General features: G+C 41.3%; 2 protein-coding genes across 10 annotated transcripts; one reads left to right on the forward strand and one right to left on the reverse strand.

The window, feature by feature from the left end:
* Positions 1-2708: 2708 nt before the first annotated feature.
* LOC137464305 (chromodomain-helicase-DNA-binding protein 1-like) lies at positions 2709-108148 on the reverse strand. 9 transcript variants are annotated; one of them, XM_068175589.1, is made up of 37 exons: positions 107636-108146; positions 105965-106136; positions 54708-54891; positions 52392-52493; positions 49627-49694; positions 47213-47362; positions 46658-46911; positions 42113-42338; positions 39744-39844; positions 39305-39483; positions 38630-38757; positions 38333-38549; positions 37632-37721; positions 36156-36346; positions 34803-34991; positions 34468-34630; positions 32708-32860; positions 32354-32425; positions 26942-27091; positions 26141-26289; positions 25768-25864; positions 25591-25686; positions 22610-22786; positions 22244-22404; positions 20572-20613; positions 19846-19976; positions 19265-19403; positions 18404-18554; positions 15396-15518; positions 14909-15037; positions 12274-12528; positions 11713-11853; positions 9464-9642; positions 5864-5960; positions 5598-5652; positions 4395-4602; positions 2709-4220 (listed from the first exon to the last, which is right to left on the reverse strand). In XM_068175589.1, exons 2-37 carry the CDS (start codon positions 106012-106014, stop codon positions 3857-3859), a joined length of 5361 nt encoding a protein of 1786 aa, XP_068031690.1. In that variant the 5' UTR covers positions 106015-106136; positions 107636-108146; the 3' UTR covers positions 2709-3856. The 9 variants fall into 9 exon arrangements, with proteins under 9 accessions (XP_068031690.1, XP_068031684.1, XP_068031689.1 ...); XM_068175583.1 differs by having other exon boundaries at positions 5598-5655; positions 107636-108145; XM_068175588.1 differs by lacking the exon at positions 107636-108146 and adding an exon at positions 107269-107388 and having other exon boundaries at positions 5598-5655.
* LOC137464268 (uncharacterized) lies at positions 68323-74727 on the forward strand. The gene is made up of 6 exons (XM_068175557.1): positions 68323-68382; positions 69088-69259; positions 69677-69874; positions 70631-70845; positions 71614-73228; positions 74309-74727. Exons 1-6 carry the CDS (start codon positions 68323-68325, stop codon positions 74725-74727), a joined length of 2679 nt encoding a protein of 892 aa, XP_068031658.1.
* Positions 108149-144179: the final 36031 nt, after the last annotated feature.

Genomic DNA, 144179 nt, shown 5'->3' on the forward strand with positions numbered 1-144179 from the left:
AGGATCAGTTAACGAACCATCACGACACCCCCGCACAAGCGGATCATGACACAGACCCATGCTGGAGCAGTTCATGAAGAACTGCAGCCTGTGGGAAGGACTCACATTGGAGAAGTCCATGGAGGACTGTCTCCCGTGGGAGGGACACCATGCCAGAGCAAAGGAAGAGTGTGAGGAGTCTGTCCTCTATGGAGGAAGGAGCAGCAGAGGCAACATGTGATGAACTGACCACAACACCCATTTCCCAGCCCTTAGGGGAAGAAGGTAGAGAATCAGGACTACACGTAAGCCCAGGAAGAATGGAGGGGTGGGGAGACAGTGTTTTTAAGGTTTGGTAATAAATCCAATAATTTCCCCAAGTCAAGTCTGTTTTGCCCATAACAGTAATTGGTGAGTGATCTCTCCCTGTCTTAATCTCAGCCTTTGAGCCTTTTGTTATATTTTCTCTCCCCTATCCACTTGAGGAGGGGAGTGATAGAGTGGCTTTGGTGGGCACCTGGTATCCAGCCAAGGTCCGGCCACCACATTTGCATGCATGGAAAATAAATGATAAATGGTTTATTTGCAAAGGATACAGTGTATATATTACTAATTAGGAGAACCCCATAACAGTCAGTTTCATAAGCCATGGAGAACACCTCTGCCATCAAACTTCATTCCCCTCTGCATTCAGTTAAGTCTTAAACAGCTATAACATAATCAAAGTTAACACAACCTAAATATCCTAAATAGCAAAGATTCTAACCAAAGATACCAACTATGGTCTGTCTAGCTATACTGATAGTGAAGTAGACTTAGTGGGACTATTCTATTGATGTGTTAGAGTGGATCCAAGATTCCAGCTCACTACCCAAACTGGAAGAACTAGGCAGTGGATGTGGATGCACCAACTTCTAGATTTTCACCACTAGAAGATGCATAGCACACATGCACAACTTTACTAGCCACCACTATCTTAACACTGCTTCAGTAATTAAGCTGAAAAGCAGAGTTCAAAACCCTCTGAACCCTAGGAAAATGACAGCTAATAAATGAAGAAGCATTATCTGAGTTGCAGCCTACATTAAATTAGCTTAATTGTACTTGGCTAAATGATATTAAATTAGAATGTGCAGCAGCTGTGCCTATAGTGAGATTATAACAAACAGGTACTCTGAACAGGTTTTGGTTCAATTTTAATGCTTTTGTGCAACCCTGGTTAATTGGAAAAAAATGCTCAACTGTCCTGGGTAACCCAAAATATTATTGTATTCCATATCTATCTGTGCAATGTCATATGCCAATATAGTTACTCTCTCTTCAAGAACTAGTGGTGAGAAACAGAACCATGGAGGTTGGCAGATGCTGGGGTCCTTTTAAGGTCAGGTCAGAGACACTCAGGCAGAGGCTGTCTTGCCCTTTCTCTTTCGTTCTTGCCAGGAAAGCTGAGGCAGGTCTTTGGACTGTTTTTTTTTTCCTTTCTTTTTTGCTGCCACCACCCAGGACAACCAGTCATGGTGCCATGCCAAGAAAAACAGAACAGCCCCTGCTCCATATGGTTGCCCCAGCCCACCAGCAGTATCTGGTTGAATCAGAAGGATACAGAGTCTGAGTCATCCTAGCTGGCGGCCTGCTGCTTTTGCTGAGGAGAAGGCATAGTCCCTCCACGAGTTCCAGCTGTGAATCCAGTTCTAGCTGCCAGTTTTTGGCCGCCTTAGTCAACAGAGCTGCCACCATCAGAGAGATAAGAGGGGCATTTGGCTGTTTTTTGGAGTCTAGGGTTTTTTAAAATTTTGCCCTTGTTCCCTGTTAGTTGTTGTTTGGGGGAAGAGGGAGTTTTTGCTATCACGGAGGTTCAGTTGCTGTGCTGCTTTTCTCTATTTGTTCTCTCTCTTCACACGTGGCGGGGGGGGGGGGGGGTTGTTGTCCACCATTTCTGCCTTTAACTCTCAGACCACGATGTTGTCTACAGAGGGCACCATCTTGGGGGAGGGGTTTCTCCACCACTTTGTTTTCTTTCTTCCTGGGGAGTCCATGAGACTCAGCACCTTTGTATCTAGTGATTATTATTGTTATTTTTGCCTGCTGCTGTTTTGTTTTTTAGTAAACTGCCATTTTTTCACTTATATCTTCTTGCATGTGTCTCACCTTATTGGTGAAGGGGGAGTGGTTAAAACTAAAAGGAGAGGTAACTAATTTTGGAGTGTCCACCCCTTAAATAGTCTTAAACCAAGACATCAACACAGTGCAAGACGAAGAAAAATTGGAACAACATATTAGTGCCAACCACATGATGCCAGGGTAGACATTTATCTTCCCTAATTATGTTGTGTATTTAGTAGTTAAGTGTGGATATTCTCAGTTCAGTCAGAGAGAAAAAAAGAAAGATTTCTGCCAGGCTAAGCCTGGGAAAAAGCCAGAGAGGAATGTAAACCATCTGTTATCTTATTTTCTGTTCATATTGTTTATAGATATGTTCTGCCACACTGACCTAAGTCCAGTGTACCAATCAGGTGAAATGCTTTTACCTTAAGACCAATGGAATTAATGTTCACGATGTTCTCTATAAAAGAGAGAAGTGCTTTTGAATAAATGCTCATTTGCCTTCTGAAATCGTATGAGTCATTTTGCCCGTCCCTGGCTCAACAGCGTCACTTAAGAGTTGAATATTTTTATGGTTACATGAGAAAGATGCATGCTGTAGAAAAACACCAGCAGAAAACAAGAGCTCACATTTCATTTTAAATTTAATTTGTCAAACAGAAGTTATTTATATACAGTGTGTATTGTAATAATTCTTGTAATAGAAAGTCATTCAAATCTAAAATATTAACTGGCTGCATAGCACATTTGACATTATTGCCCATTTCAAGAGGGAAAACGATAAATTTCCAATAAATTTTTCTGATTTGGATTCAAAAGTGTTCAGATATTGAACATGCCTTCTTTAAAACCTATGGACTGAAAAACTTTTCAGACCACAGTTTAGCTGAATATTTCCCATTTCATCACAACAAATCACAATATTGTCAGTTTTATAGAAAAACAAAACCAAAACATGTATCTGAAGCATCCAATAAAAAAGGGACACTAAATGGAATAAAAAGGTTCCCGTCCCCATTTTTGCATTCTGAACAGTGATTTCAAAAAAATATTTTTATCAAAAAGTGTTAGTATATTGACTCTGTGACAAGAAAGACTGAGTAGGTAGGGAAAGGAACAAACAAAAAAAATCTCATTTAATTAGTTTGCAATATTTTGCAGCAATTTCTTTTATTTTGAAAAAAGGCATTATTACAACTGACCACAAACAGAAGAAATCCTGGCTATTTTACAGTTATGGGTACAGAACTTAAATATTCAAGCTTGTGATGCAAAGTGGCAAGGTGACTGTAGTATACAATGTAAACAAATAGATTTGAAACGTGAACAAATGTCCTTGAGAATTCTTTACTAAGAAAACAAACAAAAAAAAAACCTCCTCCTCATTTCTTCCTGAAACATGATCACAGGTCTGTGTTTAAAATCTCATTTGCAAACATAATTTAAACTGTGTTCACTCTAAAACCAGTTTTATGCAATTCAGTCTGAATGGGGCAGTGTTGAGGTCCCTGTAAAAGTAAACATTTTCCATTTCTTAAAGAGGGGAAAAAACCCCAGAAAACACCCGCCACTAACATTTGCAGCACAGTGCAGCAGAAATTTTAAATACAAAAATATTTTTCTGTTGTTGGGATAATAGACCTTGCATCCTGGAAAGAAGTAACAATACTATGACTAACAATATCCAGTCCATATCTTTCAAGTCACATAAGGCAATTACTGTGTTAGTTTACTGTATATGGCTAAAAGATGGTCCAGAAAATGGCAGTCTTTGTTATGTTTTCCGGCTACTCCATGTATGTTCAGGTGTACTTTTGTGATCTGATGAGTGTTCAAATGGAGATCTGTGTCCTATAGGAGATCTTGACCCATAAGGAGACCTCTGATCTAATGGTGATCTTGGGCCACTACCAGAAGCTCTGTGGTCTATTTGCCAGTCTGAGTGGTACCTACAATCTCTGGAAGATTTATGATGGATATACTCTGAAGTGGAACGGTGATCTGAATATATCCTGTGGTCTGAATGGGAACGGTGATTTGAATGAGGCCGACTGTCTTTTAAACTTCCTTCCAGGTTTGACCTGTGATCTCTGCTCCTGTGGTCATCCAGCTTTCTATGTTTACCATCACTATAGTATCTGAAAAAATTTGCTTATTACTGAATACATAGTAAGGACTACAATTATGTCAATTCAACAGAACTGCATAAGAGAAATGTCTTTGCAATTTTGCATTACTTAGAAAAGATTCACTGGTGTTTACTACAAGCATAGTGAAAAACCAGGAAAGGAATTTTTAGCAGAACAATTTACCTGCTGTCTTGTTTATAGTGATCCCAGTCTCTGTGGTCTTTTCCATTGCTGAAGGCTGAATGGGACCTTTTTCTCGAGTCATTTTTATTATAAGCATCTTCCTGATGCTTGTCCTTATGATGATCATAGTACTGTGACAAATGTCTATCAGAAGAACTGTCCCTGCTACTGTCATCATGGTTTGTATTCTCCTTCAGTCTTTCAACACCTGTTTAATAAAGCAGAGGTTATAAGAAAGCCTCATACAGTAAAAATTATTTTCTTCACCCATTCAAACAGCACTTCTATCTGTCAGATTTAAAGCAATGTGAAAGTGGCATTATAGTTTGACAGAAACAATATCTAAATTATTGAAAGATAAATGAAGTAATGTGAGCAAACTGAGAGAGACCTCAGAAGGAAACAGAAGGCAAGCAAGCTAGAAACATAGATATGTAGGACTGAGAAACTAAATTTTTCAACCTTACAGACTGAATGGAGAAGATCAATGTGGTCTAATTGAGCAGGGAGTAGAAACCAGGTGCAATTAGTAGAGCAATTTGAAACAGAATGGTAGGAAGTTCTTCTCTAAGGAGAAAACCCTAGTGAGAACACTAGTTTTAGAGGTACAACTTCTTAATGAAGGTTTTTTAGTGGTATTCCTAAAATACATTATACCTATTATTACCATACTATTGTTATTATATATAAAATTTAAACCCATGATAATATACTCTAGGTTTTATATAACATGATATAAAAAATAGTATTACAAGAAGGCAACTCGGGGAGCATAGAAAAACAGTATTATTTTCAATAGCAAAAGACGTCCCATATAACTGATTGCTAACCATAAATTCAGGGAATATCTTTATTATGATATGGTGACATTACAACTGCTACAAACAGGTATAGAGCCTCCAAGAAGTTTACAACTGTTGAGTTAGCCTCTCTCCCTTCTCAAAACTAAATACAAAAAAGTGTGGGTTTTTAAAAATTAATTTACTTACTTTAAGAGAATAGCCAAATAACTTGCTACTAAAATATCTAAGTGCCAAATTCAGTCCATGCTCAGTTGAATTTCATCAGCAAACTAGTGAAGTTATGCTGTCAGCCTATCCCTATGATATCCATCAGTATGGGAGTACTAGGAGACAGTTTTATTTCATTTTACATACCATCATTTAAGATATCCAGCACAATAATATGTTCCAGATTTCTTACCTGGATTTCTAATTACATGTGTATTCATGTTGTTGCTAATATTCTGGTCACTGTGCTGCTAAAAGAGACAAGTACAAAAATTGTCATTGATAAACTACAAAGTTGCATCTGAATTCTTCAGAAAATATTCTAAGAAAACAAACTAGTTTACTATGAACAGTAAAATACATTTAAAGTGTATTGAGTGAAAACAATCGACACTTTATAATAACAATTATAAAACTTAGAATATATTTATGTATATTTAGAGAGTCTAAAAGTATTACCTGAGATTCTTGGCGTTTTTTGATTGCATGTTTATACAGCTTGTGCAGCTTTCTGGCATCAAATTCTGTAAACTTAGAGACAAAAATCCACAAGTTTCTGAGGAAAAAGAAATAGAGGTTATAATTCTTCCATGTATTAGTTTTTATTGTGTCGTACAACAGAACACGGACTTAAATGAAATTATTTCAACAGTACTTCAGTAAACTGAATTAACTGGAAAGTCTGTTACACAGAATATTGTCTAGCTGCACAGCAAACATTACTTAGCTGTATTTCAAACTTTTCAGAAATTAATTACTTTAATAATTTGCCATTTTGTGATATTTAGCACAATGACTGAAAAATGCAAACTGCATGAAAAATAGTATTAATGGCAGTTTTGTTAATAGAATGATTTGGCAATTGCATAAAAATGTAGTTTTCAATTTGTTGTGCAATTCTTCTGAAAGATTACTTGAAATATGTCAGAAAACGGGAGTATTTACTACTCAGTAAAGATTCTTCTGAACTTTAAATCTCTTGTAGTATAAGAAATTTGACCTACATGCCCAATTTCCTACAGATATCAGGAATAGGATTTTCCCATGAAATTCCAAAGCCTGGTCAAAGCTTTTGAAACCAAATGAGAAATCTGAAAGAGGATGGAAGCAGCATGCCAAAATCTTTGATCCTAATCTATGCTATGAAAGAAGAAAGCAAAGCAAAACAACACTTTTGGTGTCAAGAAGCCAAAACCTTAAAGACAAGATTTGCTTCTAGGATTGCAGACATGTCATGGTTTGACACTGGCGCAATGCCAGCGCCCCTATGGAAATGCACTTTCCCAAATAATTGCTGTGAGATGTGATCAGGAACAGAGCAGAGCAGGCCCAAGCTTAATAACAAAAGAAAAAAACTTTATTAAACGACTACTATTATAAAAAACACAGGCACTAAATACAGGATGGAGACCCTCCAAAACACTCCTCCTCCTCCCACCTAATTTCCAAACAAACCTACAGTAAGACACCACCCAGGATTCCTGATCAAGTTGCCACCTTTCAGATAATCAATACTCAGTCCCTCAAAGGAGAGAGAAGTCTCTCTTGTACCACAGACTCCCCCAGGAAACACAATTGTCACCCTTGTATTTCCATGTCACACATGGCAACCACCCGGAGAAAATCTGCCATGGTGACACTCTCTTTTCCATGTCACAGTGCTCTCACCACCGTGCATGGACAGACTGCCCATAGGGCTCCTTTAAGGATGCTTTGCCGCGGACCAAAAGAGACAACAGTTCAGCATCTCATCTTGGGACTACAGTCCATTTCCCCCTGGGGCCGAGGGTCTAAGAACAGAGATCATCTTCTTCCTGAAGACAGAAGGTGTCACCATTCCCTCCTCAGCTTTTCTCTGTTCTCTCCATTTCTGTGCTGGTGGTTGCTGAAGCAGGTCTCTTTGGTTCACCACTGCATCCCCCTAAAATGCAGTTTCTATTGCAGGAGAATTTGGTTCAGTCCATGGCTAACAAGAAAAGTCCAGCCACAAGCCACTCCATCATCTCCTTCTACCCAAAAATTTCCTCTTCCAACATCTCAGATCCCAGATTGTCTCTCTTCTACTTCAAATCGAGGAGGAGTAATATTTTACAAAGCCTTCATTTCCCAGGAAAGGGTTAAAAGTTCAGACTCCCCAGATGACTGAAATCTCTGCCCAGAAGCCAATTCCCAAGGCCAAGGCTGGGAACCTTCCCCCCCCTTCTCCTTCTCCTTGCCGGCAAATTTACAGGTGCTGTCTGCCAGCAAATTTACAGGTGCTGTCCGGACTCTCTGTCTCTTCCCTCTGGGGGGGGGGGGGTGACGACAAAGGCATCTCCGCTTCTCTCCACCCTTCCGTCCACAGGAGCTGTCCCAGTTCCAGTCCTTTGACCCCTCGGCTCACCTCGACCAGGCCACATGGCTTCCCCTCCCCCACCCAGTCTGTGGCTGGGCAGGGGAGGTCTGCACTGCACTCTGACCGGAACCAAAGACACAGCTCCCCTGAGAGTTCTTGATTTTAACCCCCTGTGTTCTCAGAGGCGTGTCCATACCTTCAGTGGTCACTCCAGGTGCCAATATCCAAACCTGACCACTGATTGGTTTGACCCAACTTCCTGAAAAAATTTACTTCCATGTCAAACCACGACAAGACACCAGATCTAAAGTCTAGAATTCTTTTAGCAAAGTTTACAGGTCGAATGCTTAAAAGACTACAGAATAGTACTGTTCTAACTAGTTTTTAGTTCAAAAACATCTCAAGTGTGTAGGCTCAAGAAGCATCTATCTGCTCTTTTACTGTGATGATTTAAATACTATAGTTTTGGCCTAGAGGTTTGCAAAACTAGACAAAACCTGCAAATGGTGTGCCCAATGACATCTGTATAAGAAATATAGCATGAATACCAAATTGTATGTCTTATTAAAGATAGATAAAACACATATTTTAATAATCTATGCATGGTACTGCAGCATTACTATGAATTAATATTATAGTAGCTTTGCTATACTCATTCTTCACTGAAAGGGTAGTCAGGCATTGAAACAGGCTGCTCAGGAAAGTGGTGGAATCACCATCCCTGGAACTGTTCAAAAAATGTATGGATGTGTCACTTTGAGGCATGGTTTAGTGGTGAACACAGTGATAGTGCTGTGTTAACAGTTGGACTCAATGATCTTAGAGATCTTTTCCAACCTTAATAATTCTATGAGTCTATGATCCTACTATGAATGTCCATTTAAAGAAACATAACATTTACCAAAGTGTCTTTAAGACATGGATATTGTTTTTGTATTTCAGTTCACCCCAATATTTTAAAATAAAGCAAGTACAAACAGCAGAAATATTCTGTTAACAGTCTGCAAGAAAATGAAACACTTGACTGAGTTTTGTATATGGAAGTGCAATCATATTTGCAATCACAAAGGATTAAAGTGCACATTATGATAAAACTAAATCTAACTGCATTAATAACTTAACAAAATATAGCAAGTTTACAAACTAACATTTTTCTCAATTTTTCCAAAGTTATCACCTCACAGATGCATAAGAACACTTAAAACTCTTATTTCATTTTGAAATACATTTCTGAGTATGTTATGATAAATGTTTTTTATCAAGTCAGTTAATATGATTTGAGTTTAGAGTATATTTTTTAAAAGAATAAAGGATTCTGCAACTCAAAATCATTCAAAGTTCAACATACACATTTATAATGGCCTGTTTTTAGCATGAATAAAAACCAAAACCAAACGTCAATGTTGAAAAAGGCAGATTCTTTAATGATAAGAACTCTTTTCCACTAAGCATGAAATATACTCTAAATACAGTTTTCTCTTTGCATTTGGTTTTAAAAAGAGGACTCCACCTACTGGACAAAATGCATTGCTATGCAAGTATAAAAAAAGTGAAACCAATAAAAGCTGTAACCACTTATAATCTTTTCATAAGTCCTTATTTAATACAGAAGAAAAATAAAATAAATGGAGAATAATAAATGAGAAATAATTAAAAATTATTCTACTTAACATAAACTATTATGAATTTCCCCTTTTCAAGAAAAATCATGCAGAATAACTTACTTTCTCCACTGTTTAATTTGTTCAGGATTTGCGTACTCCTTTAGACATTCAGTAATGTGGTCCCCAATTTTGATTAGGCACTGTCTAGTATGCTCCAGCTGTTCCCTTTCAGAAAGGCCTTTCTCTGGTCTATCCAATTGTTTCAATGCTGCTTTAACAGGCCTCATTCTTTCTTTGCACTGTAAAATTTTAAATAAAGGAATACATTAATTCAAAAATAAAAATATTAAAATCATAAAACATGACACCCTTACACAGGCAAAGACAGTACTGTTGTAAGCCAAATGAAAAGCAAGTCTGCTCGCAGCTCTTTTAGTTTTACTATAAGATTTCATTTGGAAAAGTAGCTTTTTAAATCCAGTTGAAAATTTACTCCTATATGAAATTATTAAATTGTATGTAACACCTATTAAAGATTTAAGAAAGCACTAAGTTAATATAAAAAATTTTCCGAGGGAAAGGAATTACTAGGTTTTACAATCATGGGTTTAACTTTCAGCACAAGTATATAGGACAAGAGTTATTTTACTTTTTAGAGCCTTGAAAGCTATACAAACTCAGTGCCAAGATTAGGTATGAGAATGTTTAATATATTTTAAGTAGATGCTTTCTGCAACAATTAAACTTGGCATTCAACAGAGGATCAGCATTCCTTCTCTGCGCAGCTTTTAAGCCTGAGTTCTATGCAGATACTAGGATAAAGCTAGTTTAGGTGTGCCTAAATTAGTAACAGTGATGACAACATGTACTCATAGATATATTTCATAAGTGTATGCTTGAATTTTCACACTAATTTAAACATGTCAATAGTAAATACAGATAAACCAGTTAGCATGTTTTAAATTATAGACCTTTGCTTGGAAATACCATTTAATCACAATGGCAAGGTAGATGAAATGCATATTTTTACCTGTCACAAGATAGACAAGAAGTCAAATGAGTTAGCCTCAACAACCCACAGCAGTAATTTCCATTTGAAAATATAAACATGCTAATTATATTGTATCTGATCATGGCATAATGATAAATATACCTTCCAGAACAGAGGGCCTGGACAAAACAATGTTCTATATGCAAACCCAATCTATAATTGCTCCCACTAAGGAAGGAAGACAAGTCTATATATCCAGAATCAAAAATATGAGGGATTTTGGAGAACATCACAATCGCTGTGTCAACATCTAGGGACAACAAAAATCAGTGAAGCTGTTTCATTACCAGATCATGCCATTAAGTAATTAAGCAGCTACATTACCTATTGCACTAAACACAGCTTAAGCAACTTTTAAAAAGACAGTTTACAAAGTACACTGCTTAAGTGTAGAGGTGAACAGAGAAGCACAATTGTACATGGGAATTGTGTGATTTTCAGTCACCTAGCCACTCACAAGATATCCTGGAAATAATAGATGAATCACTTATAACATCATTTAGATTTAAAAAAAATGCAAAACAACAACCCCCACATAGGTAAACTAATCAGTACCATAGTGATGAGAAAACAAGATCATTTGCTTCTTACAGCCAGCACCACAGTAGACCCAGAAAACCTGTCTAGCAGTAACAGACAACTGTTGAAAGCAGAATGATAGAACTTCTACAGCAGAAAAGTAGCTGCTCAAAGCAAATTCTTAGCATCCTTCCAAAGTCCCCAATAAACCTATAAAATGTTACATACCTCCCTTTTGTTCTTCCAATATTGTTTCTGTTGTGGACAAAAGTAGTGATATAACTGAAATTCTTTTGGTATCAGAGATATTACTCCAGCAAGATATTTCTAAGGACTTTAGGATTTGTTTCTTCCTCTGTCTAATGCAGGAAGTCTGTAATACTTCAAGAGCAACTTTCTCTTGTTAGCTTACAAAGACCAAAGGGGTATTTGATAAGGTCAAGTCAGAGACTACAGCATCTGAGCATCTGCATTAAAATTCATTAATTTCTGTTCTTTAAGAAGCAGTATCCATGAATTATTCTTGAGGATGGATCTTCACAGTCTGTATTTTAAAACTATACAGCACACGCAACTAGACAAATACTCTTCACTATACTGCATAAATGCCATAAAATAAAACTGCTAACCTGAAAACAAAACTGAATTTGGTATAGTGTCAATAAGACTTCACTGATCTAAGATTTTACTGGCAATAGATATCTGTATTATAATACCTAATAGCAGAATCAAAAACATCAGAAATTGTGCTCATTTAGTAAATCAAGTGTAAACACTAAGTTATCAACAAGGGACTTACCACACCGAATGTCCTCTGATCCAGTTCCTCAGATTCTTCTGATTTTGGAAGTGTTTTACTAGTTGCAGTAATATGAACTGGAATATCCAACAATGAAACTTTTTTATTTTTTTCTTTATTTTCAGATTTGAGTTCATTTGCCTAAGAACAAAACATGAACATTTATCTGATAAGCAAACCTTATTTTTGGGCTGAAATGATACTGTAATTATACTGTAATTAGGCAATCACTGCATTCTCTTCAATAATAACAAAAAGAAAAAAATCTTCATGCAGTGATAGTACCTTTTATTTTCTCTCTCGGAGGGATGGGAGAAGGAGAATGGACAAGTTTCTTGCACCACTTGCACTTTCAGTCCCACTAAGCTATAGATCTTTAAAAAAGTAATTTCCCATTTCATTTGCTTGTCCTTGTACTTACAAGTGGCAAAAATAAAACTTCACATGATGCAAAAGATTTCAGTGAAATTACTGATCCAAAATATCTTTTCAACTCAAAATCATTCACAAAAACCTGGTGGCCTTTTCTAGTGCTATATAAAAAAAAATAAAGCTAGTTACCTTTTCTTCCTTTACTTCTTTTTCTTTCTGTGTGGATTCTTTTAGTTTGTTTTCTCTCTTTTCTTTAATATTTTTTAACTCTTTCTTATTCTCTTTTTCTTTTTTCTCTCTTTTTGAATGCCTCTTATTTTCTTTTTCTCTTGTCTCTCTTTTTTCCACAGCTTCCATCTTTATACCAATATCTGGCTCAGGCTTTTCTTCATTTTCTTCTGCTTTTATTTTTTTATGTGGACATTTCACTGAAACAATCTTATCCTGAAATACACAAGCATATATGTCACATCAAATGGAGTTTCTAACTATACAAGTTTTGCAACCATCAGATTAAAATGTACTTTTTTTCTGTGTGTGATTTCTTTAGACTTAGGTTTAGCACCTATCAAATGGAGCTGGATGCAGTTTCAAAACAAGATGAGGACTACTCACTCATTTCCTTAATGTGACACAAAACAAGTATTGATTGGGCAGGGGTAATGGGGGTGTGTGAGACATTAAATCCATTTAACTTTTCTATTACGAAAGAAATCTGCTCCTGTAAAAAGTAGTTAAGCTGAAAGCTAAAAGCAATAAGGAAGTAGACCTCACAAGAATGAGCTGATTTTTCAGGGCATGGTGATGATAAAAGACTTCTGTTCTGGTAATTTTGTTCCAGTAACTTTTGTGTGACCCTGAATTAAACAGTCACAGCCACAGGAGAAGGGAACAGACTTCCAACTTTTGAATTTTCAGAGATGTTTTGAAGAATCTAGTGTCTTTTCAGCTACCTTCAAAATCACAAAATTAGGTGCAACGTGGCCCCTAAACCCAATCTGTTGGTTTTGTTTTTTTTTTTCCCTTCTCTCTAGTGGTTTCTGCTGTGTGATAAATAAATGAGCTAACAAAAACAGAGTCCTAAAGAAACACATTAGAAGTAATAAAAACATAAAGTTGAGTAGCCTATTAGAACAATATCTATTGAATAATAGTCAAACTTAACATCAGGAAGTCCGTGGGCCCTGATGGGATGCATCCACATGTGCTAAAGGAATTGGCAAACATCACTGCTAGGTTATTCGCAATCATCTTTGAAGAAGGACCCAGGGAACTACAGGCCACTCAGCTTCACCTCAATCCCTGGAAAGGTGATGGAGCACCTCACTCTGGAGGCCATGTCTATCCCCATGGATGATGAGAAGGTGATCAGGAGTAGTCAGCATGGATTCACCAAAGGGAAATCATGTTTGCCCAACCCAATTGCTTTCTACAATGGGTTAACTGGCTGGATAGATGAGAGGAGTGGATATTGCCCACCTGGACTTCAGAAAGGCTTTCAACAGTCTTCCTGTGACATCCTCATATCATAGTGGACAGTGAGGCAGATTGAGAACATGGCTGAAAGGCAGGTCTCAGAGTGTTGTGATCAGTTGCAGTCTAGTTGGAGGCCTGTCACTAGTGGTGTCCCCTAAGATTCAATGCTGGGCTCAGTATTGTTTAACTTGTTCATCAATGACTTAGATGAAGGGGTAGATGCCTCCTCAGCAAGTTCACTGATGATACAAAGCTCGGAGGAGTGGCTGATACCTCAGAGGGCTGTGCAGCCCTTCAGAAGGACCTCGACAGGCTGGAGAGACGGGCAGGGAGGAATCTTTTGAAATTCAACAAGGGCAAATGCAGGGTCCTGCATCTGGGTAAGAATAACCCCAGGTACCAGTACAGGCTAGGGGTGACCTGCTGGAAAGCAGCTCTGTGGAGAAGGACCTGGAGGACCTGGTGGACAACAATCTGTCCATGAGCCAGCAGTGCCCTTGTGGCCAAGAAGGCAAATGGTATCCTGGGGTGCATTAGGAAGAGCATTGCCAGCAGGTCAAGGGAGGTGATCCTGCCCCTCTATTCAGCCCTATTGAAGCGCATCTGGAGTGCTGTATCCAGTTCTGGGCTCCTCAGTATGAGAGAAACATGGAACTCCTGAAGGGAATCCAGCAGAAGGCTACAGAGATTATTAGGGGACTGGAGCATTGCACTTAGGAAAAAAAACTGAGGGAGCTGGGTCTCTTCGGCCTGGAGGGGAGAGATCGGAGAGGGGACTGTATCAGTATCCCCTTATCTGAAGGGAGGGTGTCAGAGGATGGAGCCAGGCTCTTCTCAGTGGTGCCAAGCAATAGGACAAGAGGCAATGGGCAGAAACTGGAACATAGGAAGTTCCACCTGAACATGAGGAAGAACTTTACTGTGCAGGTGACTGAGCACTGGAACAGATTATCCAGAGAGGGCGTGGAGTCACCTTCTCTGGAGATATTCAAGAACTATCTGGACACAATCCCAAGTAACATACTCTACGGGACCTGGCTTGAGCAGGGAGGTTGAACTAGATGACCTCCAGTGGTCCTTTCCAACTTGACCCATTCTGTGATAATGAAAGCCCTGACATACACAGAAGCATTCACTTGCATGTCTCAAAACACTGTTTATTTATGCTGTACTTTCTAGACAATCTTGATTTTTTTTTCCTGAGCCAGAACAAAAGTCGCTACCTGAAGAATCATAATCAGTAGTAAAAATAGATTAGTCAGAAACATTAGTTTTATATTTAGATTTTAAAATAAAATTGCATTTCGAGAAGATAAAATGCTCAAGTCTTTATATGAATGATGTTTACCTCATTATATTCATCATCATCAGATTTTTCTGAGGGTGGTGATGAGTCACTTTTTATTTCTTCTTTAATTTTTGCAGCCATTGTTGCTCTATTCTTCTTACTTCTTTCTTTCTTCCTCTTTGAATTGCCCTGAATGTAAATTAGCACCTTTATTATGTCAACTAACAAGTGTCTGCATCACAGTTGCAGAAAAATATTTTGGGTTTTATGTTAAATAAAGCATTCAATTTATTTATTGTCACTAATGACCATCACTTTTCTCAGGATTGGAGACCAAGCCTAATGCAACAGTAAAGAATATTTACAAATAAGGGAGAAAAAAAATTAAACTTGCAATACATTCCTTGAGTTAGTCTCATATAATACAATTACCAATACAGAGAAAAATGACACAAAGAAGAGTGGAACTAAGAATAAAACAAGTATCTGCTGACATTCCCATAGATATATTATGTTATCTCACTACTGAATATTAAGCTTAACTTACTGCACCAGTAAGTCTTTGCACTTCTTTTCTTGCAAGGTCTTTATTCAGTAATTTAATTAGGTAATCTGCACGGGTCTGCAACTGCTTTGCCTGCGGTTTCTTATCTGGGTCATCAGGTAAAATCTGAGGAGAGCAATGGTAGCATCAACTACAAGTACACATTATCAGATTAGGAAGCTGCTAGTGTGGAGCACTGGGAACAGAAAAAGTTAAATTAAAAAAGTAAGTAAAAAAACAATCCACTCCAACTATACCTGACCAATATGCAGGCAACCTCAAGGAACGGACAACTTAAACATTTTATTGTTACTCAAACACACAACTAATGAAGTCTTGAAAATATTCTCACAAAATTTACAGTCAGCTCAAGAAACTAGCCTCAGATTTCTGTTTCCACTCCCATAGTTCATCTAAAAAATTCAGAGCTCCTGTACCACTGTCATCCACAGATCTCCTAGTTCTGCTGTGTGCTTCTGAACACATTAACTCATTACCACAGGATATGCAGAAGCCAAAAAAAAAAAAAAAAGAGTGGTTTCATAAAACAAGCAATTAATGGAAGGCAGGGGCAGGATATCATTAAACAGATTTATATACAACCCTGGCTCCTCAAATCCCAAAGCTACAGGTTGGCAGTACCATTCTGTTTGCTTCACTCCAGTATTTCCCTAAGTGTTTCTCACTACTTCTAAGCAGCCATTGCACTACTAATCTGACAAATACAGCAATTCTCATGTTGCAAATGAAAGTCACTTTCAAGCAAAGAAAACAGTGATAGGGAAACCGAACCAAAATCCCCAAACCAACTTCCCTCCAAAAGATCAAGAATAAAATTACAGAATTCTTAGAATTATTTAGGTTGGAAAAGACCTCTGAGCTCATTGAGTCTAACCTTTGACCAATCATCACCTTGTCAACTAGACCATGGCAATAAGTGCCACATCCAGTTGTTTCTTGAATACATCTGGGGATGGTGACTCCAACACCTCCCTGGGCAGTCCATTCAAATGTTTAACAACCCTTTCCATGAAGAAATTTCTCCTGATGTCCAACTATAATGTCCCCTGGCACAGCTTGAGGCCACGTCCTCTTGTCCTGTCACGAGTTGCCTGGGAAAAGAGGCCAACCCTCACCATGTTACAACCTCCTTTCAGGTAGTTGCAGAGAGTGATAAGGTCTGCCTTGAGCCTCTTTTTCTTCAGATTAAACAACCCCAGTTCCCTCAGCCGCTCCTCATATGACTTACTCTTTAGACCCTTCAGCAGCTACATTGCCCTTCTCTGGACTTGCTCCAGCACTTCCATGCCTGTCTTGAAGTGAGTGGCCCAAAACTGAACACAGGATTCGAGGTATGGCCTCACCAGTGTAGAGTACAGGGGGACAATTACTGCCCTGGTTCTGCTTCCCGCACTATTTCTGATACAAGCCAGGATGTCATTGGCTTTCTTGGACACCTGGGCACACACTGGCTGACATTCAGTCAGTTGTCAACCAACAGCCCCAGGGCCTTTTCTGCTGGGCAGCTTTCCAGCCACTCTTCCCCAAGCCTGTAGCGCTGCAGGGGGTTGTTGTGATCAAAGTGCAGGACCCAGCACTTGGCCTTGTTAAACTGAATTCCATTGATCTTGGCCCATTGATCCAGCTTGTTCAAATCCCTCTGCAGAGCCTTCCTGCCCTCCAGCAGATTAACACTTCCACCCAACTTGGCGTCATCTGCAAACTTACTGAGGGTGCCCTCAATCCCCTCATCCAGATCATCCATAAAGATATTAAACAGGACTGGACCCAATACTGATCCTTGGGCACGGCCATCCAGCCAGTTCTTAACCCATCAAGGACTGCACCTGTCCAAGCTATGGGCTGACAGCTTTTCCAGGAGAATGCTGTGGGAGACAGTATCAAAGACTTTGCTAAGTCCAAGCAGACACATCCACAGCCTTTTCCTCATCCACTAGGCAGTTCGCCTTGTCATAAAAGTAGATCAGGCAGGTTAGGCAGGACCTACATTTCCTAAACCCATGGTGGCTGGGCCTGATTCCTTGGTTGTCCAGTATGTGCCATGTGATCACACTCAAGATTATCTGCTCCATAACCTTGCTGTATACCGAGGTCAGGCTGACAGGCCTGTACTTCCCCGGATGCTCCTTCCAGCCTTTCTTGTAGATGGGCATCACAGTGGTCAACCTCCAGTCGTCTGGAACCTCCCCAGTTAGCCAGAACTGATGACAAATGATGAAGAGCATCTTACTGAGCTCTTCTGCAGGCTCCCTCAGTACCCTTGGATGAATCCCATCTGGCCCCATAGACTTGTGATTGTCTAAGTGGCTCAGCAGCTCACTAACTACCTCCTCCTGGATTAGAGGGGGGCTATTCTGCTCCTTATCCTTGTCTATCAGCTCAGGGGGTCAGCTGTTCTGAGGATAACTGGTTTTACAGTAAGACTGAGGCAAAGAAGGCATTAAGTACCTTTGCCTTTTCCTCATCCTTGGTGACAATGTTTTCCCCTGCATCCAATAAGGAATGGAGATTCTCCCTGGCCCTCCTTTTGTTGTTAATGTATTTGTAAAACCATTTTTTATTATCTTTCACAGCAGTGGCCAGGTTGAATTCTAGCTGAGCTTTTGCCTTTCTAATTTTCTCTCTACATGACCTAACAACATCCTTGTACTCTTCCTGATTTGCCTGCTTCTTCTTCCAAAAGTCTGGAATTAATTCAAATTAACACAACTAGAGCATTTAAACTAGGGAAGCAAAAGATGGAAGAGAGAATTCAAGTGATAGAGACACAAAGAAATCCAGAAACATAGCAGACTCTAAGAAGGTATACTTCAACTGAATACACAAAATCTTAAAATCTAATAATTTACCAAAAGGATACAAAGAAGTACAACTGACCTAACTTCTGGGCAAATTTAGTTATCATAAAATAAACTCTTTCAGTAACTGTTCTTATTAACATTATTACCTAAACAAAAAAATTCCTTGATGAAATTTTGCAGATGACATACCTTCTGTGTCAAACTGAGATCAGGATCCATTTTTATCATTTCCCAGCTGCCATAGCCATATTCGTAGATACCTATTAACAGATTGGAATCATCTTCCTTACCCCAATCTATATCAAAATGAGCTGCCTTGGTGTGGCATGGGATGACATATCTAGTAGAAATAAATTAGAAATATAAATAAGCAAACTTCTCAAACTTAGTAAGGGATAGAAGAACATGCCACATATCACTGAGATCCTGGTATATTTAGTAAGTAATCCACATAACTATCAGGCTTTCTTACAATTTCTATAAAGTATTTATTCAAATCAGTACTAAAACATGTTTTAAAGGAGATCAAGATTAAGATATAAAAAACAGTCATCTATCTGTGGCTATGGACTAAGTCAGAACTGGCTAACCATGAAGATAAGCTTAGAATATTACTCAAGCATAACTGCTAACTGAATAAGCAGATAGTCTAGGGACTATGATACACAAGGTAGTAAGCTAAAATGTTCATGGGTCTAAACAACTACTAACAATTACCATCTGCTCCATTTTGACAAATATTGCATTCTCTCAGGCAGAGGTGACACAAAGCAGTTCCTCAACAAGTCTGATTTCTAGCCTGGAATAATTAAGACTAACTGAACCCAGTCCCCAATGAATACAGTTCAGAAGCCAAAGCAAATATTGGCTTCTAAGGAGAGGGAAGAAAGAATAAAGAAAGAATGTGGAGCAGATTGCTGCTGCCAGTTCTTAGAGGCAATGAAGTGGCATGGATGTCCCAGTGTACTCAGTCTGGATTGCTTAAATATATTAATAAAAGCCTTGAATAGCTTTCTACATTATGGGTTCCTTTAGGAAGAAAAAAAATACCTTTTCCTTTCTTCTGGATCTGCAGGAATGGATTTGTGCAATGGTGCCAACTCTTCTTCATGAGAAATAACTAACTTTGCATTCACCTGCACTCCTGATATTCGGAATGTTGGGCCTTTAACTTTCCCAAATCTACCTCCTTAAAATAAAGGAACAAATTATTAAAATATTTAGCTTTCATGTGTATCTTATAGACAAACATAGAGAAAAAACAAAGTTTGATGCTATAGTAGCAGACATTCAATTATAGGAAATGAATTTTTCTTAACCAAATGCTTTAATTAAACTCCAGAACCTCAAGGTCTTCTAGTTAATAGTAGCAGATTAATTTTAAATTTCACGGTAAAGCAAAACCATATTGCATTCTACTATGACAACTCACTCAGGGAAAGGGGAAAAAAAAAAACCACAAAACCAAAAAGTCTTCTTACTGAAATCCTTTTTTCTAAATCACCTAGCATGCTAACATTTTGTTAATGTTTTCCCCTAATGCAATTGTTTTGTTATAATCAGAGTGCAAGAATTGTTCATATCTCTTTGACACTTTTTATTCCTCTCCCCCACCCCCAAACACACTTTACCTGCTCTTTCTTGGCCAAAGGAATTGTCCTTTAAAGCCTTAATGCATCCATTATGTACAAGTTCTCCCAGACGTCTAAGGTCTATCTCAGATTTATCAACTAGCTCAGCATCTCTAGCTATAGCATCTAACCTGGAAGAAAACAAATATGTTTTTACAGTTCTAAAACTTTAGTATTATGAATGACTCCTTCAGATTTTGAAACTAGAAAAGTGATCCTGTAAGTTATCATTCATCCACACTTGCTGCGCAAAATTTTAATGCATGCAGTTAAAAGCATCTAAAGAAAAGAATACAGAAACTATAAAAAAGGGTATTTCACATAAAGGACTATACAACAGGAAATATAAAGGATCCTATCGATGCAGTTTTGAGTTACATTTCAACACATTATTTTAAATAAAAAAGGAACTATTATTAAGTCTATGGTTTTATTCACTTATCAAACAAAAAAAATGGAATGACTCACTAATGCAGAATTAACAGAATAGTAGGTTAAGTATAAAGAAAAAGCAAGCAGTCTTGCAAAATGTAAAGATTTGTCAAACTGGCTGTCTACATACATACCATATATGATGAAAGGAAAAAAAAAATAATTCATGTCATAGTACAGGCAAAAGATTAGGCACACTATTTCCTCTTTAACCTACAGTTTCTTGGTGTACTGTTTAATTTTAATGGAAACAAGGTAGCAAGTTGCTATACAAATATAAGCAAATTAGTTTACCTTTCAAGTGGGCCACCAAATTTCTTGTAACTCTTTATAAACCTAATAAAAGAAAATAATTTTGCAGTTAAAAAAATGTATGCTTAACTACATTGGTTTTGAAAATGTATGTATAAAGTCTTAGTACAAGGCTATGTGGACAAGGAAAAGAAAATAAGAACTAGAGAGACTAGGACGGCTTACTAAATGAAGACAACCCACATTTAAAACCAGAGTTCTATTTGTTTTAATAAATTATATAAATAAAACAACAGAAGATACAATTTCTTTCAAAAGTTACTTTACTAATTAGTTTCACATGACAAAGAATTCAGCAATGTGATGTGTCTAATCATAAAAATCAAATGTAGATTTATAGTAAATTGAGAATTCAGATATTATGTTAGGTCTCTTATAATAAAGAGAAGCTAGCTGCAACTTTAAGGTGATTTTAAGACTTAGGAAAACATAACATGAAAGATAAAGGAATGCAAGCACAAGAATACCCCTGACAAAAGCAGGAAATCATTATATATTAGATAAAATGAAAAGGAAACAAGGCTCTTAAAGGATATTTATGTAATCAAAAATATTTTATAAGCTGTACAGTATTTTAGAGAAAAATGAATACTTAAATTACAGAAGCAAAGTAGCATTTCACAAACCAAAGCAAAGCAAAACAATTTCTACTCCTTCTCCCAAAGGAGATGGATGCCTTTTTTAGCATCAAATATTGTGGGACCAGCTGCACAGATTCACTTATGTACTGGGTTTTGCTGAGATAAAGTTAATTTTGTTCAGAGCACCATATCTGCTAATATGTTTTGGATTTGTGACCAAAGCATTGTTGATAAAATGCTAATGTTTCAGCTCTTGCTTAACAGTGTTTTCACAGCATCAAGGCCTTTGCTGCTTCTCATACTACCAGCAGTGAGTAGGCTGGTGGTGCACAAGAAGTTGAGAGGGGACACAGCTGGGACAGCTGTCCCCAACTGACCAAAGGGTTATTCCAGACCATATGGTGTCATGCTTGGAAATAAAAACTGTGTAGAAGGAGGGAGAGGGGATGTTTGGTGTTATGGTATCTGTCTTCCCAAGTAACTGTTACACATGGTGAAGCCCTGCTTTCCAGGAAATGAGTAAATGCTTGTTAGTGGGAAGTGATAAATGAATTCCTCGTTTTGCTTTTCTTGTGCATGTGGTTTTTGCGTTCCCCATTAAACTGTCTTTATCTCAACCTACAAGTTTTCTCATTTTTACCCTTCTGATTCTCTCCCCAGTCCCTCTGGAGGAGACTGAGCAAGTAGCTGTGTGGTGCTTAGCTGCCTACCGAGGGTAAACCACAACAACGTATCAAAATAATTTTTTTTGTTTAGTTTTAAAAGGCATCATATAACATTAACACAAATACAATGGCAAGAAATTTAAAAAAACAAAACTCTTTTTGCTGAACCTTTTTGCAGAACATTTTTTGAACTCAAGTTATTCCTCACCAAAATAGGTTCAAATTCTATACATAACAGTTCCTTTCATCAGCACCCCAAACTACTCAAGAGTAAAGCCTTAAATGCCTAGAATAAAAAATTTAAACTAAATAAATGCAAAATAGACTAGTTTCCATATTTTCAAACTCTAAAATAACAAAAAAAAAGAGTTTTGTCCCTTTAAACATGCATGTCCCCCCACATCTTACCGCCTAATCTCTGCATCACTAAATCCTTTAATATTTTCTCGAGGAATAGTTCGCGGTCTTCCACGTTTTTTTGGTCGTTTTCTTTCTGAGACTGAGTCACTATCAGATCCAGAATATCTTCTCCTCCTACTGTGTTTCCCTTCACTTCCATTAAAGCTGATCTGGAATTTCAAATTAAGTAGTTCAAAGCTACATGACTAAACATTTTATTAATATGTTATCTAGCCTGTCAAAAATTAGGGGTGTGTGTGTGGGCGCCACACATGAAAACCACCCAACCCAAAAGCACAAGCCAAAACAACTGCAATAGAAAACCCAAATAATAATAACAACAAAATTAGTTAGTCAGTCAAAACCCAGAGATACCTGTTTTGCACAGTTTCTCATCCTTGGCAGCATATATATTTCTTCAAGCTCTTTTTGTCTTTCTTCCTCTTCTATTCGTCGCCGCTGGACTTCTGGAATGATTTCTTCCCAGTTTCTTAAATTTTGTTCTGGTTCCAACTCAATGTTATCTTCATCCATATTTGAAAAGTTAGCCACCTTAGATATTGGAAGATAAGTATTTTCACCAAATCAATACATCCTTTACTTATACAAAGAGACAGTAATTAATATATTAGGAAAACTTAGTTCAGAATGACACATTTTATTTATATGTATATACACAAAATGTACACATATAAAATGCTTCATGAAGGACTGTCTCTAATGAAAATATTTTCAGAAATGAAACACACACACTGCATACAACATGGCTGAATATAAAGATAAGAATATTTTTCTTCTTTTACAAGTTGAGAACTATAAAACCACGATAAAATGCATACCTGATAGCTGTGATTGTTGTTTAAATTCCTTCAAAACATAGAGCAAGTCTAACTATATGTCAGAGTTAATATGAAAGTATAATAATGTAGAACTAACTAAACATTAATAAACTGTAGAAATCACAGTATATTGCAAATGAATGATGAACATAAAATTTATTTACTACTCTACTGATCTAAAGAAGTCCAGCCCTGATTTAAACAAAACCAAACAAAACCACACCAAACCTAAACAACAAAAAGACCCACAAAAACAAAGAAAAAATGCCCCAACCAACAAAAATACCTCACCATACACAATTGGACTCACTCAATATTTTAAGTATTATCCAGTTAAGCATATCTGGCATTTATGTTTATATGAGGGCTGAAAGAAATTTCTAAAAGACATCAGCTAAGAAATCCAAATTTCCTTCTTTGTTTTCAGAAGTACTACAGGTGCTTAACAGCATAAAGCATTACATTAAAAACAGATCTCCCCAGTATGATAACAATTAAATCAAGGACTAATGTATTTGTAAACATCTTTCTTATTTTGTTAGCAAAATATATAATGTATTTTACATGCTTGCACTGGAAGTAATTACCCTGTTGTATTGGTTTTGCAAGGCCTGGGTTTTTTTTGGGGGGAGGGGAGGGGGCCACAGAGGTGGCTTCTGTGAGAAGCTGCTGGAAGCTTCCACCATGTCCAGCAGAGCCAATCCCTGATGACTCTGAAGATGGACATGCTGTTGGCCAAAGCTAGGCCAATTAGAGAGGTTGGTAACGCTTTTGTGATAACATATTTAAGAAGAAAATCAAAACAAAGGGCAGACAGTTTTTCCATCTAGTCAGAGAAGAGGAGGAGGTGAGAACATGTGAGGGAAAACAACATGGCGACACCAAAGTCAGTGGAGAAGGAGGGGGAGGAGGTGCTCCATGGTCTCACAGGGAAGGACTCCTCTCCCAGAGTAGTGGAAGAAAATTTTGGGTGATGAACTGACCAAACCCCCCATGCCCTGTCTCCCTGCGTTGTCAATGGGAAGGAGGGAGGGGCTGAGGGGAAAAAGGTGTTTTAAGGGCTTATTTTACTTCTCATTATCCTCCTCTGATTCTGTTAGTAATAAATTCACTTTGCAACCTTAAGTTGAGCCTGTTTTGCCCTTGAAGTGTTTTCTCCTGATCCTTATCTCAACTCATGAACTCTCCATTAATTTTTTTTTTCTCTCCTCTACCCAGCTGTGGCAGGGAAGGGTGAGCGAGCAACTCTCGCGGGTGCCTGGCATTGGGCCAGTGTCAAACCACGACAACTGTACAGGTTAGACATTGCATGCCAAAGAGCTAACTTAGTGTTTCACACATTTCACAGAATCACAGAATATACTGAGTTAGAAGGGACCCACAGGGACCAAAGTCTAACTCCTGGCTCTGCACAGGACACCCTCAAGAGTCACACCATGTGCCTGAGAGCATTGTCCAAACACTTGAACTCAGACAGGCTTGGTGCTGTGACCACTTCCCTGGGGAGCCTGTTCCAGTGCCCAACCAACCTCTGGGCGAAGAACCTTTTTCTTATACCCAACCTAAACCTCCTCTGACTTAGCTCCATGCTGTTTCCTCAAGTCCTGTCACTGGTCACCACGGAGAAGAGATCAGTGCCTGCCCCTCCATGTCCCTTTGTGAGAATGTTCGTGAAGACTGCAATGGGGTCTCCCCTCAGTCTCCTCTTCGCCAGGCTGAACAAGCCAAGTGACCTCAGATGCTCCTCATAAGGCTTCCCCTCAAGGCTCTTCATCATCCTTCTGGCCCTCCTTTGGATGCTCTCTAATAGCTTAATGTCTTTGTTATATTGTGGCACCCAAAATTGCACACAGTACTCAAGGCGAGGCCGCAGCAGTGCAGAACAGAGTGGGAAAATCACCTCCCTTGCCAGGCCGGCAATGCTGGGCCTGATTCCCCCCAGGACATGGTTGGCCCTCCTGGCTGCCAGGGCACTGCTGACTCATATTCAACTTGCTGTCAACCAGGACACCCAGTCCCTTTCCATGGCGCTGCTTTCCAGCCTCTGATTCCTCAGTCTGTCCATACATCCAGGGTTGCTCCATCCCAAGTGCAGAATCTGGCACTTGCCCTTGTTAAACTTCATATGGTTGGTGATTGTCCATTTCTTTAATTTCTTGAGGTCTCTCTGCAGGGCCTCTCTTCCTTTGAGGGGGTCAACATCTCCCAATTTTGTACCATCTGCAAATTTACTTAGTATCCCTTCAAGTCCTGTATTCAAGTCATTTATGAAGATGTTGAAAGAGCACAGGGCCTAAGATGGAGCCCTGTGGAACCCCAATAGTGACAGGTTGCCAGTCTGATGTCACCCCATTCACTATAACCCTTTTTGACCAACACATGAGCCAGTTGCTCACCCATCACATGATGTGTGAATGATGTAAGAATGAAGGAAAGATAAATAGGTAAAGAAGAACAAAAAATAGCATTAATAAAGGAAAGTATAATTAAGGAAAGAGGGAGGGAACAGAGCAATACCTTGAACTGTGAAAGCAACTCATCTCCTACAGTCAGTGGACCTGGTTCATTTTCTCGAGTTTCAGCCCTCTTCAGGATTTCATCTATATCCATTTCCTGAAACAGAAGTTTCTCTTTACAACAAAACAATTCATATGTTTCTCTGTCCACCAAGTGTAGATGCACTGTTCCATTTACCTGAGGCTCCTCTTCTTCCCCTTCAGGTTCTTTAAAAAGTTCCTCAGCACCAAACTTCAAAATTGCTGATAACTCTTCCTTATTAAAAGGTGTTGAGCTGAAATACAGAAAGTTTCACATAAACACTTTATCTTAGTGAACGGTCCCAATTTACTATAACCATTACTCAAATTTCCTTTTGTCCTAAATAAAAACTAGTTTTAATATGCAAAAAAATAAATGACATGGACAATATACTTTGCAGTCTTTACTTACATAACTCCTTACCACATATTTTTTGCCTTTTATTAACCAATTGAAATGACTTGCATTTTTACTCAAACAGTCAGGTATACTTAAGCATAAGGTAATATGAAAGAATAAACAAATATACCTGGAGGGAGTAGAGCCTGTATGTAGTACAGTTTTCCCTGTAGTGTCCATTCTCTGAATTACTAAGTGATCTAACACCATCTTTTTCTTGGCTCTTTCAAGAATGTCTTCTTCTACTGATGCTTTTGTGACTAGGCGATAAATATTAACCTATGTATATTACAAAAAAGGTTTTATTTTCCTGCTCACAAGTTACCCATGAAAAAATACACAGATGAAGTTAACAAAAAACCCTTGAACAACAACAGGGAGAAATATTAGCCATTATTACAAATCTAAATCTTATTGAATTAGTATTGCATACATGAAAGCAGTCAATCATGTTATCACAGTCTCTATAGAAATTATATTTTAAAAACATTCTTAGACCTCTCCTTTAAGTTTCTATGATTAAGCACAAGCATGGCCACAAGGAAATGTGTTATGTCTGATTTCTACTTGAAGTATTCTGCAAGAAAGAAACCCAAAGAGAACTACAAAGTATTAAACAAAGCAAAATGGATGTGCCTGAAGTACAGCAGTTACTTTCTAGAATGATACAATACCAATGAACATGGGACAAGTCCGCAACTCTTCTCCTACCCATCTATATACTACAGCTGCTGTGCTATCTCTCTGTATAGGGAGATTTTAAAAAAATATTTAAAAGGCAAATCATTAATATTAACATTTTTAGATATTTTTAGCAAGTATTAGTTATTCTCAAAATATATGAGGACTGTGATGGGCCAGACAGACAGCTTATGGCTAACATAATGAATTCCTCCTTCAAGTTTGGTACTGAAAAGACAAGCGCATGTACCTGTTTCTTCTGTCCAATCCTATGAGCTCTAGCCTGTGCCTGCAGATCATTCTGTGGATTCCAGTCAGAATCAAATATAACTACAGTGTCAGCAGATGCTAAGTTTATACCTAATCCTCCAGCTCTGGTAGACAGCAAAAAGCAGAAGTCCTGAAATTATAAAAGAAGAAATAGCTTTATATATATTAGCTATAATATTCCTTTAAATAACCAATATGACACTTCTTTATATGCTCTGTGGAGCAGACTATGAACTCATATATTTCTTTAAGTATATCATAAACATTTGTTAGACTTGTAATACAAGAAGTTGTTTGTCATGTCTAGAGCCAGTGGATTTCTATTTGAATAGAATAGACTAGACTATTTTGGTTGGAAGAGACTGACAACGATGATCCAGTCCAACTGCCTGATCACTTCAGGGCTGACCAAAAGTTAAAGCATGTTATTAAGGGCATTGTCCAAATGCCTCTTGAACACTGACAGGCCTGGGGCATCGACCACCTCTCTAGGAAGCCTATTCCAGTGTCTGACCACCCTCTCAGTAAAGAAATGTGTCCTACTGTCAACTCTGAACCTCCCCTGCCCCAGCTTCGAACCACTCCCATGCGTCCTGTCACTGGATCTTAGGGAGAAGAGCTCAGCACCTCCCTCTCCACTTCCCCTCCCCAGGAAGCTGTAGAGAGCCATGAGGTCACCCCTCAGCTTCCTTTTCTCCAAACTAGGCAAACCCAGTCTCCTCAGCTGCTCCTCACAGGACATTCCTTTCAGCCCTTTCACCAGCTTGGTTGCCCTTCTCTGGATACATTCAAGGACTTTCACATCCTTCTTAAGTTGTGGGGCCCACAACTGCACACAGTACTCAAGGTGAGGCCACATCAGCACTGAATACAGCAGGATCATCACTTCTTTTAACCAACTGGTTCTACTGTGTTTGATGCCCCCCAGGATGAGGTTTGCTCTCTTGGCTGCCAGGGCTCACTGCTGATTTATACTGAGCCTGTGGCTGACCAGCATCCCCAGATCCCTTTCTGCAGGGCTGCTTTCCACACACTCCTCTCCCAATCTATACTTGTGCCCAGCATGACTCTATCCCAGGTACAGGATCTGGTACTTGGATGTGTTAAATTTCATGCCACTGATGGTTGCCCAGCGCTCCAACCTATCTAGATCCCTCTGCAAGGCCTATTGTCCCTCAAGAGAGCCAACAGCCCCTCTTAGTTTAGTATCATCAGCAAACTTGCTAATGGTGCATTCAACTCCTGCATCCAGATCATTGATAAAAATATTGAACAGGACTGACTGGCTTTAGAATTTAACCCTGAGGGATACCACTAGTGAATAGTCACCAGGCAGATGTAGCTCCATTCACTACAAATCTTTGAGCTCTGCCCTTCCATCAGTTCTTCACCCAGCACATCATGAACCTGCTCATCCCACAGTTGGACAACTTGTCCAGAAGGACGCTGTGAGGGACAGTATCAATGGCCTTCATTTTCAACAAGTATCAGTCCACTCTTTTCTTTAGACCAGCTAGTATTTTTTATGGGCAGTTAAGCACCATGCAGCCACACAATCACTTCTTGCCCACACCCCCAGTGGGACAGGGAAGAAGAAAGAAAGACTGAAAGCAGGGAAACTTGGGGGTCAAGATAAAAATTGTTTAATAAGCAAAGGAGAAGTGGAAAAAGAGAGAAAGAAAACAGAACAAGTGATGCAAATGTAATGTCTTGCCACCTTCCCATAGGCAGGACTGATGCCCAGCCAATTCCCAAGCAAAAGATGGCAAATCTCCCTAAATCCCTTCCTCTACCTTTTTTTATTGCTGAGCATGATGTTATAAGGCATGGAATTTCTCTAGATAGTTCAGGCCATATGCCTGGTTATGTCCCCTCCCAACCTCTTGTGAACCACCCAATCTATTCACTGGAAGAGCAGAGTGAGAAACAGAGAAGGCCTTGATACTATGTAAACAATGTTCAGCAACAGCTAACACACTGGTGTGTTATTAGCATTGTTTTCATCACAAATCTAAAACACAGCACCATATGAGCTGCTATGAAGGCAATTAACTCCAGTCCAGTCAGACCTTGTATAAGTATAAAGCAAACTGATATCAACTTCTCTTGCAAACAGGTATCAGCTTCTCCATGGTTTAAAGGAAGCAGCACTCTAGAAGATGAACAAAAGCCACTTGGGGAGAAAAAAAAACAAGCGAAACACTGCCAAAAAATACACCACCACCCCTTATTGTTAAAGCCTCATGTGTGCCCAAGTTCATCTGTATTTTTGTAAAGAAAACTAAAGTATTCTGCTGGGGTCAATTCTCTTCAACATATTCATAAAGAATAAGATGTGTAATAAGGTGACAAAGTTGGCAGATGATATGGAGTTATTCAGGGTCAACGACAAGGAACTACAGAAGGATCTTATGAGAAAGGCAATAAAAACCATATGAAACTAAAGATAAATAGGAAATAAATTTGAGTTTTAAGTACAGTCAAAGCTAATAGAAGCCATTACTGCTAAGGAATGAGTCCTTGGAGTTGTAAATATTTCCATGAATATTTTAACTCAGTATTAGCAAAAAAAAAAAAAAAAAAAGAAAAAAAGAAAAAAAGCCATGAAATTTATTATTAGGAAAGAAATAAAGAATAAAACAGGTAAAAATTTTATTGCTGCATGTCGTGGTTTGACATGGAAGTGATTTTTTCAGGAAGTTGAGTCAAACCAATCAGTGGTCAAGTTTGGATATTGGCACCTGAAGTGACCACTGAAGATAGGGATACGCCTCTGAGAACACAGGGGGTTAAAAGCAAGAACTCCCAAGAGCTCGCTCTCTTTAGTTCCGGTCAAGGTGCTGTGCAGACCTCCCCTGCCCAGCCATGGGGCTGGGTGGGGGAGGGGGAGCCATGAGGCCTGGTCGAGGGAACCAAGCCAGCTCCTGTGGACGGAAGGGTGGAGAGAAGCGGAGATGTCTTTGTCATTCCCCCCCCCCCAGAGGGAAGAGATAGAGAGTCCGGACGGCACCTGTAACTTTGCCGGCGCGGAGGAGAAAGGGGGGGGGGAAGGCGCCCAGCCTTGGCCTTGGGAATCGGCTGCTGGGCAGAGATATCAGTCGTCCAGGGAGTCTGAGCTTTTAACCCTTTCCTGAGAAATGAAGGCTTTGTAAAATATTACTCCTCCTTGATTTGAAGTAGAAGAGAGACAGTCTGGGATCCGAGATGACACAAGAAGAAATTCTTGAGTTGGAAGGAAATGATGGAGTGGCTTGTGGCTGGACTTTTCTTGTTAGCCATAGACTGAACCAAATTCTCCTAACAGAAGATGCACTTAAAGGGTGCGTTGGTGGGTCAAGAGACTTGTTTCAGTAATTACCAGCAGAGGAGTGGAGAGAACAGAGGAGAGTTGGAGAAGGTGTGGAGAAGCCCTCTATCTTCGAGGAAGAAGAAGAAGAGAAGAAGACCTCTGTTCTTGGACCCTCAGCCCCAGTGGAAAAGGGGGGGGACTGTAGCTGTAGTCCCAAGATGAGAAACTGAACTGTTGTCTCTTTTGGTCCATGGCAAAGCATCCTTAAAGGAGCCCTATGAGCAATCTGTCCATGCACAGTGGTGAGAGCACTGTGACATGGAAAGGAGAGTGTCACCATGGCAGATTTTCTCCGGGCGGTTGCCATGTGTGTCATGGAAACACAAGGGTGGCAATTGTGTTTCCTGGGGGGTCTGTGGCACAAGAGAGACTCCTGTCTGTCTTGAAGGACTGAGTATTTGAATATCTGAAGTGTGGCAACTTGATCAAGGTCCTGGGTGGTGTCTCACTGTTGAGTTTGTTTAGAAATTAGGTGGGAAGAGGAGGGGTGTTTTGGAAAGTCTTCATCCAGAATTTAGTGTTTGTAGTTTTTATAGTAGTAGTAGTAGTTTAATAAAATTCTTTTCTTTGTTACTAAGTTTGGGCCTGCTCTGCTCTGTTCCTGATCACATCTCACAGCAATTAATTAGGAAAGTATATTTTCATGGGGGCGCTGGCATCGCACCAGTGTCAAACCATGACACTGCACAACTCTATAGTTTGTCTTCATTCTTGAATACCATGTGAAATTTGGATCCACCTTCATCTTAAAAACTGTACAGTACAACTACAAAGATTCCAGAAAAAGGCAAATATGTCTGTACTAGAAATTTAAAACAGAACTAACTTCTGAATTAAAAAAAATCTGAAGTTTATGTTATGAAATGAAGTCCTTCCTCCTCAACGATAACAAAAACATAAGTTCAGCAGCAACTGACAAATGCTATGCTTCTATTACTGAAAAACCCTGTCAATATAGGACAAAAGACCGAGATTATCAAAGGTATGGAATGACTTCCATAATAGGAAACCTAAAAAAACCAGGAATCTTAAGTGGTACACAAACAATGGTTAGAAATAAGTTCTTCAGTTTCTTCCACGGCAAAAATATAAGAGGCAATAAATGAAGATAACAGAAGACAGATTTAAAGCTATTCAATATATTTTTTCTTTATGCAGGGATATATGTGACATTCACATTCTCTGGACAGAGAAACATAATTCTGTCTCTCAGGAGAAGCACAGAGAGAAGAAGAGGAAACAATCTTTATCTCTGCTCCTTTGTTTTCCCCATGTGGAATTTTGTATGGAGATTGTTTACCTGAAGTGTTTGCTTGATTGGATTCTGGTGAAGGTTGTTTGGGTCCAATGACCAATCGGATCCAGCTGTGTCTCAGACTCTCAGCAGAGAGTCACAAGTTAGGTAAGTAAGAAGTATGTAGAATAGTATAGTATCTTTTTAAATAGTATATTAATGTAATATAGTATAGTTTTAATAAAACTATCCTTCAGCCTTCTGATCTGGAGCCAGACATCATCATTTCTTCCTGCATCCAGGGTTCGCCGCAGTTTTTACTATAGATATACACAACCTAATTCTGCCCATTGCTTAAGTAGGTATTTGATGTCAAAAACTTGTGTTAAAGTTCAGTGCTCCAATAAAAATTGAATGATTAAGTCCTACACAACAAATTAAATTCTTCAGTTTCTAAACAGCACTTAAAATTACTTTGCTAAAGAGCACTGACAAAAATCTAAAAATACAACTATGTAATTATATTAGTTATAAACACCATTTTCATAAATTCTGTGTTTCCTATTGAACCTCCTCTTAGCTTTTTAAAGTTTTTTTTGGTTGTTTGGTTGGTTGAATTTGGGGATTTTTTTTTGTTGCATGGGTTGTAAAGCTTATAGTCTCTGCAACAGCAATGGAATTTCAACCTAATACATCCCTCACTTTATTCTATCTTCAGTTTTTGTGCAACATTTGTTATATTTCCTAGAAGAAAAAAAAAATAAAGTTGAGTAGATTAAAAAAACAACAACCACCAACTTATACCATACCTCTGAGCCTTCTGCATTAAAATGATCCAAGGCTTGTTTCCTCAATTCCCCTTTTATTGATCCATCAAGTCTCTAAAGAGATTGAATGATACAGTTAAAAAGGAACTCCTATTATAGTCTATCCGGAGCAACTTGAATTCTCAATTGCCAAACCAATTGGGGGGGAATAAGAATAATGTAACACTTCCAATTAATCAGTTTAATTTCAAAATACTATTAGGCATATAGTAATTGCTAGTCTTTTACTGTACAGAAAAATTAAACTTTCATAAATCTTTCTACAAAAAGGACACTTTTTAAAAGATAAAATGGTAAAGATCAAGGCTTCTTGACTACTACCAGCAAAATTCTTACCTGAAAGGGAAACTGACGATACTTCAAATACTCTGCAAGAATGTCTAGCATCCTCACCATCTGAGAGAAAATCAGTACTCTGTTGCCACGTTCTCGTAGACAAATCAGTAGCTTGTCAAGAAGGATTAGTTTTCCACTGCTACGTATTAAATGCTACAAGACAAGAAAGCATGTATCGCAAAGTAAGTTCACCTCAACACTAACATACACTGCAGATGGTTAGACATTCATTAACTGAACATGAAAGTTGTATAAGCATTTAGTCAGTCCTGATCTTGTAAAAACTCATTATAAAATCTTTAAGTGCTCTAACTGAAATCAACAGGGGTACCGACTAGCATGTTTTTCAAATAAATGCATTTCTCAGCTCTAGCTCATAAACCAGCATCTTAACATTTCATTAAAACATTAAGTAAATATACTGTGCTATGAGTTAGAGCAGTTACAGTGCAGACTCAAATTCTCTTCCACCAAATAAACAATGAGATTACCTGACTACCTTAGCACTACTTGCTCCTCACCTTCTGTCTTTTGAACAGACCTAAGCATTGCTACTTGATCTTCTAAGTATTTTTTAAAAATGCCTAATCAGTCAAGTTTTTCTGACAAGAAAAAAAGTGAGAGGGATCCTGTTAATAGAAGTCAACATGCTTTATCTGGGTTACAATGTTCAACCTTTTCAGCTCCAGTTGAAACAATTAGAACAGAAACTCAGGTGGCATGCTGAATTTAATGTTGAAATCATTAGGCCTCTAGCTGAAGAGGCTCAGGATAGAATTTTGGGGAGTAAAAAATTGGGAGTTAGGTGCTTTTATTCTTTATGCCAGAAATTAGAAGGATGTATCATTCATAATTAGATCTAACAAAGTTTAATCAGATGAGCCAAGGAAATCACTGTTACAAGTATGCAATTACTAACAATAATGGCTGAACGGTTCTGATGAGATTAATTATAAATTTGAATAGTTAGAGTATGCCAAGTTGCAAAAATCCTTTAACTTTGAAAAGCATTTTATAATATAAAATAGCTTGTGCAGTGACAACTTGTGATTTCAATCAAGTAGTTTTGGGAAAGTTTCTACATTATAAACTTCAAAGTTTACAGAAAAAAACCCTTGATCTTTCGAAACATTTATGGTGTTATAAACTGCATCAATTATAACAGTCCTTTTATTTATTGCTGTGGTTCTCAACAGTTTTAGTACAAAGATTAGTTAACCTTTACAAAAAACCCAAACTATAAACCCACAACACAATCACAGACCATCTTTGGTAGTGATGCTATAATTGCTTTAATTTATAACAACAAAACAAATAGACTAAGCTTAAAGAGATTCAGCAGATTACTTTCTGCTATCACATGGATTGTTGGTGTACCACTGCCAGTCACATACATTTGCATTTAAATTCAATTTATCTGTTTATTTAACTGTTTTATTTTGGGTTTAAAATAGGTCTTCAGTTTATTTAGTCTGAAAATGCAGACTATTTCAAACTATTTCCTTTTTATTTTGATCATAATTCAAGCCAAGGATATTCTATTTAGTATTGATCTCTCAATTATTCAGTTCCAATTAAGAAACAAACAGAAAGACAATCAATTCACTTACCTGTAAAACCCAGGATGCACATTTGATAGAGAACTCAGTCTTTCTTAACATAATTTAATAAGAACAAATAAATTGACAGAACACTATACAATTATTGCATGCATATTAGAGATATAAAATCACTTAACTTTTTTTTTTTAAAGGTATTACCTGTAAGGCTTCCTGTTTATTATAGAATTCATTATCATCTGGTGGTTTAATGAGGTAGCAATGGTTACAGCACTTCTTGAGTTCCATCATAATGTTCAAAAAGCCCGAGGTACTGCCTTTTGAACCTTTACTCAGGGCTTTATAATTCCTGGTTAAAATCCACCTATGATACAGAATGTGCACAATGGAAGTAATTTCTAAAAATTTGTGGAAATATGAAGGATGTAAGCTCTCAAAATATCAGTTAAAACTACATTATGAAAATTATTACACTTCAGTAATTTTTATATAGAGATGTCATTAAAATAGCAGGAATTAAAAGTGTCATTACTTACTTGTAATATTGCTTCTGCAATGCACTCATTTCCATCCTCAAAATTTGTTCAACCTTAGCAGGTAAAGACTTTTCCACATCTTTTTTAACTCTTCTGAGTAAAAATGGTTCAAGTTCTTTGTGAAGACTTGCATAACCAAACTCTCTCCCTTTGCCATGTTCCTCTTCAAAATCTTCCCAGGAAGAAAACCTTCAACACAGAAAGAATAAAGGTAAAATAATGACGTACCATGAACACAGACACACAAAGACCATAAATATACCATGTGCACAAACACAAATAGACTTCTTCACTACTCCCCTCTGTTTTATTAAATAAGTTTCTGAATTTGCATCTCACAAGAAATTCCAAATATTTTGTCTGCAAATAGGAGAATGGAAATTAACAAACTTTTGCAGAATGAAAATTCAAAACAACGTCCTGAATTTTAATTTCTTCAGTGAAAACACAACATTTTACTTTTCTGCATGGAAACACAGGTAGAAGGATATAGAAATTCAATTATATTTCTCAAGAGCAGCATGAAAATTAGTTGTATAGCTGGAGGAAGTGCAAGAGAATAGACCACATACCTTTTGCAGCTTGTATGGACTAGCTGAAATGTGATTATCCTCTGGTATGTGCTAACAGATTAAGAGAATGCACTTTGTGATCAAATGAAGAATAGGTGCCAGACAACAAACTTAGTGGCTTTGTTTGTAAGGTTCTGAAGAAGTCAATGCAATGCATAGCAACAAAATTAATTGGAGTTACAATGTTTTGTATTTACAAGATATTTGAAAGGAAGATGTGCTCTTATTTATTCTAAATATAAACAGAGGTCAGTATAGAATAATGTCAACCTATTCTATGCAAATCGTAAGGGGAAATTGGCTGCCTGAATCATAGAATCATGGAATGTCTTGAGTTGGAAGAGACCCACAAAGATAATCAAAGTCCAACTCCTGGCCTTGCACAGGACTACCCCATGAATCACACCACATGCCTGAATAAATTACTGGATATTGGGCATTGAGGTTTTCATTCATGGTGCTAACACAGAAAAGATGATATCCTCAGCTCCATTCTATTTCCCTACAGCAAATCCATATTATTTTCCTTTTAAATTAAGATGAAACATGTTTTCAAGGTTTTGAGCCATACATCAATCCATCCTTTTTCTGAACTGCCAAAACAGAAAAAGTGACAGGTGCTACCAAAACAATTTATCCAGAGCAGCATGAAAAATATGTGCATCTATTTTATAAAAAATATTAATCTATTTCACAATGCAATTCTTTATTGATTCTCCAATCACTACAATACTCCCCACCCCCCCCAACACCAACAAACCCCCCCCATCACATTCCTTACTTTTCTGGCATGATGAAGTGCAGCAAAGACCAAAGCTCTTTAAGGGAGTTTTGCAGAGGGGTTCCCGTAATAAGAAGACGATGATTAGACTTAAAGTCTATTAAAGTCTTGTACAGAAGTGAATCATCATTTTTTAAACGATGAGCTTCATCAACTCCTATAAATACCCAATTCAGACCACCAAGGAATGACTGCAAGAAATTGGGGAGAGGGAAAGACATTATGCAAGTCAATATATTATGCAATGTCTGACATTTTACATGAGGTTATATATACACCATCACTCCTTTTATTTTAATAAAAAAGGACACCTATATGTTTTTGATACTAATTAGGGGTTTTATGTTTGCTAGATTCAACAAAAGGCTGTGCAGGCATCCCAAGATTAAAAGAAAGTATAAACCAAGTTTATACTTAGGGTGAGGAAGAAGACAAAAAGCTGATCTTTACATTTTCAATTGACAAAAAATCCCAACATAAATCCACTATTGACTCTTCTTTTCAGCATGTACAAAGAAATTAAATAGAAAGTCAGCAAGCAAAACTTTTTTATTATAATTATCATATGCTGTTAAGATTAACAATAACTTTATATGCTACCATAAGGAAGAGAGTAGTAATATAAATATATGTAATACTGCACACACAAATACAAAGAAAAAACATGAGATTTCAGAGTTGTGAATCACAGGTGTTTGGAGCTATGGACTGGTTTGTTTTTTCAGTTCCTGGATGACTAACAGGAAAGTAGAGATTTTGAGATGCAAAGAAATTACTACAGCAATGTTGTTGCCAGATGAAGAATTGCTTGCAGCTGGTGGGTTAATACAATGCTTACCCTTCAAAAAACATTGGCCTATGGAACCACACAATGCTTATTCTGTAGGAAGAAGAGCTGGAAAGCAACCAGCCCAGTTGTGCCAACTTTTACTAGTTCACCAGGTGGTCAGGTATGACAAAGAGCCCCAGAACAGAACACATGCATAAAGTGGAGGGAACATATGTTAATGACTTCAGGGAAATGATTATCGTATGTATGTTTCTTCTGGGAAAACCTATGAATATGTATGTAAAATATAGCATATAAACAGAAAGTTTACTGTACTTAGCATGTATTTCAGAGGAGCTATCCCCTCATGCATTCAGCCAAATAAAGAATGTCTGCTTCTTCATGCTACATTGGTGTTATGGAATTTTATTTTTACAGATTTTAGTAACAATGTAAAGCACAAGCAAACTGAAGAAAAATAAGTTTTACCCACTTGATGTGTGGGTTAAGGGAGGGGGCAGAAAGTCTAACCACACATACATAAAATCTAAAAGTGCTTAAAGAAAACAACCTTCATATTTCCAAGAGTAAAGTTGTCATACTCCCCCATTCATTTAACAGCCCAGAACCTAAATATGTGCCAACTCTAAAGGAATTTTACATTGTACAAATTATTTGGATATCCCTGAAGAAGTAAGGGTCATTACCTTATCCTTCAGCAAAATTTCATAAGTTGTTAGAAGTATATTAAATTTTAATCGCTTGGTCTGTGGATGCATCCATTCATGAGTTCTTATCTACAAGAAGAATCAAGCAAACTATAAGCTAGAGAAAAATGGTCTTATTGATCAGGATGACTTCAGGTACTATAGCAATATAGATGTTAAGTGACATACAAGAATCTGATCATGAACAAAGAACATAACGTGAAGCTTTTTTTCTTAAAGTTATTAAACAGTGGTGGTTGGTGGTGGGGTGTTTGTTAGCTTTTGTTTGGTTGGGGTTTTTTGTGGATTTCTTTGTATGTTTTGGGTTGTTTTGTTTGTTTTTAAATTTTAATGGATAAGGTTCCTTATAGTCTTCCTTTCAGGAAACAAATTAGGATTATGTCTGTTTGGCTTAAATATTTATTTTATGCACCTAAATAATCGCATGACAAAAGACAATTTATTTTCAAATGCAAGGTTGCATTTTTAATCCTTTTTATTATTAAGCAAGAATGAAATTTTTCACATTCATTCATATCAGATCAAAATTTATGCTTTTAATTTGCATTTTAACCACATGCAATGTTTCAAATAACTATTTGCTCATTCAGAATCAAAATATTGGAGATTAGCATAAGATGGGAACATGAAGTGAGTCTTATTTACCTCTAATATTTCCAATGATACAAAGAAATACTCACCATATTTCTGCTAGTTATATCTCCTAAGTAGACCACAGCATTCATCTGAGGAGCCCAAGTTTGAATCTCTCTTTGCCAAGATGTCAAGGTAGAAAGTGGCACGACTAGCAAGAAAGGCCCATACAGTTGATGTTCGTGAAACAGGTAGTTCAGAAAAGAAATTGTTTGTATTGTTTTACCCAGACCCATTTCATCTGCAAGAATACAACTATTCCCTCTAAAAACAAACAAACAAACAAACAAAATTTATAAATGCTTTCAAGTTAAAAACAGCAAGACTAATTTAAGACTACTTACTTGCACCATGAGTGGGCAAGCCAGTTCAGTCCATTTAACTGATAATCTCGTAACTCTAAACCTTCATGTCCTCCAATATAAGATGGTTGCTTCTTTAGTGCAACAAACCTTGGCCTCTGTTTTAGAATCTGTCAAAAGCAAATTGAGCATCAGTCCTACTACTAAGTGAAGTTACCAATATATCTTCTTATAGAAACAAAGTAGCTGTACAATTCCATTTGGTCACCAAGTCTAGTCTTTATTCATGACAAACATCTAAGCCATATAACAATATCCACCCATTTGCAAGCTAAAATTAGTTTGCTGATCTAAATTCCACAACAGAAATGACAAGAACTCATTCACAAAGGTTACTTTTAAAACAAATTAAAGTAATAAACAATTTCATCTTTGTATGGCAATAAAATAAGTAGGAGCAAATATAGAATCATAGAATGGGTTGGGTTGGAAGGGACCTTAAAGAACATCTAGTTCCAACTCCCCTGCCATGGGCATGGACACCAAAGTCTATTCTTAGTAGTAATACTTCCTACATATATAAATATAGCTATCACTATTACTGTTATGGACAGCATTCAAAAATATTTTATAATATGCATTTTTGAATGCATAAAATAGATCAGCTTTAAAAAAAATTATTGCAACTGTATAAATCCATTGAAATTACACACTCACCTTGCAGTCCTTAAATGGAGTAGTCTTGGATTGGTTTCTGTTAAAATACTCATCAATACACGTCTGAAATTTTTTGGCAATGAGAGCACCGTCTTCCCAGCTACATTCTGAGTAAGGCAGACCTTGCCATTTGCAATAGTAATCTGGATAACCAGCTGCTGATTTCTGATTTGAATGAGCTGCAGAAACGCATCAGAGATACCAGATCAGTATTTTCTTTCTGTATTTTAAGAAAGCACTCATTTTAGGTGATAAGACAACATGAACTAGTTTCACAGCAAAGACAGTATGATAACTTTTCTCCTCATCAAAGATTTGGTTTTGCCTTAAGCTGCTAGGGATATTAATAACCTAAAATTCTTAACTATAAATTCAACATGCAAGCAATAAACATGTAATATTCTCAAGACTGTTTTCTATCTGGAAGGTTGTCACTTACCAATTATTCTCTCCACTATTTGATACTGTTTATGTAGATCATCTGTAAGTTCCTGCTGGCAGTTATAATATTCCACATCTTCTGGAGAAGCATTTTTCAGCCTGAAATGGGAATTCATTTGCAGCACTTACTATATCGTGCAGTTCTAAAATTAAGAAAATCTGGCAATTTTATAGCTCTGAATGTAAGCACCATAGGAATGCTGCTTAGAGAGCTTCTTTGGAGAAGCTACAACTCTGGAATTCCTGCTATAAAAGTGTTGAATCTGGCCTAGGTACGTTATCACTGATGACTGAGGAAGCTTATAAAGAGAAATTACTATCAGCTACACCTTATACTAGTCATGCTGATAATTTACAATATCTGTTCTCAATACAGTTAATGTACTTCACACGGCATTTTCACAGAAGAGCACAGATGGCTCACTATAAGAATCTATCTTAGGAGTCACTAAAAATTCCACCACTGTTCATAGATTATATTAAACTGTCACGGTTTGACACTGGTGCGATGCCAGCGCCCCCATGAAAATGTATTTTTCTAAATAATTGCTGTGAGATGTGATCAGGAACAGAGCAGAGCAGGCCTAAGCTTAATAACAAAGAAAAGAACTTTATTAATCTACTACTTCTATAAAACTACAAACACTAAATCCTGGATGAAGACTTTCCAAAACACCCCTCCTCATCTCACCTAACTTCCAAACAAACCCAACAGTGAGACACCACCCAGGATCCTGATCAAGTTGCCACACTTCAGATATTCAAATACTCAGTCCTTCAAGACAGACAGGAGTCTCTCTTGTGCCACAGACCCCCCAGGAAACACAATTGCCACCCTTGTGTTTCCATGACACACATGGCAACCACCCGGAGAAAATCTGCCATGGTGACACTCTCCATGTCACAGTGCTCTCACCACTGTGCATGGACAGACTGCTCATAGGGCTCCTTTAAGGATGCTTTGCCATGGACCAAAAGAGACAACAGTTCAGTTTCTCATTTTGGGACTACAGTCCCCCCCATTTTCCCCTGGGGCTGAGGGTCCAAGAACAGAGGTCTTCTTCTCCTCTTCTTCTTCCTCGAAGACAGAGGGCTTCTCCATACCTTCTTCAACTCTCCTCTGTTCTCTCCATTCCTCTGTTGGTAATCACTGAAATAGGTCTCTTGGCTCACCAACGCATCCCCCTAAGTGCAGCTTCTGTCAGGAGAATTTGGTTCAGTCTATGGCTAACAAGAAAAGTCCAGCCACAAGCCACTCCATCATCTCCTTCCAACTCACGAATTTCTTCTTGTGTCATCTCGGATCCCAGACTGTCTCTCTTCTACTTCAAATCAAGGAGGAGTAATATTTTACAAAGCCTTCATTTCCCAGGAAAGGGTTAAAAGTTCAGACTCCCTGGACGGCTGAAATCTCTGCCCAGCAGCCGATTCCCAAGGCCAAGGCTGGGCTCCTTCCCCCCCCCCCCCCATTCTTCTCCGGCAAAGTTACAGGTGCCGTCCGGACTCTCTGTCTCATCCCTCTGGGGGGGGACAACAAAGACATCTCCGCTTCTCTCCACCCTTCCGTCCACAGGAGCTGGCTCGGTTCCAGTCCTTCTACCCCTCAGCTCACCTCGACCAGGCCTCATGGCTTCCCCTCCCCCACCCAGACCCATGGCTGGGCAGGGGAGGTCTGCACAGAACCCTGACCGGAACCAAAGAGAGCGAGCTCTTGGGAGTTCTTGCTTTTAACCCCCTGTGTTCTCAGAGGTGTAGCCACACCTTTAGTGGCCACTTTAGGTGCCAATATCCAAACTTGACTACTGATTGGTTTGACCCAACTTCCTGAAATAATTCACTTCCATGTCAAACCACGACAGAAAAATACTAATAAACTGGAATAACATAACATAGCACTAAAATGTAAGGAATTTTAAAATTTCTTGGTTCTGAGGCTTTGACAGAAGTTTGAGCAAGAAAACTACATGCTGTAATGTTTTGAGTGCTTTATCCATTTCTGGTATTTTTTAATCTCTGCAGCAATTCCCAAAGAACTCTGATCAAAATACAATCAATGACAAAATTAGTAAAAGTTAAGATTTAAAACAAAACCAGAAAACCCACCACTCATCTTGTTAAAACTTTGTTTATAACACACATATTAAAATCTAGGTGCAGAAGCTGCTTCCTTAAAGCCCTGATTTTACAAGACTGTGTGAGTATTGTCTTGTGCTCAAGTAAAGTTGGTGTGCTCAGAATCTTACAGGATCATAAGGTGTTAGGAAAGCTTCAACTTTAGAGCTTTTGTCTTCCTGTTTTACAGGCACTTAAAAACATCTATATTGTTACAAAAATATGCAACATGGAAATCGTAATAAAAATACTCACCAGCGTTTTGTTTCCTGATCCTTTTTCTTGTAGTTGTCCAGTTTCTTCATTCCTTTAACATTTTGTTGCTTCAGTGTTTCCTCAGTTTCCCATGTATTATGGATGTGTGACCAGCCTTTCCATTTAATAAGATACTGTATTTCTCCTGGCTCCTTTGCCTTTTCAAACCCAGTATTTGGGTCACCATCTGCCTCAACTGCATAGATGGTGGTTGCAGCACCCGTGGCTAATAAAGAAACCACACCATAAGGCTTGATGCACTGTCATAAATTAACCAGTAAAAAAACACACTGCAGAAAGAAATTTGTGATGCTCTTATATGAAGATGTAACTTGATTAATTATATCTACAATGCTTATGTCAGTCTTCTTATTTGAAGAATTATGATGTAGCTATATTAACACATGCACAAGTATACCAACAAGATTCAAAAAAAGCAACCAAAAAACACTGCATCTAACCTATAGTATCTCTTCTCATGAGATTTTTCTTAGCATTCCTAGTCTTTCTAATGATCCTGAGAGATTGTTCCACTAACAATGCTTGCTGTCATCTTTGCTATGTCCTTCTCATCTCTGAGAATATAAGATATTGAGAATTGTGCTTAATCAGCCTTGAGACTTCAATAGCCTACTATTCAATTATTACTATGGATGCCATAAATAGAATTTATGTGGTTGAGGTTGGATGGGACTTCTGGAGGTCATTGGTCCAACCTCTATGCTCAAACAAGGTCACCTAGAACCAGTTGCCCAAGACCATGTCCAGATAGCTTCTGAATATCTCCAAGGAGGGAAACTACACTATCTCTCTGGACAACTCCAACATGCAAACTGGTAATAACAGATGAGTAGAAGGATAAGGTACTCAACAACTTTTTTTCCTCAGTCAATGCAGGAACTGAGGAGGCAAAGTCTCTCCTACTGCAAGTGAAGATCAGGTTTGAGACCACCTGAGGAATCTGAACATAAATAAGATTTTGGGACCTGATGAGATGTACCCCAGAGTCCTGAAGGAATTGGCTGATGTAGTTGCCAAGCCACTCTCCATGATATTCAAAAAATCATGGCAGCCAGGTGAAGTCCCAGGTGACTGGAAAAAGGGAAACATTGCACCCATCTTTAAAAAGGGTAGAAAGGAGGAGCCTGGAAACTACCAACCTGTCAGCCTCACCTCTGTGCCCAGGAAGATCACGGAACAGATCCTCCTAGAAGCTGTGCTAAGGCACATGGAGGACAGGGATGTGATTTGGGACAACCAGTATGGCTTCAGAAAGGGCAAGTCCTGCCTGATCAACCTAGTGGCCTTCTATGATGGAGTGACTCCATCAAGGGACAAGGGAAGGGCTACAGATGTCATTTATCTGGACTTCTGTACAGCCTTTGACAAGGTCCCCCGCAACATCCTTCTCTCTAAATTGGTGGACTATTTCATGGATAAGGAATTGGCTCCATATCCAGATGGAGATCAGTGATGAGTGGTGTCCCTCAGGGGTCCATATTGGGACCAATGTTATTTAATATCTTCATCAATGACATAGATGAAATGATTGAGTGCACCCTCAGCAAGTTTGCAGAAAACACCAAGCTGAGTGGTGCCGTTGACACACCTGAAGGATGGGATGCCATCCAGAGGGGTGCCATCCAAAGGGACCTGGACAAGCTCAAGAAGTGGGCCCATGGGAACCTCATGAGGTTCAACAAGGCCAAGTACAAGGTCTGGTACCTGGGTTGAGGCAATCCTTGGTATCAATACAGGCTGGGGGATGAAGGGATTGAGAGCAGCCCTGTGGAGAAGGACTTGGGAGTACTGGTAGATAAAAGGCTGGACAAGAGCCAGCAATGTGCTACCAGAACCCAAAAAGCCAACCATATCCTGGTCTGCATCAAAAGAAGCGTGGCCAACAGGTCGAGGGATGTGATTCTGCCCCTCTACTCCCCGCTGGTGATACCCCACCTGGAGTATTGCATCCAGTTCTGGAGTCCTCAGAAGAAGAAATACACGGACCTGTTGGAGCATGTCCAGAAGAGAGTCATGAAAATGATCAGAGGGCTTGAGCACCTCTCCTATGACGACAGGCTGAGAGAGTTGGGGTTGTTCAGCATGGATAAGACTTCACCTTATTGTGGTCTTTCAATACTTAAAGGGGACTTATAAAAAAGAATATAGGGACAACCTTTTTAGTAGGGCATTCTGCTTTTAGCTGGGATAGAATTAATTTTCTTTATAGTAGCCAGTATGGGGGTATGTTTTGAATTTGTGATAGAAACGGTGTTGATATATCAGGGAGGTTTTAGTTATTGCTGAGCAGGGCTTACACAGAGTCAAGGCCTTTGCTGCTTCTCATACCACCTCACCAGGGAGTAGGCTGTGGGTACACAAGAAGTTGGGAGAGGTGGTTTGTTTTAGCAAGTAACCATTATGCATGATGGGTCCCTGCTTTCCTGGCTATGGCTGAACATCTGCCTGCCAATGGAAAGTAGTGAATGAATTGTTTGTTTTGCTTTGCTTATGTGTGCAATTTTTGCTTTCCTTATTAAACTGCCTTTATCTCAACCCATGAATTTTCTCACCTTTTTATTTTTTCTGATACTCTCCCCCATTCCACAGGGGAAAATGAGTGAGCAGTTGTGTGGGGCTTAGTTGCATAGGGCCTGTTGCCAGAGGACAAGGGGTAATGGTTTTAAACTAAAAGAAGGGAGATTTAGACTAGATATAAGGAAGAATTTTTTTAATGACAAGGGTGGTGAAACACTGGCACGGGTTGCCCAAAGAAGTGGTAGATGCCCCATCCCTGGAAACATTTAAGGTCAAGTTGAACAGGGCTCTGAGCAATATGATCTAGTTGAAGATATCCCTGCTCATTGCAGGGGGATGGGAGTAGATGAAGTTTGAATGTCTTTTCCAACCCAAACTGTTCTATGATTCTACGACATTTGCTTTCCTCCAGTCCTCAGGTACTTTTCCCAGTTGCCATGATCAAAAATTATTGAGAGTGGCCTTGCAGTTACATCTACCAGCTCCCTCAGTACTCATGGGTACATTCCATCAAGGCCCATTGACTTATGTATGTCCAGTTTGCCTAAGTATTCCCTGGCCTGATCATCTTCCACCAAGGGTACATATTCTTTGCTCCAGATTTCCCTCCCGGATATCGGGGACCAGGGATTCCTGAAGACTGGTCTTGATAGTAAAGACTGAGATGAATAAAGCATTCAGTACCTCAGCCTTTTCCATGTCCTGTGTTATTCTGTCATTCAGTAGTATCCCCATATTTTCCTTAGTCTTCCTTTTGTCACCTATAGAGAGGCCTTTGTTGCTGTCCTTGACAACCCTTGCCAGATTCAATTCCAAGTGGACTTTGGCTTTCCTAACTGTGTCTCTGCATGCTTCGATAGTGTCTTTGTATTCCACCTTCCCTATACCTCCTCTTTGGCTTTGAGTTTTGCCAAGAGCTCCTTGTTTATCTCTGCAGGCCTACTGGCAATTTTGTCTGACTTCCTGCTCTTTGGGATGGGCTGCTCTTGAACTATTTCTCCCTAAACTCGTTTTACTACTCCCCCCCCATCTTCAGAATCTTATGTGGGGTAATTTTTAATTAAATACAGTCAGTATTACAGCTGAAGCACACTAGCAGAAAGAAATAGGCTCATTCCTGTGAGGAGAGCCAAATAAGGAAGTGGACCTAACCAGATGCAGGGGACAGATATAGAAACAGAGCATTTCAATAGTAAAAAGCATGTAAAATATAAGAAGCTTAGTCCAAAAGCGATGACACTGTGCATTAGAGTAAGGGGCTAGAGCAAGAATGCACTGGAAAAAAAAGAAGCAACACACAAGCAGGACACTGAATCTCATCAGATGCTGGAAATATGAAACCCCTACCATCATCCATAAAATTAGTTCTAGAAATGCACATGTAAGCATACCACTGAAATTTTATATTCCACCATCCATTGCACTGTATTGGGACTATTTGAAAATAAATAACTGAAATCGCGATCTCAGTGGTTCAGCCTTCCTAACATCATCCTTCATCATTCAGCCTACAGGTTAGCTCTCTCATTCCATGTTCTCTTCACCCTCCTATATAGAGTTTATACCTATCAAATATCAATAAACTGTACAAATAGTGATATAACAGTATGCTATGCATTTAAGCAATATTCCACTTCATTTTTTCTCTTTCACAGAACCACAGAATATGCTGAGTTGGAAGGGACCCACAAGAATCATCGAGTCTAACTCCTGGCCCATCCCCAAGAGTCACACCATGTGCCTGAGAGTATTGTCCAACAACTTCTTGAGCTCTGTCCAGCTTAGTTCTGTGACCACTTCTCTAGTTACTTAAGTTTTGCTATGTTTTATTTTATAAGGCTTACAAAAGAAACATCCTTATGAGTATGAAAAACAAAATAAGATTACTTTCTGGTACTTTAAAACTTCTTTACAAACATCACAGGTTACCTACAGCTGAGAATAATTGCTGTTGACATTGCACCACAATGCAGTGCAGCATCTTAAGAAAACTGATAACAAAATTACCTCCTTTTCGGCCAATTCGACTATCCATAAACTTCTCTATAGTTTCAAATTCATCTTCTTCAGGCTGTGGGACATCTTCTCCACAAACTTCCAACAAGTCATCAGAATCTGTCTTGGTTTCTTCAGCTTCTTTGTAGCTAACATTGACTGTTGCCTGGCGACGAGATCCTCTCTTGTCATAGTCATCATTATCTGACAAATCAAGCTGCCTCTTCTTCTGTCCTGCAATCTTTTTGCCACTTTTTGGCTCAATTCTTGAAGGCAATAAGATACAACACAACAGTGGAGTTTCAACATGGACAACTATAAGCCTTCTATATTTGTTTCTGAATACATGTTTTTCATGACTATTCAGTTACATCAATTTCAGTAGGAGCAGATAGAAAAGAGGTATTCAACACAAACCACTGGTATGATAACATCTTTTGTAGATTAAAAAAAAGTCTTCAAGTTCTGTAATAAATATTAATGTTTTCATTTGCCTGTATAGTAGTACAGTACTTGATTACAAATTAGAAATAGTACCAGAGTAGCTAAAATGCAAGACCTTCTTACCTGCTTGGAGGTTTCCGGCTTTTGACTTTGTTTTCTGGCTCATAGTCAGATTCACTATCTTCACAACTGCTTTTCTCTCTATCTTCCTCTGATTCAGAATCAGAACTAGTTCCTGATACTGACCCTGACCCAGACATTTGCCAGTCTTCACTGTACATATTGAGAAACAAAATAGTAACTCACATTAGTTTTCAGGGGGGTTTGTTTTGTTTTTAAATTAAGCATTCACCATAGGCTTGCTGCTTTAATTTCAACATTCTTTACAGAAATAAAAATGTTATAATAGTCATTTCAGCTGGAATGACAGAAAATTATACTGGATGGATAACAGGTAAAAATACTCAGTAGCTTCAAAAGGAATTGAATTCTGTTATCAAGAGACAGATGTAAAGAACAAAATAAACCAAAAATATGGATTTCTGTATAAAATACAGCTTTAATAATTGAGTTATTTTGACATTAATAAACCTGACACCCTTAATGACTTTAGTTGGAAAGATACATATTTACTGGAACTTACCTGTGCTCGTCATAAAAACCATAACATTATATTTTGTCGAATCCAAAATTCTCTAATAGCTATATCCCCTGTGCTTCATGAATTATTAGCAACTTCATCACAGGAACAAAAAATAATACAGACTGAGAAACACACAGAAAGACTTCAACCATGGCAATCAGAGGCACTGGCTCCCAAAAGCCCCATCTGAGCTTCCAATTCAGTGCTTAACACTAATGCAAAGTATTATGAGTAAGCCACTTGTAACTCCCAGTGGCCGTATCTCTGTTCTCCTGCTTAGCTGAGATATTCTACTTTGCAAGAGGAAAGATGTACCCACTGATCAACAGTATCTTAACTCAGACTCTGTTTGTACAGAGAAATTTAATCTTAATTGCTTGGGTGCAGGTGGAAGAAAAGTCTGGCATGCATTTTTGAAAGGTTGCTAAATCTTTATACTACTATCTATTACCAGTCTTAGGGGGTCTTTGACCAAGATGATCAAATAGTACTAATGTCCTTCAAAAGTAAAATATTACTCAAAGACCTTTTCATTCTATTTCAGATGAGGAAACCTAAGAATCAGGGCTTTGACACTTCTTTCAATTAAATATGCAGTGGTCCTCAAATTACATTTTCATTGTGGTCAATACATCTATGTGTCTTGGAAATGCTACAGAAACATCTGTCTCCTTAAAAGATTTTTTTTCTGTAAGCTGTAAATTAAAAAAACCACCTAAACAACAACCTATCCCTCCAATAAAAACAGGAAAAAACCCAACCCAAACCATCCAACTCCCCCACACCTATGCAAATACACAACTTGCATTTATTTGGAGATAGAGACAACATATAGAACACCACACTCTGTACGGCTTGCAGCCTGTACTAAGTTTATATATAGAAATCAGCTCTGCATGTCAGATAACAGCTGCAAACGTACTTGTTCAAAATAGGTATACATCAAAACTGAAGCACTGGATATATGGAGTTATTTGGTTACTAGTTTCTAAACTATCTTTCCTGTAACTGATTATGTTATTAGGTTTAATCACATTCTTAAGTAACAAAAGACAGAATGACAATTCACTCGAGAAGTACTATTTTGCATAACAGGCTCTTTTTGCCCCCTCCCCCCTTTCTTGAAGATATTATATTAACAACCCTGAATACTGAGATGATTCATTTAACTGGAGAAGAGGAATGAAAAAACAATTCAATTTCTATACACTGTTCATTTAAAAAATACAAATCAACACAACAGCAATCAAACAATACTCACAAAATTACAAACAATACAAAAACAAAAACAAAAACACCCCTCCCACACACAAGAGGTCACTACCAATGAGAAGGTATAATCTTTTTCACAAATTATTTCATTTACAGCTTAAAACCAGCTCAATTTCAACATAGATTTATTGACTAGCCAAGATGGCTTATTACTGTCAAACCTGTAATAACTGGGGGGAAGGTTGCCTCTAAAGTGTTTAAAAATTTGGCATTAACTATGGGATTACAATTCAAATTTTATCTGAGACAAGCTAATTAAGTAATTTCCTATTTCTTCAATAATTTTCAGAGAGGCCCTTCAGCTCAAAAACATGCCACAAATAAGACTATTTTAAAAATAAAAAGTGGTGATGAATGTTTTCCAATAACACTGTATGTAATACAGTCTCTTGCTCAGAAATGAATAGCGATATCATAGAATTATAGAATAATTTATGTTGGAAAAAACCTTTAAGATCTATATATATTGCTTTCAGAGTATTTATTTCAAAATGTTTCAAAATGTAAATCAAAATTGAGAAGCACAAGATTGTATTTCAAGTGCAGTGAAATTAAGACTGGCTAATTATAAGCATTATGTTGCCATAACAAAAAAATTTATTATTTATTAACAACATCTTACTCTCTATGTTTTTTCTTCTTGGCTTCATTGGAAGAGTCATCTGCAGAATCTTCACTGTTCGATGAAACCTGCAGATGAAGAAAAGAATATACACAATTCATTACCACAAAAAGAATGAAGCATTTTCAGTATTAAAAAGATATTTCAGCTCCCACTTTCAAACTGAAATCCTATTCTTCATGTCTTATCCTCTTCACCCCCCTCAGTGTACCCACTGATATTGAATAAGATCAGGATTGGTATCGATTTCATATTTCTCCATCTAAAACATACCATGTCAGCAGAACTCTAGAAACCACTACAAAAAACTGTTTTAAAATATAATCGCGCCTACATACAGTTAGTTCAGACTGCTGGAAGTTAATAAATCAAGATGAAGGTTCTATCAAAAGCCTAATAAAACCTCTTGTCCTTTGAGAGCTGTCTCACCTTTCATATACTCTAACATTTAAATACCACAAAGAAAATCGTTAGAATAGCATGTATGTTTCTTCTCTCGCCACTCCTGTCGTGGTTTGACATGGAAGTGATTTTTTCAGGAAGTTGGGTCAAACCAATCAGTGGTCAAGTTTGGATATTGGCACCTGAAGTGACCACTGAAAATAGGGATACGCCTCTGAGAACACAGGGGGTTAAAAGCAAGAACTCCCAAGAGCTCGCTCTCTTTGGTTCTGGTCAAGGTGCTGTGCAGACCTCCCCTGCCCAGCCATGGGTCTGGGTGGGGGAGGGGAAGCCATGAGGCCTAGTCGAGGTGAGCTGAGGGGTAGAAGGACTGGAACCAAGCCAGCTCCTGTGGACGGAAGGGTGGAGAGAAGCGGAGATGCCTTTGTCGTCACCCCCCCGCCAGAGGGAAGAGACAGAGAGTCTGGACGGCACCTGTAACTCCAGCACGGAGGAGAATGGGGGGTGGGGGGGAAGGCGCCCAGCCTTGGCCTTGGGAATCGGCTGCTGGGCAGAGATATCAGTCGTCCGGGGAGTCTGAACTTTTAACCCTTTCCTGGGAAATGAAGGCTTTGTAAAATATTACTCCTCCTTGATTTGAAGTAGAAGAGAGACAGTCTGGGATCCGAGATGACACAAGAAGAAATTCGTGAGTTGGAAGGAGATGATGGAGTGGCTTGTGGCTGGACTTTTCTTGTTAGCCATAGACTGAACCAAATTCTCCTGACAGAAGCTGCACTTAGGGGGATGCGTTGGTGAGCCAAGAGACCTGTTTCAGTGATTACCAGCAGAGGAGTAGAGAGAACAGAGGAGAGTTGAAGAAGGTATGGAGAAGCCCTCTGTCTTCGAGGAAGAAGAAGAGGAGAAGAAGACCTCTGTTCTTGGACCCTCAGCCCCAGGGGAAAATGGGGGGGGACTGTAGTCCCAAAATGAGAAACTGAACTGTTGTCTCTTTTGGTCCATGGCAAAGCATCCTTAAAGGAGCCCTATGAGCAGTCTGTCCATGCACAGTGGTGAGAGCACTGTGACATGGAAAGGAGAGTGTCACCATGGCAGATTTTCTCCAGGTGGTTGCCATGTGTGACATGGAAACACAAGGGTGGCAATTGTGTTTCCTGGGGGGTCTGTGGCACAGGAGAGACTCCTGTCTCCCTTGAAAGATTAAGTATTTGATTATCTGAAGGGTGGCAACTTGATCAGGATCCCGGGTGGTGTCTCACTGTTGAGTTTGTTTGGAAATTAGGTGGGAGGAGGAGGGGTGTTTTGGAAAGTCTTCATACAGGATTTAGTGTTTGCAGGTTTTATAGTAGTAGTAGTTTAATGAAGTTCTTTTCTTTGTTACTAAGCTTGGGCCTGCTCTGCTCTGTTCCTGATCACATCTCACAGCAATTATTTAGAAAAGTACATTTTCATGGGGGCGCTGGCATCGCACCAGTGTCAAACCATGACAAGTCTTAAAGAAAAAATCATAAATAAATCTATGAACGCTCTTAAAATTATTTTCCTAAAACCAATCTGAAGATTAAATTTAAATAATTTTTACCCTGAAAAAGAGTCTTCAGGAAAAGAGTATTTAGCAAGAGCTATAAACTAATTTTTTAACTATATATAATTAACTCCTGTGTTCACTTTTAATGATGAGCAGCTAGATCTGACTAAAAAAGAGATACACAGAGTAATGACGACTTGTGATTACAATGTTTTTTTTTAATAATGAAGGAAATATGAAAGTCTGCTTTCAAATAAATCCTAATTCACAGTCATTAGTGCCCTTAAAAGATATTCATATTGCACAAAGTCAACTTTTCTTGAGCCTATGATTTAGGTTTTAAAAATCTCTAAAATTGAAGTATGGTTCTTAAAAGACAAGAATACTTTTATAACTGCTACAAAAGTTGCAAAAATCTAGCTTTCTACTCCATCGTGTTTTCGAAAACTTCAGCGGCTACCTTTATATAGGAACAATAGTGGAAATATTTTTAGTATTTTTAATTGTCTTTATGGAACTCAGAAGGAAGAAATATAATGAAATTTAATATAACATGACTTGAAAAATTTATCCATACATCACAGAATATCTAGCTAAAGATATCAATCTAAACTGCTATCATTTTGACACAACTCACCTGAAAACATGTAACTAAGTATTCCCCCCATGTTTCCTCATAAATGTGCCAGTTATTTGAACATTACTTTTATAGACTAAAACCAGACTTGTTAAACACAGAGAGAACAGAACTTGGCTCTAAATAATTTTATTCTAACATATGGGGTAATGAGAAATGCATTTTTACATTTTATTTACTAGCTTATATGTTATTCACCTCTTCTGAACCACTGTCTGATGAGGCTGCCTTCTGTTGTTGTTGCTTCTTGAGCACTGCTGATCTCTGCATAGCAAGTATACTTGGACTGGACTTCCAAAACTGAATTGGAATTCAGATACAAGAATCATTTAAACCTACTGAAACTTTAAACTTTACCATATACTTACTTTTCTTAAGCTGAGCATCATCACTAGTAAGATGAATCTCAATTTCATTATTAATAAAAAACTCACTACAAAATACTGCATACATTAATAATGCTGGATAGCATTTTAAAGTAGTGAGACTTCTGTAGAAAAGAATGTTATACAAGAATTGTTGGCACAATTTGTACACCAAGTATAACAAAAGTTGTGCAGGCCTCTATTATTAAGATAACTCCTTTTTTTTAAAGTAATTTTAAAAACTGATCTAGATAAGTCCTTCCAGGCCACTTTGCTCATCTATTTTTGCTTCATATGGCAATACTGAAGTACACACAATCAGAATATCTCAAATTGGAAGGGACCCATAAGGATTCAGTCCAACTCCCTGCTCTATCTATCTATCTAAAACTATCTAAAACTAAATCATATGAATAAGAGTGTCATCCAGATACTCCTTGAACTCTGACAGGTTTGGTGCCATGAGCACTGCCCTGGAGAGCCTGTTCCCATGACCAATCACACTCTGAGTGAAGAACTTTTTCCTAATGTCCAATCTGAACTTCCCCTGATGCAGCTTCATTCTGTTTTCTTGACCTGGTCACCAGAGAGAGGACATCAGCACCTCCCCCTCCACTATCCCTTGTGAGGAAGTTGTAGACTGCCATGAGGTCACCCCTCAACCTTCACTTCTCCAAGCTGAACAAGCCAAGTGACCTCAGCCACTCCTTGTAAGTCTTTCCCTCGAGACCTTTCACCATCTTGTTCATCATCCTTTGGACACTCAGTTGGTCAGAGCATGGTGCTAATAACCCCAAGGTTCAATCCCTGTACAGGTCATTCTCTTAAGAGTTGGACTCAATGATCCTTGTGGGTCCCTTCCAACTCAGAATATTTTGTGATTCTAATAGTTTGATGTCCTTCATATATTGAGGTGCCCAAAACTGCACACGGTACTCGAGGTGGGGCCGCACCAGTGCAGTGCACAGCAGTACAGTCACCTCTCTCGACTGGATAGCAATGCACCCCAGGGCACAGTTGGCTCCTAGGGCATACTGTTGACTCATATTCAACTTGCCATCAACCTAAATCCCCAGATCTCTTTCTACAGCATTGGTCTCCAGCTGCTTGTTTGCCAATTTGCACGTATACCCAGGATTACTCTGTCCCAGGTGCAGAATCTGGCATTTGGTCTTATTAAAATTCACACAATTGGTGATTGCCCAGTTTTCTAGTCTATCCATATCTCTCTATAAAGCCTCTCTAACCCTGAGGGAGTCAACAGCTCCTCCTGGTTTAGTAATGTTGGCAAACTTACTTAATGTACATTCAATTCCTGTGCCCAGATCATTTATAAAAACACTGAAGAGAAAGGGCCCTAATATTGAGTCCCGAAGAACCCTACTAATGACTAGTCACTAGTCTGATGTAACTCCATTTACTATAACTGTGAGTCTGACCCATCAGCCAATTATTCACCCATCATTTTATGGACTTGTCTAGCTGTATGCTGAACATTGTATTCAGAAGGATACTGTGAGAAACAGTATCAAAACCATGAATATGAACAACAACAACAAAAAAAAAACCCCAAAAACATAAACACAAAAAAGTATCCTTAATAGCCTTTGAATCTTACAGTAGGAAATATTTTACTACCTTTCATGTATATCATATAATCCAAATTAGGGCCATATTACATAGAGAAACAGATGAGAGCTCATTCATTGCATTGAAGAGATTTCTAGACACCACTCCTTTTTTCTAAATTTGGCAGACTTTTTCCCCATACAGAAAACAAGATGTACCTAACCCTGAAATTCTTGCACATTTATTGATATGAAGAAACTCAGCATTAGAGAGACAAGTTTTAAAAATATTAAAAATAGGAACATTATCTGTGGCTTTGTCCTCAAAAATATAAAACATGTTAATAGGTCTTCTGCATTATAAAATTTAAGTAATTATCTAACTGTAGGTATTTACAAAAATGAGAACTTAGTAGCCTTGTTTGTTATGAGAACTAAGTATGTAAATTCATTAACCCAATCAACTTAACATTCTAAGTAAAAATTATGGAAGTTTTGTTTGTTTAATCAAAACTACTTTTGCAACTATTCTCCACAGAGGTTTTTTTTTTCCCATAAATGGTTAATTTGTTTTGTTTTACCTTAGATCCATCAAGTTTTGGTGGTAGTTTAGCTTGACCTTGTTTCTTCTCTCTAGATGTGTAAGACTCTGAACCAGACTCAGAGTCACTGCTACTGGATTGACTGCAACTTCCATCACTACTGCTTCCAGAGCTTGAACCAGATTCAGAAGCTGATGCTGACCCAGAATCATCATCTGAATGGCTGCAATCAGAAGTTAACAAGATATTAAACAATGGCTAATTAAATAGGATTTTTTTAAAAGTCACATAAAAAACCTTTAGCTTCACCTATAAATTAATTGTAAGCTTAGCCCAGACACATGGATAGCATACAAATTAATGCACTGGATGAAATCAATCAGGAATGAAAATTCAATTTAATCAGAAACCTTTCACTAAACCTTAAAAGAAGCATTGGGTGCTGGGGCAGAAAGAGGAAGTGGCAAAGGAGGGAGAGAGGAGAAAGAAGAACATTTATCATTAATTTGGAGAAGTAAAACAAGACTATTTCTCACCCACCCAAATCCTTATTTAACTTTAACAAACACAACATATTTTTGCATATACACATACACCCAATTGTTTAAAGTCTTTTTAGATCAGCAGTGTGTCACCCCCCAATTTTTTGAGTATGCATTTCTTCAAAGCAAATATAAACTTTTTTGTTCCCCTGCTTTTATTTTTTTTCATTAAAATAGGTGGGAAAAGTATCTGTAAGGAAGTGCTTGCAAGCTACATTTAATGCCATGATTTGGACCATCTATATACAAAATACAACCAAAAAACTGATTAAATAAAATGTTTTTTAAAGTAACTGGAAAACCAAAGGTATGTTGTCACACATAATATGAATCCATGCAGACCATCTTATACTGTTAAAATAACAGCAGTAAAATTCCCACATGTTACAGATGCATATTATATGATTGGCTTTTTGCAAATATTAAAATGAATACTATATGTGTTATGTTGGAAAGTTATACTGTATTAATCTCTTTTAAGTATAGTTTTTAGGCTATAGCATAATATTAAAATAGAAACTATGTGATATAAGATACTTTTTGTAACTAGCTCAAGGAATGGATAAGATAACCAAGAAATTCTTCGCATAGACATAACAGCAACAAGACACTAAGATCCCAAGAGAATTATTGCCTCCTTATCAGGAAGACTAAGACAGCGAGGGACCAACATGATTGATTTACAAGCTGAGGGGGGGAGTTGAAACTAAGCAGAAGACATCCTTTGTTTGAACAATAATTTTTGAACCATGTATGATGTGAAAAATGCATATTTTATGATTGGCTTTTCGCAAATATTAAATTGAATACTATATGTATTATGTTATATTGATTAGAAGTGCTGTATTAACATTTTAATAGTATAGTAAATGTAGTTTTGTAGTTAAAATAGAACCTATGTATGTGGGGTTTTTTTTTTACTAGCTCAAGCAAGAGATGAGATAATGAAGAAACTCTTCACACAGAGATGACAATGATGGGGGCCCATAAAGAATTACTGCCTCCTTATCGGAAAAGACAAACATTCTTCCACCTTCTCTCCGTCTTTATGGAACCACCAGGATTAAGGGGAAGAAGGTGACAAAAACCAGAAAAGTTCTTAATTTGCAAGGAATTTATGCATCATGTATGAGATATATGAATATGCAACAGGCTATTGCTTTTAAAGGTTATTCCTTTGTTCACAAGGCATGCTTATCGGGCTTAAGTGCCCAAGAGCATCCGGACGTCCGTAATTCATTGCTTTTTATTGTCTTATAATTGTCCTAACTCTAAATTTTCATTACTCTAATTGCATTACTATTTTTATAACTATTTTATTATTATTAAACTTTTAAAATTTTAAAAACCAAGTGATTGGCATTTTTCACAATTATGGTAGCAGAGGATGGTTCCTAACACCTCTCTGCCGGTGCCTAAGGAGAGTCAGAGTGAGGGAGACGCGTCCTGCCCTGATTAGGCAGCCTCACTGTGCTCCCCTGGTGCTACCGACAGATGCAGGTCACGATCCAATGGACAAAAGGAGACAATAAAACAAAGAAAAGGGAAAGGATTCCCTAAAACCGCGGTAATTAGCCCCTAAGACCAAAGTGTACACGAAGAACAAAGACCCAAGGACAAGGGATAGGTAAGTATTTGTTGGGATGGGGTGGATAAGGGGGGATGAATGTGTGTGAATGAGAGGCGGGCTGGTTACCCCAGACCTGCTAAGTGAGAGCGGTAGTCTCCCATGCTGCGTTTCAGTCTTTTTCGCGAGAAAAGCGGCCAGTAAAGAGACGAAGCGAGTGATAAAAAGAGTGAGAGAATCCCCCTGGGGAAAACCGGGACTGGGTCTCAGGAAAAGAGTGGGACCCCTTGGGGAGGGGGGGGGGTAAAAAAAAAAAAAAAAGGTAAAATAAAAGGTAAAAAGAGGGTTTTCTTGGCATAATTAATTGGAGAAGAACAAAAGGTAAAAAGAGGGTTTTCTTGGCATAATTAATTGGAGAAGAATAAAAAGTAAAAAGAGGGTTTTCTTGGCATAATTAATTGGAGGAAAAAAAATTTAAAAGGTAAAATGTGTGGGAGGGGCCCCTAAAAATTCTGCTTTGGACAACACAGCTAGATTGAGGGATATCCAAGAATACCAACACTGGCCAGTAACACCTATTAGGTGAATGAAAAGGTACCTTCTTGTTGTGTACGCGAGGGTGGGTCCCGCACCAACAAGTCCCCGCGGGTGGGAGCTGAGGCAAAACCCTGCAAACCTAGCCTTGTTCCCCTGGGTGTGAGGGGGAAGCTGTGACTCACACCAAGTGTGAGTCGCATGCAGCCAGCCTCAAAGGTGAATTGGTACCAGAGGCAACCAAACTCAGGGCACTTCCCAGAGGCCCAGCGGTACTGAAGCCCAGAGAGGCTGCCCCCAAAGCAAGGATGGCTCAGTATCGTAGGACCTTTCAGCACCGCAGCTGCGCAAAGTAGTCGTCTAACCCATTCCGCCTGGGGGAGGGCGTGTGGGGAGTCCAGATCGGGCAAGGTACGGAGGTCCGAAACCCTGACTCTGAGGCTATCTCTAGGGAAGAGGGATAGCCAAACCTCGGGGAGGTGGAAGGGGTCAGGGTGGGGGCTTACACGATTCACGATTCTCTGGCAACAGAAATCCCTTTGTGTAAGTCTAAGAGGTTTGCTAACGTTTCCTTCCTCTGTGCAATAAAATAAAGGGAAATGTAGAAGTATGAATGAACAGGCCTGAGGGTATGGATGTGCGTGCGAAAGTAAGTGGAAAATAAAGGTGAGTAAATGGAAATTAGTGGAAGATATGCAATGTAGATTGTTTCTTTTGAGCTAAATGCAGATGTGAGAGTGAGTGAAAAATAAAAGTAAGTGTGCACGAATGAAAGTATATGTAACAGTATTGTGAAGTCCAGAAGTATAAATGAACAGGCTTGAGGGTGTGAATGTGAGTGAGAGTGAGCGAGAGATAAAGGTGAGTAAACGGAAATGAGTGGAAAATATGTAATGTAGATTGTTTATTTTGAGCTTTATTTTTTTTTGGAGGGAGGTGTATTATGTCAAATGGTTTGCGAGAGAAAGGATTTTTTTGCATGGGTAGTTGAAAGAAGGTAGTATTCAGGTTGTTAGAGAAAGTGAAAAAAAAAAAAAAAGAAGGGCATAGAATGAATAGATAAGATTTTGGAAAAAAAAATGGGACAGAAAACCAGTAAAAAATAAGAAAAAGGGAAAAAGGGAGTGGAACAAGAGGGAACCACACCACTCGCAGTCGAGCCGCTTGTCCCGGGCCCTGGCTTGCCGCTTGTTTCAGCTCCGTCTGTCCCAGTCCCGGCATTTGTCCCAGGTCCCAGCGAGCCGCTCGCTTCGGCTCCGCCTGCCCTGGTGCCGGCGCCTGTCCCGGTGCCTGTTTCGCCGCCCGCAGCCTCTGTACCAGACCCCGTCTCGCTGCTCGCGGCTGCCCAACCGGCCCCTGCCCCCATCCCTCCCGGCTGGTCCGTGGCCGCTCCGCCGGCCGCGCCTGGCAGGCTCCCGTCCGTCCCGTCCATCCCTTTCTGGACCGCTTCTCCCGCGGCTGTTTCCTCTGCCCCATCCCCAGCGACTCTGACCGTTCCAGCTGCGCTGGGTACCGCCGCTGCTGCTTTGCCTCTGCTGGGAACAGCTGACCCAGCCGCCATTAACCACGCTCCCGGCTGGTATCCCCTGGAAATGCCCCCTCGTTTGGCGGTTCCGGCAGCGAACCCTGCCCATGCTCCCCTGAGCTCCGTTCCCCTGGTAACTGCAGCTCCAGCTCAAAGAAACTCGCACCTGGAGGATGCCCCTTTTAGGAACACGAGAAGTTCAGTTAGAAGGCAACATTCTCCAGACTCTTCCTCACAACACGGGAGAAAGGCTCTAGAAAAAGACTGGGATCTGTTTCCACTAAGAGAGGTCCCGATGGGAGGGGGTGGAACTGAGTTTGTAAATGCTCCTTTAACTTCTTCTGAGGTCAGGAATTTTAAAGAGGAAATCAAAGGGATTTTGAAAGATCCCATAAGCACTGCTGAACAATTAGACCAATTTTTAGGTTCAAGCATTTATACCTGGGAAGAAATGTGGTCCATAATAAAGATACTATTTTCTCCAGAAGAAAGGGAAATGATCAAAATTGCTAGCAAAGAAGCCTGGTGTAAAGAAAAACCACATCCCCCCCCGGACAGGACAAAATGCCAACTACACCTCCTGAGCAGGGTCGAAATAATGAGGAGGGGAGAAAACATATGAATGAGTATTGTAATTTAATAATCAAGAGAAAAAAAGGGGCATCATCTCGAGGGCAAAATGCTGAAGGGACTTTTGAGGCACAACAAGGGAAAGGGGAGGCTCCAACTGAATGGTTGGACAGACTTGGAAGAAATATAAGGCAACACTCCAGAATGGATCCTGAGACTGATGTGAGAAAAGCTTTGTTAAAGATTAACTTTGTGCTTGGCCAGATAATGGAAAAAATTGAAGATCAGCATGACAAATCATTAGATGATTTATTAAAGGAGGCTCAGAAAGTCTATGGCCAAAGCCAAACTAAAAGCAAGGATTGTGGCAGTCACCATGTGAGAAAACTATTACAAGAAAAAAATCAAAAACACACAAACACTACTCCTAGATATGACAGTAGTAGAGACAGGGGAACAGAAAAAAATAAAACCCCAATACAAACCAAGTCTCAGGAGCATTCCAGGAATGTCTGCTTTTACTGTAAGAGCAAAGGACATTATAAGAGAGATTGTCCTAAGAGAGCGACAGATCTGAAAATCTTCTGAGAGATGAGCACAGAAGAAGAATAGGGATTTTAGAGGCTCTATTTTTTAAGGGAAAAATACCATCTAGAGTCTGTGATAACTTTAAAAGTGGGTCCCTAAGAAAAAAGAATTAGAATTTGTAGTAGACACAGGGGCAAAAAGAACCTGACTGTTAAATATTCCAAAATATTATAGTGTGAGCAAAGATACTGTAAAAGTAACAAGAAAAAAAAAATTAACAAGGAAGTTTGGGCTAGAGAAGGAAATAGGGAAGGATGCTTCATACTGAGCAAATGTCTTAATTGAGCTGTTGATTCAGCTAATTCTTTTTCCATTACTGTGTACAAGTAGTTTAAATTATTTCTTTCAATTTGCATAGTGATTTTTCATCTTGAAATTTGTAACTTGCTATACTCTAAAGTTGAGAAACTAGTTTACAGCTGTGACATAGCCAGACCTACTTTTAATTTATTTTGAATCGATGTGAAGCTGTTCAATCACATGGTTCTCAGTGTGTAAAGTTAAACTAAAGGTAACACCAGCTGCTTGGCAGGTCAATGAGAAACATTTTTTCTTCCAGCCAGTCCTTTTACATGTACCCAAATGTGTTTTGCTTTTTTAGTTTTTTGTTTTGTTTGTGTTTTTGGAAGTGCTGACTACTTGCAGTGCACCTAGAACAGCAGCTAGAGTTGTGCATGCATAGCACTTTTGAAAAATAAGGCTCATTTTTTTGACCTCGAATTGGAGATGGCTACATATATAAATGGGAACACACAAAGCTGGATGAAGAAAAGGTTTCAGTATCTTCTAATGTAAGCTGTTAATTTGTTACTTTCAGCATCGCTGTAGGTGTGTGACACACACACATTAAAAAAAAAAATGGTGGGGGGGAATCTCTGCTTGCTGTAGTTTTATTTCTGGAATGAGTTAGACAGCTATGAAGAAGTTGTAGGTTCCTTGTGTGGTTTACCCAGGCCTGCAGGGAGGGCTTGGTCGTGATTCCCTCTGTGCTGCAGGTAGCCCTGCAGCGTGGCAGCAGTAGCTTGCCTCTAGTGAGTTTGCAGGCAGGGTGCTTCACCACTGCAGTGCTCAGGTGCTGTTTCCTATTGTGACATTAAAGCTTAAATTCAAGAGTGCCTCTTTCCATCCAATTATTGTTTGTAGCACAGGAGCCTCTTTGAACAGCGTTTCCTAACGGTCAAAGAGAAGGTATTGCAGAGACAAATTCCTTACTTTCTGTCTCCCCCCACTGTATTCATGTTTTGTCTATTCTCTTTTCAAAATATGGATTTGTAAAACTCATGCTCTGTGTCCTCAGATGCCCTTCCCAAATCAAACCTTGGCTTCGTTGGAAATTGCATTGCACTAACTAACATTGTCTTAAATTTTTTTGGTGCAGGTAGGGTCACTTTGGAAGTAAGTTGTTGTTTACCTTGTTCCTACAACCTTTTTGAGCTTGTGAATGGAGAAAATTGTGATAGAAAAACAAGTCTTTAGTTTTAGTACTGTGTCAGCTGTGAGTGGCTAGTAGCCTTGGTGGAGAGTGCCATGAATTGCATGCTTGCAAAACGCACATAACAAAAGTAATTTAATTTGTAAACAAGTTGAAAAAAAAAAAAGGGAAGGGGTGATTGGCAGACTTACCTCTCTGAGACATTGGAATGTGGACTGATGTTAGAAGGTGGACTGATGCTGGAATGTGGATGTTAAAATGTGAAGAGAGAGAAAGAGAGGGAGAGAAAAAGAGAGAGGGAGGTGAAGGACAGAGTTAAACGCAAGACTGTTAAAAAAAAAAAAAAAAAAAAAAAAGAAAGGGACCACCACTAGAGATAAGATCAAGGCAGAGATAGCTGACTTTCACAAAGTGATTTATTTGTTTAAGCAAGAATTCTTTTCTCTTTCTGGTTTTTTGTTGTTAAGAAGAGGAGGCTTTTTGTTCTGAAGAATGTTAAAATTGGCCTGGTATTTTTATTTAACTACTTCTAGCTCACAAGAAGAAGAATTGGCCTCTGCAGCTATTAAAACAGCTGGATACAAGAAGAAGAAGCGGCTGCAGAAAAAGCTTTTAGTTAAACCCAGAAAGTTTTGAAGAAAACTAATGGTAAAAGTTAATGCAGTATGGTCTTTCTTTTAACACTGTGTTAGTAAGAAGTCCTTTCCAGGTACCACTAAAGCAGCAATCTGAACCACGGAAAGAGGGTGAATTCATGACAGCAAAATCAAAGAACTTGTGAAGAACCTTGAAGAATGGACTATCACATCTAAACTGGGTGATACCAAATTGACTTTCGACTGGGACTGGGTGGTAATAGTTTGGGAAAACCCAAATGAACCAAGGATGGTACAAAAAAATAACACCTAACTGAGAAATAAGGCAAAGCTTACATCACTGGTTTTAAGCACTGCCTAAATAAGTCCTCAGACGCCTCCGACACCTCCTTAGGAGAGGAATATTGCCACTTCAAACAGGAGGATCAGGACTATTTTAATCAGAGTTCTCACATTCTGGCCTTAGTCTGTGACTTGTACAGGGAAGAAGGGAAATTACCATCAGTATTATACTGTATACTTTATTTGATTCATCCCAGTGTTGGACACACTAACTGGGTTATAAGTAAATGTTCAAATTATGAGAACAATTGGTATTGGACCTCACAAAATCTATGTTCTCATTGCAATAAGTATTGAGTACTGAATCTATCCCCTATACAGATAGAACTCAAAGCAACTGAGGTAATAACTTTGTTTTGTGGATGGGAATTATCAGTGCCTGTTGACTGAGAGATACTTGAAGAATGGTAAGAAACCTCAGTTAAAAAGTGTAAAAAAAAGGACTTGCCTAAAAATATTTAGTAAAAACGAGTGACAAAGGAAACAGAGGGCAAGCCTGGATTGACCACTGTACTCACCACCGAGAAGATCACACATACCTGCTATGGGAAGCAACTCCATAGGCAGGGGAGGTGGGGGTATAAGCCATACCAGGCCTCTGTTATTCCTGTTTCTGTCTCTCATTTGTTGTCTTTTACCTTTTGAGACACTGGCAAGATCATGTCACAAATGCTACAGAAAATATTACATGGAAAGAAACCAAAGTTCCTTTTTTGTTACACACACCCATGTTAACAGCCACTGTTATAACCCATCCAAATTAAGTACCTGCAGGAAAAACGGGGAAAAATATTGAATTACAAGGAACTTAGGAAAAAGTGGTAATAGATGAGGCATTGAATGTCCAAAATGAGAGAGATGGATTTGTTTTACATTTGATTTCAGAAATACAGTCCAAGATTCGGCAAAAAGGCCATTAGTAAACAAAAAGGTGAAACCAGCACAGCGATCTACCTCTGTATTAAACCTAAATTATATACTGAATCGTATTATAAGATTCCAAGCAGTCATAGAGAAGATAACAAACAAAGCCGCTCAGGCGTTGGAATTAATACAGAATCAGCAAAGCCAAACTAAAACTCTAGTGTATCAGAATAGGTTGGCTTTAGACTATATATTGGCTAAAGAAGGGGGTTTTTGTTGAAAATTTAATATATCAGATTGTTGAAAATAGATGACAATGGGAAAGTCATCCTGGGGAAAAAAAAATAAAGAATATGAGAAAGAAATAACCCAGATACCGGTCCAAATGTGGGAAAACAATGTTAAAAACTAACTGATGGGGTAATGTATTGAAGAATGGATAGTGGAAGAAATTAAGATTCTTCCTTTGATGTTTTACAACTGTTCTGATGTTTCTTCCTCGTTTAATCCCATATTTTATTTGATTACTAACATAGTCTAAAGAATGCAATTGGATAAGAAATATTGCTCAAGCCAAATGATTTATAAAGAATAAGAGGAGGGATTGTGAAAAATGCATATTTTAAGATTGGCTTTTCGCAAATATTAAATTGAATACTATATGTATTATGTTATATTGATTAGAAGTGCTGTATTAACATTTTAATAGTATAGTAAATGTAGCTTTGTAGTTAAAATAGAACCTATGTATGTGGGTTTTTTTTTTTTTCTAGTTCAAGCAAGAGATGAGATAATCAAGATACTCTTCACACAGAGATGGCAGTGATGGGGGGTCCATAAAGAATTACTGCCTCCTTATCAGAAAAGACAAACATTCTTCCACCTTCTCTCCGTCTTTATGGAACCACCAGGATTAAGGGGAAGAAGTTGACAAAAACCAGAAAAGTTCTTAATTTGCAAGGAATTTATGCATCATGTATGAGATATATGAATATGCAACAGGCTATTGCTTTTAAAGGTTATTCCTTTGTTCACAAGGTATGCTTATCGGGCTTAAGGGCTTAAGAGCATCCGGTCGTCCGTAATTCTTTGCTTTTTATTGTCTTGTAATTGTCCTAACTCTAAATTTTCATTACTCTAATTGTATTACTATTTTTATAACTATTTTATTATTATTAAACTTTTAAAATTTTAAAAACCAAGTGATTGGCGTTTTTCACATATGAGATATATGAATATGCAACAGGCTATTGCTTTTAAGGGGTAATCCTTTGTTAGCAAGGTATGCTTTTGTGGCTTAGTTCCCAAGAGCATCCAGACATCCGTAATTCTTTGCTTTTTATTGTCCTAACTCTGATTGTCCAAATTCTTATTGGTCTAATTTTTATTACTATTTTTATAACTATTTTGTTACTATTAAACTTTTAAAATCTTAAAACAAGTGCCTGGCGTTTTTCACACCACAGAAAAACTCTGAATTTGTCACTAATTATAGGACTTGTACAAAGTCATACATAATCAGTGACCTGAGCATACTCTTGAGCCACTGGATTAGGCCACCTGTACATCAAATTCATACTATACTTAACATATTAAAATAAAATAATATTTAAAGTTAAACATTTATTTCATGACTATTCAAAAGCATAGAAACATTTGATTTTGTAAAATAATTTTTCAAAGGAACCAAGCTGACACTAATCAAATTCCTCATTAGGTTAAACACTAGCATACTTTAGAGATATCATGGGGGAAAACATTGGAATTACAACACCACACAAACAAAATTATTTTAAATTATGTATACTTGGGTTGCAAGCATTTAAAAAGAAACAACCTTAAAGATTATAGCAAAATCCAAGACAACAAAAACCCAAAAGTTAATATCAAAGTCCAAGCCTATCACTGCCAGCACAGTTCACCTGGCTGTCAACCAGTAAGAATGTGTGTGTGTGGTAGCTTGATCACCTTCTGCACTAGAACACACTTAATTGACATCATTTAAAGCCACAAAACAGAACCACTACTCTCCTTGCTGCTAACACAAATTAAATCGTACTAGTGGGGGGGGGGGAATTTAAGCTATTCAAACTGATTCCTGTAGGCAGCACCTCAACCAACCATTTGCATCTGTTGACTTTTAAAGAAAGAAACAAACCATGATAAAACTTCCTTATTTTGAAGTGGAGGGATATGAAAAAATATGACTGCTAGCTTTACTTATACTTGCTGGAGAGCAACAAAGTTGCTTCCTATGCCTGTCATCCAAGGGCCTACTTCAGGCACGATGCTATAATACTAATGTGAGAAACGACTGCTCACTTAAAATTTCAAAGGTTTATTAAACCTTAACAAAAAATTACAACAAAGGACTGAATAAGGAAAAAGTTCTCAGCACTGGGAGCCCCCATGACTACCAGCCACATGCTCCTCTACAAAATGGATGCTCTGCCTTTTATATCCTTAGCCCCTCCTAAGGTTTTGTCAGTCTACTCTTTCTCTGCTATCTATTGGTGGAGATTACTTTCTTACATCTTGATTGGAGGTCAGGTGTTGTTATGCTGAGCCTCCTGGTAACAAGCTGGCCTTCTCTGAATGTCCTGACTACTAAGGCTATTACAAGGGGGAGGGGAAAGGGGTCTGTGGGGGAGGGGGGTGGGACATATTACAATAACATTACTATACATCTACATAATATTTATCTCTTAATTGTGAGAGCCAACTATTACATTACTCATCTATAACAAACTCCTCCTTTTCCTTTTCTATAAGTAATTTGGCTCAAACGATTAACTCTTATTTTTGATTCTGATAATCTACCCTTACTTCTCAAAAAATAAATAAAAATAATTTTTACTAGCACCTGTTGATGTGGGTGAGGACAGTGGGAACAAGAAAAAAATCTTATTTGGAAATGGACAAATTGGGATATAGAGGCCAATTAATCTTGCTTTTTTAGTCTCTGTTGGATTAAGAGACAACTGAGGAATGATAGAGATCTCATATGGCTTTCTTGTTCCCACCTTACCATGCCTATGGGGTTGCCACCCGCAGCAGGGCTATAATCTTCTCAGTGGCAAACACAGAGGCCAACCCAGTCTTGCCCTCTATTCCTTGTTTTACCTTACTTTTTTGTTCTTAAGGAAACTGTCCCAATACTTCTTACAGTTCCCTGTGTACCTCCCCTTAACAGATGCTTGTAATTCTTACCTATTAAAATAGGATAATTACATCAATAAATGATACAGTTCAAACTCCCCGCCCAAAGTGTTAGTTAAAATAATCTTCAAGGTAGCTGGTGAAGGCTCGACTCTACTTTTTGGACATCTTTATGCTTCTTCAGTTGTCTCTCAGTCTGGATGTTATTACAGTCTATTCTTTGGGTTCTTTCACTGGACTTTGAATTCTGTTGACATGAGTCCACTCCCGCTCTGCGGTTTACACAGCTGATTCAGTAGTTAGTAGTACCTGAAAGGGACCTCTCTACTGAGGGGTTAAATTGAAGATAAAGTACAGGGCACTGCTTTATATGTTTGACACAAGGGAACTGCATGGCCTATGAAGTATTCCAATCACAGAGAGATTTAGCACTTAGCATAGCATCCTGTGTCAACGAATGTAGTTTCTAGGGGACGTGTGCTAGAACAGCAGTGGGTCACAGCCATTGTAGACACCCCTGTTTATAGGGATTTATTGGAAACTTAAACCCTATTAAATTTGATGAAAATCGCTGTACGCAATTTTACATAAACCTTTTGGACAAAATTATACGTAGAGGCAAATTCTTCTCCTTACAAGAATAGAGTGTACACAGAGAGCTGTAGCAACGTATCTGAATAACTTAGGCAACATTGTGCCCCAGCCAAACTATCTCTAGTTATTCTTATCAGAGCCCTCTGGAATTCATCAAGGTTACTAAGACATAAACTGTGTTAAATTAAGAAAGAAGAGGCTGAGAAACAGAATACCAAGACCGCAAGAACTAGATAACAGAGGGCGGTGAACCACCTGGACTGTAACCAATTACATACTCTGAAGAGTATGTGCAGAACACGTGGACAAGATAGAGGCACCAATGAAGAAATGCATGACTAGCGTGTGCAGTAGTTTTAGAATATATAAATAAGTGCATAATGTAAACAATAAATTGCTTCTGCTTAATCATATTGGTTAGTCATACAGGAGTCCTGTTTTCTGCAGAGAGCCAGGGCCTACTCTAGCTAGCAGAGCTAGGTAGTGATATACACACAAATACACATACGTCTGTTTTTCTAGGTGGAACAGCAGTCGGATGCATGAAGCCATGTATCTAGAGCTATGTCTCTGGGCATGCCTAGCCCATGTGCACACAGAGACGTGTAGAGCTAGTGTACATACACACAGGTACTTGCTCACTTGCACAGAGTTCTTCTGCACTACGATACTTGCTAGCAGCACATACTTGCGTACACTAAACTTTCTACACCAGCACACATGTGCTACACAGACACTTATGTACAGTCTCTACTGATGCACATGTGCCTATACAAGCATGACTTGTTCGCACATAGAGTTTTGAGCACACCAATGTGTGCAGTGTTATACATATTAATATATATATACATGGCTCACACTAGCAGAACCTCTGTATACTCACAAGCAGAGAGCTGTGCACAGACCCACTCACACTTGAGAGTGTGTGATTTAACACACGTGTAAACAGCAGTGTACACATCACATATGTACTTCAGTGCATCTATGTGAATAGTGCTGTGCACACTAGTACACATGTACACTGTGCAAAGCAGGACATGTACACTCACATCTGGGCACACTAGAAAAACAAGTGCACACAGAGATGTACACACTGGCACACACGTGTATAGCACTCTGTCAGAGCTTTCCTTGCTCTGACACCTCTGTGGGTCTCCTGTGTCATGGCAAGGATGGGGATAGGAGAGGGGAGTGTGGGTGGGACATTGTGGTTCAGTTTAAAGAGCATGTCTTGTGCCTTTGAGGTGGGAGCAGACAGGCTTGTCATCTCGGACTGAAGGAGAGAAAGGTATCTATGTCTAAGCTTTTGACACTTAAGCTCTTCTCTTTAGCAATTACGAGATGAAAAGTCTGAAGACTAAGGAAAAAGAAAAGCCTGGAGGTTTAGAAGCCCAGAGGAGGGCAAGAGAAGAGGGGAGAGGATCTTCCTTTTTTCCTTGGGGACTCTTTAATTAGCAAACTACAAGTCCTTTTGAAACATGGGGTTAGAACTAGAAGATATTAATCATAGAAATTAGAAGGTATTGAATAGTAATAGGCATATAAAATAATGAATATTGCTTAGGGCCACATCCTTATGTTACATGAGAATATACCGTATCCTGGCCTATGGGAAAGGAAGAGACTACGTGCAGAGCAGCAAGGAGAGACCTGATAAGGAGAAGGAATGTATATGGAAAACAGGATACAGGGTGTAAAGACAACTGAAAAATGGGGCCCCTTATGTTCTGGAAACAGATGGATCCTGGCCCCTGGCTTGGACCGTGGCCAAGGAATCAATGGGCATGTGCAAAGCAGTGGGGTCGAAAAGTCAGCCTGAAGAAGACCATTCTTACTTCATCCCTTTTACGACCCCCGAAGCCTGGGACGACCACCAGAGACAGCTGCGCAGGCACAGAGGACAGACAAGCTGATTAGCATAGAGAGCGGAGAGGGAGGGGAGCCAGGAAATGACCCATGGGGAAACTTAATGCATATGTAATACTCCAGGGGATAAAAGAACACGCGTGTAAGCAAAGGGCACGCATGTATTTGGGGAAATGTCCCACATGCGTCCGGCCGAATAAACATACCTACTTTAAAACTCACTCTGTCTCTGAGTTTTAGAGTCTGGCTCCGCGTGTCAATTGGCGACCACGAAGGGACTTCTCTGCCAGCCGTGGGACCGGCTCGGGGGCGGACTTCCTAAGGCGCGCCCCAGGATTTCTCTGGAGGACCTCCGCTTCTCGTGTCGCTTACTGCGGGGGCAGAGAACGACCTCCTAACCAGCGGAGAAACGGTATGTATCTTTTAAAAAAGGGGGGGGGGGCCCGTAGTGACCGCTAGTAAGCCGATCAGAGACATCTGACCGCACAGAGCATGGTCTTGGTTTGGTTTGGACTTGCAAGTAACCGGTAGCTGAAAGGGCAGCTATCGGTAAGGGCCGCTGACTGACGGAAAGGCAGCTGGGGAAGATTGGTTTGGTTTGGACTTGCAAGTAACCGATAGCTGAAAGGGCAGCTATCTGCTGACCGATGGAAAGGCAGCGGAGGAGGATTGGTTTGGTTTGGACTTGCAATTAACCGGTAGCTGAAAGGGCAGCTATTGGTTAGGGCCGCTGACCGACGGAAAGGCAGCGGGGGAGGATTCACTGAATCCTTGGTGTATGGTTGCTGTCTGGGTGTGTGATATGTGTGTGTGAGCTTTGTCCGTCTAGGTGTCCCTCTGGGCTGCATTTTAGCTAATTGGAAGAAGATTGCAGGCTCGGGGGGTGTCGAGTCCAAACGCACCCTGGTAAAATACTGTAGCCAGTGGTGGCCTTTGTATCGTCTGGAAAACGGAGCCAGATGGCCCCTGACTGGGAGCCTAGATTATGATACCTTATTGGAACTAATGCTATTTCTTAGACGTGAGGGTAAGTGGACTGAAGTTTCATATGCAGATATGTTTTTCTCCCTCCGAAATCACCCTGAATGGCAGAGGGATTGTGGGATCAGGGCCCCTTCTGACCCCCTGGTATTAGCCCTAGAAAGGGAAGGCAAAGCTAATAGGAAGCAGCCTAAACGATGTTGTAGCACCTGCTCAATAAACCAACGTTGCACACATCGTGATAAGGTTTATCAAGCAGAAACACAAAAGCAGGAGTTGTTGGATTTATTGGTGTCACCCCCTGAGGAGCAAAGGGGACTAAGGGGAGGAACAGGTTCAGCCCCCTTGGAGGAGAGACAGGCTGGACCGTCTGCTCCCCCACCCACCTCTGAGTTACAGACTATATCGTATCCACCATTGCCTGAGAGTGATAGTGATGAGAGTGCAGGCAGTCCCATAGCATCTCGGACTAGAAAACAAACAAAGGAAATCATACAAGCCCCTTTAAGGGAAGCAATAGGACCTGAGAAGGAAAGGGTGTTGATAAAAGTCCCCTTCTCTACAATTGATTTAGAAGGTTGGGAAAGAGTTGCCAAAAACTATAGAAGTGACCCAATAGGAACAGCTAAAAGGTTAAGATACATGATTAAGCAGCATAACCCAGACTGGTCAGATATTCAGTTATTGTTGGATGCATTGACAGACACAGAAAGACAGCTAGTTTTAAAAGCAGCAGGGGAGTTGGCAGAAAGCTTTTGCAAAGCAAAAGAAGTGGATGTTAAGAACTTCTTTCCCCTCCAAGACCCAAAATGGGACCCAAATGATGAGGAGCAAATAAAAAAGTTACGTCACTACCAAGAATGGATAGTAAAGGGGGTGGAGCGGGCCATCCCCAAGACTATAAATTGGTCAGCTTTATATGCAATTAAACAGAATCCCTCTGAAAGTCCTTCTGAGTTTTTGGATCGCTTAAGAGACACAATGCGTCATTATACATCATTAGATCCTGAATCAGAGGTAGGGACACAGCAGCTAGCAAGTTTATTTTTAGGGCAATCTAGTCAAGATATCAGGAGGAAACTTCAGAGACTCGAGAGGGGAGAGGAAAGGAAGTTGGAGGTCTTGCTAGAAGAAGCATGGAGGGTTTTCAGCAATCAAGAAGAAGGATATAGGCAAGGAATGAGAAAATTAATGGCTGTAGTAAAAGAAGAAAATAAAGGAGGGCAGAGACAAAGACCACCTAGACAAGGACCACCCTGGTTGGGTAAAAATCAGTGTGCAAATTGCAAAAAACTTGGACACTGGAAAAACGAGTGCCCTGAACGAAAAGGAAATGGGAAAGGGAACCGGGGAAGGGAGGTGGTGGTTGCTCACACAGAAAGTGATTGAAGGGGACCGGGGGACCTTACCCCAGGAGATCCGCTGGTTATAAAAATGAAACTGGAGGAGGAAGGGAAAGAGGTGGAATTCATGGTGGATACAGGAGCAACATTTTCAGTTTTAAACAAAGCTCTGGTGCCAGTAGGGAATGATTATGTCAGGGTCAGGGGAGCAACTGGCCAACCTGAGATAGCATATTTTTGCAAGCCACTCAAATACAAATATGGAAAACAGTGGGGCATCCATAAATTCTTATACATGCCCAATTCCCCAGAATCTCTCCTAGGGAGAGACTTATTGGAGAAACTGGAGGCAACTATTTCATTTAAAAATGGGGAAGTTATTCTGGAGGTGAATGAACAAAAATATGTAGAAGTGCTGAGCTTAATACTGACAACCATTAAGGCTAAAGAAGAAATTAGTGAAGAGATTCTGAATCAAGTCTTCCCAGGAGTATGGGCCTCCAATGTACCAGGGAGGGCAAAAAATGCACCACCAATACAAATTAGGCTCAAGGAAGGAAAACAACCAGTTAGAATGAAGCAGTATCCCTTGAGGAGAGAAGATAGAGAAGGAATTAGCCCGATAATGGAAAATTTCTTACAGCTGGGATTATTGAAAGAATGCCAGTCCGATTTTAACACTCCTATCCTGCCTGTCCGCAAACCTGATGGGACATACCGGATCGTGCAGGATTTACGGGCTGTTAACAAGATCACTGAGGATCTCTACCCTGTGGTAGCCAACCCCTACACCTTGTTGACATGTTTAACACCAGAACTAACTTGGTTCACTGTTTTAGATTTGAAGGATGCTTTCTTTTGCCTCCCTCTCCATGAAACCAGCCAGAAAATTTTTGCATTTGAATGGCAAAATCCCAAAAGTGGACGCAAAACTCAGCTCACATGGACAGTTTTACCACAAGGCTTCAAAAACTCGCCCACCCTGTTTGGAGAACAACTCGCAAAGGATTTGGAATCCTGGGAAGCCCCACCAGGAGAAGGCAAAATGTTGCAGTATGTAGATGACATCCTCATAGCCACCCCCACAGAAGAAGGGTGCGTAGCTTGGACGGTAAGCCTTTTAAACTTTTTGGGGCTCCTGGGATATAGGGTGTCAAAGAAAAAGGCTCAGGTGGTGAAACAGAAGGTGATCTACCTGGGGTATGAAATCAGTGCTGGACAATGGACTTTGGGGAAAGAACGCATAGAATCAATATGCCAAACCCCAAAACCTCAGACGATAAAGGAACTGAGAACATTCCTGGGTATGACAGGATGGTGCAGACTATGGATATACAACTACGGATTGCTCGTGAAACCTCTGTATTCACTCATTGCAAATGGAAGCAGAGACCTTCAGTGGACAAAAGAAACCACACAGGCCTTTGGTCAGCTGAAAAAGGCCCTCATGTCAGCTCCAGCTCTAGGACTTCCAGACGTGAGTAAACCATTCTTTCTCTTCTCTCATGAGAAACAGGGAATTGCCCTGGGAATAGTGGCACAGGACCTGGGCCCATACAGAAGGGCAGTTGCTTACCTTTCTAAACAGCTAGATGCAGCAGCGAAAGGATGGCCAGGTTTCCTCAGAGCTGTGGCCGCAGTTGTACTGAACATTCAGGAAGCCCGTAAGTTCACCCTGGGCCAGAAGATGACTGTGCTAGTGTCTCATACAGTATCCTCAGTCCTAGAAACCAAGGGTGGCCACTGGCTCTCCCCACAACGATTTCTGAAATACCAAGCTATCATGGTAGAACGAGATGATGTTGAGATAGTGGTAACTAACATTGTCAACCCAGCTTCCTTTCTCAGTAGGAACCAAGGAGAACCAATTCATCACGATTGCCTGGAGACCATCGAAGCCACTTATTCCAGCCGCTCAGACCTGAAGGACACCCCTCTGGATGACGCGGAAACCTGGTTCACTGATGGAAGCAGCTACGTCATCAATGGAAAGCGACATGCTGGGTATGCAGTTACCACATCAAGGGATCTAATCGAATCAGGACCATTACCAGCAGGTACCTCCGCACAGAAGGCAGAAATAATTTCCCTGACTCAGGCATTAGAGTTATCAAAGGGAAAAAGAATAAACATTTATACAGATTCAAGATATGCATTTGGAGTGGTGCATGCCCATGGGGCTATCTGGAGAGAAAGAGGACTATTAAACTCACAGGGAAAGAACATTAAACATGCGCAAGAGATACTACAACTATTGGAAGCAGTCCAACTGCCTGAAAAGGTGGCAATCATGCACATTAAAGCACATCAAAAAGGAAACTCAGAATTGGGGGAGGGAAACGAGCTGGCGGACAGAGAGGCAAAAGAAGCAGCAAAAGGTGAGGTAACAGTGGAGGGACCCTTAATTCCTGATGGCCAAATCTCCCTAGAAGGTAAGCCAGTGTATGATAAGAAGGACAGAAAGCTAATTGAAGATGAAAAGGGAACGTATAACCAAGAGGGATGGGCTGTTACAGCAGAAAAGAAACTAGTTATCCCCTCCCATTTATTATGGTCATTAGTAAAAGAGGGACATCAGAAAACACACTGGGGAATTGATGCCCTGCATAACTACTTGACTGGAAAAATCATTGCTAGGAACTTATATGCCACTGTCACTCAGGTAGCCAGGCAGTGTGAACTTTGCCTCCAGACTAACCCTAAGAATACCCCTAAACCAAAACTTGGCCAAATTGGAAAGGGCCATGGACCTGGTCAGCAGTGGCAAATTGATTTTTCAGAACTGCCAAGAAAAGGGGGGTATCGATATTTGTTGGTACTAACAGATACCTTTTCAGGATGGCCAGAGGCTTTCCCCACCAGGACTGCAAAAGCTCGGGAGGTAACAAAGGTGCTGTTACAAGAAATAATACCACGCTTTGGAGTTCCAGCCACAATATCCTCAGACAGGGGACCTCATTTTATTTCTAAAATAGTACAACAGGTCAGTCAGCTTCTGGGCATAGATTGGGAACTTCACACACCATATCGCTCCCAGTCAAGTGGCCAAGTTGAAAAAATGAATCATTTGATTAAGCAACAAATTGTGAGACTAGGGCAAGAAATTAATTTGCCTTGGCCCCAGTCTCTCCCACTAGCATTGTTGCGACTCCGAACTAAGCCCAGAACCAAAACAAAGCTGAGCCCCTTTGAAATGCTCTATGGGAGACCATATGGTGTACAGAAGGGAATATCCACCCAAATTGGGGAAGAAAGGCTGGCTGTTTACATGGTGGCCTTAGGTAAGCAGCTCAGAGAAATTGAAAAACACGTGGCTGGAACTCAGAGCAGAGGGCTAGATGGACCAGTGCATGACATACAGCCTGGGGATTATGTGTATGTCAAGTCTCTTACAGAAAAGACCTTGGAGCCGCAGTGGGAAGGACCGTTCCAAGTGCTTCTCACCACTTTCACTGCGATTAAGATCCAAGAGCAGAACACCTGGATTCACCACTCTCGAGTAAAGAAAGCTCCTGAGGCCCCTTGGAAAGTAACATTGGGTGATAATGAACTGTAACTAAAGTTCACTCGAACAAAATGAGTATATTGTGGTCGGGGGTGTTTAGCAATTTAGGTTGCAGAAGTCTAACCAGGAGAATTGTTTTGTTAGCAACCCTAATCACAATCCTAGAACTAAAACCCACCTCTAGCCAGAGTAATGCTGAATGGCCTTGGTCCCAAGCCTTTACTTGTTACACTGGATCCGTGGGAAAATACTCTGACATAAAAAGTCTGAATCTATCAACTGTAGTCATGCACAGAAACCAAGCATACGAAAGACAAGAGTGGCAGAGACAAAGAATATGGTCACTTCAAGGAACCATAGGAGAAGAAATTAGGATAGGGTGTCGGATGATCAATGGAACCGATCATAGGAGAGCAACCCAAATTAGTGTTTTAACATCTCCCACGGACGAAAACTGGGAGGTTTGTAGTCGTTCAAGTGAAATAGACTGTTGGTGTAACTTTACATTAATACAGACTGTTGAGGTAGTTTGTCTCTGGGCCCAGGATACCATTGGCCTCTCCTTCAAGTTTAAAATAAATGCCACAACTGAGCCCATGACCCCAGCCCAAACCCAAATCACGCCTCTTGGGCCTGGACCTGAAATTTACAAAATCGGCCCATATGTAATAAGAAATACAGGCCAACAGCAATTATTGTTTAACCCAGAATGGTCTCTTAAGCGTGTTGAATTACTAATGCAAACTAACATCTCTGAAATTCAACCAGCCTGCTCTCCCTTTTTTAAAACGTCCTTTGAAGCTTGGATGACCTGGCTGCAGAAACAAGCATATACTGGAAGCAGAATGCGAAGAGATCTGACTGGAATATTAGGGACAGGGCTGGGAGTCCTAAACGGAATTGATTCTGAAATATTAATGAACAAATTAGCCACTGCAACAAGTGATTTAACTAAATTAAAACAACCTTTACAGTCATCTTTGTTAGCATTGGGAACCAGTCAGTGGCAGGTCTCGAGAATACTGCCAAGGTTGAAAAAGGCAGAGGACCAAGACCATGGGTCAATCATAGATGCACTTGCTATGGTTCAGGATAATGTGTCTCTGGCCCTTAGCTGTATACAGGCACAATTATGGTTGCAATCAACAGCTGCCTCAATTATAAGGGAAGGAAGCAAAGGAGCCTTTCCAATTGAGATTTGAAAGGCCGTGTGGGACAGCGCTATGGATTTTGAGAAGAAATTTCAGTCTTGGTGGACTTTGGTAAACTTTACCTATGACTCGACTGACAACGTAGTTACTGCCTTTGTGCTCACCATACGCAATGCCACAGTTTATGTTATTCATCCTATTATAGCACTGGGACTGAATCATGAGCAGTCAGTGCTCTACCCTTCAGAGCACAGGGCATGGGCACGGAGAGTGGGTGAAAAATGGCAAACTGTGAATCTAGAATCTTGCGTTACCCGGGAACAACAGGGGTTCATTTGTGAGAGTAACACAATCGATGCTCAAGATATATGTCTTGATACTGAACAAGGTGTTTGTCACTTTGAGATTCATCCGGATACGAATCAAAGGACTGTACTTGTATATATTGGTCAAGGTTGTGTATGTTTGAGAACTGCGTGTACTTTATAGAAATAGATAAGGGTAATGTAACTTTGCTCAGTAAGAATTAACTTTTGTATTTGCAACTTTGTTAGGATTTCAGGGTGTGACTTTCTGTATTTGGCACCAGTTGTGTCTTATCAGCTAATTAATGCCAACAATAAGATGTACCACAGGTTGTCACCCACGCCTATTGGAATGAACCTCACTTTATTTTGACAATTAATCAAACATCAGGACCTTGTCAAAATCCTGAAGAATATTCAAAAAACTGGGGAGAAAACCTTAATTACTGTCCATCATGACATAAAAGAAATAAGCAAGGTTCTGCAAAGAGTGAAACGATGCAAGTCACAGTTGGTGGGATTCACTTTTTGGATGGTCGCCCACTGCAACTGGAATCCTAAATAAATTATGCCACCCCATTATTATTTTACTAATATTAGTGGGTATAAGTTTAACACTATCCTTTGTGATACTCATTTGGAATTGCAAATTGTTACAACGAATAACAATACTAACCTCTTTATCCCAGATTCATGGTAAAGCATTGGGAGACACATATCGTAGAGATTGGAGCTTGTACTAAGTAAAAGAATTTACTATTTTGCTGAAAAGGGGGGACTGAAACATGGGGTTAGAACTAGAAGATATTAATCATAGAAATTAGAAGGTATTGAATAGTAATAGGCATATAAAATAATGAATATTGCTTAGGGCCACATCCTTAGGTTACATGAGAATATACCGTATCCTGGCCTATGGGAAAGGAAGAGACTACGTGCAGAGCAACAAGGAGAGACCTGATAAGGAGAAGGAATGTATATGGAAAACAGGATACAGGGTGTAAAGACAACTGAAAAATGGGGCCCCTTATGTTCTGGAAACAGATGGATCCTGACCCCTGGCTTGGACCGTGGCCAAGGAATCAATGGGCATGTGCAAAGCAGTGGGGTCGAAAAGTCAGCCTGAAGAAGACCATTCTTACTTCATCCCTTTTACGACCCCCGAAGCCTGGGACAACCACCAGAGACAGCTGCGCAGGCGCAGAGGACTGACAAGCTGATTAGCATAGAGAGCGGAGAGGGAGGGGAGCCAGGAAATGACCCATGGGGAAAACTTAATGCATATGTAACACTCCAGGGGATAAAAGAACACGTGTGTAAGCAAGGGGCACGCATGTATTTGGGGAAATGTCCCACATGCGTCCGGCCGAATAAACATACCTACTTTAAAACTCACTCTGTCTCTGAGTTTTAGAGTCTGGCTCCACGTGTCAGTATTATGCTAGGTTGGAAAGTTATGCTGTAGTAACATTTTAATAATATAGTAAATGTAGTTTTGTAATTGAAATTAAGCTTTAGTAGTTAAAATAGAAAATAGGTGTGTGTGGTATTCTTTTTGCTCAAGAGAAGGAGAAGATAATCAAGAAATTCTTCACACAGAGATAACAATTACAAAACCCCTAAATCTTCCAGAGGAAAGTAATTTATGGCTTTCTTTTTCAACAAAAAACCGAACTTCTCCAAACTCGACTTAGACTTCAAGGCGCCTGGGATTAACAGGAATTCCTCAACAAGTACCGGACAAACTTCTTGTTTTAAATAAATATATGCATATTCATGAAGTGCTTTGTGTATGCAACAGGTTACCCCTCTTAAGGAGGGAATTCTGTTTTATCGGGGTCCTTCTCCTGGCTCACTTTTGTCCAGAGAGAGGTACCCAGCCCGGGCTGTAACTTTTTTGCTGTTATTGTCTCTTTAATTGTCCTAACTCTAATTGTTTAATCTTTATTTCTATACTTGTATTAATTTTTTTCCATTTTATTTTTATTAAACCTTTATAAATCTTAAAAACCAAGTGATTGGCATTTATTACAAATGGTAGCAGAGGATGGTTATTAATACCTCGCTGTGGGTGCTGTAGGAGAATTAGAGTGAGAAGACGCGTCCTGCCCTGATTAGGCAGCCTCGCTCTGTTCCCCTGGTGTGACCACAGACCGCAGGTTACGATCCGATGGACAAAAAGAGACAATAAAGCAAAGAAAGGGGAAAGAATTCCTAAACCGCGGTAATTAGCCCCTAAGACCAAAGTGTACACGAAGAACAAAGACCCAAGGACAAGGGATAGGTAAGTATTTGTTGGGATGAATGTGTGAATGGGGTGGATAAGGGGGGGATGAATGTGTGTGAATGAGAGGCGGGCTGGTTACCCCAGACCTGCTAAGTGAGAGCGGTAGTCTCCTATGCTGCGTTTCCGTCTTTTTCGCGAGAAAAGCGGCCAGTACAGAGACGAAGCGAATGATAAAAGAGTGAGAGAATCCCCCTGGGGGAAAATTTAGATTGGGTCTCGGGGAAGGAGTGGGACCCCTTGGAGAGAAGAAGCCGAGGGTGTTCCTGGTATAATCCATTAGGGAAAATAAGAAGGTAAAAAGGGGGGCCTTTAAAATTTTTTTGCTAGGTTGAATTGAATGGGCTGGGTTGCGGGACTAATATTCAAGAGCACCCAGGGTTGCTGCTGGGTTGAGATATTAATTTTCAAGAGCACCCAGGGTTGAATAAAAGTCTGCTGGGTTGAGATATTAATCTTCAAGAGCACCCAGGGTTGCTGCTGGGTTGAGATATTAATCTTCGAGAGCACCCAGGACTGAGTAAAATTTTGCCGGAGTGAGGGTACACCCGAGAGAATCTGGGGTTGGGAACAACACAGCCGGATTGAGGGGTATCCAAGAACACCGGTACTGGCCAGGGACACCTAAAAGTGTAATAGGTGTGTTGAAAAATAAAAGGTACCTTGTTGTTGTGGTCGTTTTGTTGTGTGTGTGAGTAAGTGAAAAATAAACTTGAGTGAATGGGGACGAATGAAAGTATATGTAACGCAGATTGTTTATTTTAAGCTTTATTATAGTTCCTCAGAGGAAAGTGTATTGTATGGAAAAGTAGTGTGAGAAAAAAAGGAGTAAGAAATTATCAACAGAAATACCCCAAGATAGTCCGCTGGGAGTTATGTTAGCCAACTGGGGAAAAAAAAAAAAAGCCCTTGTGCAAGAAAAAAGGACAAAGTAAAGATGATACAATTTTGTATGCTTGAATGGCCAACAAAGGAAATAAGATCTGACCACGTTTATTGGCCTAGATATGGTTCTTTTGAGAAATGGATTTGTCAGGCTTTAAATGTATTTGTAAACTCAAAGGAACCGTTTAATTCAGAAAAAAGATAATATGCCACGTGTTGGACAGGGGATTTTAGGAAACTAAAATCTTTAAGGTATCAGAAATCCCCGAAACAAAACAAGAAAGGAAAAAAGGGAAAGAGAAGGGAGGGGAGCAAGAGGAAAAAAGAGGAAAAGAAAAGAATGGGATCCTTTAGAAATGTTACCTCCTCCCTTCCCATTCGCGCCTGCACCGCCTGCGGCCCCAGCACCGGTTTCGGGTCCCAGCGAGCTGCTTCCCTCAGCTCCGCCGGCCCCGGTGCCGGTGCCTGTCCCGGTGCCTGCGCCCACCCCGGGCTCTGGCTCGCCGCGTGTTCCTGCCCCGGTTCCCGTGCCCGCGGCGGCGGCTCTGCGGGTTCCCGTCCCGCTGCCTGCGGTGGCCCTCCCGGTCCCGGTTTCGCCGCCTGCCGCTTCGGTACCGGCCCCCGCCTCGCTGCTCGCGGCTGCCCGACCGACCCCCTCCCCCATCCTGCCCGGTTCGCCCGCGGCTGGTCCGCCGGCCGCGCCCGGCGGGCTCCCGTTAGTCCCGGCTGTCCCGTCTCTGGCCGCTTCTCCCGCAGCGGTTTTCTCGGCCCCATCCCCCGCGGTTTTGCCCGTTCCGGCTACACTGGGCGCTGCCGCCGCTGCCCTGCCTCTGCCGGGAGCGGCCGTCTCAGCCGCCATGAGCCACGTGGAGGCTAACCGCACTCTCATCCGGTATCCCCCGGAAATGCTTCCCCCTTCAGCAGCTACGGCAGCAAACCCCGCCCGTGCTCCGCCTCTGGAGGACCTGGCCTCTATGGTATGTCCTCCTCACACCGCCCTTCCTGCCCCGAGTCCCGTTCCCTTGGAAACCGCAGCTCCGGTTCCAAGGAGCTCCCTGTCCCTGGAAGATGCTCCTTATAAAAATACTAGAGGTGCAGTTAAGAGGCAGCTTTCTCCTGATTTTTCCTCACCACACGAAAATAAGGCTACAGAAAAATACGGGGAGAAAGAAATTGGTCTATTTCCACTGAGAGAGGTCCCGATGGGAGGGGGTTGGACTGGATTTGTGAATGTTCCCCTGACTTCTTCCGAAGTCAGAAATTTTAAAAAGGAAATCCAAGGGATTTTAGAAGATCCCATTGGCACAGCTGAACAACTGGACCAATTTTTAGGTCCAAACATTTACACTTGGGAAGAGATGCAGTCTATAATGAAGATACTATTTTCTCAGGAAGAAAGGGAGATGATCAGAGTTGCAGGCATAAAAGCCTGGAATAAGGAACATCCACAGGGGCCCTCTGGAGAAGAAATAATGCCAACTGAACCTCCGGGGTGGGGTCAAAATAGTGAGCAGGGGAGAAAACTTATGAATGACTATCGCAATACAACAATCAAGGGAATAAAACGGGCGGCACCTCGAGGGCAAAATGCTAAAAAGGCTTTTGAGGCACAGCAGGGGAAATAAGAGACTCCAACTGAATGGTTAGACAGACTTAGGAGAAATATAAAACAATATTCCGGAATAGATCCTGAAACTGATGTGGGAAAAGCTTTGTTAAGGATTATCTTTGTTACAAACGCTTGGCCAGATATTAGAAAGAAATTAGAAAAAATTGAGGATTGGCATGATAAACCATTACATGACTTGTTGAAGGAAGCTCAGAAAGTTTATGTCCGGAGGGATGAAGAAAAAGCTAAACTGAAGGCAAAAATTATGGCAGTCACCATGAGAGAAAACAATTACAAGAAAAATCAAAAACACACAGGCATTACTCCTAAATATGAAGGCCGTAGAGACAGGGGTACAGAAAAGAATAAAACCCCAATACAAACCAAACCTCAGGAGCATTTTAGGAATGTCTGTTTTTACTGTCAGGGCGAAGGACATTATAGGAGGGACTGTCCTAAGCGGGCAAAAGATCTGAAAATCTTCAAAGAGATGAGCACAGAAGAAGAATAGGGATGTCCAAGGCTCTCTTTTCTAGGGGACAGATACCATCTAGAGCCTGTGATAACTTTAAAAGTAGGTCCCCAAGAAGAAGAATTTGAATTTGTGGTAGATACTGGAGCAGAAATAACCTGTTTGTTAAATATTCCAAAAGGTTATAGTGTACCAACAGATAATCTAATACATGATTGTCTAGAAATTATCCAGTACCAAACAAAAGTTCGAGAAGACCTTGAAGAACAAGTCCTTTCAGAAGGGGAGATAATTTTTGTGGATGGTTCCTCCAGGTGTCTACAAGGAAAAAGAATGTCAGGCTTTGCAGTAGTTGATGGGAAAAACATGCAAACTATTGAAAAGGGGAAATTACCTTCAAACTGGTCAGCTCAAACCGGTGGATTATATGCTCTAAAAAGGGCACTGGAATATTTAGCACACAAAAAGGGAACTATATATACTGATTCAAGGTATGCCTTTGGAGTAGTACATACCTTTGGAAAAATTTGGGAAGAAAGAGGATTGCTTAATTCAAGGGGAAAAGGATTAGTACATGAGGGGCTCATTTTAGAGGTTTTAGAAGCATTAAAATTACCAGAAGAGATAGCTGTAGTACACATTAAGGGTCACCAAAAGGGAGTGACTCCAGAAGTAAGAGGAAATAACTTGGCGGACCAGGAAGCTAAGGATGCAGCAGAAAATGGAACTGAAAGAGTTATGCTAATATTAACTCCAAATGAGGAGAAACTGGAAATTCCAAAATTTAGTGAAGCAGAGGAAAAAGAATTAAAGGAGATAGGAGCTGAACAAGATGAATCAGGGAAATGGAAACTTCCTGATGGAAGACAATTACTTAATAAAATACTTACTAGAAGAATATTAGAAAACATGCATCAGAAAACTCACTGGGGTACTCAGGCTTTGTGTGATCATTTTCTAAGGAACTATGGGTGTATTGGGATTTTTGGGATAGCAAAGAAAGTAACTGAAAAATGTATAACTTGCCAAAGGATAAATAAAAAGGTAATGAGGAAAACCACATTGGGAGGTCAGAAATTAGCTCTTAGACCATTTCAAAGTATCCAAGTAGATTTTACTGAACTTCCTCAAGTTCAAAGATGGAAGTATTTATTAGTAATAACAGACCATCTAACTCATTGGGTGGAAGCGATTCCCACTGCCAAGGCCACAGCCAACAGGGTAAGTAAAACCCTTTTGGAACAGATTATTCCAAGATATGGAATGGTTAATAGGATAGACTCGGACAGAGGAACACACTTTACGTCAAAAGTGTTACAACAATTAATTCAGACCTTAGGGATAAAATGGGAGCTACACACCCCATGGCATCCACAAAGTTCCGGCCGAGTAGAGAGGATGAACCAGACTCTAAAAAGAACTTTAACTAAATTAATAGTTGAAACCCGAATGTCGTGGGTACAATGCCTACCTTTAGCCTTACTGAGGATCCGAACACAACCCAGGTCAGACCTGGGAGTGTCACCTTATGAAATGATGTTTGGATTACCTTTTCTGACCACCCAACATGAAAATGCTACCTATGAGGTAGGGGAAAAGAGTGTTAAAGGATATATTAACACCATTGCAAAAACTCTTGAAAATTTGAGGTTAAAAGGAATAATCCCCCAAACCACACCTTTAGACTTTAAAATTCATAATATTCACCCAGGGGAATGGGTGTTGGTAAAAACATGGAAAGAACAATCTTTAACTCCACAATGGGAAGGTCCTTTTCAGGTACTGCTGACGACCGAGGCTGCGATCCAGACCAGGGAACGAGGGTGGATCCACGCCAGCAGAATCAAAGGACCTGTGGAAGAACCTAAGGAGTGGACGATAACCTCTGAACCAGGTGATATAAAATTGACTCTTAAACAGGGAATGGGTGGTAATGAACTGGGAAGACCTGAATGATCCAAGAAATATACACAGGATCACACCTGACTGGGAAGTAAGACCGAGCTTACATCAGTGGTTTCAAATACCGCGTGGACAAACTTTGAGGCCCCTCCAGTACCCTCCTTGGGAAAGAATACTGCCACCACAGACAGGAGGGTCAGGACTGTTTCGGACAGAAAACTCCTGTATTTTGGCCTTAGCCTGTGATTTATACAAAGAGGAGGGCGAATTACAACCTCAATCAGTGCCACGTAATATACCCTGTTTGATTCACCCAAATACTGGGCATTTTAGTTGGGTTAAATGTAAATGTTTGAATTGTGGGAATAATTGGTATTGTAGTTCACACAAGCGACGCCCCCATTGCAAGAAGTATCGAGTGTCAACTAGATCCCCTATCCAAGCAGAGCTCGAAACAACTGAAATAATAACTTTGTTTTGTGGATGGGAATTATTAGTGCCTGTTGAATGGGAAATAGCTGAGGAACAGTGGGAGACCACCGTTAAGGAGTGTCAAAAACGATTTGCCTGGAAATTAGCTAAGAGAAAGTGACAAGAGAAGAGAGGGCAAGACCAGATTGGCCTCTATAATCGCCACCAAGAAGATCACATACACCTGCTGTGGGTTGCAACCCCATAGGCATGGGAGGTGGGAGTATAAGCCATACTGGACCTCTCCTTTTTCTGTCACTCATTTTCTGTCTTTTCCCTTTTGGGATATTGACAAAGCCATGCTACAGGTGTTACCAGAAGCTGTATATGGAAAGACACCAAGGCTCCTTTTTTATCTCGCACACTCATGTCAACAGTCACTGTTATAACCCATCCAGATTAGGAAACTGCATGCACAATGGACAAAAGTACTGGATTACTGAGAATTTAGGAATAAGTGGTAACAGGATGGGAAGTGAATGACCAAAAGGGAAAAAATGGATTTGTTTCACATACGCTATTGGGAATAAAGCACAGGATTTGGTAAAAGAGCAATTGATAAACAAAAAGGCTAAGCCGGCACCACCACCTAAACCTGTACCAATCTCACTTGACAATTTGTATACAAAACTGGAACAACAATTAGAAAAAGAGATAGATGTTTCAAGGATGTGTAAAAATCAGTTTGTAGAATTGGGGGAAAGAATAAGTAAGGAACTTAACATAACCAATTGTTGGGTCTGTGGAGGGGCCCTGATGTCAGAAGAATGGCCATGGAAAGGCAGCAGCTTAGGCCCAATTGAGCTCCTTAAGTGGAACCAGACAAGTATAAGGGGAGAAAACCGACCAGAGGGGTGGATTTTGAGTTCAGTAGTCATAGGGGAAGAATGTCTTTGGCGCAATGGGAAAAAGTTCCTTCATGAAGTAGGAAAAACTCCCTGTAAAAGATATAAGGTCAGTAATGGAACTTCTGTATGGTGGGTCCCAGAAGAACCTACCATGTATTGGACCCAGGAAAAAGTAACAAAAAAAAAGGAAATTGTGATTATAATAATAAAATCAGGCCTTTTCAGTGTAATGATACAGGAAAAAATCCTTACGTTGGCATCCCAGAGATTTCTAAATTTTGGGAGAATATAGATGAGCGAAAATTTGACTATTGAAAAGCTCCAGATGGCTTATTCTGGATATGTGGAAAAAGGGCATACCCAAAACTTCCCTCTCAGTGGAAAGGGAGCTGTACTCTGGGAGTCATACAGCCAGGATTTTTTCTTTTGCCAGGGCCTGAAGGGGATGACTTAGGGATACCAGTTTATGAGGATCTAAAAAGAAACAAGAGAGACTTAATTGGAGGGTTCCAAACATGGGGAGACGAGGAATGGCCCCCTGAACGTATATTGGAAACATAGGCCAGCCACCTGGGCACAAGATGGGAGTTGGGGATATCGAACCCCAATTTACATGTTAAATCGCATTATAAGACTCCAAGCCGCTGTAGAAATAATAACAAACAAAACTGGTCGGGCAATGGCATTAATGTCAAGACAACAGACCCAAATCAGAGCAGCAGTGTATCGGAACAGGTTGGCTTTGGATTATCTATCAGCTGAAGAAGGGGGTGTTTGTGGAAAATTCAATACATCAGATTGCTGTTTAAAAATAGATGACAACGGGGATGCTGTCCTAGATATAGTCAATGATATCAGAAAAATAGCCCATGTACCAGTTCAAAGGTGGGAACCAATGCTGAATACTAGCTGGTGGGATAACGTGTTGGGAATAGAATGGTGGAAAAAGCTAGGCTTCTTCCTGTTATGCGCTATAGCTGGTCTAATATTTCTTCCTTGTTTGATCCCCTGTTTCATTCGACTTATCACCAGTGTAGTTCAAGGCATGCAATTAGTGACCATGGATCAAAAATTGGATACAACAAAAACGGTGCAAAAGATTATGGTATTAAAGAAACAAAATAATATAGAAGACCCCTTTCAAGAAGCTAGATTGATTTATGAAGAAAATGAACGAAAAATGAAGACTAGAAAGCAGTAAATATTGCTCGAGCCAAAGTAATTATAAAAAGAAAGAGGAAGGATTGTGAAAAATGCATATTATATGGCTCTACGCAGATATTTACTATATGTATTATGCTAGGTTGGAAAGTTATGCTGTAGTAACATTTTAATAATATAGTAAATGTAGTTTTGTAATTGAAATTAAGCTTTGGTAGTTAAAATAGAAAATATGTGTGTGTGGTATTCTTTTTGCTCAAGAGAAGGAGAAGATAATCTAGAAATTCTTCACACAGAGATAACAATTACAGAAACCCCTAAATCTTCCAGAGGAGAGGAATTTATGGCTTTCCTTATCAACAAAAAACCAAACTTCTCCAAACTCGACTTAGACTTCAAGGCGCCTGGGATAAACAGGAATTCCTCAACAAGTACCGGATGAATTTCTTGTTTTAAATAAATATATGCATATTCATGAAGTGCTTTGTGTGTGCAACAGGTTACCCCTCTTAAAGAGGGAATTCTCTTTTATTGGGGTCCTTCTCCTGGCTCACTTTTATCCAGAGAGAGGTACCCAGCCCGGGCTGTAACTTTTTGCTGTTATTGTCTCTTTAATTGTCCTAACTCTAATTGTTTAATCTTTATTACTATACTTGTATTATTTTTTTCCATTTTATTTTTATTAAACCTTTATAAATTTTAAAAACCAAGTGATTGGCGTTTATTACAAAACCATCCCAGCCAAGAAGAAAGAATGTACTCTCCAAGGTGAAGAGATAAGACGGGCCCCTTGAACTCTGAAAACTAACAAGAAAAAACCAAAGTGAAGTCTGCAAGAAATGAACAAAGGGATTGAAGAGTTCTCTGTACAAACAGCCCACTGCAAATTGTGACGAGAAATCAGCAGAATTAATATGCATGAACCTATTGTGAGATCTTACGTGTATGTAAATTGGTACGGGGCAATAAAAAGGATCGAGAATCCTCAAGGGGCGCTCATGCCCATTGAAGGGAAAAGCCTGGCATGCGCCCGGCGCTGAAATACATACCAAATTTACAAATCTATCGGAATTGTAAGGTTTTTATTTTTCACCGCAACTCAGTAGTAAGAGATTACAGTAAAAATTATGCCTGTGTGTGTGGGAGAGGGCAGGTCAGGCCTTGCTCTGGGGAGACAGTGTCCTGCCCCACACCCCCCAGCCCTAGAGCATCCCAGACCCACAGTGTCTGTCAATCATTTGCCACACCGGAGGCAGTGCTCCACTCTGCCTAACCCAGCTCCTGAGTGGCCGGATGACCCCAGAAGTCCAACCTGGGAAGCGGGGGGGGGGGGGGGGCCACAAAGGCTCAGAGGTATTTAAGGCTGTACATGAGACAAGCACATGTCTTGACCCTACCCTGCTCTTGGAGTTTCTATCTGGACAATACCTTAACCCAGGAGTTGGTTGTTATATGTGTGTTTTTCTATCTCTTTTCTTTCTCTTCTTCTAATTCCCTCTTCTTGGAACATTTTGGGTAACTTAACATTGAATGGGTTTAAGTTTAGAGTTTGCTTAGTTGAATGAGCCAAAATATAGCTGTGAGAAGTGTTTTATGTTGATTGGATGTTGTACTAAAACTTTTGACAAAGTTCCTTGATTTTCTATATTTTGCCAGTAAAGTAATTTTGACCTCTTGAGAATATCTAGTCGATATTTCTCCCATGCATCTAACTCAGAGTATAGGAACCTCTGTAAGCCCCTTTCAGCAAGTTGTTTGGGGCCTTACACCATGCTGTTTTGGAGCTCAGCTTACAAGTCCAGCAAGTACCAAAAATAGCTTTATTAAATTGTCTAATGCTTGATATGTTATTAATGAGCAAGGAATATGTAAAATACTAGACCTCACCGAAGAAGAATACAATATCAAGAAACATGAAGGAAATTGCCAACCAGTCTTCTGGACTCTTTGGTCATTGCAGCCAAAACATTGGTTTAATGAACTCTCCCCCTGGATCCTGGTTGGCACCACACAAAATTGCCTGCAATTTTAGAGACTCACTGGGATGGGGAGCGATGACTTGCATAGAAGGAAATTTTTATATTGACTAGACTTATGCTTTTGATTACTGAAAAAGCAATTGTCCATTATATGATTTCCTGTATACTTTCCTCTCCTTTCTCCTCTGTCTGCTAGATTAGGACCCCACTGCTGCCACGAGAGGAAAGGTACCATTACTGTGGTCCCGGTCAATGTCTTGAGCCATGGCGTGGTACTGCTGGCTTGAAACATTTTGGGTGCATGTGTGGGGGGAAGGGGCAGGTCTGGCCTTGCTCTGGTGAGGCGATGCCCTGCTCTGCACACACACACACCCACACCCGCCTCCCGGACCTGTATACCAGTCCTGGAGTGGCTGCCAATCACTGGCACACTGGAGGCAATGCTCTGCATCCCACCTCTGGAGCCCCTAACCCAGGTCCTAAGTGGCCAGATAACCGGAATTCCCACCTGGGGGAAGGGCCCAGGAAAGTCAAAGGGTACTTAAACCAAAGCATGAGGCAAGCACATGTCTTGACCCTACCTTTCCTTGGATTTTATATCACTGCTGGAACCAGGAGTGGTAGCTGTATTCATTCTTTTCTATATCTTTTCTTTCTTTCTTCTCCTTCCTCTAATTTCCTCTTCTTGGAGTTTTGAGTAACTTAAAATTGGATGGGCTTGGTGTTTGCTAAGTTGAATGGGCAAAGTTAATGCTTTGTGAAATGTTTTATGTTGATTGAATGCTGCTCTAAACTTCTGCCAAAGTTCTCTGATTTTCTGAAGTTGCCAGTATTTTTGTTGTTTTGACCTCTTGAGAATATATTGTCAGTATTTCTCCCATGCATCTAACTCAGGGTACATAAAAAAGAAACATAAGCCCTTTTAAGAGGCTCATTGAGCAAGTTTTTGAGGCCTTACACTTGGTTAGTGATAGCCTTGGCTGCAGTGATTACAATATTGTGGTGTTTGGGACCTGGCTGTGCACACTGAAGATTAGTACTAAGAAAAAGGTTTTAGATTTTAGAAGAACAAATTTCAGCTTGCTTAGAACTCAGTTGTGAGGGATTCCATGGGAAGCTTCCATGGAGGATAAAGGACCTAGCGAGTGCTGGGAGCTTTTCAAGAAAACTTTCATGGAAGCACAAAAACAGTTTGTCTCCTTTAAAGGTAAGGGAAGTAGGTGAAGCAAAAGACCTCCTTGGCTTAATTGAAAGCTTGTGAGTCTGCTCAAAACCAAAAGAGAAACATACCAGAGATGGAAAAGCCAATGAATACACCTTGAGAGCTACAAGGGCATTGCCAGGGTGTGCAAAGATTAAGTTAGAAAAGCAAAAGCTCAGCTTGAGTTGAAATTGACCAGACACATCAAAAGCTACAAGGAAGGGCTCTTCAGGTCTGTAAACAACAAGCAGAAACAGAAGGAAAATATTGGTCCATTGCTAAACAGGAGAGATGAATTAATCACCAACAACACTGAAAAGGCAAAGGTTCTCAACACTTTCTTCACCTCTGTCTTTACCAGCACTGATGGGCCCCAGGACTTGGAAACAAGAATCCAGGTGGATGCAAATACAGACTCACCGGCAGTGAAGGAAGAGTTGGTATGTGAACTATTACAGGAGCTTGACCCTGACAATTTATGGGCCTTGAAAATATCCACCTGAGGGTGTTACGAGCTGGCTGACATTGTTGTGAGGCCACTCTCCATGATCTTTGAGAAGTTGTGAAGACTGGGGAATCTGAAGAAGGCTAATGTCACCCCCATCTACAAGAAGTGCTTAAAGGAGGATCCAGGAAGTTATAGGCCCATCAGTCTTACTTCAGTTCCTGGGAAAGTTATGGAACAAATCCTCCTGGGGCCTATCACAAGTCAGATGAAACATGTGATTGGGAAAAGCCAGCACAAGGGCAAGTTGTCCTTGACAAACCTGATAGCCTTCTATGACAAAGTAACCTGCTCAGTTGATGTGAGGCAAGCAATGAACACTGTCTACCAGGATTTCCCCAAGGTTTTCGATATGTTTTCCTAGTCTCCTCCTAGAGAAACTGATGTGTTATGGTCTAGACAAGTGGTCTGTGCAGTGGGTGGGGAACTGGCTGACAGGCCACACCCAGCGGGTGGTGGTAAATAGTTCCTTTTCAAACTGGCAACCTGTCACAAGTGGGGGCCCCCAGGGATCGATATTGGGCCCATTGCTGTTTAATATCTTCATAAGTGATCTGGAAGATGGGATGAAGCGTACCCTGATGAAGTGTGCCAATGATACCAAACTGAGTGGGGAAGTAGACACTTGGGAAGGGAAAACCACCCTGCAGGAAGACCTGGATAGGCCAGAAGAGTGGACTAACAAGAACCTTATGAAGTTCAACAAAGACAAATGTAAGGTCTTGCACCTGTGAAAACATAATCCAGGAGTGCAGCACAGGCTGGGAAAGGGGCCTGGGGGTCCTGGTGGGCAATGAGCCCTATATGAGGGAACAGTGAGCTGCTGTGGCAGAGAGTCAACAGGATGCTGGGTTGCATAAACAAGGGCATCACCAGCAGAGCTAAAGAAGTCATTATCCCACTCTACTCAGTGCCTTGTCAGGCCTCACCTGGAATACTGTGTTCAATTTTGGTCCTTGCTATATGAAAAAGATGTGGACAGGCTCAAGAGGGTCTACAGAGGGGCCACAATGATCATCAAAGAACTGTGAAACCTGCCAGATGAGGAAAGACTGAGAGAACTGGCTTCTGAGGAAAGGCTTAGGGGGAGACCTTATCACCATGTTCTAGTATTTAAAGGGTGGTGACAAAGAAAACAGAGTCCCTTTTTACATGGAAAAGAGGAGGGGGGGTAATGGGTACAAGTTACTCCTGGGGACATGCTGACAAGAGGAAATTTTTTCACAATGAGAACAATCAGCGACACCATGTCAATTCACCACCAGAGCATCCCTTTTTAGCAGTTTGCTTATGCAGCTATAACTTCACTGGGATATAGATTTACTTGACTTTTTATTTTTGCTTCACTTGTCTAGTGCTGACCTAGTAAAAATTTAACAGTCATTACCTCTTAGTAACACCTAAGCAGGGCCCAGATTCCCCTGTCTCAGGACATGATTGTAGCCTTTTTTTTTTTTTTTTTTTTTGGCTACAGTATTTTAGCTAATGAATTCATGAACGAAAAACAGAATTGTCCTCCCCCAGCCTCCCCACATTTTACTACAAACACAAAATTACTGGCACACTAAGGGGTAAAAAACAGTAATGAAGAGCAGCCTTCTTTTCTCCCTAACACAGATACATTAAGCAACCCTTAGTTTTTAAAAATTAATATATATCTCTAATCCCTGTCAGGGGATTACTTAAGAACCTCTACTACATGAGCAGTAATTCCGGTGCTAACCCTAGGAGGAAGGAGGGAATTATTTAAGAAAAGGTACACAGTTATACACATGCATGTGTTTATAAAAAGCCCTTACATCTATCACCTCTTTACAAATAGAGAAGGAACTAAAGAAGCAGAAATTTCAAAACTTCACTTTAAATGCTACTACATTAATTTTGAAATTCTTTGATTGTCACACAATTCAAAAAATGGTACAAAGCAGCAGTATGAGCTATCACAGCTGAAGCCAAGCACTTTGAAAACAGTGTCTTGGTCCTCAAACAATATATTTGCCTGCTGGTGAGTGATGCTCCACAAGAACAGCTTATTTTGACATTGCTACTAATGCCCTCTCCAACCTTCCCCCAACACAGTACCCCCTTAGTGCTGTCAGTGCAGTCTGTAGAAGAAACAGATTCAGCTTTTAAAAAAACATCCTACCAACTTACAGACACCAAACAACAGTGCAACAAGTGAGCACAATTGAACAGGACAATACTTCTTAAGACTGCTGTCCTGAAACAAAGTATAAACCAGTTCAAAACAATACAGAATTCAGGAAAAATAAATAAATACATTTCAAGCACAAAGTGGTTTTGTTGGTGGATTTTGGTTTTTTCAATTTTAGTACATGCATAAACATTCTACATTGCATCATGACAGACTTCAGTTGCTTTTCCAAGTGCTTAAAATGCTACACAGTCTAATACCTTTTCCTCTTTCTTCAAGGAAGATTATTGACATAACAACAACCAAAAAACCCAAACCCAAACCACCACCAAACCAAAAAAACCAAAACTACTCTAGAACCCATTACACTGCAATATCTATCAGCATCACTCTAAGTTCAGAGAACTTATTTACCATAGCTTTAAAAATCGGTTTGAGTTTTTAAAGCTTGTAGGAAAAAAACATACAAAATCCTCAAGTCCAACTGTTAAAACAGCACTGCCATTTAAAAGGTAAATTCATGAAAACAATAGCTGTGAGGCAGTCATATTTTAACATCCTTGTCACATTTTCTTTTCCTCCTTTGCCTATGGGCTTCTTTGATTTTCCTGACATTATCTGTGGTGTAGCATACAAGCAATTCCTCCTCTAACTGAAGAGCTTTAAATATTATCTGATGCTATCCAGCTAGGGACCTGTGTTGGTTTTGGCTGGGGAAGAGTTAATTTTCTTCATAGTAGCTAGTATGAAGCTATGTTTTGGATTTGTGATCAAAACAGTGTTGATAATTCAGGGATATCATTGTTATTGATGAGTAGTGCTTATACAGAGTCAAGGCCTTTTCTGCTTCTAGTACCACCCTGCCTGTGGGAGTGCACAAGAAGTTGGGAGGGGACACAGCCAGGACAGCTGACCCCAGCTGACCAAAGGGATATTCCATACCGTATGACATCATGCTCAGCAGATAAAGCTGGGGGAAGAAGGAGGAAGGGGGGACGTTCAGAAGGATGGTGTTCTGTATTCCCAAGTCACCATTGCACATGATGGAGTCCTGCTTTCCCGGGGATAGCTGAACACCTGCCTGCCCATGGGAAATGGTGAATGAATTCCTTGTTTTGCTTTGCTTGTGTACATGGCTTTTCTTTCCCTATTAATCTGTCTTTATCTCAACTGACGTGTTTTCTCACTTTTACCCTTCTGATTGAAGCCCCCATTCCAGGGAAAAGTGAGCCAACAACTGTGTGGTGCTTGGTTGTCAACTGGGGTTAAACCACAACAGTCCTTTCTGATACCACACATGGGGCTTGAAGGGTTTGTGATAATGACAGATTGACTAGGATATGTTAGATCGAATTTATAGCTGCTATTGCTGTTTAGCTATTGATAGACAGGCTCCTGTGCTTGCCATGGTACTTGTTTGCCTCACTGTATATTAGTCTACTGCTCATTAGTGGATGTTTTTTCATAGAATTATATAAACATTTAAGTTGGAAAAGACTTCAAAGATCATAGAGTCCAACCATTAACCTAACACTGATCAGTCCACCACTAAATCATGTCCTTAAGTGCCACATCCACACGGCTTTTAAATACCTCCAGGGATGGGGACTCAACCACTTCCCTGGGCAGCCTCTTCCAATGCTTGACCACCCTTTCAGTGAAGAAATTTTTTCTAATATCCAATCTAAACCTCCCCTGGCACAACTTGAGGCCATTTCCTCTTGTCCTATCCCTTGTTACTTGAGAGAAGAGATCAACTCCCACCTCGCTACAGCCTCCTTTCAGGTAGTTGTAGAGAGCAATAGAAGGTCTCCCCTGAGCCTCCTTTTCTCCAGGCCAAACACCCCCAGCCCCCTCAGCCACTCCTCATAAGACTTGTGCTCCAGCCCCTTCACCAGCTACATTACCCTTCTGTGGACACACTCCAGCACCTCAATGTCTTTCTTGTAGTGAGGGGCCCAAAACTGAACACAGGATTTGAGGTATGGCCTCACCAGTGCCAAGTACAGAGGGATGATTGATTCCCTGGTCCTGCTTCCCGCACTATTTCTGATACAAGCCAGGATGCCATTGGCCTTCTTGGACACCTGGGCACACACTGGCTCACGTTCAGCTGGCTGCTGACCAGCAGCCCCAGGGCCTTTTCTGCCAAACAGCTTTCCAGCCACTCTTCCCCAAGCCTGTAGCGCTGCGGGGGGTTGCTGTGACCCAAGTGCAGGACCCAGCACTTGGCCTTGTTGAACTGAATACCATTGGTCTTGGGCCATCAATCCAGCCTGTTCAAATCCCTCTGCAGAGCCTTCCCACCCAACTTGGTGTCATCTGCAAACTTACTGAGGGTGCACTCAATCCCCCCATCCAGATCATCCATAAAGATATCAAACAGGACTGGACCCAATACTGAGCCCTGGAGAACACAACTAATGACTGGCCACCAGCTGGATGTAACTCCATTCACCACCACTCTCTGGGCTTAACCATCCAGCCAGTTTTTTACCCAGCAAAGAGTGCACCCGTCCGAGCCATTGAGCAGCCAGTTTCTCCAGGAGAATGCTGTGGGAAACAGTGTTAGAGGCTTTACTAAAGTTTAGATAGACAACATCCACAGCCTTTCCCTCATCAACTAAGTGGGTCACCCTGTCAAAGAAGGAGATCAGGTTACTCAAGCCTTTCATAAACCAATGCTGTGACTGGACCTGATCACCTGGTTGCATCTGACATGATGGCACTCAAGATGATCTGCTCTATAACCTTCCCCAGCAGCAAGGTAAGACTGACAGGCCTGTAGTTCCCTGGATCCTCCTTCTGGCCCTTCTTGCAGATGGGCATCACATTTGCTAACCTCCAGTCAATTGGGACCTCTCCAGATAGCCAGGACTGCTGGTAAATGGTTAAAAGTGTCTTGGCAAGCTCTTCTGCCAGCTCCCTCAGTACCCTTGGGTGGATCCCATCTGGCCCCATAGACAAGTAGTGTAGCAGGTCACTGACCATTTCCCCTTGGACTATGGTGGCTTCATTCTGCTACTCATCCCAGCTGAGTACCTGGAGAACAACTGGTCTTACTATTAATGACTGAGGCAAAGAAGGCATTAAGTACCTCAGCCTTTTCCTCATCCTTTGTCACTATGTTTCCCCCTGCATCCAATAAAAGATGGAGATTCTCCTTAGCCCTCCTTTTGTTGCTGATGTATTTGTAAAAACGTTTTTATTGCTTTTTACGGCAGTATCCCGATTAAGTTCTAGTCGGGCTTTGGCCATTCTAATTTTCTCTGTGCATTACCTCACAACATCCTTGTAGTCCTCTTGAGTTGCCTGCCCCTTCTTCCAAAGTTCCTAAACTCTATTTTTGTTCTGAGTTCCAGTCAAAGCTCTCTGTTCAGCCAGTCTGGCCTTCTTCCCCACTGGCTCATATTTCAGAACATAGGAATGGCCTGCTCCTGAGCCTTTAAGATTTCCTTCTTAAAGCACATGGGTGTGTCCTTCCTGAACTCCTTTGTCCTTCAGGACTGCCTCTCAACAGACTCTGTCAATCAGGCCCCTAAACAGGCCAAAGCCTGCCCTCCACAACTCCAAGGTGGTAGTTCTGCTGACCCCCATCCTTACTTCTCCAAGAATCAAAAACTCTTATCGTTTTGTGACTGCCGTGCCCAAGACGGCCTCCAACCATAACATTGCCCACCAGTTCTTCTCTGTTCACATACAAGAGGTCCAGCCTTCCCTAATTGGCTCACTCACCAACTGTGTCAGGAGGTTCTCTTCCACACACTCCAGGAACCTCCCCTAGACTGTTTCCTCTTTGCTGTATTGTATTTCCAGCAGACATCTGGTAAGTTGAAATCCCACATGAGAACAAGGGCTAGTGATTCTCAGACTTCTTCCAGCTGTTTATAGCATATTTCATCTGCCTCTTCATTCCATAACAAACTCCCATCAGATCTGCCTTGTTGGCCTTTCCCCTTAATACTGACACTTAAATGCTCAACCCTATCAGTGCCATCATTAAGCTCTAGACAATCAAAACACTCCCTAATATACAGGGCTACCCCACCTTCCTTGCCTGTTCCTTCTGAAGTATTTATAGCCATTCATTGCAGCACTCCAGCTGTGCAAGTCATCCCATCATGTGTCCGTGATGGCAGCTATGTCATAGTTTTCCTGCTGCACAACGGCTTCCAGTTTCTCCTGTTTGTTGCTCATGCTGTGTGCATTGGTGTAGATGCACCTCAGTTGGCTATTCTCAGGCGCACCTGTAGTTTATAACACATCAATAACCCTCGTGTCTTTGCTGCCACATGGATCTCCATCCCCTACCTCCACTAAGACTGCAGAACAAAGGACTTCACTAGTTTCTTAAACACTGGCATGCTGCCTCCAGACTTATCTCTAGTGAGCCTGGGTTTCTCTTTTTCTCCCCTGCAATCTAGTTTAAAGCTCTTTCAATGAGCCTTGCTAACTCCTAGGCAAAGATCTTTTTTCCCCTTTGACACAGGTATACCCCATCTGTTGCCCACAGGCCTAGTGTCACATAGACCGACCCGTGATCAAAGAACCCAAAGTTCTGCCAGTGACACCAGGCTTGGAGCCAGGTACTGATCTGCTGGCTCTTCCTGTTTCTTCCCTCATCATTCCCTGTGACTGGAAGGATAGAGAAAAATATTACTTCTGCTCCTGATCCCTTAACCAGTTGTCCCAAGGCCCTGAAGTCTCTCTTGATTGCCCTCAGACTTCCTGTTGCAACTTCATCGCTGCCTACCTGAAAACTTAATAATGGGTGATAATTTGAGGGCCATACCAGGGTAGGAAGCTTTCTCTTCACATCTTTAACCTGAGTCCCAGGGAGGCAGCAGACTTCCCTAAGAAGTGGGTCTGGTCTGCATATGGAGCCTTCTGTTCCCTTCATAAGGGAGTCTCCTACGACAACAACCTGTTTACTTTTCTTTATGGAAGCAGTTTTGATGCAGGGCATAGGCTGACTTAACCTCAGCAACACCTCCATGCTAGATGAACTATTGTCCTCATTATCACGCGGCTCCACTTGCAGAGCCTCGTATCTATTATGCAATGGCACTTGGGAAGGTGGGGCAGTCACAGAGGAGATGCACTTGCTGCGCCGGGCAGGCACTTGCCTCCATTGGCCCCTATTCCTTATGTCACCATGTTCAGCTGGAAGGAGAGAGGATAGGGAATCCTCCATATCATGCACCCTGTCTACCTGTCAGGCCTGTCCCAGGGAAGGTAGGGTGCAATTCCAGTAATCTCTCTCTCTCTCTCTCTCTCACACTCCCTGATACTCCTCAACCTATTCACTTCCTGCCAGAGCTCTGCCACTAAGTAGAGGAGTTCCTTTACCTGGGCTCACCTCCCACAGGTGTGCTCACTACTGATTCCCAGTACTAGCATAAGAGCAGGGCACACCCTGCAGCCTGATACATGTTCCCACCGGAGCTCTGGGCAGCTGTGTCAGTCACAGTGGGTGCAGAGTTTAGAGAGGCCATAGCTTTCTGCCAGGTAGTATGATTGCTCTCTGGAGCACCTCAAAGCATGTAGCCATGGATGAGCTCACAAAAGAGCAGGTACACCCCTGGAGGACCTGCAGCCATGGGTAAGGCTTTGTTGGAACAAGTACACCCTTAAGGGACTGCAGTTCGTGGATAAGTCCAAGCCAGAACAGGGGCAAGGGGAGGAGTTCATTGCAATATTAAACCCTAGAAACTGGTCCAAAGGGACCAGTGGTGGAGATTGTAGCGGAAATACCTTTAAAATGTTGCAACCAATGATTTGAGTTGCCTGTTATAGGAATTACTATAGCAGGAATCACCTGAACCAGTGGAAGAGAAGTCCTACAAGAAGCAGTTGCAGTGCAGCAGTGACCCAAACTGAACTGACCTTGGTGCCCAGTAGCTGCACCCAACACAGCATTTCTGTCCTGAGTGACCACTATAGCAGATGGAGCCCAAAGTCATGGACTAAATTAACTCAGTGGACATTTGTGGACATTTTGCAGGGGTGGTCCATAGACTAAGGGAATGATAGGTGTATTGTATCAAAGGATGGAAAGGGGGGTGGTGGTTAATGAGGATATATTGGCTAGCGTGGGACCTGACCATGATATAAATGGTATGGAATAAGGGGTGGAGAATGTGCTGGTTTTGGCTGGGATAGAGTTAATTTTCTTCATAGTAGCTAGTATGGGGCTATGATTTAGATTTGTGCTGTAAACAGCATTGATAACAAAGGGATGTTGTTATCGCTGAGCAGTGCTTACACACAGCCAAGGCCTTTTCTGCTTCTCACACCATCCCACCAGGGAGGATGCTAGGAGTGCACAAGAAGTTGGGAGGGGACACAGTCGGGACAGCTGACCCCAACTACACCAACTACCTGGAGATGGATGAACATCTGCCTGCTGATGGGAAGTGGTAAATGAATTCCTTGTTTTGATTTGCTTGTGCACATGGCTTTTGCTTTCCCTATTAAACTGCATTTATCACAACCCATGAGTTTTTTTCACTTTTACTCTTCGGATTCTCTCCCCCATCCCACCAGGGGAGAGTGAGTGAGCGGCTGTGTGGTGCTTAGTTGCCGGCTGGAGTTAAACCACAACAGGTCCATAATTTGTCTAACTTTTCTCACAATGAGTAATGCCTATTATCACAAAATAATACCACTGACCTCTTACAAGATTAATCCCTTGAACTGGCACTACTAATTACTGATATTCTGGCATTGTATCTCTACCTTTAGGATGCAAGGAACATTAGAACTAAAATATTTCTTCAACCAAAGACTCAGAATGCTGTCATAATTACCTGCTACCCAGTGCTGTTACATAAATATAATCTCATATAGTCAGCAATTATGATCCTCTACTCTTCAGAGTTCCTCTTACATAAAAAGACAAGCAGAGTTCTTCATCTACTGCCCCCTTCTCTTCCTGTACAGTCCAGGGTCAGTGCCTTTTCTTTAGATGCTTTTATTTGAAACAGTTCAGCAAAAGGTGAAAGAGGACACCACACTGATCCTGTTGTAGACACCTGAAGTAGCCTAAAAGAGAGAGTTTGAGTACAATACAACCAGCCTTTTTTTCCCCCTCTTTCAAAAAAACCTACTTGAAACTGGAAGGTAGGAGGCAATCTTCAGACACTTAAGCTTAAACTAGAACCTTCCTGGTTTTCCCTCACCCTTTCTGAATATACTTAAGGGACTGGTAGAAAAAACATGCATACCTTACATATAATGAGAGAAAGAGACAATGTACAAGACTTAATTTTCATTTACTATTCACCTGTGTTTGTCAATTTACCCTATCCCAATTTTCATATTATGTCTTCCCTTTACTCTGCTCTTGCATTGCTGCCCTCTTCCAACCAACTCTATCCTGTGGTATAATTTGCTTCCCCTCCTTCTTCATTGGTCAATGTGCTTCCAAGAGACCAAACATCAACAGAAATTATAAACTCTAGATCTAAAACAATAGGGCAAGGCAAATTAAGCTACAGAATAAAGATGCTGTTAATATCATGTATACAGAAAGGGAATATTCAGTATTTGCTGTTGAAGAGCGTTTCTGCTCTTTTAAATACTTAATTCTGTTAGCCAAAACAGAATTCCTGCATTTGTAAGTCCCTCTTTCAAACATGTCATATAAGCCTTCCTTCTCCGTGCTTCAAACAATTTTTTTTACATTATAGATATAAAGCCCATTAAAATTGAAACAGCATTATTTGATAAAATATATTCTTGAAATAAGAAACCATACATTACATACGCTGTACTTTGTTCAATTAGAAAAAAGCCACAAACAAAACAACAACCAAACCCAAAACCAACAACACTAAACAAAGACAGGAATGCATGAGACTGTACAAAACAGTTACAGGACCATCAGGGGACCATGAAAAAAAAAAAAAAAACAAACAAGCAAAAGTGATGGATAAAGCAAGAATGACCTCTTCAATCCTATTGAAGTGAGACTACTTCTCTACTATGCAAACAAATTACTGCAATGATGCTGAAGTTAAGTGACAGTGCTAACCTACTGTAGTAGGCCTGCAGGAATATATACTAAAGAGTGAATAGCATGCTCTCAGGATGGGACTTCTACATGAAAAATTATCATTTTATGTATGTGGGCAAACCAATGTAAAGTCTACAGAGAGCATCTTCCAGGGTATGTGGTAAATAAACTTCTCACATCCCTAGCCCTTGAGTCAAATAGTTGCATTTGTGCAGCAGCATATGGGAAATCTGACTTGGTATCAAAGTTTGATACTGTCTCTGGATATTCTCATTATATTTAAGAGCAATTTAAGAGAGATGCACAAAAGCAATATTTATTTTCAAACTATTTTACAAGAAAATCAAGATAGCTTACTGAGAGTACCAAGAAATAATTGCTTGCACCTGCTAATTTTTCAAATCCCAATTGTGGTGGTGCTTCCCCCCAGACCGCACTATGATCTGAGAAATGCTTGTTAGGCCTTGATGAGCAGCACCTGGACTAAGCTCCTCTTGCGCTTATCAGAAACACTGTCTGCTCCCAGGAACCTGTGCTGTCTAATAAGGTCCTGTTTTTTAACAGCCTTGGAAACTTATTTTTCTTGCCTGAATTGCAACCCAAATGGAATAACACTTTTGTTATCAAACTTTCAAAGAAAGTTACTGACCCAAATTGCAGCCAGGATGGAAAATTACTATGACTAAAGCCCACTCTCTTGCAGCCCTCTAAACACCAGTCCAAAATGAGACCCTTTGAGCTCTCTTGGACCGCAGCGGGCTGTGACCAGCAACCTCCCTCTGAGTGGGGCATCTCAGAGTCAGTGAACTCTCAAGTTTGCCATACTCGGAGAATTGCCAAATGATGATGGATCCTGGGCTGATACCCCCCACTCCTCAAGGCTCAACCCTTTGCCCATTGAGAAGATGCAAGTGCATCCAAAGTGAGTACTTCACTGAATTCAAGGGGAATTTTTCACAGGTAGCTTGTACAGACTCTTTATGTCTGTGCGCATGCGAGTGTGAATATGCTACGGCAAGTGTACCAGGAATGCTGCTCTCCTAGATTCTTAAGCACGTTAGATTTGTAAGTTAGGCTTATAAGTGAGTTACTGTTGTGCTTATAGTAAGTTCTATAGTCTCTTGTTAATTTGTTTAAATTAGGCTATCAATTAGGTGCTGTTAAGTTTAAGTGCTGTTAAACCTTTAGGCCTAAACTGTTGGTCAAGTCCAGGGCTAAGTTTAGCAAGGGGGTCCACTCTGAACCTTGTGACTCAGTGGGAGACTTTCCATCATTCTTTTTTTGTGGGAATCCAGGGCATCCCTGTGGCTGCCCTGGAAGGTCAGGGACCCTGGCAGGGGGTCAGGAACCCCCCTGTACAGAGCCCCGAGAGACACTGTCTCTGATCTCTGTCCATGGAAAAGAGTTTTCAATCTTACAGGATGAATTAAAAGCTCTGAGTGTTTGATATAAGTAGTAATTAGTGTGGCACGGGTGCAAAAGTAGAATTTTAGGATTCTAGATAAGGGGTTCAAAGGGGGCAAGATGGAGGAAAATTGGGCATGCTTTGTCCTTTTTCTTCTTCTTCATGCCCTCCATGTTTCACTGTGGTGTTGGCATTTTTCTATTGGTTTAGGCTGGGGACAAACTGTTCAACATGGGTGATAGATATTGGCACATTATTGTAAATATAGCACACGTAGTTTCTAGTATATAATGATTGTAACAGCCCACTGAGGGGCAGAGCCCCGCACACTGTCCTGAGAGACAGACCTGCTGCAGGTCAGAGAGAAAATATTTTAGATAAGAAAGAATAAACAACCTTGAAAACCAGCACAGACGAATTACGACTCCTTCTTTGGCAGCGGGGCTGAAAGACAGAGACTTTCTAATATCTCGGGATCATTTAAATATAACAGATTCCGACACTTTTTATCCTTACCCAACTTCCACATACATAATTTTTGTTGATTTTAGTTTTAGATTGATTTATTTTAGATTTTAGTCCTATTTTTCTCAGTGTACTTTAACCATCTCGTAAGTAGTAGAGTCAACCTTGACAATGAACTTTGTTGTGCTTTTGCTTTTATATTAAACCAGATATCGTTGCCAGTGATTCTTTGAGTGACCTAACACACTCATTTGTGACAAATGTCTATGGAATAAAATCGGAGTATGCTTTGGGGAGATGACAGGAGAGACAGACTTAAAGAAAAACATCACTGGCAAACATTAAAAACAAATGTTCTGTCACAGAGTCACTAGCTCTTTTCAGTAGTCTTAGGTTTAGCTTTACTAGCTTACCTCTTAAAAAAAGGCCCCCCGATCAGAACACACAACTAGGAAAAGTCAGCTAATTTATACAAGGCACTAGGAAGAGAAACTTCATGACAGACAGTTATACAAGCCATGCTGCAAAAGCACTGTTAGAGCATTTAGACCCCTGTATAAGGTCTATGTTGATAAAGGACCAAAGAGAGGATAATTTATCACTGCTGATTTAGAAGGCATTCATTACATTAAACTGCCTTAACAATCTCCCAATTAAAAACCAACAGGAAACAGTATTATTTTGAGCAAAATAAAAGTTTAACCCATTAAAACCAGAAAAGATTAATTCCTGCAAGGTCTTTGAAAAGCATCTGAGATGACAGTCCACCCTATCCTAATAAACAAGAAGTCCAAGGAAGGTCATGTATTTGAAGAGCCCCTTCCAGAATGAATAGAAGGAACAGACAATAAATGCCAAGCTCTTAAAACTGAAAGTTTGTAAGTAAGTTTATTTAGCCAAATACAATTCAAGTGAGCTTTTGTTATATTAAAAAAAAAAACAGAACTACTCAATCTGATTTATATGTGTGAAAGACATTAATCTTATTCATCACCACTAATATAAAGCAAAGGGAACAAAGAGTATTACGTTTAGGCTACCAAGAAGTGTTATTTCCTGTCCTCATCTATTCTGAAACACGAACTCTTTTCCTTTTCCCTGACTTAGACTGACAACTCAAATTCATTTCTTGCCAATTAAAAATAAAGTAGGATGCTGAGACACAAAGACAAAACTAAAACACCTTCCTCCCTCAACCCCCTTCTTTCCAGGCTCACTTTCACTCCTTCATTTCCACCTTTCTACCTCTTCCCCCCCACTTCAGCGGTGGGGAGAGAATCATAGAATGATTTTGGTTGGGAGGGACCTTAGAGATCTTCTAGTTCCAACCCCCTTGTGGAATGGGAGGTTGCAGTCAGTTCTTAAGAGCTTATCTGCCACTCCTTCCTCTTCACACTTTTTCCCCTGCTCCAACATAAGATATCTCCCACAGGATAGTCCTTCACTAACTGCTCCAGCATGTGTCCTCTCCATGGGGTACAGTCCTTCGGGAATGGACTGCTCCAGTGTGGGTCCCCCCAGGGGCTGCAGTTCACTACAGAAAACTTCCTCCTCTCCAAAGGTGTGCTCTCTAGAGGCTGCAGCTTCCTCCAGGGCACATCCACCTGCTCTGTCATGAGGCCCTCCATGAGCTACAGAATGGTTATCTGCTCTGGAGTGGTCTTCTCCACAGCCTGTAAGGAAATCTCTGCTCTGACACATGGAATACCTCCCACCCCTCCTTCACTGACCTAAGTGTCTGCAGAGCTGTTTCTCTTGCATTTTTCTTACTCATAACTCCCTCCCTGCTCACATACATACACTGCTGCACAGCCTTTCTTATATGTTATCACAGAGGTGCCCCAGCTTCACTGCTTGGCTCATGTTTGGCCAGTGGCAAATCTATTTTGGAGCCAGTTGGAACTGGCTTTGTCCAGCACAGCAGAAGCCCCATGTCTCTTCTGAGGAAAGCTTCTTCTGCAGTCTCCTCACTACTAAAACCTCACCACATAAACCCAATAGAACTCTATCTATACATATGCACCTTTTCCTTTTTTTTTTTTCTAATTTGTATTACATACTTCTGCCAAAAATAAACCAGTAGGTCAAAATACTTCCCTAATTATGCTTGTAGAATATTTGGTTTTAACTCCCAATTAGGTTTCTTGAAAGCAGGAACTTAAAATAGTGGCTTCCAACTTATCTTTTTAATCTTCTGTGGAAGGTACGAGTTTATACAGCAAATTCAAGCTTGCTGACAAAGAGCTGGCTTTACTTAACCATCTTTTATGGTCCACAGACTATGAATCAACAAAGCAAATTCAATCCACAGAAATTAGTGTCTTGCACTAACATCAGCTTTCAAGAACATAAACAATGGTAAGGGACCTTGGTGCAAGAAGCCACTTCCTGCTTACTGGAAAAAGGAAGTACAATTGCACCCCAGCCAGCTACTTTCCATATAAGCTCTACTGAGCACACTCTTTTTTTACCTACAGAGAAGTAAGGTCTGTTCAAGAGTTTCTTGATAGCAAATGGCAAGCACACAAATAGGTTTTCCAAGATCTGTCTGTGAATTAGGCTACAGGGTTACTGACTGATACAAGCCTAAGGGGAAAAAACATTTAACATTTTAAAACTTTTTTATAGCATTAAATTGTGTTCAGCAGCAAATTTAAGATGCATAACAAAGTCTTACTTCAGAGGCAACTATCATGTTTTAAGTAATCTGCATCTTCCTGATATTTGCTTATAATAAAGTTGTCTGAATACTTTTTTGATATTTAGTTGGTTTAGTCTTCTGATAATTGCTACAGCTTTTGAGTAACTTTGTTATACTGGTATTTACAAGTGGTCATAGTTTGATATACAGTATTATTCAAACATTATCTTTAGCTAAGTGGCTCATTTAAAGTAGGAAAAACTTCTTAAATATAAAGTCATCAGGGTTAATGATGTCAGGGTCCTCAGTAAGTTAATGTTTATTTGATGTAATTAGTTATAACTCTCTAAAATTTCAAAAGTCTAGCTTTGGTCACACTTTTATTTTATTCATGTTCCTCTACTCAACTGAGAAAGGTTATTGTTGGGTTTGGGTGGGGGGGGGGGTTGTTTGGTTTGGTTCTGGTTTTTTGGTTTCTTTTTAAATGTAAGTAATTAGGAATATTTTTGCCACTTACTAGAAGAAACCCAAAATCTGTTTACTAACTAAACAAGTACCATCTTTACTAGAAGTAGAAATCACAACAAGGAAAGTTTACAAATTATTCACAAGATTCAAAGTTTACTGACTTTCTAGAATATTTCTAGGTATAACATCAAAGCTTGACATGAACAACTTTTGTCTATTTTTTTAAGTTTCTTTAGTTTTACTGTTCATAGGTTTCCTACAAATTTACACCTAATATCACCTAAACACTTCTCTCTTCCCCCTTCTTCCCACCCCATTACTCACACTATGCTACATGCAAGCTTAATGGCCAGCATGTGCTGAATGATCAGCTGGCCATTATGTTCTTGGATTTTTTTCACTTGGGGCAATAATTTAGATCTACCCCCTTTACCCAACTGGCTGTTTTCATAAAGCCCACAGAACTCAGTTTTCTTTATGACCTCTAATTCATGAAATTAACTAACAGGTTCAACAGGCTGTGATCAGAAAGAGGAGACAGACAAGACAGATGGGTAGACTGACAGCATGATCACAACAGCTTCTATTGGTAAGTTTACCTTGCCTTCTTAAATCTGAAGCATTCATCATATTCCCAGTTTTAGAAATGTTAACTTCCTAGTGCAGTAGATACTTATTCTAGAACACTTCTAAGTTGAACAAGAATTCAATTCCACCCCTACAAGTTCACTGTTATCCTTATCTTGCAGCAGGAAAGTTCTAACCAGGCTTTTCCAACCAAGTGAACCCTTTACACATCCTAGAACATCAGCATCGACATTAGAGGAGTGGATTTTTTTTTTTTTAATTAAGATAAGAGCTGGGAAAACTGTACTTTCACTTTGGAAAACAAACATGAAGTTAACACTTTCCATTACAATGCTTTGACAACTCAATTAAAAAAAAAAAAGGAAGCTTCACTGGAATTAACAGTCCACTGTTCCAACTTTAGAGACAGCATAGTTTAGGGTTTATACAGCACGTATTATGCATGCATGCCATGCCCTCTATAGATAGACATGAGTTTTACATTATCATTTCAATCTAATCTGTTTCAGCTTTTGACATTTCAGACAACTTTTGAGGAAAAAGAGTAATGCTGATAGAGCTTAAATAGAATTAAAACTGTATTATGTAAGGTATATACACAATTGTTACAGTCATTAAATTAAACTATCTGATTTTAACAAGCAGATTAAGCATCTGTAAAAATGCATAGTCAGTCCACTTGCTCACCAGGAAGCTTTAGCACAAAGTTAAAATGTAAACCAGTTCTAAAAAACAAAATACAGGAGAATATGTAACCAAGGACTGAAAGTGCTTACCTTGACTCTCCACTACTGTTTCTTACATCTTCATCACTGTGCCCATTCATTGTAAATATTAAGAAGTTTAAAAGATAAATAGAAGTCCACTCAGGTTAGACGGCAGATGCCAAGAAATTACTTCTTGCTACTCTGTTTTCCAGATGACTCTGCAAGATTTTTCCAAAATTGCCTAAAGTAGTAAAGAAAAATGTTGACATAATTTGAAATATTTGATGGTTGCAACTGAAAGATACTGAAAATAACTTATCCTGTAATAACACCACCAAAAGGGAGTATCTATCACATCTGGCATCTTCTTTTTAACTGAAAAATAGCTTTTGGTATGCCATAGTCCTGTCTTAAGAACAACCCGATCTTACTTTTAAAGGAAAACAGCCTCCCCAAACACATAAATTATAACTATTAATGCTCTAAGATATGATTAGCAAAATCATTTTATGCACAAAACACACATCATAAGCAGTTCTAGATGCAAAGTTTACATTCTGTTGGGAGTAGAGTCAAGAAAATAGACTGTCCCATTTTTAAAAAATGGCTCAGCTACATCAAGCTAACAAGATGCCACAGATGGAGTGATCACTATTTCAAACATCTTCAGATCAGATCTCTACCGTGTCAGATGCACCTAGAAAAAGTTTAGGTTCACATTAAATGGAATGCAAGTATAAACTCACTGGTAATAAGCTAAAGAGCAGCACCTCTCACAGATGTAGTGGTGTGAAAGTGATTAGGGGCCCGCCTGCAGGTTGCCTGCCTTGAGGTGCTCTCTAATACAGCCCAAGCTCCAACTCATGATGGAGGTAGAGGCCGCGTCGTACCGGGATGGTAAAAGCCCTGTGCTCAAGGACTATCTCAGACACCAGGGCCACTCCAGACAGCAAACAAAAGCGGTGACGGAAAAAAGTGATAGGAATGAGCCTTGTAACCCCAGAGAGGCCGCGAAGCTAGGCTGGGGCCTCCGCGGCGGCGAGCTAGGCAACTTGGTGGTTCCTCGCAGATAGGCCGTTGGCTGCCCAACGAGGCCAAGATCCGCGCTGGCTGCCCTCCCACGCCCAGAGTACAAACACTGTCTCCTCTGGGACCGGTACTCCCTGGGCCCCAGGAAAGATCTTTAGTGGTCATGAAACTCTCCTTGTCGGCCACTCCCTGCTCTGCGACGATCCTCCCCGACCACCCGCACCCCGCTGTCGCGGCCTCCCGTGACTGACAGCTCCCGAGGAGAGTCCAGGCCAGGGCTTCTTCCCTACCTCTCGCGAGTTCACCTCCCGCCCCCAAAAATGGCCCTCTGCTGGTAGCGCGACCTACACAGGCGCTGCTCCTGGTCAAGGCTCCCGGGAAGTATTAGCAAGGCGGCCGCTGTCCTCTGAGCTCGCTTCTCCCAGCGCCCCCCCCCCATGGCCAGAGAAGAGCGAAGGCCTCCCAGCCAGTTCGTCACAGATCCCGCTGGACTCAGCAAAAAGAGGCTCAACCCCGACTGCCCACCTCAGTTCGCACAGCTCGCTCCCTCCCTCTTAGGAAAACAGCGACCGGCTCCAGGAGCCCAGCGGCACGCTAGGCATCCAACTCCTTCTCAGGCCAGTCGCCTCTCCATCCATCTTTGAAAGCGGTAATCACCGCACAACTCCGGACGAGGGAAAGAGAAAGGAGCCATGGCGGGCCTCTGCCTACCTGCGTGTGTGCACTCGGCCCGACTTTCCTAGGTCTGCCCTGGTCCGAGACGGCGCTACACTCCACAAAGAGGTCTGTGCTGCAACCTAAGGTCGAAGACTGCTCCTGCGGCCACCACAAGGTCTGGGCCGCCGGCTCTTTACAGCCCCACGCAGTGGGCTCGCCTGCAGCCCCCACCGGCTTGAACACTAGGGCCCCAAACCGGGCAGGGAGAACCCTGGTAAGTGCTCTGTTGCTCCGTCGCTATTTCCTACGTCCTCTCGACCACCGCCATCACGCTACCACTCCGCTCAACCTCCTCCTCCCCTAATTGGATGGAAACCCTAGGCGTGATGTCAGTCCTGCGCCCTGGGACAGAGCGGGGAGGAGGAGCAACAGCCGGGAGGGGACAGCGCCGCCGGGACATAGCGGCAGGAAGGGCCACTTGGAGGGCATGGCGGAACCCAAGCGGTTTCCTAGCTGCGCTGGATACTGCAGGGGCCGGAGGCAGTAGGAGCTCGCCTGCCCGCCGCAGCAGCGAACGGGCGCTGGGGCCGGTGCCGCTCCTGGTGCCCGCTTGCAGCTCCTATGTGAGGGGGTAGGGCGCGGCCCGGCCTGAGGGGCGCCCATGACCCACCCAGTATAGCAGGGAACCTGGCCTAAGCCCCACGTTACTGTTTAGAGCAGTGCGGGGATTTTTTTTTTGTTTGTTTGTTTCAGGTTTTTCCTGTCTAAAATGAGAGGCCCCTAACAAGCACATTATGCATTTCTTAGTCTTCCTATGCAGTTACAGTTGGCATTAGGGCATATTTAGGAAGGCTTGGCATGCAGCTGCACAAAGAACACTTGCGTCCATGAGGAAAGCATCCCCTAGCTGGAGGCAGAGCACTCCTTTCTCTTGATATCTAACTCGAGTTGTTTTGAAGTGATTATTGAGAAAACTGTTTAAGGTGGCTCATGTTCAGAAAAAAATATTTAAAGAGTCCTACTGTAATAGATAAGAGAAGTCTCTTTGTTCATCACTAAACAGGAACTCAGGCAAAGGAAGAGGTTTTTTTGTGAATAACAGGAAACCCGAGGATATGCTGACTCCTTAAGTTGATTGTACAGCTAGGGTCGGGAGGTGTGTAACCATACATGGAAAGATTGTTACAGGGTCATAAACCCCCAACGAGGAAGAGGAGGAGAGCCTTCATCCAGACGACCATCAGAGAGCAGAAGGCGACCCCCTAGCAACTGGAGGCGCACGCGCAGAGTACTCCCGGAAAAGCCACAAATGCGGAAAAAGGGGGAGAATAAAGGACCGTGGGAAAAGAGAAGTGGTGTGAGCCTTGGCGGAGTACTGACTCCCCGGCTGCACCCAGCGCTGTTTGCTTGTTATTGCTTGCTGTAATCAATAAAATTATTTTTATCAATCCCTAAAGGATCAGACAAATTATTTACTTTAACTTATAACAATTTTGGTGCCGTGACTCGGATAAGGGCCATCTGCTGGAAACTCCTTAAGGGGAGGCGCCCTCGCTGCTGCTTTAGCAACGAGCCCCGCGTAGGAATTTTTCCTCTGAAACCCTTACCGGCGAACCCAAATTCAATGGCAAGCAAAGAATAGCCGGCAACCCCTTAATCTTTGTGCACGAAATTCCGGACGAAGACACAGGATTGTGTAAGTATATCTCGGCAGTCCCTCGGGACTTCCGAGGCCCCTGCTTAAAAGAAGCAGGGGACCGCTCGGTCGGGGTTGGGATCCTGGAGTGTGACGAGTGAGACGTCTTTTTGAGACGAGGCGAGTGTGGACCTCATAGTAGTGCGATTCCCATACCCGGCGACGGGCTGGGCTACGAATTGGGGGAAGCATTGAGATGTGTGTGTGAAGACACTCCGGAAGATGGGACAGAGAAAAAGCAAGATCTCTGGTCCCATGGGGGGTGGTGAAACATGGGGTTAGAACTAGAAGATATTAATCATAGAAATTAGAAGGTAATGAATAGTAATAGGCATATAAAATAATGGATATTGCTTAGGGCCACATCCTTAGGTTACGTGAGAATATACCGTATCCTGGCCTATGGGAAAGGAAGAGACTACGTGCAGAGCAGCAAAGAGAGACCTGATAAGGAGGAAGAGTGTATATGAAAAACAGGATACAGGGTGTAAAGACAACTGAAAAATGGGGCCCCTTATGTTCTGGAAACAGATGGATCCTGACCCCTGGCTTGGACCGTGGCCAAGGAATCAATGGGCATGTGCAAAGCAGTGGGGTCGAAAAGTCAGCCTGAAGAAGACCATTCTTACTTCATCCCTTTTACGACCCCCGAAGCCTGGGACGACCACCAGAGACAGCTGCGCAGGCACAGAGGACAGACAAGCTGATTAGCATAGAGAGCGGAGAGGGAGGGGAGCCAGGAAATGACCCATGAGGAAACTTAATGCATATGTAATACTCCAGGGGATAAAAGAACACGTGTGTAAGCAAGGGGCACGCATATATTTGGGGAAATGTCCCACATGCGTCCGGCCAAATAAACATACCTACTTTAAAACTCACTCTGTCTTTGAGTTTTAGAGTCTGGCTCCGTGTGTCAATTGGCGACCACGAAGGGACTTCTCTGCCAGCCGTGGGACCGGCTCGGGGGCGGACTTCCCAGGGCGCACGCCAGGATTTCTCTGGAGGAACTCCGCTTCTCTTGTCGCTTACAGCGGGGGCAGAGAACGACCTCCTAACCAGCGGAGAAACGGTATGTATCTTTTAAAAAGGGGGGGGGCCCGTAGTGACCGCTGGTAAGCCGATCAGAGACGTCTGACCGCACAGAGCATGGTCTTGGTTTGGTTTGGACTTGCAAGTAACCGGTAGCTGAAAGGGCAGCTATCGGTAAGGGCCGCTGACCGACGGAAAGGCAGCGGGGGAGGATTCACTGAATCCTTGGTGTATGGTTGCTGTCTGGGTGTGTGGTGTGTGTGTGTGAGTTTTGTCCATCTAGGTGTGAGTTTTGTCTGCTATGTGTGTATGGGTTTTGCACTGTCCAGGTGTGTGTGAGTTCTGTCTGTTTATGTGTGTGAATTTTGCACTGATGTGTGTGTGAGTTTTGTTGCTGTCTGGGCGTATGTGTGAGTTTTAAAGGTTTTGTGTGAAGTAACTCGTGTTTGGGGAACTGTGGCATATTTCTGATGCTTGTGTCAAAAGTTATAATTGTGGCAACTTAGTGTGGACTCTTTGAACTCCTTGCGTCGTTTTTGGATATTGCATTTTGTTTGAAGCACTATTGATGCTGTTTGTTTTGCTGCTTTTGCTGTATTAGGTTTGCTTAATGCGGTCTAAGGTTTTGTTGTGAGTATTTTGTGTAAAGTATTTCGTTGTGAGGCCTGCTCTGATAAATGTTGTTCTCAGCTACTGCTATTTGTTTGATGTTTTTGCTGTGAGTATTGTTTTTAGGGTTTGTTTAGTGTACTTTACTAGCCGTGGCAGGACAGCTGGAGGGGATCCTTTTCCCCCAGTGGTTTTGGATTTGAACCTTAGGACCCTCTGTTTTGACAAGGGCAATATCTAGAGTGGGAGCTGGTTGAGTGCAGGACCTGCAGGGAGTGGTGGTATTGCCCGTCATGTATGAGACACAGTTACTCTGCTCAGTATAAGCTGCAGAGTCAGGAGAATCCAGAGCTAGAAATTTTAAAGGGTGTTTTGTTTTTTTTTTAGGATCTATTTAATTCCAGAGATCTGGAGCTAGGAGAAAGGGATTAGGAAAAGACTGTGTAAGAGTGTGAGAAAGATCTGGATAAAAGCCATAAGATAAGAAAATAATGGGATTGGGAGAGAGCAGAGAAATTCCCAAGGCAAGCCCTCTGGGCTGCATTTTAGCTAATTGGAAGAAGATTGCAGGCTCGGGGGGTGTCGAGTCCAAACGCACCCTGGTAAAATACTGTAGCCAGTGGTGGCCTTTGTATCGTCTGGAAAACGGAGCCAGATGGCCCCCGACTGGGAGCCTAGATTATGATACCTTATTGGAACTAATGCTATTTCTTAGACGTGAGGGTAAGTGGACTGAAGTTTCATATGCAGATATGTTTTTCTCCCTCCGAAATCACCCTGAATGGCAGAGGGATTGTGGGATCAGGGCCCCTTCTGACCCCCTGGTATTAGCCCTAGAAAGGGAAGGCAAAGCTAATAGGAAGCAGCCTAAACGATGTTGTAGCACCTGCTCAATAAACCAGCGTTGCACACATCGTGATAAGGTCTATCAAGCAGAAACACAAAAGCAGGAGTTGTTGGATTTATTTGTGTCACCCCCTGAGGAGCAAAGGGGACTAAGGGGAGGAACAGGTTCAGCCCCCTTGGAGGAGAGACAGGCTGGACCGTCTGCTCCCCCACCCACCTCTGAGTTACAGACTATATCGTATCCACCATTGCCTGAGAGTGATAGTGATGAGAGTGCAGGCAGTCCCATAGCATCTCGGACTAGAAAACAAACAAAGGAAATCATACAAGCCCCTTTAAGGGAAGCAATAGGACCTGAGAAGGAAAGGGTGTTGATAAAAGTCCCCTTCTCTACAATTGATTTAGAAGGTTGGGAAAGAGTTGCCAAAAACTATAGAAGTGACCCAATAGGAACAGCTAAAAGGTTAAGATACATGATTAAGCAGCATAACCCAGACTGGTCAGATATTCAGTTATTGTTGGATGCATTGACAGACACAGAAAGACAGCTAGTTTTAAAAGCAGCAGGAGACTTGGCAGAAGGCTTTTGCAAAGCAAAAGAAGTGGATGTTAAGAACTTCTTTCCCCTCCAAGACCCAAAATGTGACCTAAATGATGAGGAGCAAATAAAAAAGTTACGTCACTACCAAGAATGGATAGCAAAGGGGGTGGAGCAGGCCATCCCCAAGACTATAAATTGGTCAGCTTTATATGCAATTAAACAGAATCCCTCTGAAAGTCCTTCTGAGTTTTTGGATCGCTTGAGAGACACAATGCGTAGTTATACATCATTAGATCCTGAATCAGAGATAGGGATACAGCAGCTAGCAAGTTTATTTTTAGGGCAATCTAGTCAAGATATCAGGAGGAAACTTCAGATACTCCAGGAGGGGAGAGGAAAGGAAGTTGGAGGTCTTGCTAGGAGAGGCATGGAGGGTTTTCAGCAATCGAGAAGAAGGATATAGGCAAGGAATGAGAAAATTAATGGCTGTAGTAAAAGAAGAAAATAAAGGAGGGCAGAGACAAAGACCACCTAGGCAAGGACCACCCTGGTTGGGTAAAAATCAGTGTGCAAATTGCAAAAGACTTGGACACTGGAAAAACGAGTGCCCTGAACGAAAGGGAAATGGGAAAGGGAACCGGGGAAGGGAGGTGGTGGTTGCTCACACAGAAAGTAATTGAAGGGGACCGGGGGACCTTACCCCAGGAGATCCGCTGGTTATAAAAATGAAACTGGGGGAGGAAGGGAAAGAGGTGGAATTCATGGTGGATACAGGAGCAACATTTTCAGTTTTAAACAAAGCTCTGGTGCCAGTAGGGAATGATTATGTCAGGGTCAGGGGAGCAACTGGCCAACCTGAGATAGCATATTTTTGCAAGCCACTCAAATACAAATATGGAAAACAGTGGGGCATCCATAAATTCTTATACATGCCCAATTCCCCAGAATCTCTCCTAGGGAGAGACTTATTGGAGAAACTGGAGGCAACTATTTCATTTACAAATGGGGAAGTTATTCTGGAGGTGAATGAACAAAAATATGTAGAAGTGCTGAGCTTAATACTGACAACCATTAAGGCTAAAGAAGAAATTAGTGAAGAGATTCTGAATCAAGTCTTCCCGGGAGTATGGGCCTCCAACGTACCAGGGAGGGCAAAAAATGCACCACCAATACAAATCAGGCTCAAGGAAGGAAAACAACCAGTTAGAATGAAGCAGTATCCCTTGAGGAGAGAAGATAGAGAAGGAATTAGCCCGATAATTGAAAATTTCTTACAGCTGGGGTTATTGAAAGAATGCCCGTCCAATTTTAACACTCCTATCCTGCCTGTCCGCAAACCTGATGGGACATACCGGATCGTGCAGGATTTACGGGCTGTTAACAAGATCACTGAGGATCTCTACCCTGTGGTAGCCAACCCCTACACCTTGTTGACATGTTTAACACCAGAACTAACTTGGTTCACTGTTTTAGATTTGAAGGATGCTTTCTTTTGCCTCCCTCTCCATGAAACCAGCCAGAAAATTTTTGCATTTGAATGGCAAAATCCCAAAAGTGGACGCGAAACTCAGCTCACATGGACAGTTTTACCACAAGGCTTCAAAAACTCGCCCACCCTGTTTGGAGAACAACTCGCAAAGGATTTGGAATCCTGGGAAGCCCCACCAGGAGAAGGCAAAATGTTGCAGTATGTAGATGACATCCTCATAGCCACCCCCACAGAAGAAGGGTGCGTAGCTTGGACGGTAAGCCTTTTAAACTTTTTGGGGCTCCTGGGATATAGGGTGTCAAAGAAAAAGGCTCAGGTGGTGAAACAGAAGGTGATCTACCTGGGGTATGAAATCAGTGCTGGACAATGGACTTTGGGGAAAGAACGCATAGAATCAATATGCCAAACCCCAAAACCTCAGACGATAAAGGAACTGAGAACATTCCTGGGTATGACAGGATGGTGCAGACTATGGATATACAACTACTGATTGCTCGTGAAACCTCTGTATTCACTCATTGCAAATGGAAGCAGAGACCTTCAGTGGACAAAAGAAACCACACAGGCCTTTGGTCAGCTGAAAAAGGCCCTCATGTCAGCTCCAGCTCTAGGACTTCCAGACGTGAGTAAACCATTCTTTCTCTTCTCTCATGAGAAACAGGGAATTGCCCTGGGAATAGTGGCACAGGACCTGGGCCCATACAGAAGGGCAGTTGCTTACCTTTCTAAACAGCTAGATGCAGCAGCGAAAGGATGGCCAGGTTTCCTCAGAGCTGTGGCCGCAGTTGTACTGAACATTCAGGAAGCCCGTAAGTTCACCCTGGGCCAGAAGATGACTGTGCTAGTGTCTCATACAGTATCCTCAGTCCTAGAAACCAAGGGTGGCCACTGGCTCTCCCCACAACGATTTCTGAAATACCAAGCTATCATGGTAGAACGAGATGATGTTGAGATAGTGGTAACTAACATTGTCAACCCAGCTTCCTTTCTCAGTAGGAACCAAGGAGAACCAATTCATCACGATTGCCTGGAGACCATCGAAGCCCCTTATTCCAGCCGCTCAGACCTGAAGGACACCCCTCTGGATGACGCGGAAACCTGGTTCACTGATGGAAGCAGCTACGTCATTAATGGAAAGCGACATGCTGGGTATGCAGTTACCACATCAAGGGATCTAATCGAATCAGGACCATTACCAGCAGGTACCTCCGCACAGAAGGCAGAAATAATTTCCCTGACTCAGGCATTAGAGTTATCAAAGGGAAAAAGAATAAACATTTATACAGATTCAAGATATGCATTTGGAGTGGTGCATGCCCATGGGGCTATCTGGAGAGAAAGAGGACTATTAAACTCACAGGGAAAGAACATTAAACATGCGCAAGAGATACTACAACTATTGGAAGCAGTCCAACTGCCTGAAAAGGTGGCAATCATGCACATTAAAGCACATCAAAAAGGAAACTCAGAATTGGGGGAGGGAAACGAGCTGGCGGACAGAGAGGCAAAAGAAGCAGCAAAAGGTGAGGTAACAGTGGAGGGACCCTTAATTCCTGATGGCCAAATCTCCCTAGAAGGTAAGCCAGTGTATGATAAGAAGGACAGAAAGCTAATTGAAGATGAAAAGGGAACGTATAACCAAGAGGGATGGGCTGTTACAGCAGAAAAGAAACTAGTTATCCCCTCCCATTTATTATGGTCATTAGTAAAAGAGGGACATCAGAAAACACACTGGGGAATTGATGCCCTGCATAACTACTTGACTGGAAAAATCATTGCTAGGAACTTATATGCCACTGTCACTCAGGTAGCCAGGCAGTGTGAACTTTGCCTCCAGACTAACCCTAAGAATACCCCTAAACCAAAACTTGGCCAAATTGGAAAGGGCCATGGACCTGGTCAGCAGTGGCAAATTGATTTTTCAGAACTGCCAAGAAAAGGGGGGTATCGATATTTGTTGGTACTAACAGATACCTTTTCAGGATGGCCAGAGGCTTTCCCCACCAGGACTGCAAAAGCTCGGGAGGTAACAAAGGTGCTGTTACAAGAAATAATACCACGCTTTGGAGTTCCAGCCACAATATCCTCAGACAGGGGACCTCATTTTATTTCTAAAATAGTACAACAGGTCAGTCAGCTTCTGGGCATAGATTGGGAACTTCACACACCATATCGCTCCCAGTCAAGTGGCCAAGTTGAAAAAATGAATCATTTGATTAAGCAACAAATTGTGAGACTAGGGCAAGAAATTAATTTGCCTTGGCCCCAGTCTCTCCCACTAGCATTGTTGCGACTCCGAACTAAGCCCAGAACCAAAACAAAGCTGAGCCCCTTTGAAATGCTCTATGGGAGACCATATGGTGTACAGAAGGGAATATCCACCCAAATTGGGGAAGAAAGGCTGGCTGTTTACATGGTGGCCTTAGGTAAGCAGCTCAGAGAAATTGAAAAACACGTGGCTGGAACTCAGAGCAGAGGGCTAGATGGACCAGTGCATGACATACAGCCTGGGGATTATGTGTATGTCAAGTCTCTTACAGAAAAGACCTTGGAGCCGCAGTGGGAAGGACCGTTCCAAGTGCTTCTCACCACTTTCACTGCGATTAAGATCCAAGAGCAGAATACCTGGATTCACCACTCTCGAGTAAAGAAAGCTCCTGAGGCCCCTTGGAAAGTAACATTGGGTGATAATGAACTAAAACTAAAATTCACTCGAACAAAATGAGTATATTGTGGTCGAGGGTGTTTAGCAATTTAGGTTGCAAAAGTCTAATCAAGAGAATTGTTTTGTTAGCAACCCTAATCACGATCCTAGAACTAAAACCCACCTCTAGCCAGAATAATGCTGAATGGCCTTGGTCCCAAGCCTTTACTTGTTACACTGGATCCATGGGAAAATACTCTGACATAAAAAGTCTGAATCTATCAACTGTAGTCATGCACAGAAACCAAGTATACGAAAGACAAGAGTGGCAGAGACAAAGAATAATTGAAATAGACTGTTGGTGTAACTTTATATTAATACAGACTCTTGAGGTAGTTTGTCTCTGGGCCCGGGATACCACTGGGCTCTCCTTCAAGTTTAAAATAAATGCCACAACTGAGCCCATGACCCCAGCCCAAACCCAAATCACGCCTCTTGGGCCTGGACCTGAAATTTACAAAATCGGCCCATATGTATGCGAAGAGATCTGACTGGAATATTAGGAACAGGGCTGGGAGTCCTAAACGGAATTGATTCTGAAATATTAATGAGCTGTATACAGGCACTATTATGGTTGCAATCAACAGCTGCCTCAATTATAAGGGAAGGAAGCAAAGGAGCCTTTCCAATTGAGATTCGAAAGGCCGTGTGGGACAGTGCTACGGATTTTGAGAAGAAATTTCAGTCTTGGTGGACTTTGGTAAACTTTACATTGTAGTTACTGCCTTTGTGCTCACCATACACAATGCCACAGTTTATGGTATTCATCCTATTATAGCACTGGGACTGAATCATGAGCAGTCAGTGCTCTACCCTTCAGAGCACAGGGCATGGGCACGGAGAGTGGGTGAAAAATGGCAAACTGTGAATCTAGAATCTTGCGTTACCCGGGAACAACAGGGGTTCATTTGTGAGAGTAACACAATCGATGCTCAAGATATATGTCTTGATACTGAACAAGGTGTTTGTCACTTTGAGATTCATCCGGATATGAGTCAAAGGACTGTACTTGTATATATTGGTCAAGGTTGTGTATGTTTGAGAACTGCGTGTACTTTATAGAAATAGATAAGGGTAATGTAACTTTGCTCGGTAAGAATTATCTTTTGTATTTGTAACTTTGTTAGGATTTCAGGGTGTGACTTTCTGTATTTGGCACCAGTTGTGTCTCATCAGCTAATTAATGCCAACAATAAGATGTACCACAGGTTGTCACCCACGCCTATTGGAATGAACCTCACTTTAATTAGACAATTAATCAAACATCAGGACCTTGTCAAAATCCTGAAGAATATTCAAAAAACTGGGGAGAAAACCTTAATTACTGTCCATCATGACATAAAAGAAATAAGCAAGGTTCTGCAAAGAGTGAAACGATGCAAGTCACAGTTGGTGGGATTCACTTTTTGGATGGTCGCCCACTGCAACTGGAATCCTAAATAAATTATGCCACCCCATTATTATTTTACTAATATTAGTGGGTATAAGTTTAACACTATCCTTTGTGATACTCATTTGGAATTGCAAATTGTTACAACGAATAACAATACTAACCTCTTTATCCCAGATTCATGGTAAAGCATTGGGAGACACATATCGTAGAGATTGGAGCTTGTACTAAGTAAAAGAATTTACTATTTTGCTGAAAAGGGGGGACTGAAACATGGGGTTAGAACTAGAAGATATTAATCATAGAAATTAGAAGGTATTGAATAGTAATAGGCATATAAAATAATGGATATTGCTTAGGGCCACATCCTTAGGTTACGTGAGAATATACCGTATCCTGGCCTATGGGAAAGGAAGAGACTACGTGCAGAGCAACAAGGAGAGACCTGATAAGGAGAAGGAATGTATATGGAAAACAGGATACAGGGTGTAAAGACAACTGAAAAATGGGGCCCCTTATGTTCTGGAAACAGATGGATCCTGACCCCTGGCTTGGACCGTGGCCAAGGAATCAATGGGCATGTGCAAAGCAGTGGGGTCGAAAAGTCAGCCTGAAGAAGACCATTCTTACTTCATCCCTTTTACGACCCCCGAAGCCTGGGACAACCACCAGAGACAGCTGCGCAGGCGCAGAGGACTGACAAGCTGATTAGCATAGAGAGCGGAGAGGGAGGGGAGCCAGGAAATGACCCATGGGGAAAACTTAATGCATATGTAACACTCCAGGGGATAAAAGAACACGTGTGTAAGCAAGGGGCACGCATGTATTTGGGGAAATGTCCCACATGCGTCCGGCCGAATAAACATACCTACTTTAAAACTCACTCTGTCTCTGAGTTTTAGAGTCTGGCTCCATGTGTCAGTATTATGCTAGGTTGGAAAGTTATGCTGTAGTAACATTTTAATAATATAGTAAATGTAGTTTTGTAATTGAAATTAAGCTTTAGTAGTTAAAATAGAAAATAGGTGTGTGTGGTATTCTTTTTGCTCAAGAGAAGGAGAAGATAATCAAGAAATTCTTCACACAGAGATAACAATTACAAAACCCCTAAATCTTCCAGAGGAAAGTAATTTATGGCTTTCTTTTTCAACAAAAAACCGAACTTCTCCAAACTCGACTTAGACTTCAAGGCGCCTGGGATTAACAGGAATTCCTCAACAAGTACCGGACAAACTTCTTGTTTTAAATAAATATATGCATATTCATGAAGTGCTTTGTGTATGCAACAGGTTACCCCTCTTAAGGAGGGAATTCTGTTTTATCGGGGTCCTTCTCCTGGCTCACTTTTGTCCAGAGAGAGGTACCCAGCCCGGGCTGTAACTTTTTTGCTGTTATTGTCTCTTTAATTGTCCTAACTCTAATTGTTTAATCTTTATTTCTATACTTGTATTAATTTTTTTCCATTTTATTTTTATTAAACCTTTATAAATCTTAAAAACCAAGTGATTGGCGTTTATTACAAATGGTAGCAGAGGATGGTTATTAATACCTCGCTGTGGGTGCTGTAGGAGAATTAGAGTGAGAAGACGCGTCCTGCCCTGATTAGGCAGCCTCGCTCTGTTCCCCTGGTGTGACCACAGACCGCAGGTTACGATCCGATGGACAAAAAGAGACAATAAAGCAAAGAAAGGGGAAAGAATTCCTAAACCGCGGTAATTAGCCCCTAAGACCAAAGTGTACACGAAGAACAAAGACCCAAGGACAACGGATAGGTAAGTATTTCTTGGGATGGGGTGGATAAGGGGGGGATGAATGTGTGTGAATGAGAGGCGGGCTGGTTACCCCAGACCTGCTAAGTGAGTGCTGTAGTCTCCCATGCTACGTTTCCGTCTATTTCGCGAGAAAAGCGGCCAGTACAGAGACGAAGCGAATGATAAAAGAGTGAGAGAATCCCCCCGGGGAAAATTGGGATTGCTCGGGGAAAGAGTGGGACCCCTTGGAGAGAAGGAGCCGAGGGTGTTCCCGGTATAATCCATTGGGTAAAATAAAAGGTAAAAAGAGGGTTTTCTTGGCATAATTAATTGGAAGAAAAAAAAAAAATTCAAAAGGTAAAATGTGTGGGAGGGGCCCCTAAAAATTCTGCTTTGGACAACACAGCTAGATTGAGGGATATCCAAGAATACCAACACTGGCCAGTAACACCTATTACCCTGTGGGTGGGAGCTTAGGCAAAACCCACAAAACTAGCCTTGTTCCCCTGGGCGTGAGGGGGAAGTTGTGACTGCAGCCAGCCTCAAAGGTGAATTGGAGGCAAACAAAAGGTACCTTTACTTGTTGTGTACGCGATGGTGGGACCCGCACCAACAAGTACCCTGAGGGTGGGAGCTTAGGCAAAACCCTGCAAAAACTTGAGTGAAAAAGTCAGCTGGGTTGAGATATTAACCTTCGAGAGCACCCAGGATTGAGTAACTCAGGGCCCTTCCCAGAGGCCCAGCGGTACTGAAACCCAGAGAGGCTGCCCCCAAAGCAAGGATGGCTCAGTATCGTAGGAACTTTTAGCACCGCGGCTGCGTAAAGTAGTCGTCTAACCCATTCCCCCGGGGGGAGGGGGTGTGGGGAGTCCAGATCGGGCAAGGTACGGAGGTCCGAACCCCTGACTCTGAGGCTATCTCTAGGGAAGAGGGATAGCCAAACCTCGGGGAGGTGGAAGGGGTCAGGGTGGGGGCTTACACGATTCACGATTCTCTGGCAACAGAAATCCCTTTGTGTAAGTCTAAGAGGTTTGCTAAGGTTTCCTTCCTCTGTGCAATAAAATAAAGGGAAATGTAGAAGTATGAATGGACAGGCCTGAGGGTGTAGATGTGTGTGCAAAAGTAAGTGGAAAATAAAGGTGAGTAAATAGAAATGAGTGGAAGATATGTAATGTAGATTGTTTATTTTGAGCTTTATTTTTTTAGAGGGAGGTATATTATGTTGAATGGTTTGTGAGAGAAAGGATTTTTTGCATGGGTAGTTGAAAGAAGGTAGTATTTAGGTTGTTAGAAAATGTGAGGAAAAAAAAAAAGAGCATGGAATGAATAGATAAGATTTTGGGGAAAAAAAAAAAAAAAAAGGGACAGAAAACCAGTAAAAAGGAAGAAAAAGGGGAAAAGGGAGTGGAACAAGAGGGAACCACACCACTCGCAGTCGAGCCGCTTGTCCCGGGCCCTGGCTCGCCGCTTGTTTCAGCTCCGTCTGTCCCAGTCCCGGCATTTGTCCCAGGTCTCAGCGAGCCGCTCGCTTCGGCTCCGCCTGCCCCGGTGCCGGTGCCTGTCCCGGTCCCTGCGCCCACACCGGGTTCTGTCTCGCCGCGTGTTCCTGCCCCGGTTCCCGTGCCCGCGGCGGCGGCTCTGCGGGTTCCCGTCCCGCTGCCTGCGGTGGCCCTCCCGGTCCCGGTTTCGCCGCCTGCCGCTTCGGTACCGGCCCCCGCCTCGCTGCTCGCGGCTGCCCGACCGACCCCCTCCCCCATCCTGCCCGGTTCGCCCGCGGCTGGTCCGCCGGCCGCGCCCGGCGGGCTCCCGTTAGTCCCGGCTGTCCCGTCTCTGGCCGCTTCTCCCGCAGCGGTTTTCTCGGCCCCATCCCCCGCGGTTTTGCCCGTTCCGGCTACACTGGGCGCTGCCGCCGCTGCCCTGCCTCTGCTGGGAGCGGCCGGCCCAGCCGCCGTGAGCCACGTGGAGGCTGACCGCACTCCCATCCGGTATCCCCCGGAGATGCTGCCCCCTTCAGCAGCTCCGGCAGCAAACCCCGCCCGTGCTCCGCCTCTGGAGGACCTGGCCTCTATGGTATGTCCTCCTCACACCGCCCTTCCTGCCCGGAGCTCCGTTCCCTTGGAAACCGCAGCTCCGGCTCCAAGGAACTCCCTGTCCCTGGAAGATGCTCCTTATAAAAATACTAGAGGTGCAGTTAAGAGGCAGCTTTCTCCTGATTTTTCCTCACCACACGAAAATAAAGCTGCAGAAAAACATTGGAATAAAGAAATTGGTCTATTTCCACTAAGAGAGGTCCCGATGGGAGGGGGTTGGACTGGATTTGTGAATGCTCCCCTGACTTCTTCCGAAGTCAGAAATTTTAAAAAGGAAATCCAAGGGATTTTAGAAGATCCCATTGGCACAGCTGAACAACTGGACCAATTTTTAGGTCCGAACATTTACACTTGGGAAGAGATGCAGTCTATAATGAAGATACTATTTTCTCAGGAAGAAAGGGAGATGATCAGAGTTGCAGGCATAAAAGCCTGGAATAAGGAACATCCACAGGGGCCCTCTGGAGAAGAAATAATGCCAACTGAACCTCCGGGGTGGGGTCAGAATAGTGAGCAGGGGAGAAAACTTATGAATGACTATCCCAATACAATAATCAAGGGAATAAAACGGGCGACACCTCGAGGGCAAAATGCTAAAAAGGCTTTTGAGGCACAGCATGGGAAAGAAGAGACTCCAACTGAATGGTTGGACAGACTTGGGAGAAATATAAGGCAACATTCCAGAATGGATCCTGAGATTGATGTGAGAAAAGCTTTGTTAAAGATTAACTTTGTGCTTGGCCAGATAATGGAAAAAATTGAAGATCAGCATGACAAATCATTAGATGATTTATTAAAGGAGGCTCAGAAAGTCTATGGCCAAAGCCAAACTAAAAGCAAGGATTGTGGCAGTCACCATGTGAGAAAACAATTACAAGAAAAAAATCAAAAACATACAAACACTACTCCTAGATATGACAGTAGTAGAGACAGGGGTACAGAAAAGAATAAAACCCCAATACAAACCAAACCTCAGGAGCATTCTAAGAATGTCTGTTTTTACTGTCAGGGCGAAGGACATTATAGAAGGGACTGTCCTAAGCGGGCAAAAGATTTGAAAATCTTCAAAGAGATGAGCACAGAAGAAGAATAGGGGTGTCAAAGGCTCTATTTTCTAGGGGACAGATACCATCTAGAGCCTGTGATAACTTTAAAAGTAGGTCCCCAAGAAGAAGAACTTGAATTTGTGGTAGATACTGGAGCAGAAAGAACCTGTTTGTTAAATATTCCAAAAGGTTATAGTGTACCAACAGATAATCTAATACATGATTGTCTAGAAATTATCCAGTACCAAACAAAAGTTCGAGAAGACCTTGAAGAACAAGTCCTTTCAGAAGGGGAGATAATTTTTGTGGATGGTTCCTCCAGGTGTCTACAAGGAAAAAGAATGTCAGGGTATGCAGTAGTGGATGGGAAAAACATGCAAACCATTGAAAAGGGGAAATTACCTTCAAACTGGTCAGTTCAAACCTGTGAATTATATGCTCTAAAAAGGGCACTGGAATATTTAGTACACAAAAAGGGAACTGTATACTGATTCAAGGTATGCCTTTGGAGTAATACATACCTTTGGGAAAATTTGGGAAGAAAGAGGATTGCTTAATTCAAGGGGAAAAGGATTAGTACATGAGGGGCTCATTTTAGAGGTTTTAGAAGCATTAAGATTACCAGAAGAGATAGCTGTAGTACATATTAAAGGTCACCAAAAAGGAGTGGCTCCCTAAGTAAGAGGAAATAATTTGGCAGGCCAGGAAGCTAAGGATGCAGCAGAAAATGGAACTGAAAGAGTTATGCTAATATTAACTCCAAATGAGGAGAAATTGAAAATTCCAAAATTTAGTGAAGCAGAGGAAAAAGAATTAAAGGAGATAGGAGCTGAACAAGATGAATCAGGGAAATGGAAACTTCCTGCTGGAAGACAATTACTTAATAAAATGCTTACTAGAAGAATATTAGAAGACATGCATCAGAAAACTCACTGGGGTACTCAGGCTTTGTGTGATAATTTTCTAAGGAACTATGGGTGTATTGGGATTTTTGGGATAGCAAAGAAAGTAATTGAAAAATGTATAACTTGCCAAAGGATAAATAAAAAGGTAATGAGGAAAACCACATTGGGAGGTCAGAAATTAGCTCTTAGACCATTTCAAAGTATCCAAGTAGATTTTACTGAACTTCTTCTAGTTCAAAGATGGAAGTATTTATTAGTAATAACAGACCATCTAACTCATTGGGTGGAAGCGATTCCCACTGCCAAGGCCACAGCCAACAGGGTAAGTAAAACCCTTTTGGAACAGATTATTCCAAGATATGGAATGGTTAATAGGATAGACTCGGACAGAGGAACACATTTTATGTCAAAAGTGTTACAACAATTAATTCAGACCTTGGGGATAAAATGGGAGCTACACACCCCATGGCATCCACAAAGTTCCGGCCGAGTAGAGAGGATGAACCAGACTCTAAAAAGAACTTTAACTAAATTAATAGTTGAAACCCGAATGTCGTGGGTACAGTGCCTACCTTTAGCCTTACTGAGGATCCGAACACAACCCAGGTCAGACTTGGGAGTGTCACCTTATGAAATGATGTTTGGATTACCTTTTCTGACCACCCAACATGAAAATGCTACCTATGAGGTAGGGGAAAAGAGTGTTAAAGGATATATTAACACTATTGCAAAAACTCTTGAAAATTTGAGGTTAAAAGGAATAATCCCCCAAACCACACCTTTAGACTTTAAAATCCATAATATTCACCCAGGAGAATGGGTGTTGGTAAAAACATGGAAAGAACAATCTTTAACTCCACAATGGGAAGGTCCTTTTCAGGTATTGCTGACGACCAAGGCTGCGATGCGGACCAGGGAACGAGGGTGGATCCATGCCAGCAGAATCAAAGGACCTGTGGAAGAACCTAAGGAGTGGACGATAACATCTGAACCGGGTGATATAAAATTGACTCTTAAACGGGGAATGGGTGGTAATGAACTGGGACGACCCGAATGATCCAAGAAATATACACAGGATCACACCTGACTGGGGAGTAAGACCGAGTTTACATCAGTGGTTTCAAATACCGCCTGGACAAACTTTGAGGCGCCTCCGTTATCCTCCTTGGGAAGGAATACTGCCACCACAGACAGGAGGATCAGGACTGTTTCGGACAGAAAACACCTGTATTTTGGCCTTAGCCTGTGATTTATACAAAGAGGAGGGTGAATTACAATCTCATTCAGTGCCACATAATATACCCTGTCAGTTTCACCCAAATACTGGGCATGTTAGTTGGGTTAAATGTAAATGTTTGAATTGTGGGAATAATTGGTATTGTAGTTCACACAAGCGACGCCCCCATTGCAAGAAGTATCGAGTGTCAACTAGATCCCCTATCCAAGCAGAGCTCGAAACAACTGAAATAATAACTTTGTTTTGTGGATGGGAATTATTAGTGCCTGTTGAATGGGAAATAGCTGAGGAACAGTGGGAGACCACCGTTAAGGAGTGTCAAAAATGATTTGCCTGGAAATTAGCTAAGAGAAAGTGACAAGAGAAGAGAGGGCAAGACCAGATTGGCCTCTATAATCGCCACCAAGAAGATCACATACACCTGCTGTGGGTTGCAACCCCATAGGCATGGGAGGTGGGAGTATAAGCCATACTGGACCTCTCCTTTTTCTGTCACTCATTTTCTGTCTTTTCCCTTTTGGGATATTGACAAAGCCATGCTACAGGTGTTACCAGAAGCTGTATATGGAAAGACACCGAGGCTCCTTTTTTATCTCGCACACTCATGTCAACAGTCACTGTTATAACCCATCCAAATTAGGAAACTGCATGCACAGTGGACAAAAGTACTGGATTACTGAGAATTTAGGAATAAGTGGTAACAGGATGGGAAGTGAATGCCCAAAAGGGGACAAATGGATTTGTTTCACATACGCTATTGGGAATAAAGCACAGGATTTGGTAAAAGAGCAATTGATAAACAAAAAGGCTAAGCCGGCACCACCACCTAAACCTGTACCAATCTCACTTGACAATTTGTATACCAATGCTGAATACTAGCTGGTGGGATAATGTGTTGGGAATAGAATGGTGGAAAAAGCTAGGCTTCTTCCTGTTATGCGCTACAGCTGGTCTAATATTCCTTCCTTGTTTGATCCCCTGTTTCATTCGACTCATCACCAGTGTAGTTCAAGGCATGCAATTTGTGACCATGGATCAAAAATTGGATACAACAAAAACGGTGCAAAAGATTATGGTATTAAAGAAACAAAATTATATAGAAGACCCCTTTCAAGAAGCTAGATTGATTTATGAAGAAAATGAATGAAAAATGAAGACTAGAAAGCAGTAAATATTGCTCGAGCCAAAGTAATTATAAAAAGAAAGAGGAAGGATTGTGAAAAATGCATATTATATAGCTCTACACAGATATTTACTATATGTATTATGCTAGGTTGGAAAGTTAACATTTTAATAATATAGTAAATGTAGTTTTGTAATTGAAATTAAGCTTTAGTAGTTAAAATGGAAAATATGTGTGTGTGGTATTCTTTTTGCTCAAGAGAAGGAGAAGATAATCAAGAAATTCTTCACACAGAGATAACAATTACAAAAACCCCTAAATCTTCCAGAGGAGAGGAATTTATGGCTTTCTTTATCAACAAAAAACCGAACTTCTCCAAACTCGACTTAGACTTCAAGGCGCCTGGGATTAACAGGAATTCCTCAACAAGTACCGGACGAACTTCTTGTTTTAAATAAATATATGCATATTCATGAAGTTATTTGTGTATGCAACAGGTTACCCCTCTTAAAGAGGGAATTCTTTTTTATCGGGGTCCTTCTCCTGGCTCACTTTTGTCCAGAGAGAGGTACCCAGCCCGGGCTGTAACTTTTTGCTGTTATTGTCTCTTTAATTGTCCTAACTCTAATTGTTTAATCTTTATTACTTTACTTGTATTAATTTTTTTCCAATTTATTTTTATTAAACCTTTATAAATTTTAAAAACCAAGTGATTGGCGTTTATAACATGCTGGTTTTGGCTGGGGTAGCTTTCTTCACAGTAGCTGTGAAAAACGCCAATCACTTGGTTTTTAAAATTTTAAAAGTTTAATAATAATAAAATAGTTATAAAAATAGCAATACAATTAGAGTAATAAAAATTAGAGTTAGGACAACTATAAGACAATAAAAAGCAAAGAATTACGGACGTCCGGATGCTCTAGGGCACTTAAGCCCCGATAAGCATGCCTTGTGAACAAAGGAATAATCTTTAAAAGCAATAGCCGTTTGCATATTCATACATCTCATACATGATGCATAAATTCCTTGCAAATTAAGAACTTTTCTGAGTTTTGTCAACTTCTTCCCCTTAATCCTGGTGGTTCCATAAAGATGGAGAGAAGGTGGAAGAATGTTTGTCTTTTCCGATAAGGAGGCAGTAATTCTTTATGGGCCCCCATCACTGCCATCTCTGTGCGAAGAGTTTCTTGATTATCTCATCTCTTGCTTGAGCTAGTAAAAAAATCCTACATCGCGGAGATTCTATTTTAACATTATGTTGTAACCTGAAACTATATTTAACACACTACTTAAGAGAATTAATACAGCATAACTTTCTTACATAACACATACAATATTAATTGTAATATTTGCAAAAAGCCAATCATAAAGTATGCATTTTTCACAATCCCTCTGTAATGGGTAAGTCTTTGTTCAAACTAAGGAAGAGAAACACAAAGGGTACAGGAGGTCCTCAGGCAAACAGGAGACCGGAGGCATCCGGCCTAACAAGGCAAGTTGCAGAATTGCGCAGATATTGCTTACTTAAGCAGACTGGTGTAACCATATATGTAAAGTTGACTCTCAGGGCACTGCAAAATCGTGTGGATGAGGAGAAGCCTTCCTCCCGACGACCACTGGAGGGCAGAACTACAACCCCCTAGCAACAGGCGGCGCAGACACAGAGTGCCCTGGAACCGACACGTCCGCAGGAAGCAGAGAAGCCATAAAGACCCAGGGACTGAGGGGGGGAGTTGCGAGCTGTTGGCGGAGCAGGGACTCCCCGGCCGCCCAGTGCTGTTTCGCTTGCTGTCGCTTGCTTTAATAAATCAGCCTGATTCAATTGGCATTTTGGTCGATTATTATCACTCCAAACTTATAACACCTCCTCTTATTCTTTATAAATCATTTGGCTTGAGCAATATTTCTTATCCAATTGCATTCTTTAGACTATGTTAGTAATCAAATAAAAGATGGGATTAAACGAGGAAGAAACATCAGAACAGTTGTAAAACATCAAAGGAAGAATCTTAATTTCTTCCACTATCCATTCTTCAATACATTACTGTGAAAAATGCATATTTCATGATTGGCTTTTCGCAAATATTAAATTGAATACTATATGTATTATGTCATATTGATTAGAAGTGCTGTATTAACATTTTAATAGTATGGTAAATGTAGTTTTGTAGTTAAAATAGAACCTATGTATGTGGGTTTTTTTTTTACTGGCTCAAGCAAGAGATGAGATAATGAAGAAACTCTTCACACAGAGATGACAATGATGGGGGCCCATAAAGAATTACTGCCTCCTTATCGGAAAAGACAAACATTCTTCCGCCTTCTCTCCGTCTTTATGGAACCACCAGGATTAAGGGGAAGAAGTTGACAAAAACCAGAAAAGTTCTTAATTTGCAAGGAATTTATGCATCATGTATGAGATGTATGAATATGCAACAGGCTACTGCTTTTAAAGATTATTCCTTTGTTCACAAGGCATGCTTATTGGGCTTAAGTGCCCGAGAGCATCCGGACGTCCGTAATTCTTTGCTTTTTATTGTCTTGTAATTGTCCTAACTCTAAATTTTCATTACTCTAATTGTATTACTATTTTTATAACCATTTTATTATTATTAAACTTTTAAAATTTTAAAAACCAAGTGATTGGCGTTTATAACAATTACCCCATCAGTTAGTTTTTAACATTGTTTTCCCACATTTGGACCGGTATCTGGGTTATTTCTTTCTCATATTATTTATTTTTTTTTCCCCAGGATGACTTTCCCATTGTCTTCTATTTTCAACAATCTGATATATTAAATTTTCAACAAAAACCCCCTTCTTTAGCCAATACATAGTCTAAAGCCAACCTATTCTGATACACTAGAGTTTTAGTTTGGCTTTGCTGATTCTATATTAATTCCAATGCCTGAGCGGCTTTGTTTTTTATCTTCTCTATGACTGCTTGGAATCTTATAATATGATTCAGTATATAATTTGGGTTTAATACAGAGGTAGATCGCTGTGCTGGTTTCACCTTTTTGTTTACTAATTGCCTTTTTGCCGAATCTTGGACTATATCTCTGAGATCAAATGTAAAAAAATCCATCTCTCTCCTTTCGGACATTCAATGCCCCATCTATTACCACTTTTTCCTAAGTTCTTTGTAATCCAGTATTTTTCTCCATTTTGCCTGCCGGTACTTAATTTGGATGGGTTATAACAGTGGCTGTTGACATGGATGGGTGTAACAAAAAAGGAACTTTGGTTTCTTTCCATGTAATACTTTCTGTAGCATTTGTCATACGATCTTGCCGGTATCTCAAAAAGTAAAAGACAACAAATGAGAGACAGAAACAGGAATAACAGAGGTCTGGTATGGCTTATACCCCCACCTCCCCTGCCTATGGAGTTGCTTCCCATAGCAGGTATGTGTGATCTTCTCGGTGGCGAGTACAGTGGTCAATCCAGGCTTGCCCTCTGTTTCCCTTGTCACTCGTTTTTACTTTTTCTTTTTTTTTTTATGCAAGTCATTTTTGACACTGCTTAACTGTGGTTTCCCACCGTTCCTCAGGTATCTCTCAGTCAACAGACACTAATAATTCCCATCCACAAAACAAAGTTATTACCTCAGTTGCTTTGAGTTCTATCTGTATAGGGGATAGATTCAGTACTCAATACCTCTTGCAACGAGAACATAGATTTTGTGAGCTCCAATACCAATTATTCCCATAATTTGAACATTTACCTATAACACAGTTAGCGTGTCCAGCACTGGGATGAATCAAATAAAGTATACAGTATAATACTAATGGTAATTTCCCTTCTTCCCTGTACAAGTCACAGGCTAAGGCCAGAATATGAGAACTCTTTTATTAAAATTGTCCTGATCCTCATGTTTGAAGTGGCAGTATTCCTCTCCCAAGGAGGTGTAGGAGGTGTCTCAGGGCTTATTCAGGCTGTGCTTAAAACCAGTGATGTAAGTTTTGCCTTATTTCTCAGTTAGGTGTTATTCTTTGTACTTTCCTTGGATCATTTGGATCTTCCCAAACTGTTGTCACCCAGTCCCAGTTGAAAGTCCATTTGGTATCACCCAGTTTTAATATGATAGTCCATTCTTCAAGGTTCTTCACAAGTCCTTTGATTTTGCTGTCATGAATTCACCCTCTTTTCGTGGTTCGGATTGCTGCTTTAGTGGTACCTGGAAAGGACTTCTTACTAACACAGTGTTAAAAGAAAGACCATACTGCATTAACTTTTACCATTAGTTTTCTTCAAAAAATTCTGGGTTTAACTAAAAGCTTTTTCTGCAGCCGCTTCTTCTTCTTGTATCCAGCTGTGTTAATAGCTGCAGAGGCCAATTCTTCTTCCTGTGATCTATAATTAGTTAAATAAAGAAGACCAGGCTAATTTTAACACAAGATGTATCACATCTCTTGATTTTTTACTTTTTGGGCAACATTTAACTGTTTTAGTCTTACAGAACCATTCTTCAGAACAAAAGCCTCCTCTTCTTAACAACAAAAAAAGCAGAAAGAAAAAAGAAATCTTGCTTAAAAAAATAAACCACTTTGTGAAAGTCAGCTATCTCTGCCTTGATCTTATCTCTAGCGGTGGTCCCTCTCTCCCTCTTTTTCACAGCCTTGCATTTAACTCTGTCCTTCACCTCTCTCTCTCTTTCTCTCTCTCTCTCCCTCTCTTTCTCTCTCTTCACATTTTAACATCCACATTCCAACATCAGTCCACCTTCTAACATCAGTCCACATTCCAATGTCTTGGAGAGGTATGTCTGCCAATCACCCCTCCCCCCTTTTTCAAATTCTTTACAAATTAAATTACTTTTGTTATGTGCGTTCTGCGAGCGTGCAATTCACGGCACCCTCCACCAAGACTACTAGCCACTCACAGCTGACACAGTGCCAAAACTAAAGACTTGTTTTTCTATCACAAATTTTACATTCACAAGCTCAAAAAGGTTGTAGGAACAAGGTCAACAACAACTTACTTCCAAAGTGACCCTGCCTGCACCAAAAAAATTTAAGGCAATGCTAGTTAGTGCAATGCAATTTGCAATTAAGCCAAGGTTTGATTTGGGAAGGGCATCTGAGGACACAGAGCATGAGTTTTACAATTCTATAATTTGAAGAGGGAATGGACAAAATATGAATACAGTGGGGGGGGGCAGCAAGTAAGGAATTTGTCTCTGCAATACTTTCTCTTTGACTGCTAGGAAACACTGTCCAAAGAGGCTTCTGTGGTACAAACAATAACTGGATCGGAAGAGGCACTCTTGAATTCAAGCTTTAATGTCACAATAGGAAACAGCACCTGAGCACTGCAGTGGTGAAGCACCCTGCCTGCAAACTCACTAGAGGCAAGCTACTGCTGCCACGCTGCAGGGCTACCTACAGCACAGAGGAAATCATGGCTAAACCCTCCCTGCAGGCCTGAATAAACCACACAAAGAACCCACAACCTCCTCACAGCTCTCCAACGCACTCAAGAAATAAAACTACAGCAAGCAGAGATCCCCCCCACCATCTTTTTCATGTGTGTCACACACTCACAGTGATGCTGAAAGTAACAAATTAGCAGCTTACATTAGAAGATACTGAAACCTTTTCTTCATCTAGCTTTGTAGGTTCCCTTTTATATATGTAGCCACCTTCAATTCTGGGTAAAAAAATGAGCCCTCATTTTCAGAAGTGCTATGCATGCACAACTCTAGCTGCTGTTCCAGATGCACTGCAAGTAGTCAGCACTTCCAGAAAAACTAACAAACAAACAGAACAAAAACTAAGAAAGCAAAAACACCTTTGGGTACATGGCTGGAAGGAAAAATGTTTCTCATTGCCTTACTAAGCAGCTGGTGTTACTTTTAGTTTAACTTTACACACTGAGAACCACCTGATTGAACAGCCTCGCACTGACTCAAATTAAATTAAAAGCAGGTTTTGCTATGTCACAGCTGTAAACTAGTTTTTCAATACGAGAGTACAGCAAGTTATGTATTTTAAGATGAAAAATCACAATGCAAATTGGAAGAAATAATTGAAACTACTTGTACACAGCAAAGGGGAAAGAATTAGCTGAATCAACAGCTCAGTGAAGACATTTGCTCAGTATGAAGCATCCTCCCCTATTTCCTTCTCCAGCCCAAACTTCCTGGTTACCTTTTTTTTTTTTTTAATCCTCTTGGCCTAATTTTAAAACTCTCATTTTCTCATCTTCTGGGATAACCCCTATTCCTAATTTCACTTGTAAATCTCATCCGAATCAGTTGCTACCTGCCCCTGGGACCAATAAGAAATCCCCTATCCAAAATTTTGTTTCTCCCTCAATTACCACATTTTTAGAGATAGGAACTGTGAACTCCTTTTGCTCCTCTTACTTTTACAGTATCTTTGACCACACTATAACCTTTTGGAATATTTAACCGACAGGTTCTTTCTGCCCCTATGTCTACCACAACTTCTAATTCTTCTTCTTGGGGACTCAGTTTTAAAGTTATTACCAGCTCCAGATGGTATTTGTCCCCTAAAATATAGAGCTTATGACTTCTCTATTCCTCTTTTGCGCCTATATCTCGGAAGATTTTCAGATCTGTTACTCTCTTAGAACAATCTTTCCTATAATGTCCTTCGCTCTTACAGTAAAAGCAGACATTCCTGGAATGCTCCCGAGACTTGGTTTGTATTGGGGTTTTATTCTTTCCTGTTCCCATCTCTACAACTGTCATATCTAGGAGTAGTGCCTGTGTGTTTTTGATTTTTTAATTGTAATTGTTTTCTCGCATGGTGACTGCCACAATCCTTGCTTATAGTTTGGCGTTGGCCACAGACTTTCTCAGTGACACAAGGAGCCAGACTCCAAAACTCAAAGACAGAGTGAGTTTTAAAGTAGGTATGTTTATTCGGCCGGACGCATGTGGGACATTTCCCCAAATACATGCGGCACGCATGTTCTTGCTTACACACGTGTTCTTTTATCCCCTGGAGTGTTACATATGCATTAAGTTTCCTCATGGGTCATTTCCTGGTTCCCCTCCCTCTCCGCTCTCTATGCTAATCAGCTTGTCTGTCCTCTGCGCCTGCGCAGCTGTCTCTGGTGGTCGTCCCAGGCTTCGGGGGTCGTAAAAGGGATGAAGTAAGAATGGTTTTCTTCAGGCTGACTTTTCGACCCCACTGCTTTGCACATGCCCATTGATTCCTTGGCCACGGTCCAAGCCAGGGGTCAGGATCCATCTGTTTCCAGAACATAAGGAGCCCCATTTTCAGTTGTCTTTACACCCTGTATCCTGTTTTCCATATACATTCCTTCTCCTTATCAGGTCTCTCTTTGCTGCTCTGCACGTAGTCTCTTCCTTTCCCATAGGCCAGGATACGGTATATTCTCACGTAACCTAAGGATGTGGCCCTAAGCAATATCCATTATTTTATATGCCTATTACTATTCAATACCTTCTAATTTCTATGATTAATATCTTCTAGTTCGAACCCCATGTTTCAGTCCCCCCTTTTCAGCAAAATAGTAAATTCTTTTACTTAATACAAGCTCCAATCTCTACGATATGTGTCTCCCAATGCTTTACCATGTATCTGGGATAAAGAGGTTAGTATTGTTATTCGTTGTAACAATTTGCAATTCTCAAAGGATAGTGTTAAACTTATACCTACTAATATTAGTAAAACAATAATGGGGTGACATAATGTATTTAGGATTCCAGTTGCAGTGGGCGACCATCCAAAAAGTGAATCCCACCAACTGTGACTTGCATCCTGTTTCACTCTTTGCAGAACCTTGCTTATTTCTTTTATGTCATGATGGACAGTAATTAAGGTTTTCTCCCCAGTTTTTTGAATATTCTCTAGAATTTTGACCAGGTCCTGATGTTTGATTAATTGTCTAATTAAAGTGAGGTTCATTCCAATAGGCGTGGGTGACAACCTGTGGTACATCTTATTGTTGGCATTAATTAGCTGATGAGACACAACTGGTGCCAAATACAGAAAGTCACACCCTGAAATCCTAACAAAGTTACAAATACAAAAGTTAAGATAATTCTTACCGAGCAAAGTTACATTACCCTTATCTATTTCTATAAAAGTACATGCAGTTCTCAAACATACACAACCTTGACCAATATATACAAGTACAGTCCTTTGATTCGTATCTGGATGAATCTCAAAGTGACAAACACCTTGTTCAGTATCAAGACATATATCTTGAGCATCGATTGTGTTACTCTCACAAATGAACCCCTGTTGTTCCCGGGTAACGCAAGATTCTAGATTCACAGTTTGCCATTTTTCACCCACTCTCCGTGCCCATGCCCTGTGCTCTGAAGGGTAGAGCACTGACTGCTCATGATTCAGTCCCAGTGCTATAATAGGATGAATAACATAAACTGTGGCATTGCGTATGGTGAGCACAAAGGCAGTAACTACGTTGTCAGTCGAGTCATAGGTAAAGTTTGCCAAAGTCCACCAAGACTGAAATTTCTTCTCAAAATTCGTAGCACTGTCTCATACGGCCTTTCGAATCTCAATTGGAAAGGCTCCTTCGCTTCCTTCCCTTATAATTGAGGCAGCTGTCGATTGCAACCATAATTGTGCCTGTATACAGTTAAAGGCCAGAGACACATTATCCTGAACCACAGCAAGTGCATCTATGATTGACCCATGGTCTTGGTCCTCTGCCTTTTTCGACCTAGGCAGTATTCTCAAGACCTGCCACTGACTGGTTCCCAATGCTAACAAAGATGACTGTAAAGGTTGTTTTAATTTAGTTAAATCACTTGTTGCAGTGGCCAATTTGTTCATTAATATTTCAGAATCAATTCCGTTTAGGACTCCCAGCCCTGTCCCTAATATTCCAGTCAGATATCTTCGCATTCTGCCTCCAGTATACGCTTGTTTCTGCAGCCAGGTCATCTAACCCTCAAAGGACGTTTTTAAAAAGGGAGAGCAGGCTGGTTGAATTTCAGAGATGTTAAGTGGCTTCGATGGTCTCCAGGCAATCGTATTTCAGAAATCGTTGTGGGGAGAGCCAGTGGCCACCCTTGGTTTCTAGGACTGAGGATACTGTATGAGACACTAGCACAGTCACCTCATGCCCAGGGTGAACTTACGGGCTTCCTGAATGTTCAGTACAACTGCAGCCACTGCTCTGAGGCAACCTGTCCATCCTTTCGCTGCTGCATCTAGCTGTTTAGAAAGGTAAACAACTGCCCTTCTGTATGGGCCCAGGTCCTGTGCCAGTATTCCCAGGGCAATTCCCTGTTTCTCATGAGAGAAGAGAAAGAATGGTTTACTCACGTCTGGAAGTCCTAGAGCTGGAGCTGACATGAGGGCCTTTTTCAGCTGACCAAAGGCCTGTGTGGTTTCTTTTGTCCACTGAAGGTCTCTGCTTCCATTTGCAATGAGTGAATACAGAGGTTTCACGAGCAATCCGTAGTTGTATATCCATAGTCTGCACCATCCTGTCATACCCAGGAATGTTCTCAGTTCCTTTATCGTCTGAGTTTTGGGGTTTGGCATATTGATTCTATGCGTTCTTTCCCCAAAGTCCATTGTCCAGCACTGATTTCATACCCCAGGTAGATCACCTTCTGTTTTACCACCTGAGCCTTTTTCTTTGACACCCTATATCCCTGGAGCCCCAAAAAGTTTAAAAGGCTTACCGTCCAAGCCACGCACCCTTCTTCTGTGGGGGTGGCTATGAGGATGTCATCTACATACTGCAACATTTTGCCTTCTCCTGGTGGGGCTTCCCAGGATTCCAAATCCTTTGCGAGTTGTTCTCCAAACAGGGTGGGCGAGTTTTTGAAGCCTTGTGGTAAAACTGTCCATGTGAGCTGAGTTTCGCGTCCACTTTTGGGATTTTGCCATTCAAATGCAAAAATTTTCTGGCTGGTTTCATGGAGAGGGAGGCAAAAGAAAGCATCCTTCAAATCTAAAACAGTGAACCAAGTTAGTTCTGGTGTTAAACATGTCAACAAGGTGTAGGGGTTGGCTACCACAGGGTAGAGATCCTCAGTGATCTTGTTAACAGCCCATAAATCCTGCACGATCCGGTATGTCCCATCAGGTTTGCGGACAGGCAGGATAGGAGTGTTAAAATTGGATGGGCATTCTTTCAGTAACCCCAGCTGTAAGAAATTTTCAATTATCGGGCTAATTCCTTCTCTATCTTCTCTCCTCAAGGGATACTGCTTCATTCTAACTGGTTGTTTTCCTTCCTTGAGCCTAATTTGTATTGGTGGTGCATTTTTTTGTCCTCCCTGGTACATTGGAGGCCCATACTCCCGGGAAGACTTGATTCAGAATCTCCACTAATTTCTTCTTTAGCCTTAATGGTTGTCAGTATTAAGCTCAGCACTTCTACATATTTTTGTTCATTCACCTCCAGAATAACTTCCCCATTTGTAAATGAAATAGTTGCCTCCAGTTTCTCCAATAAGTCTCTCCCTAGGAGAGATTCTGGGGAATTGGGCATGTATAAGAATTTATGGATGCCCCACTGTTTTTCATATTTGTATTTGAGTGGCTTGCAAAAATATGCTATCTCAGGTTGGCCAGTTGCTCCCCTGACCCTGACATAATCATTCCCTACTGGCACCAGAGCTTTGTTTAAAACTGAAAATGTTGCTCCTGTATCCACCATGAATTCCACCTCTTTCCCTTCCTCCCCCAGTTTCATTTTTATAACCAGCGGATCTCCTGGGGTAAGGTCCCCCGGTCCCCTTCAATTACTTTCTGTGTGAGCAACCACCACCTCCCTTCCCCGGTTCCCTTTCCCATTTCCCTTTCGTTCAGGGCACTCGTTTTTCCAGTGTCCAAGTCTTTTGCAATTTGCACACTGGTTTTTACCCAACCGGGGTGGTCCTTGCCTAGGTGGTCTTTGTCTCTGCCCTCCTTTATTTTCTTCTTTTACTACAGCCATTAATTTTCTCATTAAATCTAGCTGTCTTTCTGTGTCTGTCCATGCATAACTGAATATCTGACCAGTCTGGGTTATGCTGCTTAATCATATATCTTAACCTTTTAGCTGTTCCTATTGGGTCACTTCTATAGTTTTTGGCAACTCTTTCCCAACCTTCTAAATCAATTGTAGAGAAGGGGACTTTTATCAACACCCTTTCCTTCTCAGGTCCTATTGCTTCCCTTAAAGGGGCTTGTATGATTTCCTTTGTTTGTTTTCTAGTCCGAGATGCTATGGGACTGCCTGCACTCTCATCACTATCACTCTCAGGCAATGGTGGATACGATATAGTCTGTAACTCAGAGGTGGGTGGGGGAGCAGACGGTCCAGCCTGACTCTCCTCCAAGGGGGCTGAACCTGTTCCTCCCCTTAGTCCCCTTTGCTCCTCAGGGGGTGACACAAATAAATCCAACAACTCCTGCTTTTGTGTTTCTGCTTGATAAACCTTATCACGATGTGTGCAACGCTGGTTTATTGAGCAGGTGCTACAACATCGTTTAGGCTGCTTCCTATTAGCTTTGCCTTCCCTTTCTAGGGCTAATACCAGGGGGTCAGAAGGGGCCCTGATCCCACAATCCCTCTGCCATTCAGGGTGATTTCGGAGGGAGAAAAACATATCTGCATATGAAACTTCAGTCCGCTTACCCTCACGTCTAAGAAATAGCATTAGTTCCAATAAGGTATCATAATCTAGGCTCCCAGTCGGGGGCCATCTGGCTCCGTTTTCCAGACGATACAAAGGCCACCACTGGCTACAGTATTTTACCAGGGTGCGTTTGGACTCGACACCCCCCGAGCCTGCAATCTTCTTCCAATTAGCTAAAATGCAGCCCAGAGGGCTTGCCTTGGGAATTTCTCTGCTCTCTCCCAATCCCATTATTTTCTTATCTTATGGCTTTTATCCAGATCTTTCTCACACTCTTACACAGTCTTTTCTTAATCCCTTTCTCCTAGCTCCAGATCTCTGGAATTAAATAGATCCTAAAAAAAAAACAAAACACCCTTTAAAATTTCTAGCTCTGGATTCTCCTGACTCTGCAGCTTATACTGAGCACAGTAACTGTGTCTCATGCATGACGGGCAATACCACCACTCCCTGCAGGTCCTGCACTCAACCAGCTCCCACTCTAGATATTGCCCTTGTCAAAACAGAGGGTCCTAAGGTTCAAATACAAAACCACTGGGGGAAAAGGATTACCTCCAGCTGTCCTGCCACGGCTAGTAAAGTACACTAAACAAACCCTAAAAACAATACAGCAAAAACATCAAACAAATAGCAGTAGCTGAGGACAACATTTACCAGAGCAGGCCTCACAACGAAATACTTTACACAAAATACTCGCAACAAAACCTTAAACAGCATTAAGCAAAACAATACTCACAGCAAAAGCATCAAAACAGCACCAATAGTGCTTCAAACAAAATGCAATATCCAAAAACGACGCAAGGAGTTCAAAGAGTCCACACAAAGTTGCCACAATTATAACTTTTGACACAAGCATCAGAAATATGCCACAGTTCCCCAAACACGAGTTACTTCACACAAAACCTTTAAAACTCACACATACGCCCAGACAGCAACAAAGCTCACACACACATCAGTGCAAAATTCACACACATAACAGATAAAACTCACATACACCTAGACGGACAAAACTCACACACACATATCACACACCCAGACAGCAACCATACACGAAGGATTCAGTGAATCCTCCCCCGCTGCCTTTCCGTCGGTCAGCGGCCCTTACCGATAGCTGCCCTTTCAGCTACCGGTTACTTGCAAGTCCAAACCAAACCAAACCTCCCCCGCTGCCTTTCCATCGGTCAGTGGTCCTTACCGATAGCTGCCCTTTCAGCTACCGGTTACTTGCAAGTCCAAACCAAACCAAACCTCCCCCGCTGCCTTTCCATCGGTCAGTGGTCCTTACCGATAGCTGCCCTTTCAGCTACCGGTTACTTGCAAGTCCAAACCAAACCAAACCTCCCCCGCTGCCTTTCCGTCGGTCAGCGGCCCTTACCGATAGCTGCCCTTTCAGCTACCGGTTACTTGCAAGTCCAAACCAAACCAAGACCATGTTCTGTGCGGTCAGACGTCTCTGATCGGCTTACCAGCGGTCACTACGGGGTCCCCCTTTTTTAAAAGATACATACAGTTTCTCCGCTGGTTAGGAGGTCGTTCTCTGCCCCCGCAGTAAGCGACACGAGAAGCGGAGGTCCTCCAGAGAAATCCTGGGGCGCGCCTTAGGAAGTCCGCCCCCGAGCCGGTCCCACGGCTGGCAGAGAAGTCCCTTCGTGGTCGCCAATTGACACGCGGAGCCAGACTCTAAAACTCAGAGACAGAGTGAGTTTTAAAGTAGGTATGTTTATTCGGCCGGATGCATGTGGGACATTTCCCCAAATACATGACTGTCCCTTGCTTACACACGTGTTCTTTTATCCCCTGGAGTGTTACATACGCATTAAGTTTCCCCATGGGTCATTTCCTGGCTCCCCTCCCTCTCCGCTCTGTATGCTAATCAGCTTGTCGGTCCTCTGCGCCTGCGCAGCTGTCTCTGGTGGTCGTCCCAGGCTTCGGGGGTCGTAAAAGGGATGAAGTAAGAATGGTCTTCTTCAGGCTGACTTTTCGACCCCTCTGTTTTGCACATGCCCATTGATTCCTTGGTCACGGTCCAAGCCAGGGGCCAGGATCCATCTGTTTCCAGAACATAAGGGGCCCCATTTTTCAGTTGTCTTTACACCCTGTATCCTGTTTTCCGTATACATTCCTTCTCCTTATCAGGTCTCTCCTTGTTGCTCTGCACGTAGTCTCTTCCTTTCCCATAGGCCAGGATACGGTATATTCTCACATAACCTAAGGATGTGGCCCTAAGCAATATCCATTATTTTATATGCCTATTACTATTCAATACCTTCTAATTTCTATGATTAATATCTTCTAGTTCTAACCCCATGTTTCATTACTATTCAATACCTTCTAACTTCTATGATTAATATCTTCTAGTTCTAACCCCATGTTTCACTGAGCCTCCTTTGATAAACCATCTAATGATTTATCATGCCACTCTTCAATTTTTTTCCATTTTTTCCTACTATCTTGCCAAGCACCAGTAACAAAGTTAATCCTTAACAAAGCTTTTCTCACATCAGTCTCAGGATCCATTCTGGAACGTTGCCTTATATGTCTCCCAAGTCTGTCCAACCATTTAGTTGGAGCCTCCTCTCTCCCCTGCTGTGCCTCAAAAGCCCCTTCAGCATTTTGCCCTCGAGATGCTGCCCCCCCCCCCCCCCCCAATTCTCTTGATCATTAAATTCCTGACCCCGCTTAGGATGCGCTTCCTCTAGAGAGCGCTTTCCCGAACAGCCGGAGTTGTGGTTACCGAGGGAACGGAACGCAGGGCAGGAGGGGGGTTTAGGGGAGGGATCCGCGCCGAGGCTTCGTCCTCCAAGGCGCAGGCGGGGTCCGCTGCCGGAACCGCCAAAGGGGGATCTTCTGGTGGTGACCGAGCCGCTCATGGCTGATGGCGGCCGACTCGGCAGCTCCCGGCAGAGACAAAGCAGGCGGGGCGGCCCCGGCGGCAGCGGCGGCGCCCAGCACAGCCCGCATGGGCAGGGCAGCCGGGGATGGGACAGACGGGACCCCCCTGGCGCGGTCGGCGGAGGACGACTTTAGAAGGACGGCGACCCCAGACCACGCGGCCAGACAGACCCCGGCACGGCCGGAAGGGCGGCCGCGGGCCTGGCGGCCAGGACCGGGGCAGACAAATTCACCGGCGGGGCTGGAGCCGGGATGGGGACGGGGACTGGCGGTGCAGCCCCGAGCGGCGAGACCGGGGCCGGGACGGGAACTGGGACCGGCGGGGCAGCCGCGGGTGGTGGGGTGGCCGAGGGGGAACGGAGGAGACAACACTTGCAAAGGATCCCAATCTTTTTCTTTCCTCCCTTCTTCCTGTTCCCAGCCCTTTTTTATTTCCCCCCCCCCCCCCCCCTTTTCCTCTCTTGTGTTGTCTCGGTGGTTTCTGATACTTAAAAGATTTTTATTCTCCCAAAATCTCCCGTCCAGCATATGGCATATTCTTTCTTCTGGATTGAACGGTTCTTTTGAATTTATAAACAAATTTTAGAGCCTAACAAATCTAAACTTCCACTTGGATACTTTGAAATGATTGGAGAGCTAACTCACGACCTCCTGATGTGGTTTTTCTCATCACCTTTTTATTTATCCTTTGGCAAGTTATATCTTTCAGTCACTTGCCTTGCTACTCCAAAAAAAATCCCGATGCATCCATAGCTCCTTTCTTGTGTGTTACATATTCCAGTGTTCTTTTTAGAGCATATAATTCACAAGTTTAAGTTTACCAGTTTAAGGTTAATTTCCCTTTTTCAATAGTTTGCATGTTTTTCCCCATCAACTACTGCATACCCTATATTTCTCTTGGTAAAGGGATTTGTATCTCTGTTAGCTAACATAACCCCCCCAAGGGCTACCTTGGGGTATCTCAGCTGGTATCCTTGTACTCCCCTTTTTTTTTTTTTTCTTTTTTTTTTCTGTCCCATTTTTCAAGATCTTATCTATTCATCTCATGCCTCTATTTCCCACTTTCTCTAACAACCTGAATACCACCTTCTTTCAACTACACAAAAAGTCCTTTCTCTCACAATACCGTTCAACACAATCCATCTCCCTCCAAGGAGATAAAGTAAAGCTTAAAGTAAACAATCTACACTACATATCTTCCACTCATTTCCATTTACTCACCTTTATCTCTCACTCACTCTCACACACATTCACACCCTCAGGCCTGTTCATTCATACTTTATTGCACAGAGGAAGGAAACCGGGCGGGAGGGAAAAGGAGGGAGGGGGGGACAACCTAAAACCGGGGGTCTTCTGGGTTAAACTGGTTGGAAGGTGGAAGCAGTGGTAAAGCTCAGATCCAAGGGCGAGAATCTGAGACCACAAACCTGTGTGGAGTCCAGGGGGCTCCAGGTGTTTTCCTGTCCCTGAGAGGGGGAACAGAAGTCGACGCCATAGCCTAAAACTGGGGGCTGTGGTGGTCCGAAAAGCCAGTTGGAAAAGGTAAGACACCATTGGGCCAGTCACGCTGAAAAGGCCAATCCCAAAACTCATATGAGCTCAGTGCCAAAGGCTGAAGCCCTTTAAGCACTCGCCCATGCTTTAAATTAGTTTAAAAATCTGCAATATGGACCCACATAAGCCATTTATTACAATTAAATACTAATTTTGTCTTCGTACTGTGTTAACACCCTTTCAGAACTGAACAATACCTCCCACCAAAGGCAAACAGCAAGTCAAATGGACTGTTTATAGTGTATTCAATTTATCCTCACTGCAATTGTACTTATTTTATGCTGTAAAACTGTGTAATTACTGCTTCATTTTTAAATTGTTATTTATCATAATTCTCTTTATCTTTTTTCTAACAGTTTGGACCTCTGTACATTGCCTGATCTGGACTCCCCACTCCCCCGGGAGAATGGGTTAGACGACTACTTTGCGCAGCCGCGGTGCTAAAAGGTCTTAGGATACTGAGCCATCCTTGCTTTGGGGACAGCCTCTCTGGGCTTCAGTACCGCTAGGCCTCTGGGAAGTGCCCTGAATTTGATTGCCTCTGGTGCCAATTCACCTTTGAGGCTGGCTGCATGCCACTCACACGACTGACACCTGGTGCGAGTCACAGCTTCCCCCTCACGCCCAGGGGAGCAAGGCTAGGTTTGCGGGTTTTGCCTCAGCTCCCACCCACAGGGACTTGTTGGTGCAGGACCCACCCTCACATACACAACAAGAAGGTACCTTTTAATTCACCTAAATACACTTTTAGGTGTTACTGGCCAGTGCTGGTATTCTTGGATATCCCTCAATCTAGCTGTGTTGTCCAAAGCAGAATTTTTAGGGGCCCCTCCCACACATTTACCTTTAAATTTTTTTCCTTTTTTGCCAGTTGATTATGCCAAGAAAACCCTCTTTTTACCTTTTATTTTTCTCCAATTAATTATGCCAAGAAAACCCTCTTTTTACCTTTTATTTTCCCACCCCAAGGGGTCCCACTCTTTCCCACTCTTTCCCTGAGACCCAGTCCCAGTTTCCCCCGGGGGGGATTCTCTCACTATTTTTATCAATCGCTTCATCTCTTTACTGGCCGCTTTTCTCATGAAAAAGATGGAAACGCAGCATGGGAGACCCCGCTCTTGCTTAGCAGGTCTGGGGTAACCAGCCCGCCTCTCAGTCACACACATTCATCCCCCCCTTATCCACCCCGTCCCAACAAATACTTACCTATCCTTTGTCCTTGGGTCTTTGTTCTTCGTGTACACTTTAGTCTTAGGGGCTAATTACCGCGGTTTTAGGGAATCCTTTCCCTTTTCTTTGTTTTATTGTCTCCTTTTCTCCATCAGATCGTGACCTGCATCTGTCGGTAGCACCAGGGGAGCACAGTGAGGCTGCCTAATCAGGGCAGGACGCGTCTCCCTCACTCTGACTCTCCTTAGGCACCGGCAGAGAGGTGTTAGAAACCATCCTCTGCTACCATAATTGTGAAAAACGCCAATCACTTGGTTTTTAAAATTTTAAAAGTTTAATAATAATAAAATAGTTATAAAAATAACAATACAATTAGAGTAATAAAAATTTAGAGTTAGGACAATTATAAGACAATAAAAAGCAAAGAATTACGGACGTCCGGATGCTCTTGGGCACTTAAGCCCCGATAGGCATGCCTTGTGAACAAAGGAATAACCTTTAAAAGCAACTTCTTCCCTTTAATCCTGGTGGTTCCATAAAGACGGAGAGAAGGTGGAAGAATGTTTGTCTTTTCCGATAAGGAGGCAGTAACTCTTTATGGGCCCCATCACTGCCATCTCTGTGCGAAGTTTCTTGATTATCTCATCTCTTGCTTGAGCTAGTAAAAAAATCCTCCATCGCTGAGTTTCTATTTTAACATTATGTTGTAACGTGAAACTATATTTAACACACTACTTAAGAGAATTAATACAGCATAACTTTCTAACATTACACATATAATATTCATTGCGAAAAGCCAATCGTAAAGTATGCATTTTTTGCAGTAGCTAGTATGAAGCTATGTTTTGCATTTGTTCTGAAAACACTGTTCAGAATTCATGGATTTTTTTTTTAATTGCTGAGCAGTGCTTACAC

The sequence above is a fragment of the Anomalospiza imberbis genome, chromosome W, assembly GCF_031753505.1.
Source record: "Anomalospiza imberbis isolate Cuckoo-Finch-1a 21T00152 chromosome W, ASM3175350v1, whole genome shotgun sequence".
Classification (NCBI taxonomy): Eukaryota; Metazoa; Chordata; class Aves; order Passeriformes; family Viduidae; genus Anomalospiza; species Anomalospiza imberbis.

Coding starts and splice junctions, on each gene's coding strand:
- LOC137464268 (XM_068175557.1), top strand. CDS start 68,323: ATGAAAAGTCTGAAGACTAAGGAAAAAGAAAAGCCTGGAGGTTTAGAA. Junction 68,383..69,087: donor GTTTAGAAGCCCAGAGGAGG/GCAAGAGAAGAG, acceptor TCTGAGTTTTAG/AGTCTGGCTCCGCGTGTCAA. Junction 73,229..74,308: donor ATCAGGACCATTACCAGCAG/GTACCTCCGCAC, acceptor CTCTCCCACTAG/CATTGTTGCGACTCCGAACT.
- LOC137464305 (XM_068175583.1), bottom strand. CDS start 106,014: ATGAATGGGCACAGTGATGAAGATGTAAGAAACAGTAGTGGAGAGTCA. Junction 42,339..46,657: donor TCGAATTGGCCGAAAAGGAG/GTAATTTTGTTA, acceptor TTTCTTTATTAG/CCACGGGTGCTGCAACCACC. Junction 25,687..25,767: donor GGGAAGAAGAGGAGCCTCAG/GTAAATGGAACA, acceptor CTTCTGTTTCAG/GAAATGGATATAGATGAAAT.